This window comes from Plectropomus leopardus, chromosome 2 (assembly GCF_008729295.1).
Source record: "Plectropomus leopardus isolate mb chromosome 2, YSFRI_Pleo_2.0, whole genome shotgun sequence".
Lineage (NCBI taxonomy): Eukaryota > Metazoa > Chordata > Actinopteri > Perciformes > Serranidae > Plectropomus > Plectropomus leopardus.
In genome coordinates this window covers 24297158-24428000 of record NC_056464.1, presented here as the reverse complement: position 1 = coordinate 24428000, position 130843 = coordinate 24297158, and the positions used below count along the sequence as shown (strand labels likewise).

Below are 130843 nucleotides of genomic sequence, written 5' to 3'. Positions count from 1 at the left end.
AACTTCATACTTTTCTATGCTTTTCTATTTCATTCTGACCCAAATAGGCAATTGATGACATATAACTCAAGTAAGCATGTTCTACCTTTTTCTCGTCATGCAGGCAGTCTCATAGGATTATTGGTACAGACCCCAGTATAAACACCTCAAATCTACAAACTGTGTTTCAGTGACTGGAGCTCAAGCAACTAAATATACCCGTACTTTGTTTCTGACTTGATATGTGTATTTGATGGTTAGTTCGTTGTCTTAAAGGGATATTTTGCAGATTTTAAACCAGCTTTGTATGATAACAATGCGGGTAGTATGTGTAAATGAACTGTGGTAAACTTCCCTCCATTACTAACACCCAGATCTCCTCGCTTTTCTCTCAGCTCAAATTTAGCTGCCTTTAGGGCTGTTGCTCAAACTACATGTAGTAATTGTGCATTTTCATATTCCTGCCACCATGGACACTAGGAGTATAGAAGCAAATCAAGTGAGAGACCCGCCTCTCTCTCTCTCACTTAAATTCAGATCAAACTATAAAACTAGGCGGAGCTGATCAAATATAAACCAAGATAATTTTACATTTTTTTTTACTAAATCAAGATTTGTGTGTGGCCTGTCTCTCACCTCAAATGTTTTCTGAAAAAAATTGAGTGTACTGTTTAGCTGTAAAATTAGATTATCTTGATTCCTGAGTCAAAATGGCCAAGCTGGCACCAGCGGGAGTGTTTATTGTTTCAGTATGGCATAGTACATTCTGTAGTTGCTGGTTTTCTATGGCTTGAGCAAAAGCAAATGCCACAGTCCTTTTTCTCTGGTTTTTTTTTCTAGTCATTTGTGTCTTTCTACTACATGGATAGCCTAGGTTATGAAAAAAAAATCTTGAGAAAATAAGTACTTGATTATTAAAATTTTACAGGCATATACTGTAGGTGTACATGTAAAATATGATTGTATTCAATTGATTTCATTACTCACAAGGCCTTTTTTAGGGTTTTTTTTGTGCGTGCAGGCTCCCTGCTATTGACCAGACTATAACAATTTTTCACAACCATCACAAACAGACACAGTTTGGTAATTGCTATATTTTATTTTGTTTTTTGGATATAAATTATAATGTGTTCCAAAGCCTGTTTTTTGTTTTCAGAAAATGTTTCACTTTGGTTAAAAAGCAGGAAGCAATAAGGACTGTCTCCATCCTGTTCACCAGTGGTCAACTTTTGCGTGCAAATCTTCTGGTTGAGCTGTTTGACGCTGGCAGAAATTCTGCCTCTGGTTGCTCAGCTCTATAGAAAATGAAACCACTCCCAGAAACAAGTTTGATTGAAGTGATGGCAGTGATTTTGTTTGCCTACAGAGGAGATAGAGTCAGCTCCCACCAAAACAGTCTGGTACCAACCCTGTTGATGAATGCTTGTTCTTGTTTAGTTGTTCTTTGATCAGACGTTTCCTGATACAGCCAGAATTTTGCTAATTTTAGACTCTATTAGATAAAACTCATGTATGGCTGCTTTGTGGAGACAACAGTAAACACTAATGCATTTTGAGAAATCTTCAAATGTTTTTTTTTTAAAGAAGTATAAATTTATTATTGTTACCAAAACTCTAATATTACATTGTCACCGCCATCAGAACATTTTTAAAATATGTCCAGTCCTTGTTCCTTGAAACGAGCTTGTGTTATAATTTTTTTTACTTACAGTTGAAATCAAATCCATTGCAAAGGACAATGCTCTTTTCCTGAAAAACTAGACAACTATGTGGCAGTTTGCATTCAAAAGTCAAAACACGAGAAAAGTAGTATTACTTACGTTGTGTCAGATTTTTCCACATAAAACAGTTCTAGTTTGAACTCTTTTCTTTTTATGGTGCAATAAGCAAAACCTGGCCGCATTTTACTGCTCTACAATAATCTAAATTTAAATGAATTGGTTATTTTAAAAAAGGGGGGAAAATACAGTGACTCACTATCAGCTCTTGAGGTACAAGTTAGTATTACAAGACAGGATGGGCCAGGGGTAGCATGCTAATTTCAGTAGATACCTCTGCAGCACAATATTCTTTATATCTCTGACATAGCATCAAAACTTTTTTTGCTTTCAGTTGATCATGTAAGTTATTTTTTTAATGCTTTAAAATGAAATTCTGCCCATATCTTACACATTGTATCTTTTAAAGTCATGGCGTCTTCATTTCCAATAAGTCTCGCAGTAATTTTTATTACAGAATGTATTTCGATAAAGATTTAGAGATCTACTTATATGCCTGTAAAGACTGACTAATTACTATATGTACTATATGTATATATATTTTTGACTTATAAAGTAAGTTAAAGGAGAGGACTAACTTGAGTTGGAAATACAGTAGTCTTTTAAGCACTGCAGGAATGCAGTACTCCCAGTAGCTCTGTTTTGTACACTTAGTACAAGCAAGTTCATCCAGCAGGCATCTTTCTTGAAATAGTAGTGAAAGGTTTGCCAGATACTTTGTCTTGGTGGTAACACGAAAGCTCAGCAGCAGCACAAACATGCATGAAATGAAGCAGTGGGACTCCTTCGATGTAAGGCTGTGTCGTGTATCGACATCACATACTCAGTTTTTAATGTATCTTTCTTTTGGGGGTTAATGGCCTTCTGTTTTCTACATTGGTATTAAATTGGCCTCTTGGTATCATTAGGCCATTACGGCAACCAAGTAAGTGTGTATAATGGTGGATCAATGGAATATCTCGCCATAATGCATTTCCCTTGACATTCCCCTCTGGGCTGCAACCCTCAGAAAATTAACAATGTTAATAATACTGCGACGGAGGGGGAAAATTGAAATGATTAGATGTGTTTTACTTCGCTGCTGATGGAAATGTGGTGAGAGGGAATCAGGGTCAGGGATAGACTTGCCTTGCAGCATGACTCCGTGCTATTTTTCCAGGCTGTGTGGTCAAAGATTCAGGGAGCTTGTCAACGGAAAATGAGAGAGCGAGAGAAGTGGGGGAGAGGAGAGAAAGAGGGAGACGTATAGACAGAAAGACTAGGAGAAAGAGAGAGAGAAAGAGAGAGAGACAGGGTGATGGGTTACACAACACACCAGTGAATATCATGTTCATTTGCACCGCCGTTGATGCCGCTGATTATGGCATCACATGTTAGTCACTTATGCCTTTTTGAGTCAGACATGAAAAGCGACAACATGCTTTTAATAAAATGACCTGCCCGGCTCGAGTGGTCTGTCTCTGCTTTGGGGCATGTCGGTGGTTTTGAGTAATTCAACCGCCAACGGGCTGCATTTCAGCCAGTGGACAGAACATATTCAGTCACCAGACATGGTGGTAATCACATGTAGCAACGAGGAGAAAGTAATCCTTTCCCTATATAAATGCAAATAGAAAAGAAGCTAAATGTTTCCTTCTGCTTTGTACTTTGAATATTGTTTCTAAAGAGCAACATAATTTCAGTCTGACATCCCCCACCCCCCCAGCAGAGTTCATTCCCGTCTCGCTGTGATGTCTCAGTGACCACACATGTCAGAAATAATCCCACATGGCACTGGGGAGACATTAATTTTTTTCCCCCTATGAAGAATTTTTTTGCTGTTCACAGAATGACAGAGTTATTATCCCACTTTGGAATCATAAATGTTGCTGTGCAGGATATTACATGCAAGTATCAGCTCTAGAAACACAGAAGTCCATCGACTCCCAAACAAATCCCAGTCCACCGCCTTCTTGCTGTATACAAACCGACATCTGGCCTGTAATCTCGCCGTCTGTCGAGGAGACCTGTGGCCACCTAATGACCCCAACAGGCGTCGTGCATGCAATTGCTCAGGATGGCGCAATGACAGTCTCTTTCAATATCTCTTTATACTTACTTTGTGAAATGAGAGGGACTCTGAGGCGTACTACGCTGTTCACTGGACACTGCATGTATGTTGCTCTCCGGACAGCCTGTAGTGTGTCACGTTTGGCCATGCGTTTGAATTTTTATATCTATACTGTACTTGCCCTCAAGGACTGGAAGGCTTCAGTTTTCATTGGACAAAAACAAACAATTCTTTTCTACTGATACTTTTGCTAGTTTTATCTGTCATTATTGCTACATACTGCCTGCATGAAATAGCCACATGCTCGCTCTGTAAAGTTAGACACCTACAAAGACTCTCGCCTTCTTGCACTTACTCGGTTTGATACGTTACCAAACTCCTGCTGGTCATAGAAATGGAAGCATTACAATCTTTAACAGTGTTACTCACTCTGTGATCAAGTTTAACTTGTCTTAAAGTCTCAATGAAAAAGAAGTTAGAACATCTTCAGCTCCTGAACCGTGAAACAGGATATTTGAGCAGTGTATAGTTAACAGATGGATTTAAATCAAATCCTTTGCATAAGATTGGACCACCAAAAATTAGGCAGGCTTAGTGTTTAACACTATATGAAGCTACAGTGGTGTCCACAGCTGAGCGAACTATTAACTCTGCGTACACCTTCCTCACCATTAGATCAGAAGGACAAGGAAGAGATGTATGAATTCGACCTCCGTCACATTGTTTTGGAAATGGAAACAAAGGTTTACCCACTGACATACAAACACACATCTCTTCCTATCTCTTTCCATATTGCGTGTAAGCTACAACGGCCCACAAACCACAAAAAGTGTGGTTAAAACAACCAGTGTCGCTAGTTAGACGCCCAAAGTCTCATTCATTGGATGACCTTTGGAAAACGCCCGAGTGCAGGTTGAGTCATCAAACATTTGAAATCATTTTACCAGGTTTTACATAAAGGGAAAAGTCTTCGATTTTGATGGAAAAATACTCTAATACAGATTTTTTTTCACATATATTTGCATTATGACAAGAGATAAATGATTAATTAACCCATGGGCACAGAATTAAAACTGAGAAAATGTATTTTTCTTTTCATGGGGACTTTAAGCAAACGACAAATACTCAGAAACCTGAAGTGTTTAAAATACTAGATACATTTAACAGTCCAGACCCGAGAATAAAGAGCCAACACAACACAAATTTCCTATCACTAGTTTCATGATGCTTCAAAAAAAGTGCTTGTAAGATCAACAAGTGTATTTAAATTCTCTTTTCACACTTTTGAGTTTTGTAACTTTTCAAAACTGACAACTGAACAAGTACACCTACTTAATGCAGTGATTGGCTGATTGTGCAAAAGTTAAAAAGTCAGTAGAATGTGCAGTTCTCTTTTTTTCATTCATCATGCAGTGACTTCCACTACTTTTAACATGTACAAATAATTGCAATGCAGTGTATTCCTTTGAGGAAAGACTGTAGGTTATTCCCATTTTTATGAATATTTCACTGGCTTTTCGTCCCCCCTTCAAGGGTGGCCATTTGGAACGGCTATAAAGAATTTGCTTTTAGAAGTGGTCAGACAACACTATACTTGAGACTTGATCATAACGACTTGAGCCGTGCCTCAGATTTGTTTGTAACCAGTGAAGAAAAGTTACGATTAAAAAAATCATCACAACGCCTCATAGAGATTATTCAGCATGGTGGGCTACAAACCAAGTCACATAAGAAACCACCACATAAATACTCATTTTATTTATTTAAGCCTTGTGTGGTTGAGCCAGGAGGCAGAAATATCTTGTATGTGTGAGTTAAAGTCTTTGTTAGTATTTGTGTTTTTGCATACTCCCACATGTTTCAACTAAGTTATCAGTTTGTAGTTAAAACCTGTTTCCTTGCAGTAATTGCTCACATATTTTTTCTATCACGTGTTAACTCATGTTGATTTTTTTGATCACTGTCGTGTCAGAAGGTGCAGAGCAGCACCCCACAGGGAAACCCACCCCCTTCCCCTCACTGGTTTATACATATTTAGTCAGTGCCCCCAGACCCTGACAGCAGCTGGTGCTGAGGTTTGGGTGGGAGCTCATTACTCCTTGGTGGAGTCTTGCCAAAATGAGGGGAGGGTTTTTTAAAGGGAGTAAATTGAGGTTTTCTTTTTCTGGGTTACTTTATATCGTATGGGCAAATCCAGCTCCATGCGTCGTGTGATCTGTTCCATGTGTCGCGTGTGTGCCACCAGCAGTCATCTCTGGTCTCCTCGCCCCAGAAATAACTTCCGTCTAACTTCCTTGGTTTAATGAACTCCTCTCTTGGATGTGCTTATTTTACTGAAATAACCAGAATTTAACTTTATATTCAGCAAAGCCTCCTCACTGATGGGGAATAATTTTGTTACTATTGATGATTTCTTTTCAGCAGTAAACTCCCTGACATTACATTTTTCTTAGTGTTATGTAGAAATAGTTTACAGCAATTATGTTAGCTGACAGTCTCATAAAAACTTCAATTTAACTTACGTACTCAAACATTATATACAATATGTTTTCTGCTACAAGGGTCTCTCAGTTAAATACAAATGAACAATTAAAGAGAGCAATGCTATTAGCAATTAGTTTTTCCTGGTTAGATTTCCTTCAGTATTCAGTATCTCCCTCTCCAAAACAAATGGACTTAGTGATTTAAACTGGTAGAAACACTGAATAAAGCAATTTTACATTAAAAATCACTCATTCTCTGACACTGTTCAGCATGGTACGGGCTGGAGCTGAGATGCTGGTAACACATCTCTGATAACTTCAAGTCCACACATTTGATGACTAAAATCCTTGATCCAGTTAAAACATAAACAAAAAAGTTCTAAAAAGTTTATCCGAAAAATGTGGCTATAAACTAAAAGAAAAGTACATTAATGACAGCTCCTGGCAGACAACAAAAGGGAGATATGACACTTCTGATAGGTGACAGCGACAGAACAACACTGGCAGTGTCTTTAATTGAAGTTATACATTTCTCTGGGTTTAAACATTCTTGGCAACATTTGGGGTAATATAAGTAAACAACTCAACAAATCATAACATTGATCTAGTCATTTTTTGACTTTTTTTGTGCGGAACGGTTACTTATCATATCTTTAATTCGAGTAATTTAATCATTTGCTTAAACACTATGCAGTATGTATAATTTTGAGGTACTTGAACCTTACTTAGTATTTCCTTTTTATGCTGGATTAACATTTCAGATTAACATTTTACATATAAACATAAATAATCTTATAAAAATGCCTTGTTGCAGCTTAAACCAATGGCTTCTATCCTTTTTAGGCTTGTGACCACTTTCAAAACTGTTACAACCCTTTGTTGCGTTCAGATGTCTGTTGACAAAGAAACATTTCCCCTCCTAGCTTGTCAGATGGCTTCATTTATTCACAGAAAAAAAACAATGTTAAAGATTTTTTTTAATTGCCTAAAGATTTGTCCAACAGAACTTTGTTTTTTCCTCTTTTCTACACCATCAAATAATCAGGACTTTTACTTGCAATGGAATATTTTTATATTGTTGTATTGGTATTAAATCTGAATTCTTCTTCCACCACTGGCTTTACTTAATGAATCTTACAAAATACAATCTGGCACGCTGTGAGACCCTGTAGCACAACTATAAGTGTGTTTCTTTCTGTATACATTTTTTTTCTCCCTCATGAGATCCGTAGTTTACCACTTACAAGACAAAGCCTCCATCCTTCGATCTCCTTTACTCCCAGCAGAGGATCGTTCAAAGCTTTACATTTGATGTCTTAGTGCCATAACGATGTGGTCTGGAGGACTGTTTATTTATGAGAGACATATTGCACTGCAGGAGAGGGATAATATCTTCAAGTGGGTCAAAAGACGGGTGACCAAGAGTATCAGATGTCCGTGTCTATTGAGTGATTGTGTGGAACAGAAGTGAAGTGTTCTTGATTTGTGTTTCCTCCTCTGCAAAGGAGACTGATGTGGGGACTTCCTGGAGATACTGATCAAGAAGAGAGAGGGGGATTCAAACGGGGTTAGAAATAGAGGGGTTTTGGATTAAAGCAGGATTCAAAACTGTCAAAACTGGTTCTTGACAGATGCAAAGGGTTCAGAGTTTGAATGTGCAGCCAGCTGCAGCTGGAAAAAGGCTGTAAGAACTCATAGAAACGGTGAGAGGAGTGTGCAAGGGCGTACAGCACAGAAATAGAATGGCATTATAGGTAGGTAAAATAAGCATGGCGTACCTAAAGGGGACTTTATTACTTATAACCTAAAACCCCTAAAATCAAAACAAAAAGGCCAAGCCGCACCATATGTGTGCAAGAGGAAGCTCAAGACTTCTCTCTTTTAGACCACCCAACGTTTCACCCACACACTCTCCTGAAAAACACTGAGACTGTGCAGGACCGAATCTACCAAACTTCACATATTTCACAAGATCCTGGAACTAAGTTTAATACTTTCATTTCATCCACTCTTTCGTGATTGGGAGACCAAACCACATGACTAAAAGCAGACAGATTAAAGGTATGGGGTTGTGCAAGTTTTCCTTTCTTGGATGAAAAGTGTTGCTGCTGAACAAAAGCTGGGACACAACTTTCATCAAGAAGCAAGATGGGAAACTCAGCCTAAGAGATGAACAATTTCTCCACCCTGACTCAGTCTACTGGAGTGCAAATGTAGAAATTCTCCCAAAGGCCATGGCGCTTTGACTGAAAATAAAGAAGAAACCTTCCTTCCCCCCACTTGCCTGAAGCCACAGCATGTGGTCTACTCTGTTGCTGCTCTAAAAATGGCAGGCGGGCGGCCTCGGGAGAAGCCCAGAACAGCCTCCACCGTAATGGCCGTGTGGGTGTGGCCCCTCGTAGATGGCTTTTGAGGGGGCCCCTCCCGGACGCCCGCACCCCTTGCCAGCGCCCAAGGGCTCCAGGCTGCCTGACCAGAGACACCGCGATGCGGCCCACGCTGAACCCAGGCCGAGCCGGGCTAGAGTGGGCTGGGCTAGGCCAGGACTGGATCCACAGCTGCTTCATGGCAGGTTCCTGTGCTCCTGCCCTCTGCTGGGGTCAAAGAGAAATAAGACAACAGAAAAATGTGCGACAAAAAAAAAACAGGTCAGTCCATCAAGCACCTCTGAATGACTGAAGTTTTATGAAAGCCTGACAAACATAGCAAGGTATTGTGCGTTTCTATTATTTAAATATTCTTACTTACTTTTTGATTTATTTATCTCCATGCACGTTGTTCTAACTTTAATACTTTATGAGAACAATAATAATGTTCTCATCTCACAAAAATATATTTTAAAAAAATCAAGGACAAAAAACAAAAAGCATAATAATACTCCACAAAACCTTTTCAAAGCTTTGGCTCAAGGTTGTGAAACCTTATTGATGGGATTTGTTTGTACAATTGCAACATAGTGGTGGAATTTACCCATGCACCGACAGTAAGCATAATTTTAAGGTGCTTGTACTTAACCAGAGTATTTCCATTTATGCATCACCACTGTTCAAAGGGGAACATTGTGCTTTTTTTTTTTTTTTTTACATTTGTCTGACAGCTACAGTCACCATTTATTTTAGGGTTTAGACTTTGCATATAAAACCTTTTATGAGTCTATAAAATATGATGCATAATTTATTTTCCCTATCTAATTCACTATAGACATTATCCCAATGTAAGGAAGAGTCACAAGAGTGACTATTCTGATCATAGGCTTCACTTCCTTCAGGGTTATCTTGTCAGCTAGTTGACTACACAACTACAGAATTTATCATATTTAAAATCAGTTTGCACAGGACTGGTTAGTAATAACAATCAAAAAGAAATTAGATGCAATACAATAAAGATGCAATATTACTGTGTTTTTTAAATGTTTTGCAGTGTGCTGAGTATTGCAATAACATATATTGTGATATATGATAATATCTACCTTTATTCAACTGCAAATTAAGGGTTGAAGTTTTCAGTACTTTCATCTCACTTCAATCATTTTCATTGCAGCAAAATATGTTTGGTGGATTGAAAAAGCAATCGGTTTTATTTTTCTAGTTGACTTACAAACGTTTATTTGTCTTTGCAAAATTAATCATTTATATAATACAAAAATACTTGGCACATGTCAATACAATATTGCCACACAAAATACTGCAATACTACGCTGTAATGTTTTTTTCTCTCACTCTTTAAATGAATAATAATATAACTTTATTAACACCACATTTTGCTGATTATACTTATAACTTGAGTAAAAAAATTAAAGCAGACCTTTACTTGAAACTGAGTATTTTTGTATTGTGGTGTCGCTACTTTTAGCAACAATATCTGAATCTTACTTCTACCAATACAACATTTGAAGTATAAACAAACACAGACAGTATGTGCAGTCAGAAGTTGGTGCCTGGCAAAGACTGACGCCAAAAAATGAGAGAATGAAATGAGCTGGTACGCTATGTGCTACCATTTCCACTGTTTTAATGTGGTGAAGAAAAGGCTTTAATCCTTAAAAGGATCTTTGGCAGGTCAAACAAACAGTGCAATTCCATGTACGCATCCTCTCGAGGAGTAGCCTGTCATTGAAAGAAACATACAGCAACAAACCTTGAAGAACAACTGTCCGTCTGAGCTCATTTTTCACATCTTAAAACTCTGTAATACAAAGATGTTTTGAATGAGGCTTTGGCATGCAGCGTTCCTCTGATGTGTTGTTTTTTGACGCCCTGGCCTGTATGGTCGATCGATATGCACCAACCATGTGTAATGCATCATTGCATGGGTTTGAGTTTTGCATGTAAAACTGTACATGTGATGGTAATGCTGCCTGAATGGTGATAGTGAGTGATAGGGTGAAGCCAGCCAGTCACCTTCTGGTTTGAATCAGCGGAAGGGGATCAGAGGGGGTTGCTCTTGGTAGGTTGGCTTTTATTGCTTCTCCCCTTTGGTTTTAAACAGATCTGCCTGTTTGTGGAAGTGTGGCTGGCGGTCGGGCTCCTCAGCTGGCAAGGCAGCGGCGTTTAATTGCTCTTTGTTGTGGCGGGTTGGGGGAGAAGGAGGCCCTGCGGTCGCCGCTGCACAATGGCGCTCTGGCCTGCCAACACACACGCACAAACACACGCGCAGTGAGACACACATGGATGCACCTACACACTCACACAAGCGTGCTCATGAACACACACATTGGATAGCACACACCATGATGCACATTTACCCAAACAAAGTATATTTTTGTTAAAATTTACATTTTCTAATAGCTTCATATTATTTAATCTCCATTTTTTGCTTTTTGAAAGAGAAAAAATAGATGTTACCACTCTCAAGCCACCATATAATAGAGCACAAATGAAACAGCTTAGTGTAACAATGTTGGTTTATAATGGATTAACTAAGTGTTGGAGGAAATAAAAGCGGAATTACAGGGAGAATAAACAGAAGCAGCATGGTTTGTATATTTGTGCTGTTCTGTGAATGGGCAAGCATATAATTATCACATTTACGGGGAAGAGCTGCTGAATAATGGGTCACAGTGGGTGTAGCAGCAGGGCAGTTTATCCTCCCTGATCGGCCCCTCCCTGTGTGTGTGTGTGTGTGTGTGTGTGTGTGTGTGTGTGTGTGAGTGAGTGAGTGAGTGAGAAAGAGAGAGAATGAAACCTGAAGGCATTTGATTAAAAGTGGGATATATTGACAGAAATAGAATATAGCATAATAAGTATGTTTTCTTTAGTGTACAAACACCTGAAAATTAAAATTGTTGTGTTTTTGTTACCTAACAATGATTTATTTATATTTACATAGGGAGCGGGTCCTCATCTACAGAGTCCACCATGTTACATCACCATATGTCTATAGTAGCAAAAAAAAAACCCCAAACAAACACTGGCTCTAGATAGGCCGTTCTCATTCTCACATCAGCCATTATAGTTAGCAAACCCTTACCGATGACTGCACTGGGGAAAAAAATGCTTTTTTAATGTGAATATGCATTATTAAGTGTTTTTACTGGTTTAAATCACCACGTCTGTTAGTTTTGGACTGGAAGAGAAATAAAATGATATAAAATGTCAATACTCAAGTAAAGTTCAAGTACCTCTAGACTAAATGTAGTGAGCAAATTAGTTATTCTGTCTAAAGACACGGTATGTAACTTTTCTGCATTAAAATGTCTAAAATGACTAGATTAGTGTAATATATTTTCTTAAGTCCTTTGCATTATCCCAATAGTTTTCAGGAAATGCTCAGACCCAGAGAAATTTGTATTTTTAATTGAAGACACAGTCTATGCTGTTAGCTAGCAGTTGCCTGTCAGTGGTGTTATATCTCCCTTTTTGCTGTCTGCTAGAAATTGACTTTTCATCCAGTTTAAAGCCACAATTTTATGATACATTTGTTAAAATCTTAAATCTTGATCAAACTGTTTTCGAGAAACAGTGATGAGTCATGAAACTGCTTTATTCAGTGTTTATGCTGGTTTTAATCAGCTGGTCCATTTGTTTAAGAGAGAAGACCTCTGCGGATAATTCAGCAAATGGTAAAAAATTTTTTTTGAACACTGAAGGAGCTCTAACCAGGAGAAGTTTCAGCTGGTTGCAATCTGCAATTCTCACCGCTAGATGCCACCAAATCCCCCTAAGTCTCACACACTGGACCTTTAAGATATTATATCACACGATGAGATAATGTTTGAATAGCGAGCAGCAATTACAGGTTCCTCTAAACCAGATCACACTCTGATTCTGTGACTTTGTGGATCTTACGGTGCAGTTCAGTGTTGTTTTACCGTCCTACTTCTCAGCTTCACCGTCCCCACTGATGCATTCGCTGTAGCCAAAAATTTCTTTGCCTTGTTTACTTTTCCTCCAGCCCCTGCACGTGTGTTTATCCAAATCTAAAGTATTCTTTTTTTTGTCTGCTCCTCCGTCACGGTGGCTTTTTGTGCTCAGCTGTGGTGAGTTTGTGTATTTTTGTGTAATTTACTCCTACAATTGGACGAACGATGTGCTCTTGTGCTCCCCCCCCCCTCCCAGAGAGGTTCTTTTCCATTGATGCACTTACTGTAAAGTGTTCCCTCTGCCTCCATTGCTGACCACATCAACTTGGCCAATCACTGATGACTCATTATACACACATAAACAGAACAAAGCACAAACAGTCATCACGGAGTTACTGCATACGTTTACACATGCAGGACGGCACAGTGTCTCTCAGCTCTATCTCTGTTTTTCTTTTTGCCCCCCCCCCCCAAACACACACACACACGCAGCATGGATGCATGCAGAATGAACAGAACGCTACGCCACTGTAATTTTTGGAAATGAAAATGGAAACTGGCACCAATTAGGGAAACCAATAAAGTAACCTCAGTTCTATATGTCTGCCAAGTGGTAGAGGGGATTCAACTGGAGAGTATAGAGTTACAACCAGCCTTTAGGTTATCATCCAGATAACATCATCCAGTTTTATACTGTGGATGCAATTACATCCCTCCTCTCTGCCTCGACAGAAGCGGGACATCGTGTAAAACAGATTTTGTAACGCTTGAGCTTATTGATTTTATTATCTCACTTTTTCTGACAATATTATTCAGCCACTTTAATACCCTTTCATTAGGTAAGTCAATGTTTACATCCACTGGCAGCGCGGCTAACTAACAGTGGATCAGTGAGAGGGACATGTTTTGATTTAGCTAAACACTTACTAATTGTGACCCTCATGGCTGCTGCAATTAATTGGTTCCTGCAGAACTCTGTGTATAAGAAAGGAGTAAGAAAGGAAGGCAGATGGGGCGATAAGTTTAATCCTGCCTCTGGTAGAGACACGGTAATTGGGTAATGATCCTGCGGCCTTCTGGTGCTGATGTGGTGTTGAGAGAGCAAAGGAGAAAGGAAAAGAGAGAGAGACCTGAGCTTCAGGAGAACCACTAAATGCTGCCACATTCATCCACGGCAGTGACGCCATGCCACACGCCAGTCACACAATCAGCCACACACTCATACACACACACACAGACAGAAACACACACACACACACACACACACACACACACACACACACAATCTTTCTTTCTCCATCTTACAAGCACACACACACACACACACACACACACACACACACACACACACACACACACAAGCACACATCAGATACAGTTGCCCACAAACACCCACACATTTATTTGCACAAGCAAATAAAGAAAGCATCTTCACCATTTGGACAACTGACAGAAAACATTTTTTTTAATGTAAATTGAGAAAGACATTCACAAATTTGATAACACAATTCCCCAAATTAAAACACAAGCAAATTTGAAAACACTGCAAGTTGTACAATTCTACAGTCCCAATTCAAGGTCCATTTACTAGCTTTTTAAACTGTTTTCTGGGGTCTTCAGCAGATAGAAGAGACTGTGGTAAAAATGACAGGAGCAAACACAGATACAATGGCCTTATCATAGAGTGACAAAGTCTGTGTAGGGAGGAATTTGGGGTGGATCGATGGGTAAAAAAAAAAAAAAAAGCCTTGTTCACTTCCTGTTCTCAACCAAAAGTGCTAATTTTATCTATAGACTGTATAAATAAAAGACGTACCTATAGTAATATTGCCCATTAGTTTGTGGACTTTTACATTGAAGCCTCGAGTTCTGCATTTTGGTTGTCATCATCTTGTTTATTTAGAGCCAGAAGTGACCATATTTGGGGGAGAGGCTGAGAAGCTTCGGACACAGCCTGTCACTCAAAGTGGCCCAACCATTAATTATTTGTAATTCTTAACCTTAAAAAGTAAACGGACAAGTAATATAGAATTCCCCCCCGCACAGTTGTCATGAAAGTTGAAATTAGCTTTAGAAACCAATACGTTTTTTTGTACCAGGCTGTAAATGTGTTTATTTCTGCAGTGATGTTCATCATTTTAACATAGGGTCTATGGAGATTGGCTGACTTCTAGAGCCTGCCTCATGTGGTCATTCAAAGAACTGCAGTTTTTGGCACTTCTGTGCTTGCGTCATTTCTTTCTGCCCCAGAGGTTGCGGCTTAATTTCAACCTAAACCATGATCTTTCCAGTTATCTAACCCAGTCATTTTTGTGAATAAACCTGACCAAATCTTAACAATTGTGTTGATAAAGCAGATGCTTTTTTCAACTTAATGTAACATAAGCTGCAGACAAATTATGTCGTCTTGCTGATAGGGGCATAGCATCAGAAATATTGTCATTGCAGTACGTATTTTGAAACAACATATTGTGTTGTTTAATTTTGAGTTCTTGTTAAGATATTGGCTATACACTACTGTGGTAATCAGCTCCCAAATAGCTCATATTTGTTTTATTATGTAAAGATTTTTTTCTAAATATGACATGTTTTTAAAAAAAATTCTTCATTTTTTTGTGTTTTTCCCACTGTCTTTTCTTAAAGGTATACTATGCCAGAGTTGTCGTTTTTTGTTTCTTGACAGTATCACCAGCAAAAATAAAAGTCAAAGCCAACCACAGATTCATTCTGCTTGGCATTTCACCTTGCTTTATTTGCATTTTCAGCTCTGTTTCCACAATTGTCATAGCTTCCTCCTGAATGCCTGCTGCACCTGATTGCCACCTTTTTTAGAAATTTTGGACAATTTGCCCAGGAACATTCAGAACACAGCAAAAAAAGAAAATACAGACAGAGGGCAGGGTCTCCGCAGATAAATACACCGCCACACACTTCTAGTGAGTCATAAGGGATTTTTGAGAGGATTTATTTTTATATGAGCCTATACATTGTTTTTTAGGAAAATCCTGCAGAGCATACCTAAGGTTGCAGTGCAATGAGCTGTCTCGGCTTCTTTCACACATGTATTTCTGCATGTGAATACAACATGAGACAACATGCATACATGCTACACAATTATGCTGGAACACTAATGCAAGACCCAAGAGAAGTTTTCTGTTTAATTCAATAAAAAGTTTAACTTGTATTGCATTGAAGTCACAGGAAAAGACACACAGAGATGTGCAAACATCCAGTCCACAGTAATGCTGTTCTTGGTGATGCAAATGTATGCACAGTCACAAACTTCTCTGTGTTTTCCCTTCACGAATCCTCCCTCACAATGACTCATGCATCCAGTGAAATATTTTTGTATTATAAAAACAATCTCAATCCGGACAGTAGTTTGTTTTTCAAAAGGAAAAGTCCCAAAACCAGTCCTCTGTGGCTCTTTGTGAGCGCTCATTTAGCCATATCCTGACGTTCGCTTCCTTTATTGCTCTTTTCTTCCCCCTGGGCTGTCACTCCTCCTCAGCTCCTCCTGTTCTATACCATCCACCGTTTCCTGTCTCTTTACTCCTTTCCTGTCTTCTATCCCTCCTTCAGTCTCTCCATCCCTGCCACCCCCTCTGTCTCTCTCTCTCTCTCTCTCTCCCAGTCTTTCTGGCCTCTCTGTCTCCCTCTCCTTCTCAGTTGGACTCATGTGGGACTGATTGAGCTTGAGGATCCAGCCCTCATCAAAGGCCGAGTGTGGTTGAATGCGAGCAAGCCACTGAGGCTCCAATCTCGCACTGGTTAATGAGCCCCCTCTCCCCCCTTCCTTCTTCTCCTCCACTTCTTCCTCACCTCCCCCCAGCCCCAGCATCTCTCCAACGGCAAGCTCATGCGACACAACCTCCCCCCTTTCCCTCTCTTTTTCCTTGTTCTCCTCCTTCCTTCCTCTTTTACCCAGCTTCTCCACACTTCAGTACTCTCATATCTCTCTTTTTTGCGGCTGCCTCTTTCAGCTCATTCATCGCTAATATAACTTCCTCAATCATTCATCAATACTTCAGCATTTCAATCCCCAAATTTTCTCCTCCTTTCCTCTTCTCCTTCTCTCCCTCGTTCTCCAGTCCCTCCGCTCTCCATCAGCCACAGTCCCTCCTCAGGCTCAGCTCCAAACCAAGGCTGGCGTCTGTCTCTCTGTGTCCGACCCCTCCTCCTCCTCCTCTAACCACCACCACCATCACCGCACTGATGATACACACACTCTCTCACTCTCTCAATGTGGACCCCGACTTTAGTCACAGCACGCACTCCGGCCGCACACTGGTGCAAGTGCACATACTGTGTGCACACGCATAAGAAAAAGCTGCACACAGGTGGGCAGCTTACAAGCCGCTGCATTTATGCACACATGCTTGTAAACACACGAATGGCATAATTTTGCTTCGGCATGAATAATGAATAATTTATCATTTCCGCCTTCGGTTCCATTTTACTGTAGTGAAGCAAGAAAAATGCCACAATAATTTACATGAATGCAGTAAGTCAGTGGTACAAAGGAACCACTTCTGATTCTACTCCAGATGGTGACTGGGTTTTTGGTCATTAAAATTCACAAAGAAAAGCTGAGGAAAAAAGGTACAAATTGATTAAATATTGTATTGTAATGAATTTTAGGAGAAGTATTTTTTTTTTGTAAGTAAAAAGAGATACCATAGTTTAAAAATAAATAGATAATGCATATAAAACAATGAAATTACAGAGAAAGTATTATAACTCTGAGTGATGAGTTACTTAAAGCTTGTTAAAAAGTCAACTACAGTAAACAAGTTCTAATACATAATAGATTTTCATTCATACTTATGTTGTGTTCTCTGTGTATTTCATTTATTATGTAATTGCATCAATAAATATCAAACTTAACAAAACACAATTAAGAACTTTGTAGATGTTTGTAGACAAAGACAGGCTCATTTTCATTTTAAAAATCAAACGTCATATGAAGCATCATGACACATTACTACTTTGTTGTTAGAAGATATATTCATACACTTTTGAAATACTTAAAATTTTGATCAAATGATTTCATCTTACATATTAATTTGTATTTAATGCTGCAACTTAATCTAGCCACGGGTTAGAACAGCCAAACTTCTTGTATTAAAATGTACTCTGCTTAAAGTTAGTCTCACATCTAATAGTCCCAACAAGTATAAGAAACAATGACATATGACCAAGGCACTGTCTCACAGAAAAAGCCTTTCACACCACAGCTTCTTATATTGCAATGAATAACCAGTTTTACCTTTTTTTATTTTAAAAAAAAATAAAAATAAATGCTCCAAATTTGTGTAATTAATAATTAGATTAGTTATTTAGAAATAAGTCATTTTTAAAGATGTTTAAAATATTTTCCTTTAACCTGAACCTAAGATATGAAATATTAAAGTATTCTTTAAATCGATCCTGATGTTTAAAAGAACCTTTCGAACAAGTCCAAAATTACTGGGACAAAATACTATTATTGGCTGCTGTCTAGTTTAACTGCATGAAATAACCTTAAAGGGACAGTTTATTCCAAATCAAAAGTACATATTTTTCCTCTTACCTGTAGTGCTATTTATCAGTGCTGAATGTTTTGGTGTAAGTTGCCGAATGTTGGAGATATCAGCTGTAGAGCTGTCTACCTTCTGTCCATTAAAATGGAACTAGATGGCTCTTGGCTTGTGGAGCTCAAAGTGCTAAAAAATTTAGCTGCAATGTCTCTTTCTAGAAATAATGACCTGGTTCCTCAAGATAATCCACAGACCTTGTTGTGAGCAGTTTTATGTGGGAACTGTTTTCTTTTAGACTGCACCAACATATCACTGCACAGCAGGGAGCTCACATCTATTGCTAGCTCACCTAGCACCACTGAGCTAACTAATGTTACAGCTCAGCTGAAGAGGACCTCATTAATGTTTACATCTTGAGCTGTCACGAGCACAAGCCTCTCGTCCATCAGTAAAGGCATCTGCACTGTGATAGGATTGGTGGCCGATATCTCCAACACTTTACAGCTCACACCCAAACAGTCTAAACTGATAAACAACACTACGAGTAAGAGTTAAAATATGTATTTTGACTTTGGGTCAAACTCTCTATTTAACATAAGAGACTGTTAGGAAAAATTACTCCAAATCTCAGAGATTTATATTATGATTCATGATAAGCTTAAAATATTGATATGATATGGTTAAAGGTTTAACTGAGAGAACGATCAATGCCAGTAACATCTGACAAATTCCCTTTCTACCATTTCTGTTTACCATTCTTTATGCCTGGAATGATGAGTCGTGATCTAACTGAATTAAAATGTGATGTGTAATTTTCAAGTTTGGATGCGGTTAGATTATTGTTGTAGAGAAATAACTTTTGACTCACCACTGTGTTGGTTGGTTTTTGGGACAGCAGAGACACATAGTTCAGTCTGGTACGTCTTTCTTTAGAGACCTACTTTGGACACAGACATCAACATGCAGAGCACATTTGACAATAGCCACGGCTTCATTTTATAATCTGGCCAACTAACCAAATGAATTAGTCACAGCTGATGAATCCAGTGACAACTGGTGATGTGTGTTAGATGTCTTAAAGATTTTTTTTTTATAGAGAAAGTGGTGAAGTTATTATAAGCTGTATATGTACAGCTTATAGTATGTATGTATAATATGTACTTGTATATGTAATACAACCTCATATTCCCTCTTTTTGTGCAGCATACAATAGTCAACAACGATTTTTCTACTCTAACAATAATTTTCTGGTTTTGTTTGGTTATATTCTGTCTTTGAACAATATACACATTCCACACTTGAAAAACTATACACAATGCAAAACCCAAGTTATTACTGTTATACAATGCCTATGGTCCTTTCTGTCATCTGCGTTTGTTTAGCGTTTGCTAGTTGCCATCTTTCTTCCATAAAATCCTGCCAGTCTGCTTCAAAACACTGCCCATGTATCATCACCTTCGCACTCAGCCTCACACCATTTCTGGCCCATCTCCCGTCTTTGTTGTGTGTGGTTGTCTGGATGAGGCAGAGGGGGGAAGACCAGCAGTCAGACCACTGCATATGTTTCCAATTCCCCCCTTGCAGACCTTCCCTCTCCTCTCTTGGCCTCCTCGTGCCCTCCCATCTCTCTCCCTCCCTCTCCTCCCTGTGTGTCTTTCTCTCTCTCCATGTCCACCAAATTGCCCATTAGACTTTCTATTTGTCTATCTGCCGGCCTGCCTGTCTGTGGCGTGGCAGCCAGCTAAAACTATCCTCCAGGCCATGCCAATTACACCATGGGAGACCACTTCTAACATTTTATACTACATGGCTGCTAGAAGCCAACTTCCTACACACACACACACACACACACACACACACACACACACACACACACACACACGCTTAGAAGAAACTATTTATTGGCATTGTGTAACATGCACATGTTTCATAGTATTTTTGTAGCATCCACAAAATTTTGAAAAACATTGTATGTTTGTTAAATAGATGCAACTTTTTTTGTTTTGTAATTGACTTTAGAAAGGCTGCACCCGACTCAGAATTATGTCAGACGAATCATATTTGGCTGTTCACACAGCGGGAGTAGCAGAGGAGTTTTACTACAAAATTAAGACATTTCTACCATAAATTCATTTAGAAAAGGCACAAATTGCTACATAATAATTCTCCACAGTGCAGGACATTAAATGCTGATTCTCAAAATTTTATGTCAGAGGACCTCCAAACCCTGTTTGACTATCCTTTTCTATATGGATTTGAGAGTTGAAATAGAGTTTGGAGGTTAAGGGTGACAGCGACATTCATGTAATACAGCAAATAAGTCAAGTTAGCCCGCTGAGCTAATGCATACTGCTTAAACTAACAATGGATCGTAAATGTGCAACATATTTTGCTGATACTAGATATCAAACAAAAGCCACAGACTGTATCCTATTAAGTTGCTGTGAGCTTTGAATTCACTACTTTAAAGCAGAAGGCAGAAGTTCATGTTATCTCAGAGGCATCTCTTCTTCTGGGCAGCTGCCTCTGTTTCACTGTTTCACGCGTTGTTTTGTGTCCGTAATTCCATATAGTATACGAAGTATGCTCTCTAGTGTTCAGTGCAAGTACATCTCTTTACAGATGGACACAAAATGGCAATGCAAAAAATGCAGAAAACCAATTTGTTTTTATGTAAACTTCATGTGGCACGGTGCATACAATCTGTCAGCGGGCAGCCTTAGACTTTAGCTGATTTGTACAAAGAAATTTTCTTCCTCCTCTGTCCTGTTTTCGTATTTTATGTTCATCATGTAGCTGAACATAAAACTTTAAAAACTTCACTAGGGTAAAACATAACATCTGGTTTTATCCTCATGGCGTCTCATATGCATTTTCTAAATACGTTCTCAATGTTTTGGTCTTTTTTTTTTTTTTACATCACAGACATCTGAGAAAGTTAAAAGTCCTCTTTTTCCAAGAAAAACTGACTGATCAACCTCACACATTTCCAGTCCCAGACAGTTACCAAAAGAAGTCAAACGATGCGGTCAAAAGCTTAGCTAAACATTGTTGTTGCATTCTGTAATAAAGAGAGGAAACCTACAAAACCAAAGGCCATCTGAGAGAAAGTTATTAATATCCTGTCAGCAGTAAATTAGCCGTACGTGTCCATGTCCCTGCTCCTTCTCTTTGTTTTGTCTAGCAGTCGTTCTTCCATCACCATCACTGGCTGAGTGTGTGTCCCTTGTAGCGGTGAGACTGAGACAGCATGGTGATAAAACTGCAGACAGAACAAATGGAGCCCATATATAGAACATGTGTACATGTGTTTGACTTGTGGAAGGGTGGCCTGTAGTCAGTACCAGCATGTGTTTGTATGTACGGTTTCTATATGTGAGGGAAATAAACCAAGGAACCATTTAAGACCAAGTCATACTCAAAAACCATGGCTGACATGAGACACCAGGAGACAGAAGCTGTGTGATGGTGCCAAAGAAAATAATTTCAGAGCAAGATGAATGAAGAAAAGGTGCCAATCTGTGTCTATACCTGCAGTGTGTAGCAATGCCACACACAGTGAAGGGATCTTCTTGACAGTCACAGTGAGGTCCCGCCGATGACAGGGGTGTTTGCCTGACTGTAGTGACTGTATTACAAAGTAATTAGAGGCAGTCTCCAGTAGGTCACAGTTTAGTCTGTAGTAGCCTTAAAAGAGACAGAGTGGGAGTGAGTGCACAAAGAAGAAGGTGAGAGGAAGAACTAACTGAAACTGAAGTAACTGAAAAGAAGATGTATTAACGATCATTTGTTGCGGTGGTGAATGTTGTTGATGATGCAATGGTGTTAGAAGGATTCAGCTGCACCAAGTGATCTTTTCCTATAAGCAGTGGATCAAATGACTACATCTAATGTGAACAGTGTCACTTGTAGGGAGAATTACCTCCTCACTCTGCAGCTCCCCAACTCTGCCCTACTCAGTTTCATTTCCACCAGCAGCAGGCGGCTGTTTACAGAAAAAAAGTTCTGATTAACTAAAATTATGCTACCTGCTCAGCAGAAAATGGCAGACAGATAATGTTAGTGACTAGCTGATGAAGAAAGTCAAACAACAAGCAAGATATTTCCCTCAAGAGTTCGTGGTAACCAAATCCGCTAAAAGGAAGTTGAGTATTGGACCTATAGACATATCCAAATAAATGCTAATACTGCATGCATGTTTGTCACACCAGTTTAATGTGGAGATGATATGTCAGATATTGTGGTTTCAGCTGTTGCTCCTGCCCTCAAGTGATCAAAAATTTTAATAACGCAGTTTTAAATAAAAGTAGGATTTATCACAAAGTAAAAATATAGAAAAAAGACTATTTGGTTTATATCTATATATTTTTTTAAATAATATAACCAGTGTATTTATATTAATAAAGGAGGAAACAACTGTATCATAAAAAATATTTATTATTTTATTATTGTTATTATTATCTATATGTAAGCAGCGATTAAATGTTGTATTTGGTGAGATGCAGCTAATTTTACCCAGTTTATAGACTGCATGTCAATGCTCTGTATAACAATTCATCATATTTTATATGCTTATAATAGTTTTTCAAAATTGCCATCTGTTGTAATCAGTTGCTACAACTGTCAAATAAAGGCAGTGAGGTAAACGGTACAATATTAAAGTACAATACTCTGAAATGTGGTGGAATAAAAGTATAAAGTGACAGAAAATGTACCTCAAGATTGTTCTTAGAGGGAAACGTCTGTATTTTCCAACCTGGGCCCCATTTTTCCATGTTTTGTGACTAATGGAGACAACATTTTTTTGAATTGTTCCAGTTTTAAGAGAGAGTGCTATAGCAGGCTGCCAAACAGGCCACAATGTAACTATTGGAAGCAAAAATGCACCATCAATGAACATCCACTGGGAGTACTTGTTTTTGCACTGACAGGCTCAGAGTGTTATTTTAAGTGTCAGAGAAATATAATGTTTTTCTTAACCTTTAGATGATCTGGTCTGTTTGCTATTATGTCCAATGAAGGCTTGTTCCAGGAGAAGTCTCATTCTGACGTCTCACGAGTTGTTGCAGGAAGATAATAACAAGCAGAATGGATCAAGCGAGAGATAAAGACAAATATTTTATTTCTCAGTTGGGAACATTCCCTTTATTCTGTCAGACACTTGAAATAACAATCTGAGCCTGTCAGTGACAAAAGCAAGCATTATTAGTGGATGTACATTGATGGCACGCTGTTGCCCGCAGTGGTTACATTGCAGCCTGTTTGCAGCTGCCGACTGAAGTGCTATCGCTTAAAATTGGACCAGTTCCAAGATATTTTGCTCCCATTAGCCATTTAGACACAGAATCATGGGGAAATAGGATGCAGGTTGAAGAAAAAAAGTGTTACCATTAAATATAGTTCTTTAAATGTACTTACTTTCTGACTGCAGATATAAAAGTTATACTTGACATTTTTGACAAACGTTAGAAAATTAATGTTTGAATTCAGTGACTAGAGTACAGAAACTTTAATAGCAAAAACTTTGGGATTTTCAGATTGTCTGTCATAAGTAATACACAGACATGTGCACAACAAACAGACTCAGAGAGCAGCTTTTAGAGGTTTATTTCCCTGGAAGTGGATCAGACTACATCATGCTCTAACTGTCCAACTCGGTTAAAAAATTGCGATACATTGGAAGCCATAAGGCTGAGGAAGTTTACTCTGCATGAGTGCCATCCCTCAGTGCTGGTGTAGGCTCCTGCTGAAGTCTGCATATCCTACTCGCCGCCTTGTTAACCCAGAATACCCTAATGACTTCCCCTCTCTCGCTGCCGAGCCACACTGTGAAGTCATCCATGTTTCCATGTAGCCTAAAGTGAGGAGAGGAGTAAGGAGGAGAGGAGAGGAAACTAGAGGATGAAGGACAACTGGTACCACTAATGAGGTGTTCTCTGATGGCATAAATCCTCTTTAAAATAAGCAACATCTGAGTGGCTCTATGCACCAATGAACATAAATTATACTCATAACTATGTATAGGAGCAAATCCTGCCCCACTCGGCTGTAATGTTTCTCCATTTTTCTACTCTACACTTTAATATTTCTCCTGACTCCACTTAACATGTGGAAAAATAGTTAAATAACTGATTAGGCTCATTTATTGCCTTTCCTTTGAGGGAAATACAAAAAGAGGAGACAGAGAAGGCGGGAATGTAGCAGCGCAGCCTTTGCAGGCCACAGAAATGTTAGCTGGGTTTTATCGCTGTTTTACATCACTGTCAGCTCGTGAACATTGTTGTTGCAGAAACCTCACATACTGTTTGGATGATTCAGGGTTTAAAAGCTAAGAAGTAAAAATAGTGCAAGATTGATCTTATATACTGTATAAGGATAATTTACAAACAAAACATCGAATTCATTATTTACCAGTATGTTATTATTGCAATGGTAACAATGACACAACAGGTCTGATACTCTTTTATATTCTCATCCTGTTATTTTTAAGTTACATATACAGTCTATGTCCTAGATGTAGATGGTTTGAGCTCCCAGTATGGCAACTGGTTGTCGCCATCTTGTGGTTGAATAAAACAATCTAACTCAACTCTTTATGCAGATGATTTATGCAAACAAACAAATATGACAAAGCTTGCTAACACACAAATGCTTAAAAGTACAAAGACACATGAGCAAAAAAATACACAAATGTGCATTTGCATGACAGCACATTGACATGTGATCACACACTCACACAAATAATATAAGCCCACACTAATACAAATCATACATGTTATCCCTGTGCAAATAATACGTTATCCATGTGCATGCACATGCACAGGGATAACTATGTCTTGAACTAGTTATCCCTTAACTACATCTTTTTCTCAGCAGGCATTTTCACAGTAAGAAAAGTGCAGGTGTTACTAATAATATTAACAGTTACATTCAAGTGTTCCCAGTAAGCCATGACAGTATGACAGTGAGCCAGCATGGACAAAATCATGACCCTTAAATTGAAGCAGCTAAATGGAATTCAGCCATCATTAATTTAATTATAAACACATTATTGTGCTTTTCCTGCTGTGACATGCATGATGTCCTTACTTTAAAGGCCTATCAAAGCATAAATGCATGCGCACACACACACAAACACACACAAATACATGTGTGATCACGGACACAATATTATCCAAGCATTTGCTTAAAGGGTTAGAAATAAAAAATAAAAATAACACACAATACTAGTATGTCATGTGTGTATCACATGTCAACAGTATAGGTATGGCTAGAGAGAGATGTTAGAATAAGCAGAAGTACAACACACTGAATAATGTGTATTGTGGGAAACAGAGATCTCAGCTGGTGACAAATCATCCCTTGAAGCAACCCCAGATTAATGCTACCATTTCATTTTTATTTACGATAAGCTGATATAATAAAACTCAAATGCAAAAATTTTCCCGTAGGTTGTTGTCTGCCTATTTAAAAATGACAATACAATTTCCCAGTTCAGTTTCATTATAATTTTGAATGGATATACCTGGCAGAACAGAAAATGAAAATGAAACTTGGGTTTATTTCTGTCTGTGTAACACTTATCAGTTCAATTTTCCATATCAAACATGAAAATTAGAAAATTGAATTCCATTTTCTAAAATTTTGTATTACGTTTGTCAAATCAGTGTAGAATTAAGTTTTTTTTTTGGTTTTCTTTTATCAAAATTTGTGAAGTATTACATAGAAAATGGAAAATTTAGTTTTTGTTGCATCTGTAATTGACTATAAAATTGTTTAAATTGTCTTTGTTGTCACTCGGGTGATTTAGTATAAGGAAGGTTAAGCTGTCTTGGTTTTCAGGTTTCTGTTTACTGTGTTTTTCCCTTGTGTGTTCCTGTGCTGCATTTACCTCATTAGTCCTTCCTGCTCTTCAGTTTTTCCCAGCCACTCAGCTCCTGTTCTTCTACCTAATCACCTTATTCCTCTCACATGAGCTTCTCTGCCCTTTTTCTCCACCTGAACTTCATTTCCTTGTGAGACTAGTTTTTATTTAAGTCCTGGTTTTAAGTTCAGTCTTTGTTGGACTCTTTGTTTTGTTATGTGATCTTCAGTTTGCTGTTCCTCTGCTCCGACCTTGAATTAAGAGTGCTTTATTTGAGCTGCCTGTAGTTTTCTGCATTTGAGTCCACCTGCTCCACACCACAGGACCGAACGTCTACTAGAGCTGTTGCCCAGGAACTAACTGTTCATTTCACTACCATAAGCCATCTCTAATGTCATTAGGTTAATTTCGCAGTACATCCATTTGGTCTCACAGCTGCACACCATGTGTAACTACACCAACTCAGAACCTCCACGGCAATGTCTTCGCCTGTAAGATTATCTGAGACCAGCCACACAAACAGTTGATGCAACAGTTGAAGCACAACCTAAAAAATTCTGCAGAAGCTGTGTCAGGGAAGCTCATCTAAGCGGTTGGTCTCGGACAATCTTGCAGGTGAAGAAGTCGGATGTGGATGTTTTTGGGCCAGTTGAATTATTCATCTGTACTGCCAAGTTCTTGGAAATGACATTGTGAACGGCTTATGGTAGTGAAATGAACATTTAATTCATGAGAAACAGCTCAGGTGGACATTTCTGCAGTCGGTGTGCAAATGACACTCCCTCAGATCTTGCAACATCTGTGGCATCAGCTGTGTTTGAAACCATTCACTCATTCCCTCCCTCACTATTCTCTATGTGAGTGTATTAAATAGTGAACTATATAGGGAGTAACTGAACAAGATTTCGGACACTACACTGGAATTTTCTTCCCTACGGAAATACACGACTGCATTGCATTGTCATATACGGGAGTGAAATATAGGATACATCATATGTACACTCAAATTTGCTGTGCATTGTGGGTATTTTATAGTGCACTTTATAGTGGATGAAATTAACTGCTGAGAGTTCGAACACTACTACAAATGGCGAACACTATATAGTGCTTTATTTCTGTGATACAGAACCGTTTCAAGCACCAAATTTTGAGAGAACTCAGTATTTTATGTGCATAAAAGATGTCTTAGATCTTTAACTTAAACTCATGAAAAATGGGAGCAAAAACATAAGTTTTGCATTTTTCTTGAGTGTATTTGCAGAGTTTAACAGGACAGATTTTGCTGCAGCTTTAAGCTTTTGGTTTTTTAGCATCAGCAGGTGTCAAACAGCAACTTACCTGGCATGTCTGCTGAATCTCCAGGTGCCTCCCTTTCTGCAAAAAAACTTTTCATACGTATTTGTAAGTACATTTTGCAGATACTTATTCTGCACCTTTCTTTAAGTCAATTTTTGAATGCTGGATTTTTAAAAAAAAAATTTATTCAAACCTTTAAGATTCAATCAAGAATCCATTGAGGTAGACAAGCATGAACAAAGGCATTAAAAACAATCACTAAGCAAAGCAGAGTAAAAGGGATGGTATTTTTTATTTCTAATGGAGTATTTTAAATAACAATGTTGGCGCTTTTACTTTAGAAAAGGATCTGAGTACTTACTCCAATACTGTCAATAACATGCTTGTTATAAATCATTAACGCGCCTGACCAGACTATATAAACAGGGCGGACTACATGTGTTTTGCTGTGGCGCCCTCTCGCGGTGTAGCGCTGCTGCTTCAACCTCTTTACAAGTCTTTGTTATCATTGGTTCAAAATGTCACCGTCGCTGTCTTGACCAATGGCAGAAATTTAACCTCCTCTCTTGGGGCTCTTTTACATGCATGCTCCTCCCTGTTTTGTTACAAACCACTCCTCCTCCTACACACACACACACACACACACACACACCCTCACGAACCCCCTGTGATGCCAACCCCTCCATGGTTGGGCTGAACGGCATGTCTGTCGAGGCGGTATAATCTAAAACCACACCGGGGTATTATTATGGAGCAGACGGTTTGTTGACGGAGATGCGACGGTGCATGAAAAAGGTGATTAAATTTGCAGTTTTGCACATCTAATATTCATCCGCCTTGTAGTTAGCTGATGGCGCTAACTCTCCCCTCTCTATGTAGTAGCGGTGTCGCTACATTGTTGCAGGTTATCATTTCTTTTCCTCCACATAGTAATCCGATCATGTATGTGTCGTTTTGTCTTTTGAAGACAGTTGGTCTCCAACGGCGGGATGAAGTATGATCGGTGATAGACGCGCAGGAGAACGGGGAGAGAGAAATCTGAGTCAACATAATCCATCTGGACATCGGAGGGGAGATGAGGACCGTGATGGCTTCGATGAAAACAGCATTATTCGTATTTCTACAATGGGGTGAGTGCTGCCAGCTCTGCAGTGTTTGCTCTGCACACAATGACTAAACCGCCTCGCCATCTGTCACATGGAGATACATTTGTATGATTATTTGCCGACCAATCAGACTAGTAATTTAGACATCATTTGATTTTTTTCTCACGGCCTGCTTTTTTTTTGCTTTATTGTACCCCTGTGGATAAGCTAATGCTAGTAATTTTCCTAACTATTATAAGATACAGAAGTGACTGAGAGGAAAATCCACTATCACACAAAAATCACTTAAAGGCTATTTGATGGGAGCTGGTTGAGTCAGAGAAACAGGTGTTTTTGGTCAAAAAAGGAGTTCCTCACTGCACGCAGGAAGTCCCAAGCAAGTATTTACATTAGTAGAACATTATAATGGGATTTACACAATAGTAAACATCATAGTTGTTTTCTGGTACTAATACCAAATACCAGCCCTACAGAAACACTAGTTTTACGCATGAATTAATTTAAGTTTTGTTGTTTGATCGCGGTCATCTTGAGTGGTCATCATGCTTTGACTGCTCAGATTCTTTCTTCTTGTTTTACTTCCTTAAAAGCAGATTCCTGTCAGCTATCACTGAAATGGCAAATAATCGTTGCATCTTAAAAAGTGTTAAAGTTAAACAAAGATGCTGAAAAATTCAGCTGGACTAAAGTATAAGGAAGGAATTTTGCTTTTGAAGATGCTCTTTACAGGATCTTCAAAAGCAACATCCTGTTTGCTAAAAAGGATGTTGTTTTTTTTTTAATTTGTACCTCAAACTTTAGATATTTGTACTTTGATCTCAGTGTTTAGAAATCAGGATAATTTATTAGATTGAATGACACTGTTTCTATCAACCTGCTCACAGTAATAAATATATGAATCTTAAATAATACAAAATACATAAGGTTCATGTATTAGTCCAGTGGTTCAACATCCATCTCCTGATAAGAAAATAGGGGCTCCCCCATGTTGTATCTAATCCAGACGTATTGAGCACGGTCATGAGCCCTGGTGTCCCCCAGCCCTATCGGTCCAAGCCCAATGTTAATTAGGACTTGATCCGCTTAAGCCTCCCACTAGTCTCCCATGTCATTATCTATGGGCGTGTTGTTATCAGGCCGTGGAGCTGCTTGTGAGAAAGCTCCAGTTGTTTTTTGCTCCAACACACACACACACACACACACACAGACATACAGGCAGGGAGTGCCAGAACACACCCATCTAGTATTTCTAGTTACTCAGGTAGTTTGATAAGTTTTAGGTGAGGGTTTAAGGGTGTGTGTTAGGTGGTGCTGAGCCTTTGTTTAGTGTCAGATTGTGGATGTGTGTTGGTTGACTGTTATGTTGGGTTAATCGGGTCTCATTTGCATTTTGAGATGACGAGATTATTTCTCAACTTTTGGGACCACCTGTAAATTTAAATCACTCTGTAGGCAACCGTCATTGAAGATGTGCACCCTTTTTATCAGTCTTCCTTATTTTATCTTATCAGTCGTTCATATTATATCCAAAATTCCCTACAGGGATCAATAAAGTACTTCTGATTCTGAAATAATTTTTTAACTAACAGGTTATTTAAGAGATCAACTCAATCAATCACATGTCAGTAAATAACAAACGAAATCAATCTGAACTTGTGTGAACTACTTAAGTCATCCAACTTTTAATTTATTTTTGGAGCCTGAACACAGAATGGCGCAAGGACCCGTTTAGAATGCAAGGAATTATTATTATTTATGCCAATTCCACAGATGTTTTTAGGGCTAAAGGTGCTTGAAAACGCACAAAACTTTGCACACAGTTTACAGTTCTTGTTCTTGGGTTGTGACACAATGACTCAGTAGCGGCTGCTACAAAATATCAATTAGGTAGCCACTGTGGTACATTTCACCTAGAGGTACACAAATTTTGGGGTACACTGAACATCCTGGTATTTGAAAAAAAGTCACCAAGGGGTAAGTGGCATGTGTAACGCCACTGTACATGGTCCAGTCTGCCCCAAACCTAACATGTTTGATAACAGAGTGCTGCAGGAATGAGTTACCTTGTCATGAAGTCTTTTTTTTTTTTTATTTATGAATAGGTTTTTGGTTAGATGCTTGAAATAAGGTCTGTGGTTAACACCATCTTCAGAGACTTTCACCCTTTATTGTACAACACAAAATACATCAGTAAATAACCACCTTTTTAATTCTGAAGCGTTTAGATGTGTTAAAAAAAGCGGTTGCTAACAAGTGGATAAATGAGACTACAGAGCATCATCACAGCGAACACAGCCTTAAAGCCTTGTTGTGGTGATGAAGTTAAGTCATTCAACCATGGTTTAGTTCTTTTATTGGTTGTAACATTAGCTTTTTAATTCTGGTGATTACATTATGGCTTCAAAAATTAGAAAAGTAGTGTACATTTGTGAAGATTATCTTGCAGAGTAAAATGTGTAAGTATCAAACGCTGTTTGCCACAGAGCTTATTTCCTGTAATCATCCAAAACCTAAAATCCCAGTGGCTTTTTGACAAAGGAGTGAGGGCGATGCTTTTGCGTCGAACTGCAAAAAAAATCCTCATCCCTGCAACACTCTATAGTCCCGGCCTGAATACATCCAAAGGCCCATATTAAGTTACAGCTTCACCCATGGACAATAGGAAGTCAGCATTATGTGACAAAGATTATCCGATTGTCATGAAATCGACATGTTGTGGTCTACACATGATATACAGCAACATGCAATTAGCATGTCTTCTTTAGTGCAAAGTCGTGGACATAGGAAGTGAAACACAATTTGCGATATGGTATTTCGAGCACAGTGCACTGAACAAAGTAAACTTCTGAGTAATGCGTGCAGTGTTTGACTGTTGCAGAAATGCACAGCTGCGTCAGTCGGCATCCCATTGGCATCCTGGATGTCGGGAAGGTGCCACGTGTTTCAAACACCATGTTTTTCATAGGGCTGTTGATACTCTCATATGATGTGACCGATTCACAGTCAAATCAGATTCTTTGACATTATCTTAATAAAATAGTAGGGCTTTCTACTTTCTGAAATTAAATTTGGGTGGAGAGAGAGCACTGCTACTTGGTGTCAGAAAAAACTCTGAATTTAGACATCTGAGTCGGTATTTGGAGAGAAAAAGCTCATCTCCTCCCTAGTTCTTACACAACTTCCATAGTTTGTAGAGCTACCCTTTATTTATTTATTTTTTAATTCTTATCTTTATAAAATTGATATTGCTATTTCATTTGCCTTGCCTTCATGTTAGCATTCGACATGTGTATCAGTTGGTTAGAGTGACCAGGACAAAATGGTCTTGGTGCAAAAACACGTGAATTTAAACTATTGAAGGGTAATAAAAATCTCTGAAGAAATCAAGGCTGGAGCCGTTCAAAAAACATGGTTGATGACGTCGCAGATCACTCCTTTGAGCTTCCCTCTTTTGAAAAAGGAAATATTACTTTATGTAAGTACCCTTATTATGAGAGAATAGTAATGGCATGGGAAGTTGCAGTGCCTGTGGCTGAAAGAGGGTTTTGGTATTTAAATAGCTGAGCCTGGTCTGAGCCTCAGAGGGGATCCAGGGGAAGTCGGGTATGCAGCCAGACAATGAGACTCAGTGAAATAAAACAACGCTTCAGCCTGGAAGCCTGAAACCTCGAGGCACTCACACTGAATATATGCATTCATGTTTTACTCATAACCAGAACTCTAAAAACTTCCCATGTTACCAGGTTTCTGTTAAACAGGAAGGTGACAGGAATAGAGTACATTTTATTTTCACTTTTTTTTCCACTCAGTATCAGTGCCGTTTGCACTTTGAAGATATCAAGTGTAACTCATTCCAAAACAATGCACCCAATGACCTTCAGTCTTTGCTTTTGAGGACTTAAAAATTACATTTGTGCAACTCAACAGCAAAATCTGAATAAATATGATAAGACAGCTGCTCACATTAAAATGTTAGGATATTTAGATGAGCATTTATCCCTATTTTCTGAAAAATTATAGATGGATTAAAGGATTATTTGAGAAAATAATTGTTTAATCAACGATGAAAATAATTATTTGCAGTGCTACAGCCAGTTTCAGCTCATCTTTCTGAAACTGTTTTTTAGTGAACTGCTCCTTTAAATTAAGGACACATACTCATTGTGAGCTAAGATGACTGTATTTTATGTATTAAATTTGTCACTGATTTCAGAGTAAGCTGGCCGAGCCCCAGCTCCAGTGTTTTTTCTCCTAAGCTATTTAAAGTATTGATTCTCTGTTAGTCAGTCATCAGCTCAGGATATTGATCGGTGAGTCCATGTACCAAACATGCTGCGAGGCGAGACTGTGACCTGTGGAAAATGACTGTTTCCGTTTCCAATCTCTTCTGCTCGTCCGTCATCGTCTTTCACACTCTTTGATGTCTCTCCATTTTTCTTTCACAGTGCTCCAGTGCGCCGTGTGTCGTGATGTAACCCTTCCCCCCGGGACCCTCTTCCGTGTTGCAGGGTTCCCCCTCTCCCTGCCCTGTGTAGTATCAGGGTACGAAGGCCCACGTACGCAGGACTTTGAGTGGTTCCTGTACAGGGATGATGCTGGTGGGAGGCAGATAGGAGTGGTGTCCACCAGAGACAAGGGCTTCCCTTTTGCCCCGTTTCAGACTCGGGTTAGGAACGGGGAGGTGAGGGTCGAGAGGGACTCGGGGGATAAGGTGCGACTGGTGATCCAGAGGCTCCGGGCTGAAGACCAGGGGAAGTACGAGTGCTACACACCCAGTACGGACAGCACCTACCAGGGGAACTACAGCACCAAAGTGACTGTAAAAGGTAAGAGGTAGATTCGACTTTTCATAGGAATAGTTAAAATAAGAAAAATAGAGAATATTAGACAAAGAAAGGAGCCTTACTTGGATTAGAGACAAAGTAGAAGCACATACAACAAATAACAGAGTTTACAAACTGACACCCAAAATAGATTAAGAAAATAATCAGGGTTATTAAAAGTCAAAGTGCCATACAAAATATGAAAAGTGAGATGCAATAAATGTGTGAAAATCCATGGAATAAATGAGTGCAATGGATGAATAAAACATAACCCCGGTGATTGCAATATATCCTAGAAGTCTGACTGAATAAAACGGTCTAAAAACAGCAAGTTCAGCCTCCAGCTTCCTCCTGTTTTTTATTTATTTATATATTTTCCCAACAACTATGGTACAGATGGTGTGCCAGTAATATAATTTACCAGTGAATGTGCCAGTAGAAGCTCTATTTTAGTGAAAATGAGTTATAGGGTGAAGGTAAATTTTTAGGCAGGAGTGTCCAAATTGTTTTAAATGGGGCCGCACTAAATAATTTAATAACGCCTGGGGGACAGCTCATCATATGGTTTATAAACATTTCTTTTAAATCACATTCACATGAAACAAACAGACTTGCGACTAGCAGGAAATGTCTGCTGCTAGATAACTGTTCATTTGCTTGTTTATTTTCTGTTTATAAAAAAAAAACACCATTAGTTCTGCCTGCGTAGTTCCTACTTCATGCATGTGTACAAACTGCATGACAGTCCTGCCTTTGTGAGGTTTGCAAGAATGCAAAGTGATTTTGCTTGATTAGTCAGGTGGCGGACATACAGTATATTTTGAAAGATAAGCCATGAGCTGTTAAAAATTGGTCTGTGGGCAACAATTGGCCCCAGATTGGCATGGGACATGCCTGTCATATGATTATCATGATGTGTTCAAGTTAAATCTTGAAAAAAATGTTTTTGATGAGAGACTTTAATAGATACAGCTGTCTGAAGGAGAAGTATGTTGATGTTTTCATAGCAATATAAACTAGGTATTCAATTATGATATTTAATATATAGTTAAAAGGCTTTTGAAGCAGTTTTTTCAAAGATGTTTTACATATAAAAGGTTATATTAAAGGTTGTGTAATAAATCTGTGTGGCTGAGTATGTGCTCATTCAGAGATAGCTGAATGAAGGCCTGAAAGACGGAGTTCAGTTATTTTTTGTAATCGATATGTATTTGTTTCCTTGGCACAAAAGAAATGGCTTCGTGCCAACTAGATAACAGTCATATTTCTGTTGTGACGTAAAGTGGAAACCAGCAGACTGTATTCTGATTCTGTCGGGGGTGGCAGGGTTACTGTATGAGAAGATTTTATCAGCATCTCTGCACTGCATCTGCCAGATGGATGACATTTATTAATCATACTTAGTGTTTAACTTGGTGCATGCTGACATTCCTCATGTCTAAGCTGTTATTTATATTTAGCATCTGGAGTTTTTTTGATTCTGTTTCTCTTTCATTCTATGAAGATCCATCTGCTTTAGCTATCCAAAATATTTTGGCACTTTTAGACCGTCCACATCGTCTCCAATTCTGTTTCGATTCATTGTCTCCTTTGGGCATCACTGAGTTTCTGTTTGTAGCATGCTGGGTGTTAGTTTTGCAGCTGAAGTGTGTTATCTTCATAATAGCCAGCTAATCCTCCTTTCTTTGGAAAAGCTAGTGCCCAAAGCTAAGGGTGGTACACGGCTTGCAGTTTCAGCAAACCAATTTCATGATTCGCTTTAGTGTTCTAAACATAGAAATGTCAAAACAGCAAAAAGGCAATATAAATTAAATTTGGCATATTTTTTCCTCCTGTCTGGCTCCTGTAGCCTCCTGTTGTAATATAATTGTCTGTCTGTGTCTGTTTGTACACCCGCAGTGATCCCTGACACACTCCAGATCAGCTATACCCGCTCCCTCACCAGCCAGCCCGTGCCAGAGGGAGCCGAATTAACGCTGACATGCTCAGCCGGCATCCAATCGGAGCAGCTCACCCATCTGTCCATCACGTTCAGGAAGCGTAGTGGCGGAGAGGGTCTGGGGAGCGGAGCAGGGGGGGAGGTTAGCACTGTCAGAGATATTATCTCCATCGACAAGCTGCTGGGGGTCGTCCCCGGACATTTGTACAAGAAGCGGTACGATGCTGGAGAGATCACGCTGGAGAAGAGGAACGGGGAGGCCGGACAGGACGTGTACTTGATGAAGATGAGAGCTGTGCAGCCAGACGACACCGGCTCGTATTTCTGTGAGGCCTCGCAATGGATTCTGGACCCTGATCGATCGTGGCAGAAGATCGCACAAAGGACGCTGGATATTGGCAACTTGACAGTTCAGCAACTAGGTCAGTGTAACTCTGAAACAGTGCCAGTGTTTGTGGTGACAGTTGCTAAAACTATGACAGCATGTGGTAACAGTCACACCACAACAAGCATGTTGCAAAATAATTTTGTTCATTGATTATTGTTCAAACAACACGCATTTGAAAGATGATGAGGTTAAAAATCTTACAACTCACTGAGGAAAGAAGATATAAAACAAAGTTGGCTGCTCCAGTTACAGAATAAACCCAGGACAATAAAAGCAAAAGTTTGATCACTACTTGTCAGTGTGGGACTCTTAATTCTGTCTCAGTGGCGTCAGCCGGCCTGGACTTGTAGTGCTGTTGAGTACATTGGACTCCTTCCAGATTTAAAGCTCTGAATGTTTGTGTTACTCACGGCTGAATGTCTAGCTTACTGGCTGGCTGACTGAGCAGTTTACTGACTGGATAGATAGGAGGCTGATTAAACACGTAACTGGAAACACATCTGTAGTCAGCTTGTTGCCTTGTTTGTTGGCTGAGTAAAGTGTTAGGCTTTCTGATTAGCTACCAGGATGGCTGGGTTTTTCCTGCCTTGCTGGCTCAAGCGATGGACATGTTACTATAAGGGCTGCAAGGAACGTTTTTTCTTGTTGTCTATTAATTTGTTGAATATTATCTTAATTAATCAATTAATCCTTTGGGCTTTAAATTCCTAGGGACACCAAACCGACATCAAAGAGCTAGTGGTGACCAAGGCCGACTGTTGTGTCACCTATTAAAACCTTTGTCCTGACCAAAAAGTTACACATGAATATACCCCACACACTATAGCTAAAGGTCAACTAGACCTATGAGAGGAAAAAACTCTTCTTACTAAGGTGGCGAAAAAAAAGGGATGAAAGACAGGACAGTTTCAAGATGCTAGTTGGCCAGTGAACACACAAACAACACATCCCAATGTTGAAAGAACAAGTTTTATTAACGCTGCGCAGCATACAATAACAAATTATTAACTATTTCTGCTTGAAAGCTCAGTGGCTAAAAAATAATCATACCTCATGTAACAAGTTTGTTTCCATCTCACACCCTCCAAAGTTGTTTGTTTGCTTTTCTCACTCCTGTGTCTCTTTTCGTGCGCTGAGCTAAACTGCCTATCAGACTGATCTATTCACAGGACTCCCCTGGCTCGGACGGCAATTCAAATATTGGATTCGGCCAAAAAAATAAAGCAGACTAGTGCCAACATACTCTTATTGGGCTTAACTTTGAGCTGCAAAATCATGTTAGCATGGTAACTATGTTAGCACTGCTAGTCGTGCTGATGCTGCTCACGATATCTACAGAGCCAACAATAACAGAGAAAGGGGGTTTGTAGCTCCAAATTGACCCACTTACTCATGGAAATGACCTTAGGGGAGAACAGGCGCAGTGTATCCATAGCAACACTTTTGGGCATGGGACACACCCATAGACTATGGAAACACCAGATAAACCAGGGCGACAGCCGTTCACTAACAGCCAGCTGCTGGCTTGTTGTGTCAGGGTCTGAGGTGGATCATGACAAAAAACAATCACCTCCTATCTGTGATGCAATAAAAATATTTTTTTCCCAACAAAATGTGAGGTTAAATTATTCCAGCATGTTTTGGCGATTTTTAAGCACCTTCTTATCATTATTAGGATAATATCGTGAATCACAATTATTTTAGCCAGGATAATTGTGACATGAAATTTTCATATTATCCTATGTCTAGCCGGACTTTATCAAATGTATAGGTTTACTATACTCTACTATATACTGTACTACTTACTATAATGTATGAATAAGAAGAAACAATTCTCACATTTGAGAACCTGAAACTCTCAAAATTGTTCTCACTGTGTGTATGACATGTCAGAGCGCGTGACGGACAGGCTCGATGCTCGGCTCTCTCACAGGTTATCCAGCTGGATTTGATGGGTCGATAGCTGGCTGGCGGAGCAGCTGAATAACTGCCTGCTGCCTCGCCACTTGGCTCAATTTAAATTCTAAAGAGCTTGTGTAGATCTAAAGGATTAAGTAATCTTTCCTCCCACCTTGGCCTCATGTATCCCACAAAGAAGATGACCATCTTTCTGTCAGAGTGATGTGTCCATTACTGTCAGAACTGCTCTGTGACTCTGCCTTGTTCTTGAAACACCTCTAAGGTCTTGGATAGGGAGGTTAAACCAATATGTATATACTTGATTTGACAGAAAAATACTGTGAAAGTTTAATATTGAATGATTCTAACCATGTTTTCTGTGAATGTACTTTTTTATTTGCATTTGTTGCTGATGAGAGACACACACAGCTTCTTTGTATTAAGAAACTTTATATTGAGCTTAGTTATTTAGGTCAATTTTTTTCTCTGTAGCAGTAACATTGGAGTTAAACCAGTGAATCTCATCAATGTGGCCATTGTGTTTTTCTCTGACACTAGCTGATGAGCACTATGTAGTTCTGCAGTTTCAGTATCCTGTTGTCTGACTAATACTATGGTCTGACGTGTCTCCTTTTGTTTATATAAATAATGTGTCTATTATTGAGCAGATCTGTGTTTAGAGAAGTGTTGTGGTTAAATGAGGCTTCGATCACACAGTGTTTATGCTGTCCAATTAAAACAGGGTTATTAGTACTTACAGTGAAACCTTTATTAATCAAAGTAACTGTTATGGTTTATTTGTAATGCTGAATACATCACAATAATTGAGCATCAATAGAAAATGGCAGAACAAATTATCTGTTGTTGCAAAAGGTGAGTGCAAGTCAGGTCTTTAGAAACTAGTATGATAAATATGATGGTGGTGTTTTACACCTGCAGCAGTTCAAATGAGTAACATTTTTTAACAAGTGGATATTTGTATAGGACTCAGGTTTAGCAGACATATGTATTTATATGTGAAGTACAACAGGCATTTTATGTATTGGTAACCCCTTAACAAGGAAATATTTACTTGTGTGTGAAAAGGCCTAAATGTCCATCAATTTACAAAAACAAAAACAAAGATGCAAAAATATGTTTTTTTCTGCTTTTCTGTTCTTTTAATCATCAAGAGCAATAACATTTATTTTACAACACCTCTTGGGGGTCACTGGTCTGGAAAATCCAATGAAATATATGCAGAAATATAATTACTCTAATCATTTTCTTATTGTTTTCTATTTTGTTACATGCTGTAATCATCTGGGTGATGCTTAAGGCCTCTTCTAATTCTTGCTTTCTGGTTAAGATGGTTATCCATTTTTATCCCGAACATTAAATATGTAATGTAGAGAGGCCACTCTCTCTACTTCCCACAGAGATGATGCTGCATATCCTGTGAAGATTTTTACTGTCACAGTCTAAGTGCTTGTCTGAGAACCTTCACCACGGTGGATTTCCTGTACTCTCACTCTTACTAAGCTGTCTCCCTCTCCTTCGTTCTCCAGCGGAGTCTCTGAGTATTACATCCTCACCGAAAGGGGAGGTGACCCTGCAGGTCGGTTCCCCTCTCATCCTGACCTGTGAGGTGTTGGGCCTGCCATCTGGTGTGAACTCGGGCCTGCTGGTTCAGTGGATGAAGAGGGGATCAGTAAGCAGCGACGTAGCCGGGAGCGGGGGAGTGGAGGTACAGAATCTCACTTTATTGATTTATTTGGACTAAAATGGTTTACTGTTTGCAGGTGAGAGCGGAGAGGAGGGCTGTGTAATGGCAAGAATCTGATGATGATGATGAGTCAGTTTGGGATGTCACTTTCAGTTAATTTTGCTTTAGATAGCCAAACACCCATTAACTAACCTGTTAGTTTTTAAGAAAAAAAAAGCATAATGCCTGAAATACGAGGACACTACTTTTAGTTCGGCGCTCCAATGACTCAGTGAACTTAAGCGCCACATTTTAAAGCACTATCCATTTAAAGGTGGTGAAATTTGATTATTTTGTGGTGTAAATGTCTTGCCTTTTATTTTATTTTCTGTTGGCTTTGCTGACGGACAGCTGGCTGACTGTTACGTGCCAGTCAAAGACGCCAGGACCCAGTTGCAGAGTTCCAACAAAAATCAAAATCAAACAAAAAGTCTTTAATTACAAAACAGGAAGTCAGTTCACAGGAAAAAACGAGAAAAGTATCAACAGAAAATCACCCGAAGGGAAAAATAACAACAAAAAGCCAAACTAAAAAATCACCATCGAAATGGGACAAAAAACTGACTGAGAATAACAAAGAAAACGGTGACGAGGCACCCAAAACATACAATCACTAACAAAGACAGGAGCAAAACACGAGGCAGGAGATCACAGGAAGCACGAGTGAGACGCTGAAACACAAGGGAATCATCCAGCACAGGAGACAAAGGGAGCGTGGCTTATGAAGCCAGCCAATTTAGGCAGAACAAGCTGCAGGTGTGCCGGGCGCCCCGCGCTCCAGGAGATCGCCCCGCCCCTCTGTGCTCACTCTGCAATGACAGGGAGAGGAAAGTCAGGCACCTGCAGAACAAAACACAGCCAAATATCAGACCACAACACTGACTGCGTTAACATGCATAAACATAGTGCCCACTGCCCACCCTCATGTCACTCAGTCAGAGCAGTACTTCACTACTTAACTGTATTCCCCTATTTATTTTCAGATGACATTCAGATCCCCTGTCTATTCCAATGGACGATTATTAAAAATGAATTCGGAGTAAAAGCAAAAAGTCTTTAATATGATTTTTGACATGTATAAGTAATATAACATCTCATTTACTTTAAAAATATGATTTATAGACTGAAACCTGCCTTGCGCTTCTCCTTAGCCTCACAGTCAGCCTTTCCCTTTTAAAAGGGTTAAAAGTGGTGGCACTGCAGGCGTGGATGTGTAATCCATCACAGCCTCCATTTAAGCTGAATTTATTTTCAGTCAAAGTTACATTATTATTGGATGGTTGTTCAGCTGAACTTCCAGGTAGATTTGAAACATTTTCAGGTGTGGTGCATTCAAGTGCTGGAGGCAAAGTTCTGACAAATGACACTTATTTAACAGCAGCAGCAGTCAAAATTAACATTGTGTTTTTCATGACGTTAGTGTTTTATGGACGTCGTGGCAGTTGGAAATAATATAAAAAATTCATACCTTCTTGTAAATAACCTAAAATAAATCACATTTCAGTGTACAATCTAACACATAATGACACATTGTATTGATGTTAAGGTGGTGGTGGCCCGCATGAGTCCAGATGGTATTGTGAGCTGGGGGGACGACCTCAGCCGAGCCAGCGGGGGCTCGATGGAGAAGGTGGCGGAGGGGAAGTACTCTCTGAAGCTGTTTTCGGCCCGGCCTTTAGACTCAGGGGTGTATCGGTGTGTGGTGAGTGTGTATGCTGGAAGAAGAAACCCCAGCCCCTCGACTCCTGCAACACTCACCCAGAGGTCCGAGGGAGTCACCGTCAACCTCAAGAGCAAAGGTGAGAGTAGCTACTCACGTCCTCTGTGACACACAGCAGGTCTCCCACAAATCCTTAAAAAGTCTCTAAAGGCATTGAATTAATTGATCTAAAGGCCTTAACTGGTAATAAAATGTCTTAATTCAGTCTTTCAGAAGTCTTAAAAAATGCTACAACAAGAATCCTTTTTTCTGACACTGCATTGTAAAGTCTCAAAATATAAATTGATCTAATCTGTTTGTTTTAAAAAATATATATGATTAGCATCATGCATATCAGGATAGCGAAAACAACAACACTCATGTTTTGTTTTGGCCAGGATACTCAGAGTGGAGGATCTATTGTCTGCTAAGCTAGCTGACAACAAATTCACCAAAGAATTGTCTTTTTAACCAAAATATTGCTGCATGACTAAAGCTGGTACAGGGCCATACATACGAGGGCAGTTATACTTTTATGCAAAGAGTTTTTTGTCTCTGTGCAATTGAAATCAAGGCACTGAAATCCCACATGCAGAGTGAGAAACACAAAGTCACCAAAAAAAAGATTCACCAGCAAATGGCAGGAATTTCCCAGTTCTGCTCTACCGTTGTCTGAACCACATGGCAAAAAAGTCATGTTTTATGTTGCAGTAAACATTTGGACAAAATTGTTCCTCATCCTAAGTAGTTTTGCCAGTTCATGCGTTTTTCCCCTCTGAATTAGTTATAGTTATATTGGTCATAAATTTCATTCAGAGAAGCATTAAAAAGGCTCAAATCCAAATTGTCTCAGGCTGTAGGAACCCTGCACAGGCTCATCTATATCATAGATTCCCTTCTCCTTCCACTGTTGATTACATTTTCTGCTCTGTATGGGCTTGTTGTAAGAAATGATTTAAAAGTATAAATTCATGCCGTGCGTTGGTGGCCCAGTCAGGAGGTCTGGCTGTGAGCCATTTGGCCATGATGAGCTGAGTTCAAATGTCGGCTCCAGCTTTACAAATCTGTCTTCAAGTTTCTAGTAAATTTGTAAAAGTTTCTGTGTATTTTCTGAGAAATGGTTTTAAAGAAAACAAAACATTGAAGATAAATAACAAGTTAGTACATAATTCCAGAGTGCAGTTTTAGGCTGCCAAACCTGAAATCTGTGGTTTCGTTCTCTTCGAATTGATCAAAAATGCATGTTAGCTAAACTTGAGTGAACTCAGATCACCTTATTAAAATGATGATTGTTTGAAAAAAGAAAATGGAAACATCTCTTTGACCACAAATGCAAATCATACGTTTCAGCTTTGTTTCTGACGGTCATGTGTTCAGTTGACCCTCTGTAAACTGGTCTTTGAATGTACCGCTTCCCTCCACAGACGTGCTCGTTGCAGCTGTGGCTCAGCTCCCCCGAGGCCCTCTGTTAAAAAGAGGCAGCACCATCACCCTGATCTGCAACGCCACCGTGACAACCACAGGTCCCGCCCAGGCGCAGGTGCAGTGGCTGCGGTGGCCAATCCCTGAGCGAGTTATCAAGAAGGACAAGGGTCCAGCATCTGAGGTCACTGAACCGGACCCCCCTGTGGAGATAAAACCCCAACTGGTAGCCGTCCTCATGTACGACGGCGTCGCACAGATCTACGCCAACGGTAGCGAGGTCAGCGTCGACCGCCTGTCAGCTGGCAGCTACAGACTGAGGGTCCACGCAGCGACAATGGATGATCAGGGCATGTATGTGTGTCACGCTCAGGCGTGGGGTCAGGACCCGCATGGAGGCTGGTACAACACTGGAGCCAAAGCAGAGTCAAATCCAGTGACGGTTTACTTGTACGCCAGAGGTGAGAGTCTTTGTTTTACCGTAACAATGATAGTGATCGTGCATAAATGTAACAGATTACAGAGATTAAGAGATTTTGTAGATCAGGGCTCTTCTTTACACTCTCACAGTTAAACACATTCACACCTCAAAGCTTCAGATTTATCCTGGTGACGGTGACTTTCGATCACAAGCTGGAGGGTTCCCTGTGTAAACATCAAGTGTCAATTTTAAACATTTACTCTTCACTTTGAGCAGTGTCTCGACATTTTAAATAGATTGATTCTTCTCTGCATCCCTCCCCCGCAGACAGCAGGGGGGCGTTTTACATCTTAAATATGTATACGGGTAATGCACTCTATGGCACGTGTGACACCTGGTTTGCGTCCTTGGTGATTGAATTTTAAGTGGGCAGCACCAAGGACAGGTGGGAGTGCACCAAATTCATCCAAAGTGTGTCCAAAGATCGATTTGTCAGACCCTGTTTGGAGGTGGAGGAGTACACTGTGTACCGTAAAGTGTCTTCTCAGTCTTCTCAGCTGACGTGTTTTACTCACAGACAGCAGTGATCTACTACAGCTTGTAAGACGATGGGATGACCTTCTTTGTGATCAAATTAATCCTCTGTGTTGTTGAAGGAGACAGTGATGAGAATATGAGAGCCATCTATTGAACCCCCATCTCCCCTCGAAGCCGTCCCCAGCGTCCCATAGTCTGTCCCCTGAGGGCCAACTAATAAATTGGTGCTGAAGTGTACATATTGCATAGTAATTAATAACCTGCCAGTTATAAACAATGAGGCATTTGTCTTTGTTTATCTGCTTATGGAGCGGGAAAGTGAGATCTGATCATAAGTGGTGCGCAGACGCGTGTGGAGACACATTCTGGTGTGAATGGACAGACTGAGACTTGTCCACTTGTGATCGGATGATAATACCAGATGTAAACAGGGCCTGTGTGACTTGTTCCTGTCCTGTGTAGCAATAGTTTCATTCTCAGGGGGCAATGACTAGTTCCCTCAGTTTTTTGTGCTTGAAAGTAGGGTTGCAATTAAAGATTTTTTCATTATTGATTGATCTTCTGATTATATTCCCAATTATATTTTTATGTGTCAAAAAGCAGTAAGAATTGCCTACTATGATTCTCCAGAGCCCAAGTACACATTTGTTGTTTTGTCCAAACCCCCAGATTTGACATTCACCGTCGTATAGGACAAAGTAAAGCAGCATTCGTTACATTTTAGAAGGTAAAATCAGAAAATGATTAATCGATTATCAAAAAAGTTACTGATTAATTTTCAGTTGATTAATTCAAACTTGATAATTGTTCCAGCTTCTGCACATTTTTCAGTGTCAGCGTGTGAACTTGAGAAAAGGTCTGCTAGAGGAGATTAAAGTCGAATATTGCAACATGAATATCTGCAACATCTGGAGGTGGTTTGGGTGAAATGATCTTTGCTAGATCTGTATTTTTTTGCATTTTAGTTCCATCAAATAACAGTCCAAGTATCCTGAATGTATTTTTAGAAAATATGTAGAAAATAATTGTCAGAAGCACGGCACTGATACTGTCCAGCACAGAGTACGTAATCGTCTTTACACTAGTCATGGGTTGGTGATGGTAGAAAAGTTAGTTGTTGCCCTCTCTGTTCTGCATGGATGTAGATGATTGAGGCACCAGAGCAAACTGTGCTTTTAGTTGATCCAGCAGGACAGTCCATTAACTTACTTTTGATCAATATGTGTACTGCTGCCTGAATGTTAAAAGGGCTTTTTGAAAACTCTATATCTCTGTATTGTTTTGAACCAAACCAGTCAATTTTATCAGAAAAATCACATTTTTAACTTTTTAAGTGATAGTTCATTACAAAAGTATTTTAAATGTATTTTTCGGCGCTTTTAGCCTCATAAACCAAGTGACATCTAGTTCCATTATATTCGAGAGAAGGCAGACATCTCCAACACTCTGAAACTCATACTAAAACTGTCTAGATTCATAAATAGCCCTACAGGTAAGAGATAATATATGTCTTTTTGATTTTGGGGTTAACTGTCCTTGTAAAGTTCTGCATATATTTAACATTTCCCGTCTAGAATTGGATTATAACACAATTATACGATGTATTTTTCTTTTGAAAAGATCAGTTTACATCCTTCTCTCTCATTTTTTCTCCCCGCAGCCGCAGACCTCCTCCTCATCCCTTTGGTTATCGGCGTCTCCTCTGCCTTGTTCGTGGGCATCGTCATCATCGCAACAGTAACCTGCTGCTTCATGAAACGACTGGCGAGACAGCGCGCTCAAAAATAGGTGTCCGCTCTTGCTCCCCTGTCTGCAATCTGAATGTTTGTGAAGAGGCTCTAAAGAGGTGATGCACAGAACATGATGGATAAGACACAACTTACAGACACAAAGAAGTGAAAACTGACTGCCACCCTCTTAGATGATTTTTCTGTGTTTTTGACCTACCTGTTAACAGTCAATGCCAAATTTTTCTGTTTTATATTCTCTTGTATTTTCATATCCAAACTTCTGAAAACAACATATTTTAGTGATTGCTGCAGCACGCACCAGTAGGCGTAATAATCTAGATTTTTGACCCCTCTCCACTCCCCAAGTGGGCAAAGACTCACAGTTTTTGGAGTCTGTTTTAGCTTAACCCACCTTTTTAGTGATCCCTATGTCCCAGCTTATCTTTCTGTTGCAAATGAAAAAGGATCAAAATGCACAAAATGTACAATATTTTTGTGACAAGGTCAAGAGTAAAGAAAATACTGCAGGTTTGTTTTGAGTCTCTCAGATGCGAGAAGTCTAGATGCTGTAAAAGTGTCGTCTCTGCAGAAAAGCCAAGCAAACTTCCCTCTCAGAAGACAAAGTTTGTTCGAGTATGAAGGTACCAAATGGTTCTCAGCCTGTCAGATGTTTTGTAAGATGCTGGATGTAGATCATCCTTTATTTAGAAACGGTTCTATTTTCACACAAAGAATATTCAGTGGTTTCACAAATCATTGATACTGTTCTAGCTGTTCCCTCCCTCAAACTGCATGTTCGTCTTTTTATTCCAAAAAAACATCTAAATGTCTGTGCATGGTTATAAGCCTCTAGCACTGCCACACTGACAGTCACATGAATGCTGATGGGAGCAGTTCAGCCTCCAGAAACTCAATATGAGCAGGGACCTTCCAGCGCCTTCAGCCCACCTCCGCTCTGCAAGCAAACAAAGTCTCTGTCTGTTACTTAATAAGGAAGGCGCTGGCTGGGGGCTTTCTAATGCCAAGACCAATTGAGTACCGATTCTTAAACACATGCATTCCTTGCCTGTGACGCTTTTACGCTGAAGTGAGTTTTCTATACGGACTTGTATAGATTTGACACAGAGAAATGGAAGATATCCATAATGCACTGAGATAAAATGTGTAAATATTTTATGGAGTTTAGCTGTTTTATTTTTATTAATGTAAGTAAGATGCTGTCTTTGGCAGAGCACCTGTGTTTAACATTCTGCAGCAGTCTGCTCTGCTCTTTTGAAGCACTTGGACACAAATGGGACTGGGACCAAAGCCCCTCTGTATCCTTCTGTTACTTGATTTTCTTCCAGCTGAAAAGTCACTTCCTTGCTGTGCTTGAGAGCATTTTATTTTTTCTTCTTTTTGTACGATTAATAGCTCCTCTCGCTCTTGTGACTGAGACAGAAAAGACGGTACTGTGAAAAAGAATCCCCCGTTTGTTACACTGAGTAACAGAAAAACATATTGTCTCACACTGTTTAGGTTACTTGTCCCCCGAGGTGAAAATCTCCTGAGCAGCGCAGTCATATGACCTGATAGTTTAGTCAAGTCTCACTGTCGTCGTCATCATGTGGTTCACACCACACATTTCTGCAGCCAGGACTTATTATGACTATAGCCCGCGCTGCTAGCCCACAGAAATCTGTTGGACAGATTTACTGTGTCTGTGCGCTTATAATGAGCGAAATCCATCCTCCTCTTCCTGTCCAAAGTATCACTTAAGAAAAGTTTGGTCGTGCGAGCGTGCCCGCATTGTGTGATCATGTAAAGTTAGATACATGTTCGTGGAAAGGAGGAAGAAATCTGTTGTTTTACAGCTCATGAATTATTCCAGCCGCCCCCCCAGCTTTTCTAAATTTGTTTGCACTGAGCTATACTTTAGCATGTCAGTCTGTCTTTATCATCTGTCTGTCTGTCTGTCTGATGGGTTTTCTGATGTGAGAGTCCTGATAAATCTGCCTGTCCTCCCTAACCTGTGCGCTCTAACCCCCCCCCCCCCCCCCGATTATAAATGTTGTTCACGAACATTAGCGAATAAAATCACAGCTCTGCTTGCTTCCTGAGCCACTTTGTTCCAGATCAACTACTCAAAGCTGATTTGTTCCCCCACATACCCACCCACCACATGATTACATACTTGCACACATACACAGACAGATGCATGTGTGCACACACACACAGCAGCAGCAGCAGCAGCACAGTGATGGCTGGCTGGTATTTTAGATGAAAATAAGTGAGTATCTGCGTGTTCATCTCTAATCCCTTTTTATGGCTGCAGTTTGTGTCCTGCTGCCCTTCCCCCCCCCTCTCTCTTTCTCTCTCTCTCGCTCGCTGTGTTACAGATTCAGTGTGGCTCACATTCGATTCATTTCAGTCTCTGTTCCCTGAGAAATACAGCCAGCTGTAAAAAGTGTAGCACATAGCGTGCAAATTGTGAAAGCTGTCGTCTTAAAGGGACAGTTCATCTCAAAATCAAGTATACATTTTTTCCTTTTACTAGTACTGTTATTTATCAATCTAGATCGTTATGTTTTGAGTTTTTGGAGAGGTCATGCCCATTTTCCAAAAATAAGCATGTGCATGTGTATAGGCGATTAGAGTACTTTTCCATTGCAAGTAGCTTTTTTATATTTTTCCTTCTGGTGTGTCACATTTGACAGACATGTCAGAAAACAGGTTCCTAAACATTAGACTGCAGCATTGAGGCCAGTGAAAATATAACAGTGGTTACATTTAAAATATTTCCCTCACTTATTCAGTCTCACTGTCAAACTTGGTGCTGACTACATTTTGAACAGTACTGGAGCACTATGTAGACAGAAACGGGCTAAAGTTAGTGCCTCCACCCGGTTGTCATGTTTAAATCACAGCTAAGTAGGTATTTATCGGAGCCGATAAATACCTACTTCTACTGACTACTCCGAAGTCATTTGACCCGCAAGTGAATGCTGATTATAACCTTTCCCACTCAAGAAGACTCAACAGCAATGCCTTTTTTTTATAAAAAATAATGACTTGGTTACTCAAGATAACCCACAGACCTTATTATGAACTGTTTTATTTAGGAACAAATTTCTACTAACCAAACTACGCCCACCATCAGTATCAATGCGCAGACAGAAGCGCCATTAAGGACGCCATTAACGTTTGTGCTGTAGCGAGCACAAGCCTCTCTTGCATGCATAGATGCACACTTCCTTCTGCGCTGTGATACAATTCAGCGGGTGTAATCTGGTTGAAAGAAAATAGTTCCTACATGAAACTGCTCACAACAAGGTCTTTGGATTATCTTGAGTAACTGGGTCATGCTTTATGGAAAAAGATAATGCTGCTGAGACAAACTAGAGTAAGAAGTAGCACTACAGGTTTTTGTTTTTGTTTTTCGGGTGAATTGTCCCTTTAAGCTGCGGTTTTGTTTTAGGATATATTAAATCCTTTTCATGAAGGTGTTTATGTTTTGGGACTTTTTTTCAAACTTTAATACCACTGTTCCTGAATGCATCTTGCTGCCATCAAAATATATAAAGGCGGGTTATTGCTCAGTTTGTTTCTTATGGTGCTTTGGCGAACCTGCCGGTTGATAAACCAATAAACCACTCTGATTCATAACGTCACTTTGGTTTATTTATTTCTGTTTTTTCTACTACTATGACAAAAGTCTCCTCTCAGCACAGAATCTAAAAATGTTCATATTGGAGGCCGCTGGAGACAGCTGAGGTATTATTGCAGGACATTCTGCGTGGAGAGAAATAATCCAATTTGTCTGAAAAAGTGTTTATACGCTAGCTGAGCATAGTTTCCATCCAGACAGTATGAAAAAAAACAAAACATATCTTGTGGTTGCTGTAGTTTCCAAGTTAGAACCAGCCAAGCAGAGGTTTATATTTCAGCTGAAGTAAACTCAGCACTTTGTGATGCAGTTTTAGAGGTAAACACGCAGAGCTTTATTTTATATCGTTACAGAATAAGATGCACTCATGCAATCCTGATAATAGGATTTTTTTTAAATTTTCAAGTTTAAATGAATATTTCTGGGTTGAGAAATTCTTAATAAAATTGCACACAAAAAAGAAAAAAACGAGGACAAATTTACTGTTTTAAACAGCACTTTTACTCAAATGCAGCTAAAGTTATAGAGACCTGTACAGCAGTGAGAAGGCCTGATGTTTGAACTGGCTGCATCAAATGCTCAATATCTCACAACAGCTTTAATCTAATTCATTTATTGTATTATTGATCCATTTATCATGTTGTTCAGAGTGCATCAAAGCTGCAGGCTCAATTATCTAATGAAGATATCTCCTTCACTACCATTAGTATACTGACAAAACATTTTTTAATATGTTGCTGGATGATTTTGTTCCATTTGTAAAGTTAAATAAAGCTGCATTAATCAATATGTTAATATGAACAATAGATCAAATGACTGAAAAGTTAAAAGGTTCACGTTAGTAAAGCCCAGCTGCCAGAAGAAAATACTGGTATTCTACATTTTGGCAAACAAAACTGCACCAAAACTGGTTATTTTCTGGTGAATGGCTGCATCTCAGGCCAGGATAGTACTACAAAAACTGGGTATTTCAAGCCAAAACGTAATCTTTTTCTAATCATAACCAAGTGGTTTTTGTGTCTCAGCCTAACCACATGTTAACCACACTGTTGTTGAAACATAAAGAGAAACAAATTTAAACATATGTGCTACATGATTTGCTGCTTCATTTTTGTAGTTTGCAGAAATGTACAATTCCAACATTTATTTTGGCGAATGGGTTGCTTAGTGACAAACACAGATAATTATCACCTGACTGCAGTTTCCCTTCAGAGCTACTGAGCGTTTTAGTATCTTTCAGCTCATTGTTTTGGTTTTCCCTCCTGATTTTTTCACTGTTTTGGTTCACTCTCACTGCTGTCATCAAAATTAATTCTGACTGCAGCAGACTGCTGTTTTCAGCAAAGAAGCCACAACTGGTAACCACAAAGTAGCACTTAGTCTCTAAAAAGCTGGATTTTTCTTTTAGAAGTTGATGGAGAGAAAACTAGAGCCAACAGGAGAGTGAATATTAGAATTAAATTCATCAGATGGCGAGAAACACAACTCCAAATTAGTTACAAAGTTTTTCCATTCCTGCTGGATGTTGAAAAAGGCAACAGTTTTCTGAAACCATAAGAAATGTAGATTTATGTCATTTTTGACTTCTCAGTGGCCAAATTTTACTTTAATAAAGTACATTTCGTGATGTGTTTTGATTTCTGTAGTCATCCAGCAAAGATGTCACTTCAAATTGGATCTGTAGTGTTTCTCATTTAGGCTGGCACGCACAACTACATCCTTCAGAGAAAGAAAACATGTGACAGTCCCTTTCATGTATGAGTCAGAAGATATTTTGAAATAAATATGATGCCAAACAAAATGTCACACTAAAAGGAAAATGCAAAAAACGTAGATGATTAATTTTTAAACATAAAATTTGATGAATTATGTCAAACATAGATGCATATATGTTAAATTCTACTATCAATGCTCCCTCTGAGACTACCTGTGCTGCTGTGCCTCTCTGAGCTGTCGTGGTATTACAGTATATCAGTTTACAGAGCATTACATCACTAATGCAAACACTGTACCAATGTTAATCCTCTCCTTCCTGTATGACTTCAGAGGGATGTGGCAGGCAGACAAACAGAGGCTTTGTAGCAGATTGATAAGACATTGCGCTGCCTGTTGCTGGTTGGTTGACGTATATGCCCTCCCAGCCAATCCCTGCCAGCAGAGCGTCAACTGAGGCAGGATTAAACATGCAACACACACTGCAGGCCAGGTGCCCTCACTGTGGCAAAGCCTGTTCAAAACTGTCACTTATTTTAGCTGTCCTCTGTGAAATGCTTTCATGCTTTACTGTAAGTAAGGCAGGAATAAAAACTATATATATAAGGTTGTATTTAAAAATTCCAAAAAATTAGAATCAGGGAGGTTAAGAGACTAAGACAGCTTGTACATACATAACTCATGAAAAATATATACAGTACATATTTTACCCCTGTAGGTTTTTTTGTTCATGATTATGCATCAAAAGTTTAGCATAAACCCTGGTTATAGATGGAAAGGGCTAGCCTGACTCTGTGCAAACACATATAATCTGCCTACTGGCACCTCTAACGCTCACTTATTAGGGCTCGAGCACCCTAATGGCACTGGAAGGCACATAAATTCCATGTCATCTTGGTGTACATTATTTGTAGACCAAGCCGTGAAAATTTCATGTAAATTAAAACATAACCGTCTTGTAAGGCTTCCTGTTGCCATTAGGTATTAACACAGAGACAAAAGTGACAGTCACATCTTGAAAGAGATCTTTATACACTAAGAACAGACAAAAACTTGAAAAATGATTAAATAAACAACTAAAATGACCCAAAAATTAACAAGAAAGTACAAGAAAATTACCTGGAAATTAGTTTAAAAAAATACAAATGAAAAAAACAAACAAAAAAAATTCAATAAAAAAATTCAATTAAATAATACTTGATATGTAGTTATGATGTAAACATAGTTTTCTTTTTTTTAACATAGACATTTTTGCCTTGCTTTTTTAAAAATAAAGTTCTAAATCTATTATTAAATTCATGGAGCATTTCTTACCAAAAGTGCTCATTGCCTTTTGTTTTAAGATACTGCACCAATTTACATAGGGTTAAAAGGTATGAATACTGTGAAGGGCGTCTGACAGCAGTGCAAAAGAAGTGATGTTGCTCTTGGTTTCAAAGGTTCCTTGCTCTCTCCTGTGTCCAGTCTTTCCTGTTTTTCAGACCTCCATCCTTCCATCATTTATCCCTCCAGCAGAAAGGCAGCATCATCTCTGGTAGCTGCAGGACCATGATCGAGGCGTCACCAACTCCCAGAAGCTGTTCTGTTGACACAGAGTGGAGGAATTGGTCTAAATATGGGAACATTATCTGTAATCCTTTTATACATTTTATCTGTATGATTTACCATCCAGTTATCATCACTTAATAATCTCATTTAACAAATGTCACATCTATTTTTAGACAGCAGTTATCTGTGTTAAGCCATTGTGTGTGTGTGTGTGTGTGTGTGTGTGTATTTTCTTGTATATGCTCATAGTGAGGACCACACAAAAGTATTTTTGCAGCAGAGTGAGGACATTTTTGAAAAGTGAGGACATTTTGACCGGTCCTCACTTCACTCCACCAGCTGTTTGAGGTTTAACTCTTGGTTTTAGGGTTCAGGGTGCAATTAGGGTTAGAGTAAGGCATTTAGATGTGATAGTTGAGGACAGGCTAAGGGGCGAGGGAATGCACTGTGTCAGTGAAGGTCCTCAGAAAGATATAAGTTAAAGGATGTGTGTGTGTGTGTGTGTGAGAGAGAGTGGTGCCACTGGCTTTAGAGGATGCCTTAGCCGGGGTCACACAGAGATGCACTGGTTCGTAGTGGAGTAAGTATGTTAAGTACATCTGTGTCCATCTGTCGTGCAAATCCTCCACATCTGTGACTTCATCAGCACTTGGGGGTGGAAGCAGGGCTTTTGAAGGGTTAAATGCATGTCACATTTTTACAAATGTCACACGTGGTTTTCCTACACGGGTTTATGTGTGTAACTTGGGTGTGTCATCTCTTTAAGAACAAGTCAGTGCACTTTATATGTGTGTCTACACGTAGACATGTCTGTGTAGTAACAGATGTCCATGAATGAGGACATAAGAAGAAACAACAAAGCCAGTGTGATGAAACAGTGAAAGGAGTTAGTCAGATTTATTTGGTTACTGGCGTCTGTGTGACATCCAAAACCAGAATACTAAAGTTCCAGGCATGATTGTACTTATGTCTTTATCTAGTCTTTTAGTCTATTTATTTCTATTTCAGTTTTAATCACCTATTGGCCTATTTTGATATAAGTACCTCAGAAACTGGGCTCACTGCTGTCTAATCATGTAATTACAGTGCAGTGCAGTATACTACAAACATATGGAATGCCATTTAAGTAGTATGACTTATTGTATTGCATGACTTTGTTTGCTGTTTTTGAATGACACTATATTATGACTTTGTTTATGCTGTTTTGGACAACATGCTATAGTATGATTTTTTTTATGATATTTTGGATGACAAACTTAAGTTTGATTTTTTTGTTGTATTTTCAAAGAAATAAGGCTTTTCAATTTTGAATGACATACTATAGTATCACTTTTTTATGGGAATTTTGACGACATACTATAGTACATTGTTAACATGCCATTTTTGGACAATATACTATAACTTTTTCATATTATTTTGGACAGCATACAATGCTTTGTGTCTTTTTTGCTATTTAGGATAACATACTGTACTTAGATTTTTAGGTCAATTTGGATGATATTCTATAATAAGACTTTTTGGGTTAATTTGGAGGGTATACTTGGGTAATAATTTTCTACATGTTATACGAAGACTTACTTTTTGCTATTTTTGAAGATGTACTGTAGTATGAAATTTTTCTGCCATTTTGGACGACACGCTATACCATGGCTTTTTTATGCTATTTTGGACAACATGTTATATTATGACGTTTTTCTATTGTTTTGGACCACATGCTATACTATGAATTGTTTTCTCCTATTTTGGATGAAGTACTGTAGTATGATGTTTTCATGCTATTTTGGATGATATCATATGCAATAACCTTTTTGTGCAGTTTTGGACGACCTACTACAGCAAGGCTTTTTTTATGCTATTTTGAACGACATGCTATAGTTTCAATATTTTATGCTATTTTGGATAACAGGCTATACTATGACTTTCTGTAGATTTTTGGATGACCTACTATAAATTGACTTTTTTATGCTATTTCGGAAAACATACTATAGTATGACTTTAATGTGCTATTTTGGCAAAGTATAGCGTGATTTTTTTTATGATATTTTGAAAGACATACTATAGAATGACGACTTAATTCTATTTTGGACAACATACCCAGTATGACTTTTTTATGCTATTTAGGACAACAAACAATATTCAGATTTTTTTTAATATGATTTTGGATGACACAGTTTTCTATGACTTTGTAATTCTATTTTGGACAACATACTATAGAATGACTTCTTTGTGCTATTTTGATCACCACACTATAGTATGAATTTTTTTTTGCTACATCCTGACAACTTTTTTTTCTGTTTTGGACGACATACTATAGTATGATTTTTTTGCAATTTTAGAGGCCTTTTGAACGACATACTGTAGTTTGACTTTTGTATGCAATTGTGGACGACATACTATATGATGCCTTTTTTGTGCCATTTTGGATGACATACTATAGTTTGACTTTTTTGTGGTATTTTGAACCACATACTGTAACGTGACTTTTTTATGCCATTTTGGATGACATACTATAATATGACTTTTTTGTGCCATTTTGGAAGACATACCATAGTATGACTTTTTAACGCTATTTTGGATGACTACCCTGTCAGCATTGCATTCACAGGTGAAAAGCATTTTACCATCTGCAGCAACAGCAGTTCTCCACAACTTGAAGCCAGGAGACTCTGTACTTATCAAAGACCATAGGAGGCGCCACTGGAAGCAGAGGCAGTACCAAGGTCTGTTCCAGGTTGTAGGAAAAGCCACTTGGGTCCACGCCAGCCATTGTAAACTTGTTCCAGAAACATTTCACGACACAGGGCCCTCCACCCAACTGCCAAACACATTAGCTAATGCCCAGGGCAAATTAAAGTCACCACAACGCGTTGAGGATTCGTCAGGAGTGTAGGCAGATCGCTGCTCCTAAGGTGACCAACACACATTCCAGGGAAACATCGAAGGTGACATGAACAAAACAACGCAACGAGTGAGGGGTGAAACAGCGCCCTAACACCGGCAAGTAGGGTGCCAAGCTACCACCTAAATGACAGCAGTAGACAACTGTGGCACCAATGAGGGATCAGTGATGGAACCCAGATGACAGCCATGGCACCCATGCAGACACCCTGGAAAGTGTGGCCTGTGTGGTTCAATGTGCTTTCTTTTACTGATCTCATCTCACTGATTGCAGTTCCAATTGTGTTCCTGTTAGACACTCAGCATACGCTGACAACCACCTCATGGCTTTGACACAACCAGCGTTCCATCCTCAGAAATCCGTTTAATCACACTGACATCCTTAAAAACGACGCCTTGTTATTGTACACTTACTACACTACACGACAACATACTGACAATTCCTGTTTATTTTGTATGTCAGCGCATCCTGAGCTAATGGTTATGCCAACTCCGTACACATCTCAAACGTGTGCCGCCGATCCAGAGTACACAGCAACAAATAATCATATGGTGTTTTGGGCCGTTTATGCATGCTCTCACCCGTTTTTGGAACATGTCATATTTTGCCACTATTTTCTGCAGATTTCATCTTCTTTTGGACATGTCATATTTTGTCATTTTTTGCAGTACTATAGCCTTGCATTTTTGGTAATTTTTATCATATCCAAAATTATTGTGTTTTTGATCTTTTTTGAACTTTCCATGCTATGGCATGTCTTGGAAAGCTATTTAATGTGGTTTAATGTGGTTTTCAGCTGTTTTTGGGACATGTCATATTTTGACATTTTTTCCATACTATAGCCTTGCATTTTCGGTGAATTTTTATCATTTCCAAAATTATTGCATTTTTGATGTTTTTTGCAAGTTTCCATGCTATGGCATGTCTCGGAAAGCTATTTAATGTGGTTTAATGTGGTATTCAGCTGTTTTTGGGACATGTCAAATTTTGTGATTTTTGCCATACTATAGCCTTGCATTTTTGGTGAATTTTCCACATTTCAAAATATGGTGTTTTTGATCTTTTGGGTTATTTATAACATAGCAGAGGCAGAGAGGAGCAGCAAAATATCAGCGGCATTGTAAGTGATACTAAATAGATCAATTCTGCTAGAACTGTCATTCACTTACAAAAATCTGCAAATATCTCCTCTCATCTATCGATCTGATTAGCTGCGAATGCATCAACAGATAATTTATCCACCCCATGAGTGACATTAAGTTGCGAATAAAAGCTGCGATAAAAAGAACTCTGCCTGCTGCGCTGCATTCACGGATACCACAGATAGAGGGACACAAACCTCTGCCCTCCCTGGAAGAAATCTCCAATTCTTGCTGCCTTAACAAAGCCAGAAACATCATCAAAGAACCCTCCTCCCCAGCACATCATTGTTTGACCTGTTGCCCTTTGTCAGGCACTACATGTCCATTAAGTTCACACCACCAGACTCGCATACAGCTTTTTTGGGCCTTAAGAACTGTAAACACTCGGAACATGAACAGTACAAAACTCAACACCACAACATACCTCCCAGTGACAAAATGTATGTATTAATGCAATAAGGTTTGGCGCAATGTACCTTACAATTCAACTTGGCACTGACAGTATTATATATTTTCTCTGTTTGGTGTATTTTACCATTTCATATGTATGGGGAAATCAGGTATTGTGGGTGTGTTATGTGTGTTAAATGTCAATTGCTGATGTACTGTTGAATTATTTATTGTACCTCCAATCATCTGAGGTAGAACTCAAAATTTCACTGTATCCTGTTCAATGACAATAAAGCTTTCTATTTTAATCTACTATAGTGTGACATTTGTTTTTGCATTCTATTTTATGTTATTTTGTATGGTATACTACAATAGGACTTTTTTATGCTATTTTGAACACAATGCTATGATATGGATTTTTCATGCCATTTTGGAGGACAGTTAAGTATGACTTTTTTGTGCCTTTTTTCTAATTTAATGGAAGGCTATTTAATGTGGTTAAATGTGGTTTTCAGCTGTTTTGGGACATGTCAAATTGTGTCATTTTTGCTATACTATAGCCTTGCATTTTTGGTAATGTTTTATTATGTTCCAAATTATGGTATTTTTGGCACTTTTTGCTCATTTTTATGTTATGGCATATATCATATCAAAAATTATTGTGTTTTTGATCTTTTTTGAAACTTTCCATGCTACGGCATGTCTTGGCAGGCTATTTAATGTGGTTTAATGTGGTTTTCAGCTGTTTTTGGGACATATCATATTTTGTCATTTTTGCCATACTATAGCCTTGCATTTTCTGTGATTTTTCGTCATGCCAAATTATGGTGTTTATTCCCCTATTTGCAACTTTCTATGCAATGGCATGTCTCGGCAGGATATTCTAGGCAAATTTCAGGTGTTTTTAGGACATGTCAAATATTGAAATTTTTGCCATACTATAGCCTTGCATTTTCGGTCATTTTTTCAACATTCCAAATTATGGTGTTTTTTGCCCTTTTTGCACATTTCTATTTTTCAGTCATTTTTTGATTTTGACTGCAGAATATAGCCGACTATTTGACAACCGAGTGGCTGTTCATTATTGTGAATCAAACAGCTGATCGCCCGAAAGCGCTAGAGAGAGACAGACAAACAGAGTGGAGCTTGTCCTCGAAATACCAAAGTGTCTGAAAGAGCCAACAGCCAAATATTCAGTGGTGGAAAGTGATTTCTTTAGACTTCTACAAACTACTTTGCTTTAGTTTCAGGTTTAGTCAGACTTAACTATTTAGAATTACTTTGAATTATTTAGAAGCACCAGGATCGCTCCGTGTCTCATCCAGCTGCTCACGCTGAGTTCTCATTATTTTTCCCTGGGGCCACAGGCACTTTGCCTTTTTTTCAACCTTTCTCTTAATTTGATATAAATTAGCCCAAAAATATGTCTTCAGTTTACTCAGTGATAGTAAAGACAGTCCCTGAAGGAAAAAGGTTGGGAACCACTGTCCATATACAAGGTTTTAACCTAGTCTTGTTTAGGCTTTAGTAACTCTCCCCTTGGATGTGTGTGTGTGTCTGGGTCAAAGAAATGATCAAGTTAAAGGGGGATACCTGCAGAAAGGCCTGCTTCTCCAAACTGGGAGCAGGGCAAGGTGCCATTTGCTGTATGTAATACACTGTCAAGAGATAAGTACCTCATACAACCCCATTTTTAAATATCTGAACAACCGCTTTAAATGGCATCCATAAAGACAAACTTCTGCTTATTCTTAAATCCTTATACATGCAGCACATGACTGTTTGTAGCTCAGTTAATTTAAAGCGTAGGCTTTAAATGTATTGTCAGTCATGCAGCTTCTCACTGAAAATAAAACAGAGGGATCATTGCTCAGGCCTTCATCGTACATATCACAATAAATCTCAGAATAGATACGCATCTTCATATCTTCTGCTGAAAAAGGGTAACAAATCGTACTTTGTGTTATTGATTTTTGTTGTCACAGATGTAGCCAAGGAAAATAAAGTGTGATGAAACCATGTTTTTATCATTATAAATTATAGTGATGTCAGCCTTGTCAAGTTTTTTGATGGCTTGACTGACAGCTGCAGCCGAATCTACAAAAAAAGAGTCACACTTTTTAGCCTTCCAGTTCACGTGAGTAGAGTAAATACCTTTGTTGGAGGGCAGTGTATCTGAGCGTACCACTCCTGGCAGTAAAGACACACCTGGACACCCTGACCGATGAAGAGACATGTCCACATGATGACGTTGAACACAGGGCTCTGGCGCTTGTCATTCATGGTAAAGTTGAACACCACTAAGAGAGGACAACATGAGGGAGAGCTGTTGATGATGACTTAAATGTTGACAGGGACAGAACATGAAAAGTAAAAAGTAAAACATTTTGTCAGATCGTTGAGTCCCACAGGAAAAGGACACAATGCACAAGTGTACTCTCTTTAAATATAATGAGAGATGTTCTCTGAAAGTAGCTGCTAAATGTGTGTTAGAGTGACTAATTGCAGATTTTAACAAGGCCTGAAGGCACAGTCGAGAATGTGGGAGTGGACATTTACATATTTTTAACAAGCTATTGAATTCAGAGTGTGTTTGAACTTGAGTAATGAGGTAGATATGAAATATTTCTGTTTTTTTCTTCTCCATCTTATTTCTTATCCGTTTCCAGCAGCCAGGTCAAGGCACTGAATACCAATAATTTCAGTTTATATCACTGTGAAGTTTGTTCCCTGAATAATGAGTGTAACCCTCACCTCCAAAGACAGCAAAGAGACAAAACATGACGGGATAGAAGAAGCCGAAGCCCATGCCCAAGGCGTACTCATGGACTACAGCAGAGACAATAAACACCGAGAGCATGGCAGCTGTTCGGAATTTCCTTTTCGACAGCTGCAGGGATCAGAGATAGAGAGAGGGGTTGGCTTAAAGTTCAGGGGTCAGCTGGGCCAGTGGGGAATTTATTTCACTAGAATTACAGGGCAAGTGTTAAACAACTATACACACTTAATCATGTGACATGCTGCTTTGGAAATACAAGCAAAACTCACATGGACACATGCATTGTGGTTTTGCTTAATATTATCTATTGTATGTAAATGTAGTTTGCTGTATTGGCATTGTGCTCACCCAGAGGAAGTCTCTATATCCGTAGTAAAACAGCCAGTCATGAACTACTACGTTCCAGGTTCGATAATAGTTGGCGAAAGACGTCGAGTTCCACCAGTCCTGGAAAGTCAACGCAGGGTAGAAAAATGAGTGTAGATCAAAATAAAAACAGAGTAAAGGCGGACCACTTCAATTCTGGCTCTGACTAACACTCAAACGGCAGTCACATAATTAATTTGGGGGGGAAGGTTAAATTATACTGGTGAGAGCTAAACCTGAATGGTTTTCTTCCCTGATATTGAATTAAAAAACAGTCCAAACAGTCTGGACTCAAAGTTAGAGGAAGTGTTTTAAAGATCTCATCTGCTGTGCATTTATTTCCTTGAAATGCAGAAAAACACAAGTATTTCAGCTGATGCCTTCCTCTGTGTGAAGGCTCAGTGAAGGTCACAGTCCGACCTTCTTTTAAACAGATAAGCCGTGTCAGGTGCAGGTTATTAGATCAATCAAATGCTATGATACAGATAAGACACTTGGAGCAGATTGAGAGTTTCAAAAGACTACTTCTGACTTTGACTGTAAACCAGACTATCTCATGTTGGGCATTTCAAACTATGTTGCCTAAAAGGAGTTGTTAAAAATCTTTGGAAATACAGTTTTTCAAATAAAGATACAACCCTCATGTCTAAGCATTAAGTAGTCACGGGACTGCATCCAGGAAGAGCTAAGTTTAATATTGCACTGTTATTGTACATAAATCTGCCAATTTGAGTTTAATCACAACTTTGGACTTGCAGGAACACGTCAGTCAAAGTAGTGAGTCACAAGAGCGCGAAACTATGTCACAGCTTATTCAGGAGTAAAACTGTAACAACAGAATATAATGGTTAAACTGTTCTGGGGCCATCAGGCCTCCCTGCTGTAATTTTTACTTGTCATTAATGAAAATGTTCCCATCTGGAAAAGCAAGCATATCTGAAAATAATGTGTTCACAGGAGAGATGATGCCACAGAAAATGCGCCGTGCCACACACCTTGTAAAACATTCTGTCAGCGAAACGCAGCAGCTCCCCGAAGAGGTTGAGCCAGCAGTGCAGGAAGGCAAAGAAACACAACAGAAGGAGCATTATACCTGCGACAGACAGAAAGAGAGAGAGTTTATGAGGAGCACTTTTATTCTGGGCATTGCTCCCAGCTTCGTCATAAGAATTGTAACTTGACACCGATGCTCTTATATCAGCACTTACTCAAAAGGCTATTCACTTAAAGAGAGTAATAAACATGCCAGGCTTCGATACCTGTATCTGATTGCATAATAGCACCTTTAATCTTATCTGACTTAAAAACACTTGAGAATTGTTTCCTCTATTTCCATATTAAGTGATGCATTTACCAGCACTGACTCATACAGATAAGAGATAATAGAGGCTGTAAGCAGAAGTGATGTTACAGATGAAGATGAACTTTAATTTATAGGTCTCTGTTTGTTTTACGCGTGACTTCCTCATAGCTTACAGAACAAGCTTCATGTAGTTAGAGAGCACAAAATACCTGGTAATATTGAGTGGAACACAGCCAGAACCATCGTTCGCTTATTCAAAGGCTGGTTGGTCTCGGGTCTGAAGACTGGCACACAAAGGCGGACCAGGATGAAGTAGCCGTAAAATAAGCATCCCAAGATCTGCAAATTGTGTGTTAATATGAAAAAAATGTACAATAAGGAAATTAAATATAGACCATGCTCGAGAATCAGTAGCACTGAAAAACTAGAGTGCGTTAGTGATCTATGATATCAGAGACTAAAGCTGTTAAGCACTTTTAGTTTATGATTGCTTCACTTTATCACACAATGCACAAGTGCTATGAGAAACCTCTAGGTCAATGACCACACATAAACCTTAGTATCTTATTATGTAATCTAGCTGAAAGGTCATTAAGTGTAAAGATGAACTTAACAGTAACATTTCATCTTACCATACCAAGTGTGGTGCCAACATACTTCCATCTTATGTGAGGATTCCTGCAGAGAACAAACAGGATACGTCACTACAAATGTATACTGTGAAATGTGCATTTACATATATTGTGTGGCCCGTTTTGCTCTTCTTACAGTATGTTATATGATGTGAAATTAGCTTTGATCATCCACTCAGCATGGTGTGCTTTTTAGGCACAAACAGGCCCTTTCACAGCAGACATTTTCACAGCAGGAAAAGCACAGGTGACATTAATCTCATTAACAATGGCTCTGTTCTATTCAAGTGCCCCAGTAACTAAAATTGCTTTGCCTTGGGGCCAGTTTTGCCAGATTACAGGAGGCCAGAGGCCAGAGGCCAGTTAATAATCTAACATTAAATGTGCAGTAGAAGCTTTCAGGTGGAAGTAGGACAAACCACCAATCCAAAGCTTCGGTATTTGACTACCTGGGAATGAGACTAAACAGTCAACTATCTTTCTCAAGAGTTCAATACAGCATTTTATGTGATATATATATAACAAAAATGCTTGTTTTCAGACTTTTGAAGCTGTCATCTCATCTTATCAAGAGGCAAATCCAGTTGCAACAGCCTCGCACAGCTCAGGTATGAGCAGGGGCATTTCTGAAATTTTGGGACATTCAGGACTTATCTCTCTTGGGGGATCCAGGGGATGCTCCACAAGCATTTTTTAATGTTTTTTTTTGCAAAAAAAATTTAGCCATTATTCATTCATTTTTTTAATGTATCTGTTCTTTTGAGACTGCAACAAGCCAAAATGTCTTACTTGAAATAGGCCTACTAAAGAATGCAAAATGCTGCCACTTTGCTTCAAACTTGAGCATTTTCCTAGCCTGTGGTATAAAGATTTCTAGCCTTAGCAACAACTCAAAGTGCTTTACAAAGTCAGGGTTCACCCATTTGCACAGATTCATACAGTGACGGAGAGCTACTATGCAAAGTGCCACCTCTGATTCAGGAGCAATAAACACTCACACGCACACTGAAGCACCAATGCAAGCAACCGCTCCACCTCCTGAGCCATAGACACCATAATGTTAAAATAAATATGATGTCCACTCTGCCACACGTCAGCAAAGGAAAAGTAAAAGGAACTCATATAAAAGAGACAATCTGTCTTACCGAGGATATGATTGCCTGTAGATGAGTGTTGGACAGAAGAGGAAGTACAGGTAGCTGGAAAATGATGGGAATCTGGGACTTTCTCCTTAAAAGCAAACACAATCCAATCAGTGTGACCAACAAAAAGGGGAGGTCCAGTTTTGACTCCTAAAATCTGGCAGTAAAATATCTTTCGGTAGTCACAAGTTAGTTAAAAATGGCATACTTGAGGTCTGTGGTTCGGCTCATTTCATTTTCTTGTGTGACATAATACCAGCTTTTAACAGCTCCATTTGTGAATACTCAAGGTTTACTGTGCCTTAATGTCTTGACCTGCTAAAAAATGGTTGAGTTTAAAATGAAACAGCAGTGACTTTATCACAAAATCATTAAGCCTTTATGTCAAATTGTCTGCTTCAAAGGCTTTAATCTCTTTTACTGAATTATTAACTGTACTTCAGTCAAGTTCAAAGTTTTTACTGATGACAATTAAAAATGGTAAAACTTAGGATGCCCGGAGAGGCAAGTGAGAAAAAGTCTGATCTAAACTGTTTTTTTTCTCCCTTGTTTATGACTTAAGAACAGGTAGAGAAAAGGTTTTGAAACAGTTGGTAGAAAGCTTTTCCATATCAGGAAAAAAATAGATTTTTGCCAGTTTCATTATTTTTTATCTCATCTGTGAAAACAGGTGGGAAAAAAAGTTTTGGCAGGTGATTCTTTTTTTTCATCAGGATAAAGTGCTTATATGCACCACCACCTTACGTTCTGAATAGGACTGAGAGCATTCATGTTTTCTTCCAGGTGAGTACATATTTCTTCATGCACTCTAAACACAAGGCATATATTATATATTGCATGGAGAAATTAAAACTGGAACTTGGAAGAAAACACAAATTTTCTTTTAGTCCTATTTAGAACATAGGGTTGTGGTGCACGTCAGCCTCTTGAGGACAAAATGAGTATTACATAACAAACTCTTGATAAAACTAATTATTTGGAATTAATTAAAAGTCCAGTGTGTCAGATGTAGAGTGATGCAGTGACATCTAGCAGTAATGATTGCAGATTGCAACCAGCTGAAACCTCTCCTGGTTAGAATTAAATTGACCCAGTGATTTAAACCGGTCAAAACTGAATAAAGCAGTTCTAAGTTCAAAATCAGCATTTCTCCAATGCTCTTCAGCATGTCGCAGACGGGCTTCTAACCCAGCACCTGCCAATGTGATCTCACCTTTTTTTCTCTGAGAAGTTCAACCATCAGAAGAGTTTTACTGGGAGCTGAATTATCTACAGAGGTTTTTTCCGCCACAAAACAAACAGACCCTGTGATATAAACCAGTAAAAACACTGGAGAAAAAGTTTCATCCTAACATAAATGTTGGGGTTTGCTGCTTGTCGCAGGGGGGCTGCTGCTACGGTGGCGACATGAAAATGCACAAACCAGAATGGCACTCTGGTTTGTCCACTCTGGGCTACAGTAGAAACATGACGGTGCAGTATGGCTATCTCCACTGACAAAGACCTACTCCCTATGTAGATATAAAGGGCTCATTCTTAAGTAACAAAAACGCAATGATTTTTATTTTCAGTTGATTATACACTAAATAAAACACACTTATTATGTTCCATTTCTGCCTATTTATCCTCCTAAATCCTTCAGACTGGACCTTTAATTAAACATTTCACCTGTCTGAACTTTTGTTCCCTACCAGCTTCACAGATTTTAAAAAAATTAAGTAACTTAGAAAAATTACTCTGGCAAAAAAAAACACATACTTAAGACAAGGACACAAGAGACAAAACGCTTCAGATCAGAATTAAAAATGAATCATCTTTTCTCTTCTTTTTGTTCTCACTTGCCTCTCAGGGCAGTTTTGTGAAAAGTTTACATAAAAGAATTTATAAACAACTATGAAAAAACTTATTACTGTTTTAAAAAATAAAACTTATTTTATTTCAAAACCTCGCTCACCCATGAACTCTTCTACAATATAAAGCCATTTTCTGTCCATTTTTACCATTTTATGTAGGACATTATCCTCCTAGAGGCATTTTACTGCATTCAGTATTCATGTTTACTACTTAGAGTTTTACAGTCAAAAGTTACCAGAGAAACATACCTCCCCTCTCAAAGACTTTTTCACTAGGCCCTCATGGGGCTGCACATACTTGTGGTTATTTATTGTATGTGGGTGTATTCATTGTTAGTTTTAACTTCAGCATGAATCGTTTGCAGGTATCCTGCCGAGGTCTGTTTTAGTTATTTCTCTCTGTTGTCTGGGAGTGTCACAGTAAGTAATTACGCTGCCTGAGGAGTAAATACACTTGACATCAATACAATGCAGCTCCATACCTTCCTTTGGTTTGTTCTTCATAATAACAGGAGCAGTTTCTCTTATGAATGAGTAGCTCTTCATCAGGAATCGAATCTGTGGGACAGTTGATACAATTATTATGTGAAGTCAGACCCAATGCATCAATACTAACGGCCTCGTTGTCTGTTTTTTTTGTATGAATTGACATGGTGTCCAAAGTGAACAACCTAAGTATTCATGGCCTCAATCTCATGTTCAGACATGATGCATCATTAATCTGCGTACAGCAGAAACCATACTCTTTTTAGGCAATTTAAATCAAGTAAATCAAATGGACTGGGTTTCTCGAAGGCACCTCAGCACTGCGATTATCTCACACCTGGACCTAAAATGAATGTGGTACTAAAACGGTTCTGGGAGACCAGTGCCGATTTGATAAAGAGGATGAGAAGGTATTACAGTGTGGGTCCATTATATTCAAATGTGGATACACTGAGATCTACCGTCTGTTTTGGTGCCTTTCCAGCTGGAAGTCTCCCATCTTTGGCCAGCAGACTTTTCTTATCACAATGTTCCTGCTGATGGCAGTGAAGGGCTGCTTTTATAATTTGGATTGCTAAAGAATATAAGGTTATCTGCAGTCCAGGGTGTGTCTAGAACAGGTCATTCCTAATAAGAATTTTTATTTTTGTTTTTTAACCTTTTTTATTTTTATGCTGAGCAGCAGGTCACGCTGCAAAAAATCCCCACATTTTATCATACTGCAGGAGCTGTTAAAAGAAATGTGACCCACAACTCTCAGCAACCTACATTTTCTGGGCGAAAGCTGCAAGAACTGTTAAAACCAACCTGCATCTCATGTCAAATCAAAAATTAAGTGCTGACGTCAGCTGTTTCATTTATATTCACTATCACTGACTCATTAATGCATGTTGTTTGGACATCCTACAAGCGAGGAACATGCAGTCACGTGTACTAGGTGGCAGAGGTGAGACCAAGTCATGTTTTGTAATTCTGAAGTCTTTGTGCGCAAGTTCACAGTCCTGAACTTTGGGTATCATGTCCTAAACAAGTCATAATATGCTCTTCAGCAAATGTAATGTCATCTCATTGACAAAATAACAGTATACTAAATTTACAAGTTTGTATTCATTTGTTAAAACATGTTTGTTAAAGTCATTGTGTAAAAAACAAGTGGATCTTGAACATTAAGTTTCCCCATGCTGGGAATGAAGAGCATTAATGTTTTTTTATTTGAAAATCACCTGTAGCACACCTTTTCACACTTTTTAATCTATCTTTAGTCTTTGGGCTTCACAGAAGGTATAAGTCTTAGGTCATCAAAGTTGTGACTCGAGCCCGAGTCATCCGATTCGGGTCCACAGCTCTGCTCTGTGACCTTTACAATCAGTCAGTTCCCACTTTCACTCTGTAGATCCCACATATTCAATTCTGCTTGCTGCCACAGCTCCCTCCCACACCTAAATCTCCTCCTCATGTGATTTAAGCTTGCTGTCTTACTAAGCTCCAATCATGAAGTGTGTCAACAGCCGTCTTTGATTGTATACCATCACTGTATGTGCTAACGGGGATTAGTTCTTCCAGCAGAATCCTCAACGCTGCTCGGATTCTTTGAGAGTTTCCTAGAAGGGCAGAGCCTATTTCCCCAAATATATCGATATGAAATACTTGATTTCATTACACATCTCTGACTGAAAATATTAAACTGCACTGAAGTGAGAGGAGTACATCATGTGAATGTAGCAGTAGAACTGAAATGGGCTGCCCGAGCTGACTCGCAGGCTTCACTACATCAAGTATGTAAATAATGACCCTTCCTTCTATTTGTTTGATGCAACCAAATAACATATCAGATATTTATTAGGAAATAAGTAGAGTTTAAGACTTATGGTATTTATATATTCTTTTCCTGTGTACTTTGGTAGTCAGTCAAATTGCTCTCCTGAGTATGCACTCCAGAAACATTGCGTTTCATCAAAGTATGACCCTGAAAGATTCAAGCAACACCATCCTCATAAATAGCAGGATTGAACTAGTTTTTTCTTTTATTTGTTATGTTTACTCTTTTGTTGATTTCCCTCTTATTCAGGGTTTTTGTGCTTTTTATGTTGTTTCATTACATTTAAGCCTCTTGTCCATGTCTACTGTTTTGTTCTCTTAACTGATGTCTTACACACAGGTGACTTCAGCAGGTCATCAGTACATAACTGCAGTTATTGTGTTTAGTGTGGATTACATGTCACTGAACACAGGAATATCTGAGGCCAGTACCGATTTCAATATTTGATCTAACAGTGTACTGGCCTTTGTTCATACAAACAAACAACTTAAATTTGGTAATGAAGAACTGTTACCAAGATGTGTAATCAGCAGGACATTTTGAAGTTAAAAAAATAAACTTTTCAAAGAATGTGACTGCATTTATTCCTCAAGCTCACTCACCTGCTCAAGTATCACAATGAACCGTGAGGCCGGAGGCAGCTGGTAGTGCACAGCCACATAGATGGGGAACAGTCCCAGCACGCAGGTCTGCACTGCAGACAGGACCAGGCCCGTGACGAGAGACAGCCCCAACTTAGAGGGCAAGTTGTGGTACAAAGATCCCCAAAACACCAGAGTGTAAAAAGGGACGAGCAGGGTGTAGACAAACATCACAACCCAGGCCCAGGTGACTGTCCCCAGCTTCCCGAAGGCGAAGAACAGCAAGTCAAACTCCAAGACCAACCTGATACAACATAAAAATTACAGTCATTACATAAAGACAATTGCCAAATTATTATCAAGAATATATTTAATGATATAACATGTAACTTTTATACAGTAGAAATGTCTAAAAACAATTATAGCAAATGTTTCATACAATGCTCAAATTCAGAGAAATCAGTAGCTTTCTTTATGGTATTGTACGTTTCATTTCGCTGACTGTAAAGGACGTAACGTCCCCTTTGCCCCCTCCAGTTGGTCCAACTTTTTGGGGAAACACCAAGCATGACTCCTGGGCTCAATAAATGAAGCCAATACTAAATTGCCAAAAGCTGCAGTTCCTTGAATGACCTCTTGAAATGGGCTCCAAAATGTGTAAATATGTGTTAACATTTGACATGTTTACAGCCAGGTACAAAAAGCGGTTTTGGTGTCTGTATACATAATGTCTACCTGAGCGACGTCAGATAGATTTCCATCAACAGTCATGGCTGTTTGACAATGAAGACAACAACTCCCATCATCCCACACTACTTTATCATATCATCAAAGTTTGTCTTTCGTTTTTATTTTGATGAGAGACACCAGGCCCCCAGGAAAGCCACTCAAGCTTGCTTTCAATTTTTCCCAGAGGCCACTCACAGCCCAAATGATCTCCTGCAGCCCAAAAAGACCACCACTGTAAAAGACAAGTCTGTAAAACTTTTGAAAGGACACCTTGAACTGCAAACAAGGTCAGTTATGACTGTATATTCAGAATTTTTGAGCCATGGGGGTTTTTAAAATCTGTAACACCATCAGAGTGTAAAATCTATTAGCCACGCAGGAACTCACAGGTGGGAGAAACATTACTGTGCATAATTATTGGGCTGCATACCACTGAAGAGAAACTTTTTTGGAGATGTGCACAATGTGAGCAACTCCACTGGAATGGCATCCATTATCTAGTTATTATTATACATCTATGAGAGACCCCATAGTGGTAGAAATTACATACAGTACAAAGATTAAATTGAAATAAAGGACATTAAGGCGCTCTCTATTTGCCACTGTGGTCTGCTTTAGCTTTAAACACAGTTTTTAATAACCATTTCAATTATATCAGAGCATGACTAGCTGTGGATATTTCTTTTTGTAAAAAGAACCCTCTGGTGTTAATAATAATAGATTTAAAATGCCCACTCAATGCAGCATGTCAACGGGTTTATTTAGTTCAACAAGTGCAGTTGCAATATTACTATATTTCATCAGTCTCCTTAAACTCAATGTTAACTGTGGGTGGATGTATCAAATAATTTCCACGCTGTCGGGTTTCCAGACGGAGAAACACAAGTACTGAACTCACAGTCTTGTGTCTGCAGACAGCCAGCGAATCATTAGTGAGCTGCCCAAAGCAACAGCAGAAATACTCAGAGGGATTGATTGCTCTATCTTTCTGCTGCCAGATGAGCAGAGTGGCAGGCAGAGACGGAGGGAGGGACACAACGAGGAAAGAAAAGAAGATAAGAAGTTTTTAAAGGCTTTGGGGTAATTGAGTTTCTATTAGATTTAGTTCAGGGTCATAGAGTTTGAGATGCGCATTGTTGTAAACATACACACACACACACACACACACACACACACACAAACACACATTCATGCACACATCACACTAACCTGCCCGTGTCGATGTAGTCCACAGCCAGCGTGCTCAGACAAAAGATGAGAAGCACAGCGATGAACATGTGGTAGATGGTCCTGATGTGGTTGATCTCAAACAATTCACTGATGAAGAGAAGAACTGTCATTAAAATAGCCTCATGGTTTAATCATGTGTCGCTGCTTACATGTCTGTTTTTGTATGACTTAGAACAAAGATTCAGTTTGTCTCTCCTTACAAGTTACAAGTCCTCTCAAACATAACATATATATTCATCCATATTTCATTCATCCAGATGGTTTATACTGAAGTTTTTGCAGTTTCTTTATATTCTTTACAACAACAACACATAAGAGGGTAAAAGGCCCAGTGAGTCAAATTTAGGCGGATATATTGGCAGAGATGAAATACAGTTTTTAAAAAAAATGTTTTCCTTACACTGGTTCTAGATAGGGCCATTCGCGTCAACATTTGTTTTTGAGAGAAAGAGACCCCTGCAGGTAATTTGGATCCCAGCAAAAAATTGAAGTAATTCTTACAGGGAGAAGTTTCAGATCTTTGCAATCTGTAATTATCACTGCTAGATGCCACTAAATCCTCTGACCTACATTGGACCTTTACCTTTTTTTTTGTAAATGTATTGAAACCCTAATAAAAGCAAGATAAATTAAAAAAAAAAAACTTTGGGAATGGTATATTGGAGAAGACGACACACTTACTCCAACAGTGATGGTCTGGCCATAAACACTTTGCCGTCATCCATTTTCTGAGATCTAAAACAAACGACACAGAAAACCAGACACAGATGTTTTACTGCAGTTATTAAGAGGGTAAATTTATCACAAGGATTAATGAGGAAAAATATGTATGCTAATAAAAGTTGCCTCCGTCTCCTCCTAAACCCACTAATATACTCTAACCTTTTTTTGTGTGTTGCTTGCTGTTTTTCTTTGCATCTTTCATTTGTTTGTTCTCTTGCGGATGGTGTTTTGCTTTGCCTGTTTGTCTTATTGCTTGTGTATGCAAACTTTTTCTTCTTTGCTGAACTCCCTGATGCTGTTGTCCTCTAGCTACCTGTCCCATGTTTTTGTGTTATTCTGCCAGTAATTCATGGAATCCTTATTGACACACGAGATGTCTGTTTAGAGTGTATGTAAGAAGTAATGCATGTTTTGGTCTTTAATTTTAACTTTTGACAGTTCTTTTTAGCCTCTACCCCATTCCTTCAAGAGGTTTTGCCTTTATGCCAGGCCGCCATAATAAATAAGAATATGTTCTTAATTACTTGTCTGGTTAAAGTGGAAAGTGATCATTTTCCACTTTTCAGTTCTACCCCCACCCAGCATCTCCAGTTGGTAATTACTGCTGATACCACTGTCACAAAAACTGGCCAGATCACTTTCGTTTTCCTTAGAGCTTATAGCAACTATTCACAGAAGAGCCATCAACACCAAACGTCATCAACACACACAACATTGAAGAGAGAATTAAAAACATGTTCACTGATGTAACAACAAGAAAACTCAACGTCAGTTTTGAACTCCTTTCTAATCCTGGAGCTTCTATCATCATGCAAATGCCCCTCCAAGATTCACCCTTGTTTTACCCCTGTTTGGTCACTTTCGCTCTGCACCTTTTTTGCGGCCTCCTCATTTTGATTTGCTATGCAGAATTTCTGCAGTAACTTTACTTGTTCCACCCTCTGCCATTTACATTGCTACTGTGGACAGATTAAAACTAAATCAAAACAAACCTGGATGAGGGTTTTGTCGTTGTCTTTCCATTAACTGTTGGCTGTGTTTGGGTAAAAGCCTGGACAGACTCAGTCAGAGCTCTGTCTAATAAATCAGTGAGCTGATCGTGGACCTGCTCCAGGACTTTCATCTTCACCTTCTGCAGTACGACACACAGGAGAAAATATTGTTTTAGCTTTAGTTCTAGCTTTTCAAATTAGTAAGACAAATGAGCCAGATACTGGCTGAGAGTTATGGGTCACCTGTGCATGTTTCTGCCACTGTCTTATATCTTCGTCTTGTAAATTATTATGGTCTCCAGCTGCAGAGAGAAAAACACAAGTTGCATAACATTATTAACCGCTACAATATATTTCTGAAATAATTCTACATATAGTGAATTAAAGCAATTTTATTTTAATTTAGGTATGGTGGGCTTTATAGGTTTTGAGAAAATCCCCAAACCTATTGAAAAATACGTCATCCTTCACTAGTGAGGACTTCTGCAGTAAATATTGCTTTTTTTTTTTGCTACAACCTACCTAAAACAAATATTGTACAGTTGCCAGGATAAAATGTTGGCATTTCTGCAAACCACAGACCAACAAAATGTGGGACTTCTAAAGAGGCAGGACATCTCCAGCTTTCATTGTTACAACAAAAACGATTATTTTAGGACAAAACATGATCTTTTCCAAACCCCGACCAAATGTTTTCTGTGCTTATGCATAACTGCCCATTAACCACAGCATTGTCATAATATAAAATTGCACATTGAAATATATATGTATACATATATATTTCAATGTGCAATTTTATATTATGACAATGCTGTGGTATATATATATATATATATATATATATATATATGGTACAAATTTAACGTATAAAATGTAGCACTGAAACATATCCATGGTTTGCAAAAATGTCACGCCCACAGTCTTTCTGACAACTGGGTTGTTACATGTTGAAACTAAAATGCATTTTTGGCTCTAAGTAATTATATATACAGTTATACAAAAAAAAGCCAACAAAAATAATCACCTCTCTTAAAGCAACACATAAGAATCAGATAAAACATATTAAACAAATAAAGAGAATTTGAATGAGTATGTTCAGTGGTGGAATATAACTAAGTACATTTATTCAAGTACTGCACACAGGGACAATTCTGAGGTACTTGTACTTTGATGCTTTTTTCTTTACTTCTACTCCACTATTTTCAGATGCAAATATTGTATTTTCACTCCATTAAAAAAAAAAAATACTTAAGTTACTTTGGAGATTCAGCTTATCAGTATGACACATAAAAAACCTAATAAGTGGTGATATATTGAGATAGATTTAACTACCTAGCAGTACATAAAGTCACTGAAATTAGCTCTATCTTTACCTGCTGCAACAGCAAAGTGATGAACATATAAATGCATTATTAATTATAATCCAGCAGTACAATTCATATTATTCTGAAATGGGCATTTTTACATAATGAGCACCTTTGCTCAGGGTACTTGAGTAGTATACATTAATAGTAATACTTTAGTACTTTTACTTATTATCTAGCATTTTTACACTGCAGTATTGCTAATTTTACTTGAGTAAAAGTAGTGAGTACTTCTTTCGCCACTGATCGTACCATGTGTGGATATCTCATCTGACTGACGGGACTTGATGTTCCGATGCCACACTCCCTTAGGTGGCTCTGCTGTCGTCATGGTTACCACTGGACCACAACACTGAGGACTTTCTAATGGGACTCAGGTGGAGAATCCTGTGTGAAAATGATGAGTTGTAGGTTAGTCTCATAACATGCACGAGCTCTTATTTTTCCTGAGAATGAATGACAATGATAACGTTTGATGTCACAGTGTGACAGCAAACGCTGCCTGATTCATATTTACCCAGTTTAGCCTGTTTTCCAATAAGGACAGATTTACATCACAGCCCTAGGTGACCCTGTTGACCTTAGTCACAACAGTTTGGATCCACACATGGATCAGTGCCAACTTAAAATCTAGACCACTTTGAGTACAAACAAGCTAGCACATTGCCCTCTGTGGACCGAGAAAATCCAATAAGTGATGTCAAATAAGGTGTTTTTGCCCCTTAAAGGACAGAGACAATCAAAAAATGATGTCAAATCAGGGTTTTTCACCCTTTAAAGGACAGAGGTGCAACATACTCCAAACTTTCAACCCATGGAGGGCAGTGCAATAAAAGTTTTTACCCTGTGTGATTTACTGCGAATTTACCCTTTGTTGAGGCTCGACGACATCGAGTCAAGACTCTTCAGCTATAAATTGAGAAATTAAATGAGGTCACAGGCCTGTTGCTGGCAGGTTGCCTCATGCCAAAAACCATTAATATTCCTGATGAGCCTCGGTCCCGAGGAGGTGAGCTTTCTCGTGTGAATCCCAATCTAAAAAAGTGCACAAACTCCTGACCTGAATGCAGAAATATACTGCATAGTGGGGTCAGGGGGGGTTTGAACGGTAGTTACCTACAGTGCTTTTCCATAACATGAGTATTATCACAGGTCATTGGAGCTCAAGCTAAACAATGTAAACAAACGATAAAAGCCAGTCTACCGTTCCTCAGTGGAAGTTACTCTATAGATAAGACACACAGAGGACTCACAGAGAGGTAAAAGACACAGAGTGACCTCATTTTCTAATCCTTGCCGTTTGATCATTCCTCAAGAGAAACATCAAGCAGCAGATAAGCTTTGTACAGATACACAGATTATACAGTGTATGGCTGAAGATGATGAGACAGCAGAGGAACAAATGAAAAGAAACATGTTTTTGAGATGTTATGCCTTAATTATGAACATTAATGGGTAGGCTGAGGTTAAGTTTCATATAAGAAATTAGACTTATTGACGTGTCCTTGTCCTCATTTTGAGGCCCACTAGCAGCCTGTTGAACTCTCCTCTCATTTGTCTATAATGTAAGACTTTATCATTAAATACAAGTTCTGATTAGAATTTGAACTGACTTTCTGAATGTTATTTTATATGACTGGGATTATTCAACTGCACAGAGATTATAGCTTTTATTATTTTTTATTTAAGTTTTTTGTCTCTTGTCGGTCTTTATGCGTACATTGTATTTAAAATATACAGCTTTCAGTATGATAAAATCCCAAAATACTACAAATATGGAAATACAGTAAAATACACATCACACTATACATGTGCACCAATACGCCTTGGTAATTTGCAATATATTAACTAAACATTTGTACAGTGTGTCTACAATGTGTTTTTTCACAGTTGCCACTCACCAGTTACTCCCAATTATATCTATATTATTTTTATAATTATATATGGAACAAGGCTCTGGGGCAAGGCTGTTAAAACATTTGAAATCTAATGTAGTTGCTGTTTGCAATGGGAATTTGTTAAATAATGAATCCATTGATTTCAAGAACTCGATAACTATTGCGTCAAATTTCCTTTTCAACAGAATTTAGAACAGACTTTTGAAGATCTTTAATAATGTTTAATCAATCTAATTGTACCCCTAAGAAAAACAGACTGTGGGTGTCATCACTTGCAGGTTTCTGATGGATATTTTTAAACTTTGATTTAGGAAATTTGAGTTTGTAATTTCAGCTGAGGTGGTACTGTTTCGCCTGTTTATAGTAAAGAACACTTTAACTCAGTAATTCAATTTAACCACGTGTATAGAAGTTGTATACAGTACATGCTGTTGAGTTTTAGGAGGTCTTAAAACCTGCTGCTGTGGTTAATTTGTCATTGTTGATCATTCTTCATGTTCAACGGCAGAAACTGTGACACGGGTTAATATTCAGGTAAATTTAACAGATTTGAAATATGAATATTGAGCTTAGATCAGTGCATTACAATGATAGTCTCTATTTCTCTTAATCTGTGTCTCCCTAACAACAGCTTGTCATAATGTAGATGATGACTAACATCTCTATTTCAGATTGATTAGCAAAGAAATGAAGCAACCATGAAACAAATCCATTTAGTCAGTAAAAAGATTGAAGAAAGGACAAATGTAATCATGTTATTCTAATCAGATGTCACAGCCTTATGTAGCATTAGCTGAATAGCTACAATTAATGCTGTCGATGAGCATTAGTTTTGCTGTAAAACAAACATTTTAGGTGGCATTTCAAAAATGCTCTTTGGTATCAGGTTTTTAGCTGATTGGTTTATGAGAAGAATAACTGTAATTAATTTTAAGACATTTTCAGACCTCTTAAGGACCTGCAGACATATGAGTATACAGCTTTTATTTTATCACAATGTTTGCGGCATCTACAGAACAAATGATAACTTAACTATTTTACTATTTTATTTGTTTACTCTATCCTGTATTTTTGTTATTTCTAAGACAAAAAATTGTACAAAATATAGAAAGCAGGAGCTGCAGAATTAAAAAGATAAAAGTGACAGATGTCAGATACACATCAGGCAGACATTCATGATAAACATTTGTCATTGTGTCAGATTTATACTCACGCAGTCTTCCAGCCTCAGGTTTAGTCAGCAGTCCACAAACCAAGAGGCACTGTTTCTATCAATGATTCCTGCTGAGAGTGAGTTGCTGAAGCGTTTTTAAGTGAGCCTTTCACAGTTCTTGTGATCTGTTGTCCGCTCCTTTCCTCGGCTGCTATTTTGCACTTTGCCCCTTTTGGCATCTGGCCGTGGGCAGGACTGGTCTCCCCTCACCTCCTACAGTGTATGGATGAGGTCATGCAGCAGAACTACGGAGTTTGTCCTGACGTTTCTTCTGTATACAGAGACAAACTGTTATTGCAAACTGTATTCATGGCATATATTTCATTATTGATTTTTATGCCGTTTCTAGCTGTAAGCATATGTGTATGTAAAGGTTTTTGAAAGCAAAGGTTTTCTATAAATACTGGTTAAAAGGCAAAAACGAAATCTAGCTGCCTTGACATCAAAATTCAAAAGACACCTGAATGTTTGACCTTCTGTGTGCAGGACGATTTATGTGTAGACACTAGAAGACTGCTGGCAAATTCATCTGCTGAAGGAGAAAAGCTCTGTTCTCACCTTAAATCTGAGTTTGGGATGAAAGCATACAAGGTGACACAACACAAGACGTCTTGTGTTACTCACAGGTTCTGGACTTTTCAATGCAGAGAGAAGGATAAGATGTAAAAACACAAAATATTATTCAAATCAGAGTATTTCTGTACAGTATGTCTTAAAGTCTGATAACCCTCCAGTTAAAATTATCATATTCGAAAACTAAACTCTGTCGAAACATGCCTAAAAGCTTAGCTGTATAATGTCAAGCTGATGAGAAAATAATGTGTGACTCCACTTGGTCATAACAGCAGAATTTGTACCTCATAAAGCCACAGCTTCGACAAATATAGGAAATCCAGTCATGCATGATGTAATGAAACTAGATGAGCAATTTGAATGCAAAGGTCATTTACTCTGTGGCCAAATACACGCTGGCGGACACATTTAGACATACAGTGTTCTGTGTCATTGTGACATGTAACTGTCTTTCACAGCTTGTCCAAAAACAAACAGCTTGTGCAACCAATCAGTTTGTGTCTCGAAACGTGTTGAACACGTAAAGCAATTTACAAACAAAGTAAAGTCAGAGCAGTTTTGGTTTTAGAAATTACAATTCACACAGTGCTTGGAAAATCGTCTCTGCTATTTCTTTATGGATGTTTGAGTGAATAGCACGCAAACTAATGAGCAGCCAGTGCAAATATTTTACATTGTGACAAGAATGAAAATGAACAGTTTAAGAATGGGCTCAAACTTATAATAAATCATCATCGCATCGACCTTAATCTCTGTCTTTTGCATTCAACTGTGTAAAGTTAAACCCATCATGTGACTGGGTTTATATAATCAAGGCCACAGTAGAAAGCAAAGTAAAAAAAGATAAACAAATCCACCTCTTTGGGAGCTTATGTGTCAGAGGGTTGACACACAGCACTCCCCCCTCTGTGTCCCATATTGCTCTGTTGATCGATTTGTTTCGGTTGAATGTCCCTGACTCACTTTTTTGCTTGTGTGTGTGGTTTTTTTCTGTTTTTCTAAAAATAAAATGCAAAACCTTCCCTCAAAATTTTGTGTAAGTTAATATAAAGTCTAGGTATTTTTGTTTTTTAACCTGGACTCTTTTTCCAGGTTTTTGTGTCCAAGTGACTAATAGCAAAAAACAATTGTTGAAATTGGTCCAGTATTGAGCAAAAACCCTGTGGCAAGCAGCCGTGAAATGGGCTTCTGTAATCCCTACAGACAATATTGCAACGTCAATGTATGTCCACTAAACGTGTCACTATTATTCAAACTATTATTTCAAGTGTGTGACAACATTATGGAAAGGATTCCTACAGAGATCGACCTTTTTGATAAAGAGTAGGATCCTTTTAGATCAAGCGGAAACAGCCCTGAGATCAGAGCAGAAACACTTTCACATCTAACAGGGTGAATTAAGTTTTTATCTCAACCACGCCAGAGTTAGCCATTGCTGGAACAATGGAAAAATGAACTAAGACAGTTTTTCTGACTTATTTTGTTTGACAACTTTAAAGTGTTTTAAGTGCTTCTGCTTCAGTAAAAAATAGCTTTACTCTTCAACAAAATAGTCCATTTCTGCAAGGATCCTTTACGTAAAGTTATCAGACATTTAAAAAAATCTGAACCTGTCAGTGGAAAAAACAACCACTTTTACCGGACATAAATTGACGGTGCAAATATACTTCCAATAGTTACTTTGAAGAATGTTTTGCAGCTGCTTTCTGCAGCAGTGTCACTCAATACTGGACCAATTTAAAAAAAAAAGTTGCTGTCTTTTGTCATTTATCCAAGAGAACATCTTAAAATAGGATCCAAGTTGAAAAATACAAAACTTACCCTTTAAGCCAATACACTCATGGTAAATATAAAAAGTGGTGAAAATACAGTCTTATGTAATTTTTTACAATACAGAACTTGCAACATCTGTTTTAATGTGCCTTTTTAAAGTGCTGAAGGGGTAAATATCTCACATAATTAGAGTAGCAGAGCAATAAGAAAACAGTGTGATAATGATATATACACAGGATCATCTTTATTGAAAGGAGTCTCATGAGATAACAGTACTGTTTCTCAGCAGCTACAGAAGAAAGTACTGCATGCACTAAATCACACGCTATAAACAAGCCAAACCAACGCACACGTGTACAAACAAACACAAACATTTTGCATCTGTTATAATTTTTTTTAAAACCACCCTACCATTCTTGTCATGGTTATATTTCTGCATATTTAGGCTACAGTATCACATAGTATTTACCTTGCCAGAATATTTTCAGTTTGGTTACAATTACCATCAGACAAACAGAACAATAAGACTGAAAATAAAGTCTACACTCAATCATCCAAACATTTACAGCTCAGTATACCACCATAGTGCATGTCGGAGGAAACTTTGTTTTCTTTGTGGTTTTCATTGATTAACAGCAAATTGACAGAAAAAGGCCATTCACATTCAATGCATGGTTTCTATGGGTTATGCAAACACACTCAACTTCGAGGATATTGTTGATTTTTTCATGTTCAATGAAATTTTTTGACCCTTTGGAGAAAGTCTAACTGAAGTACTGAAGTATAACATACTCAGTCTTTTCAAGAGGAAAGAAAGCATAAAGAAAAGATGTGATAAAGTGCTGTATGCATTTATAAAAAGCCTCAGTATAAAGAGAAGAGAAGATCTAATGGCAATGCTTGAGATTATAGCCCAGAATGTAGTGCAGGCTGTAATCTGAAGCGTTACTGTTCTGTTTTATTAAAAGGAGCGCAGAAAGTCAAAGAGTAATAGACTCTGCTAAGAAGGAACAGCTCCTACTTTCTCCCAAATAACACCCTCACACTCACACTTAGAGTCCATCCACTGTCACCCCTGTTACTCTCTCTCATCCTGACTGGCTGATCAGGAGGTCGAAAAGAGAGTTTGAGGAACGGCGACAGCGTGACCGTTACTCTGTATGTGTGTGTGTGCATAGACAGCCAATCAAGCTATCTATTCAGATACTTCTGATTGCACCCAAGTAACACAGTGTATGTAATATATCTGTATTTTCGGGTCAAAGGTCAAACACCTTATTAGCCTGAGGCGCAGTATCTGTGCTTGTGTGTGTGTCAGAGGGATAAGATAGGGCTGATCAGCTGATAACCTGCAGTAACCCTCCGTTTATGTCTCAATCTGGGTTTATATAGACGTCTTTAAAGGACTCAATACAATCAGGGCTTTGGTTTTAATCTGAGGTGGTTCAATAAGAACCAAAGGATTATTCATCTCCTGAACAAATTCATATTGGAACAGCAGCTGCATATGTGCACGCATTTTCGTTAAGTGACAAAACGTTGGAAATCTGAAATTCAGAACATTCAAAGCACACATCAAAGCACACGCTTCACATTCAACAACTGCTATAAATTAAGAATAAATAGCAAATAAAAACATTTAAAATAGAGCAAATGATAACAATATGTATTTCTTTTAAGGTAGAACTAGAAGTATAAAAATAGTTGCTACACAATTTTTTTTTTCACACTCTGCCATGCTTTTGTTTGACATGACAATGACTGAATATCTCACAGACAATCCCTGACAGGCAGTTTTTTTTTGTACGGATGATTTACAGCTTTAAAGTCTCTCTACTACGACACAGTCAGTCTTTGAAAAACGATCAGGAATCATGTGTTTTACACTTTGCTCAGGGTTCAGACAAAGTTCGCTTTACAAACCAGTGAAAACCACTGCAAGTCAGACATGCTATGGCGACTGATGATAACCACAGAATATTGAGTGTTTTATTTTAAACAATGTTCAAACCAACTTCCTCTTTTAGCACTATGGTTCTTCCTGCACTTGGTAAGATAATGCAACCCCAACCAGAGCCATCTGAAGCATTAAGTTTTTTTATGTAAGAGTATCATCTAAAACTTGCTAGACTGTATATGGATATAGGGGTTATTTGGTTGACTACTTATCTTAATCTAACATGAGAAAAACTTTGTGATATGGAATGTAAGTATCTGAAATATATTTTCCAAGGGTACCAAAATACAAAATTGTTGTTTCTTGAAGAGTCTTGAGGAGTTAAAGATTGTACTATATAATATAAACTATATTTTACTTTGTGTAATTTAAGTTAAAAAAGTCCAATCTGAGAAAACCTCTATTGTCTAAATTAAGGCTTGACCAAGTTTCAACTATGGCGGGTGTGTATATTTCACTTAAGTGTGTTTTCTGTGTGTTGGTGTACCTACATGGCAACAGCCTACATATGAGAAAAAAGAAAAAAATATGATCTATATTGTTACTATGACAACTGACACTGTTTCTAAAAATTCACACACTATTCAATTAGCCTGATGTTTTCTGATCCTCAGAAACGCTCACAAATTAGCAATATTACAGTTTCGATTGAAACCTTAAAAGTCTTGTGATATTTCAATATTTTATTGTCATTTTATTGTGAAAAGACAAAAACCAACAATGCAACAATGGTATCTAAAATCTGATGTATATAGAGAATCTTATTTCTCTGTGCCAACAACCTTCACTGTTTCTAAACACACACCAGTGAGTCACACTGCCACATTGGATGACATGTTTCTTCATTACCATGAATATGGGCACTGCAGTTTCTTTTGAGTCAGTCTACCATACACCATCCTGCTGCTGTAAAACCCAAGCAGCAACCTCCAGGGCTGAAAAATGAAGCCAACACAGAAGTGCCAAAAACTACAGTTCCTCAAATAACCACTTGAGGCTGGCTCCAAAACGAGTCAATCCCATAAACTGTAAAAATAATGGATGTAGCTACCATGACGCCACCCACTGGTTTGTGAAAAGAAACCTCTAGTTTGGCATTTTTGCAATTGCCATCTTGGTTTTTTGGAGGGAGACCATATTTGGACCATATATGGATGAAAGTCTGGTGCTGTGGAGAGGGTGGATCCGAGTCACAGACTGCAGCAACAAGTAGGGACAACTCGTAGATGGTCCTTAAATATGCTTAACATTTGGCCTTAATAAAATGTAAAGACTCACCCTCTGTACTGTAGTTCTCATGGATGTTGAAATTAGCTATGGAGAACAAAACGGTCTCTTTACCAGACTGTAAACATGTTTATTTTTGCTGTAAAGTTGGGCTGGGCGTCTATGGGGATTTGCTTTTTTTTTTGGGGGCCAGCCTCAAGTGGCCAGTTGATGAATTGCAGTTTTTTGTTCTGTCCATTGACAGAGCCCACCATAGCGACTGGTTAGCTAACATAACCATGGTATAAGCCCAGAGTCACAAAGTATAGGCATAGCCTACCACTATTTATATGTGTTTTCAGTTCATGAAAGCTGCAACATTTTGGCTGACCTGATGATTTATTTTACTGAAAGACTCTCTAAGGAGTCTAATGTTCAGTTCTTTTCTAGTAAGTACATTTTGTACTTATTTTTTTTTACATTACATTAATGGTTTTAAGCTTGCAAGTTTTAGCATTTGCATTATTACAGTTAATCATTGCTGTAAATGCACCAGGGTAACAAAGCTATTTGGGAGGTTATTTCCACCCTTTTGTCCAAATATGGTCACTTCTGTTTCCATATGAACAAAATGGCAACAACCAAAATGCCAAACTTGAGGCTTCAAAACAAGTCCCCAAACCAATTGGTAAAGTCACACTGGCCACATCTATATTTTATACAGTCCATAGTCTAAATTTACCAGAACACCAAATGTGTATAAATCCATAGCTGAAAATAGTCCCAAACAAATGTGCTATTTACTTCTGTTTTAGTAGTGCTAACTGAAAACTTTAGTGCCTTCTTATTTTAGGAAATCTCTAAGGCTTTTAGTAAAAGAAATAATATATTCAAGGTCTTAAAAAAAAGTTACATCTTCAGTTTGCTTGAGAGCCAGAGGCAGGCTGAGCAAGTCTAAAAACACAGAGACAGAGAAACACATTGTTGGTTTTGGTCTTTTCATTAGGTTGTATGACAATAAAAAAATATTTAATGATGCAATCTTTAACTTTCAAACAAAATGCATTTTTTAAGCCCGAATTCCCCATTTACATTGACTTACAGAGTAATTTTAGACTGAGACATTGCACGGTAATGTTGCCTCACTGGCTCTCTTTCTCTTCTATGTATTTTCAGAGAAAAGCTGAAGACCAGCATCCAAAATCAACATGCACAGTCAAAAGTATACATATTAGCACTTAGTTAACTCTGTTTCATGTTGTTTAACTCAGAGATTTGATTCCACAAGCACTTTTAATAATAATAACAATGATAAAGACTAACCTCATCTTACTGTTAAATGTGTTGGTTTTATGTCCACTGTTGTGTCCTCAGTGAGAAAAAACAGTACACCCTAGTGGTTAACTTCACCACTGCACCTTTTCTTCTCCACCTTTCTATTTGTGGTCCCTTTGTTTTTCATGGGGGAGGGGGGTGTAGCAATATGGATGAAAGCTGCCAAGTCGGGCATGAGAGATGCAGTGCTTGCCATGGATCTTACAGATACCCACATACACCCCACATCATTGTACACAGGAAGGAAAAGGGATTAAAGAGGCGCAAGCAAGGGAAAGAAAGGGGACACGGGAGAGATAGCGGTCTGTTCACAGCAGGTGAGGATGAGAGAGGAAGGGGAGGCTGGGAGGACAGTGATCAGCTGCATGCAGATTTACAGAGGAGGCCTCAGAAAAATCATCTGCCTGGAGAGAGAGAAAGAAACAGAAAGTAAGAGCAACAGTCAGATACGTTTGAGAAAAACAGGGAGAGCGAGACAGCAGCCAGTGAGTCACGCTAACATTGCCAGAAGGAACACGTCTCGAATCATTTTATTTCTGGTGTCTTCACTGAGAGCTCGTGGTGTTTGGGAACTGCGTGGAGCACTCTGAGGCCATATTTAGACTTCATAGGATGTAAAATCCACCAGCAAGCTGCTAAACTTGGGTTGCAGAAAACTTCATGTCAGCTTATAAAGCTATATTTCACCAGGTAGCACATGTAAAGCAGTCCTCAGTCTGCAGGTTGAGTGTTAAATGCAGTGTCAGCACATTGGCAGTTTTACAGAAAGTACGAAATCACTACAGTTTGAAATAAATTGCAGCACTAGTTCTGCAAATGTCCAAAGTTCCCAATACACTGTGTTGTTCTTGTGAAGGTGTGTTTAATAATAAGAACTTGAATACATTAAAAGGCAAAACTGAATGCAGCCTGTGACAGTGAAAGTAGTGGCACAAAGCAAAACCCAGATGCGGTGATAATTTAATTCCTTTTTCCCATAGGGGTCAATCCCAGAGATATATTTTTATAATATTGTATAATCTTTAACCCTCGGGTGGGATTTAGGAAGTCATTCAAAAAGAGTGCTGATCCGAGACAGATGCTGTTTGTTGGGTATTTTTGTGCAAAGTGTCTCTCAGTTTATTCAGTCAGCGGAGGTATTTTTAGCATGTGAGCCAAAAGAAAAAAAAAGAAATCCCTTTGCCCTGGCAGCTGGCAGGGATCTTGCTGTAGACGCCGCACAATACCCGAGGGCCAAGACCTGATAACCTCTAAAGTCATATTGATGTGTGATGTTTCATAAGACAGGTAGTCTGGTCTTACTCCCAAGGTGTCAAAATACACTGCATGGACAGTGCCCCCTTGTCATTAAAGTGACGACGATACTGGGGCATTCACAAAATATTTACAAAATGAAATTTTTGATAAATAATCATTGATACTGTGGATATAATGACTAAGTGCGTAAACGCCAATAATAGATCAACTACAGCAGTCTTGTAAGTTCAGAGAATTACATCACTTTATTGTAATGCAGCCTTTAAAAAGTAAATAAACCCCACACTTTTGGCTTGAGTGCTTCCTCTCTCTCCAAGAAAAGACAACAAAACATTACAACAGCCAAAATCTAAGACGTTATCTAGTCTTATATTATGATATTGATATAAGATCGCCATAACCAACTCCAGCATCAATTATCTGCATCATTATTAGACAATGGATGTATTACAAAGAACCGCAAAGTTTTGTTGCCTGAACCTGACCACCAAGCCCTTCTTTGTCATTTAAGTCGACTTGTGTGCCGCAACGCCCACCACCTCTGAGCCAAGATAAAATCCAGTAAGCTACCCCCAGTGTCATTATAATATTGCAATAATAATTCTGCCCAAGTGTCAAAATATGAGTTGAGATGAAATCACGTTGACACAGGACTGGTTCCTGAGCCCAATACATCTATTCCAATAATGTTTTAAAATACCTTAGATACATCATTTGCTAAAACAATATAGATAAAAAATAAACAATTATTTGGGTAATACTGACATGCAACAAGGCTGTTTCATTTGCTTTCTCAGTATGCAAGCTGCAATTTGAAACATTATATAATTTTGTTTACATGTTTCAATAATCCCAACAAACACTTGTGAGCCATGCATTAAGCATGCAAGAGCCCTGTCAAATTTGCAAATGTATTTGCAATTTGCAGGCCACAATTATGTGTGATTTATCACTTTGTCATGTAAAAAGTAACATTAACATGAAAATTGTTTTAATGATAAACATGTACATATGTTTCATTGAGGCACATCTTATGCAATTTTAATTGGAAAAAGCCTTTATAATCATTGTTTTACAACTTTGAGGTTTAACTTTACTCAGAGTCACAATATTTAACTCTGCTATTCAAAAGCTTTCAGGTTTTCGCATTTGTTTTTGTTATGAATGTAAGTCCTTAAGTTCAGCATAAACAGAACAATTAATGAAAAACAACAGTTGATGGATGAAAGCTGCTCATATAACTTCTAGGCTCCTGGTTTTCAAATACTCCCTCAATTCTTTATGTTTCTATAGTGTCTGTGATGGTCCCTCTGCTTGGCAATTTTGCCACTGTGCTCTCTTTTCAGGGCTGTAGTCCTGACTGTAATCGTCAGCTTAGGACACACATGGGTCCGACGTGCCCCCATATAAGACAGACAGTCTGTGCTGGCAGATCCTCTCTTACCACACATTTTTGCTTCATGGTTTTTGGTTTCTTTTCCCTGTTTTTACAGCACAACACCCATACAGCATGTTTTTTACTCATCCAATCCTGCACTAGTGACCTTATAGACTCCTCCCATTCCTTGGATTTGGATTACCTTTGGTTTAATAATCACTTTGTTGGTAAACCCTTGTGTCTCCAGTTTTTTTTCCAGCTGGGCTGTGATTTGTGTAATCTTAACAGATCGGGTGGATTGTTCAAATGCTGCAGTATATTTAAACTATTATGGATAGTTTCAGTTGAGTAAAGCAATGAGTGTTGTTTGATTGCTTGTGAGATTTTTAATGTCTCATTAATAGATGAAAGTGTGTTCTGTGGCACATAAATTAAAGAGTTGCTGTGTTTTTGGTGCTCTTACCTGCTCAGGACTATTAGCTGGCTGAGGCCTCTGGCTGCAGGTTGTACAGTTTGGTTGGGTCCTGATTGTCCCAGACGTCAGTTCTGGACACAGAATTCACATTCAGACACATGCTACCCAAACACACCAGAATCAAAGGTGGTCGCAGCACCATCACCAGATTCGGCAGCAGCAGCATCCATAGTAGCAGTAGCAGCAGAAGGAGGGAAAGCAGTAACCGTAGAGGTGACAGCAACAAGGGGGCAGCGACAGAGCAGAGAGACACAGCAGTGAGGGCAGCAAATCAGTGATGTGACAGTAATTGGTCTTGAAACACAGGGGAGGCTAGTTAGTGCATGCAAAGTGAATGCGGCAGTGTCATCCTTTAACATGTTATTTGCTCATCTGACTATTATCAAACATGCTGGAAATACTAAGTAAATAACTTCTAGCTATGCCATTAATTCTGAAATTGACAGCTCATTATCTACAGTTAAAAGGAAATACTGCATGACTTTCAGTTAAAGCCAAACTGTTGTTGGCACGTCATCGAAGGTCCAAAATGAATCCTAACATTAACCAGCTTCTAAAGAATTCTACACGTTACATTTTAGAGGTTTCTGTTTAACACCATGGAAGTCTGCAGTAAGACGATAACAAATAGCAGCGGGTGTTTTGCAGGAATCAGAGGGTGCAGCAGTCTTACCTGTTGTCATTGATATCTGTGGTGTTTCCTGTGGACAGAAAGAGGTGCATAAGGAGGCAGGCAGGTGCACAGTGAGAGGGTTGGTGGTGTGTTAATTAGGTGAAAAGTGATTTTGTCACATACACATTTGGTTTTTAATTGAAGCAGCCCAACGCCATTACAGATAGATGGTGTTAGAACAAGCAGCTGCATAATGTCTTCACACACAAATGAGTGAATGAGGTGTGTGTCAGTGCATTTTAAAACAACCCATATGTGCATTTTACGGATCTTTCCACGCGATCAGCTAGGTGATGACAAAGCAGCAGTGCATTTGATAAGTTTAAGCAGCTAACTTATTGCTTGAGTCTTTGTACCAATTGTAATGGTGCACCACCCACTCCAACTCAAGAGTTTTCTCAGTGCTATAAGAACATATGCTGCTAAACATGACATTAATTTCACGCTGTTTGAACAAATGGCCAGTGCTGCTGTTATCCTGGAGAGGTTTTTATTTGCACGACTGCCAGAGCTCGCTTGTCAGGAAAATGTAAACATGAGTCATTTTTCACAGTTTGAACAAACAACCAATGCTGTCTTTTTTTATTTTTATTTTTTCAGGACAGTCTTACTCTATTATAGTGCTACTAGTACAGCTAATGATAACAATATCAAAGTGCAAGTACAAGTTTTAAGAGAAAGTCCTCCCACGGAGAAAACAGTAACTGCTAGTTTTGGCTAAACTTAATCTGTTGTTTCCTATAGACCGACAGGTAAATTATGACGTTAGTTAAAATGATGTCATTAATGAGATATGAAAGAATAAAACATGCATTTTAGATTAATTAAATTAAAATTTGTGAAAAATGACAACATTCAATACGTTGCTGCCATATCTTGAGCTGTTTTTAAGCATGTATGCTCTTCGCATTAATATTCTAGGTGTTTTAATGGCAGGAGTCAAACATCCTCCCTCTCCTAGCATTTGATGTAGGAATACAATCCTTAGAGGCCTCTGCTTTCCCTGAACTACCCTGACAGGGATTAATGCAGCAAAAATTCACTAGGCTTTTCATGTGACACAACATACTGACACCCAGACACGTTTCTCAATCTCAAGAAATTGAGGAGTCTATGTGCAGTTTTTAAATTGTTATTCATGGAGTAAAGTCATCAAGTTGAAGCTCACAAATTAAGCAAACTTGATGAGTTGGCTAATAACAACAAGCCTTATGCTTGACTGGATTATGAGGCTGCTCAGTTTAATCTCTTTAAAAAATAGGTCTGGCAGTTAATAAAAATCTTATCCCAACTGTCAAGGCTACACCTCAACCAACTCAAAATACATTAAAAAAGGTAAGAAATTTGAGGTACAGGCATTGCAGAGCGTGTTTTACACTTGCCCATAAGCTCTTATTGAAATTCATGACACTGAGTAGAATTATATCCTCGAGTGAAAATTACAAGTGAGGGACCAGAGGGGAATTTCACTCAGAGTTTGACTTAAGAATACATTACAGTATACAAGCACTTTCATTGCAAAAACGCTATATGTCCATTCTGGGGGGAAAGTACTATATAAGATATGGAAAATGAAATAAAACTGAATAAATCTTTACAAAATTGCATACTATTTCCACCCTTAACAATGCAAATATAAAAAAAAATCTTTTAACTCATAACATCTGAATAGCTGTCAGTCTTGAGTGCTTTTATGCCAGAAAGAGACAAACTTTTTTCCAACCTGTTGGAAGTGTTGAAACCCTCTCAAACTGCATCATGGGAAGCAAAAATTGAATTCTTTAAGGGTTCACTGGATAACATTATGGTTATCTGTTATTTAAAAGAAGGCAAGTGCCGTCGCAGCAGATTGATATATTGGCTCTAAACCCAGCTTGTGACTTTCATTGATATTCCTGAAGAATCGAAGAGGTGTGGGGTTGTCACACAGCTCTACGGCTGTCATCACTGGGTCAGAGGCTGAGGTGGGCACTCAGCCTGTCTGGCCGGCTATCTGTCTAGCTGAGTAATGACACCGCAAGCCTAATCTGTCTCCTCGAGAGTCTGCTGCTGATGAGAGCACACACACGCACACACTCACACAGAGACGTGAGGATGCAGAAAAACCTTAGCAGCAGTATCCTGTAATAAACTAAGAGTTTTCTTCACACACTAATGTTGTTTTTATGTCTTTTACATGTGTGATGTTTGTGAGGATTGATGAGCTGGTAATGCAAGACAAATTTCCGTGCAACCGGACAATAAAGTGTTATCTTATCTTATCTTGAGGCTGTATCACATACATTCATGGAAACTTTATCCAAAGACTGCTGACCTGTACTGAAACCCTCCTCCTCACTCACCAATGGCTCTGAATTACAGCTAAGACAGCTGACTATGAGCCCATTACAAGACGATGAAAGCAAAAAAGAAAAAAGAAACAGCGGACTGAATTGTTATCATAGCAGCAGGGCAATCACCGTAAACTAGTTTAACAGCCGCCACCCTGTACGAGTATATAAAACAGCATTCAAATGTAATGACTTGTATGATAACATAATGGCAAGCACTAAAAAATAAGCGGTCATAATATGAAGTGAATTTACCCCCGCTGATCTTGATCATAACATTTCTCATAATTTTAACAGCCGTGATATGAACAAGACTCACCGTTTTCTGAGTCAAGCATCTCTGCGGTGCTCTTGTCTGTTTGGCTCGGTGGTTCGGCTGGGAGCCTACAAACAGGAGAAAGGATTTATGTAAACGCAACTATGGGATATGTCTTTAAAAATATTGATCTCCAGATCAATATTGTATTTGAATTAAATAAAACAGCAATAAAAATTTAAAATATAAGTGTACCCAAGTGCTCACTCAGTCTCTAAATAATGAATCAATGTCAGAACAGATTAAAACTGCATGCTTGCACTGTATGCACACATCTACAAATATAATAACGATGGGCTGTTTAAGCCTCCTAATAGCTGTGTACGTTAATTCAGAACATGAATAATGAACAAATACTGCACAGCTGTAGTATAATACATAAATTAACTTGATTGAAAGCTCTGACAAAAGCTTGTAAATAGACCTTGGTTGAAGTTTACTCTGTCAGAGTACTATAAAGTGGGTAAAGTAAGTGAGATGTGGTTCAAAGTATCAGGAAAAATTTAACTGGACCTTAGGATAAGATTATTTCTCAAACTGCTATGTACAACATCTGGAGTGGGAGATGGGGTTGACAGCACAGAATAAAAGATAGTAAATTATACTGAGTTGAGATTAATTTGCCAAATTACTATTTACGAGGTCAAAAAACTGAGATGTGGTTGAAAGTACTGTCAAAAACTAGTATGTGGATGATAAGTTAAAGTAATAATCTTGAAGATTTTTTCATTTAAATACATGTCTGTTAGATCACTATCAAGCAGCAACCTCGGGGGCAGAAAAATGAAGACAACATTAAAGTGCCAAAAACTGCAATTCCTCAGATGGCCAAAAAGTGAGTCAATCCCCACAGACCCCCGTGCTGAAATGCCCAACTCTGCAGCAAGATAAGCATTTTTACAGACAACAAAAAATAAAAAAGGTCTTGGTCTTTATGGCTAAATTTTCCTTGTCCCCCTGGTAAGTACATTTTGTTTTTAATAGTTTTTAAGACTATTGTTATTAGCATAAGCTTTGTCACAGTTAACCACAGCTGTAAATGCACTATGACAGCCAAGCAAACAACTGGCTACGTCTATTAACTTTTAAGGGTCTATGGTCACTACAGTTGGAAGTTGGCACCAAAACGTGTAAGTGGCTGCTAGAATGTCTTTACTCGTCTGCACAAAAAAAAAAAAAGGTTTTCTAATGTGTGGCTGGTAGATTTTGGAATCCACCCAACACAGTGGCCAAAAAAGTTAATTTTCAACACAAAGCTGACTGAGTATACGGCCCAATGATTAAAGCCCTTGCATTTGCAGTTTGACATAGTAGGTGTTTGCGGTGACATTCATGGGAAAAATCACAAGTGGCGCAGTCATTAATAATCTGCTCTCACAAACACTGAAACATACATACATGCATACACACGAGCACACACAAATATACCATCTTTGCTGTGGTAACCCCTTCATCTTGCCAGCTGCAGGGTTCATAAAACAAGCTGATACAAATAAATTCATCATCCCAGTTTAAAAAACACATTGCAGTTACTGCTTATTGCTAAAGGTGCTGCCAAAGAGAACGAAACGATTTAAGTCATTCTAGGGTCAACAAAGTTAGATATGGTTGAAAGCATCAGACAAAGTGAACCTTGAGTCACTAGTAGTCTGAGCTAATATATTCAAAGTTGTGGTATTAATAATTCATGATGTTAAAGTGGACATGGCCCTGTGTTTACTCACATGTTGTCCTGAGCGTCGTTATCGTGTGTGTCATTGTTCTGGGCGGCGAGGCATTTGATGGGGCTGTTCTGGTTGGAGTCGTCCTCGGGTAACGTGGGCTCACTCTCGGGTGTTGTGGGATCTGCAGGAGCAGCTGCTTGCTTTTGGTTGTTGCTGTTGTTGTGGAAATCAGCTTTGTAGAAGGCAATGGGGTGATCGCTGTATCCTCTGATGAAGAACGGGTTGGTGGGAGAGCACACTGGATAGTGGCCAGCACGCACAGGCTTGGCTGTTAGAGATAAAACAGAATTGATCTATTGATTGATCCATTCATCCAGAAAAGACAAAACATCACATTTACACTGCCCCCAAGGGATAGGGCTGCACTGCTGTCTGTAGCAAAATATGATATATTATAATGGGACTGGAATACTGTGAATATATTAAAGTCCAACTGAAATTAAAATGCTTTAACAGGATAGAACAGAATTATTTTTATTGTCCACCAGGGTGAACATTTGTCTTCAACTGACCAAAAAGCAACATATGAAGCAGATGAGCAGTTAATAAAACAGTTTATACATTAAAAGCAGTTCATCTAAGTGCCTATTGGTGGCTTCTAAATCGTCAGTTTGTTGAGTTAAGGATATCTGGCAAGGACTTCTTAAATACATTTTTAGTTGCTCAAAAGGGCTAAGGAGAGAATGGGAGCTATCTGCCAAGAAACTTCTCACTATCTCCCTCGTCCTTTCTGTAGACAGTTTCTTTTGAGGTTTGCCAACTTTTTTGCTGGCCATTGACACAATCCAAGAAAGTTTGTTCTTAGACTTCCAGTCTAGGGATTGTACAAGGTAGGGAGGTGAAAAGTTAAACACTCTCAACTGTAGTTTTTTATACAAGTTTTAAAATCTGTTGACTAACAAAAAGGTCGCTCAGTTTCCGAAAAAGATAGAGTTGTTGTGAGCATCCTGTTAAAATATACTCCAGTGAAGCTCAACTGGAAGTCCAGAACTGTGCCAGGGTATTTCAACGTTTCCGCAGTTTCAATTATTTGCAGTCAAGTAACACTGGCTCTGTTTTATAGATTTTGTTTTGTGCAATTATTTTGTCTTTGCCACATTCATTTCAATGCAATGTCTAATGCAACACCATGTGTTTTTGTTTTATTTGTTTTATTTGGCTTTATTATATTTATTTTACTTTTCCTCATATGTAGCTCCTTTTGTCTCATATTGTAAAACTTTTCAACTGTTTTAAATTTTTTTATTGTATATAATTTTTTTATTTTTGTAAAGCACTGTAATTTTGTTTTGAAAAGCACTATATAAATAAAGTTAATTATTATTATTATGCTTGAAGGGCCTTCATATGAGACAGCTTTATCTAATGGGTTTGTTGGCCAACTAAAGCCATGTTGTCAGCATACTTAAATAATCTGACATGTTTCTCTTTCATCATAAATTCATCGGTAAAGAGAGAGATGATTTTTGTTGGTCTGCTACAACATACAACAATCATGTAATGTGTTCTCCTTTAAGACAAAACGAGAAACCAAAACAGAAATTTGTATTTGTTGGTTTGAAAAATTGAATGTTTTGCGTAATTTAAGCAGAACGGCATTCTGGAACTGTCTACATGGATGGTTCTATCGGCCTGCTACACAACACAAGCTTTCCTGCTAAAGCCTCCCTCTGATCTGGCAAACACTAACACATGTCTCATCCTGCACCACCAACAACATGCTGCTGTCTGCCCATGACATGCGGGCCACAGCGCGAGTTTGTGTACTCTGTCTCTCCTTCACCACGGTGTAACACCGGCACTCTGGCTGCCTGCCAGCTGCTGTCAATCAAACAAAGACAGCGACACGTCCCTCCAGCCAGCTGAAAGGAAAAGGAGCATTTACATTTTGCCGAAAAACCTTTTTCCCTCCTTCTCATAATGAAAACTCTTAACAATACATTAAAAAACACTGAAAGGGATGACGAAATGTGATACTAGTTTGACTTTAATGTACACCACAATATCAATTATTCCCAGCTGCTTTAGGATAATCCTCAAATGAAAATCATTATTATGAAAAACCGCTGAAATCAATAGCTAATTTTCTCACAGCAGCATATGCGTCTCTCATTTCTTTCACACATATTTCAAACGCTTGAGTGCAATTATCTTCAATTGACACAGTGATGAAGAAAGTCTTAGTGATCAAAATGGATTACACTGTTTTTTCAGTAAGCTGTATTTCTCTCAGAAGAGCTCTCTGTTTAAATCCTTATATGCTAAATATTCAAGCCAACCTTCACAACATTTCAAGTATTTTAGAATTTTGTTGTGATCATAAATGTTGTTAAAATGTGTGGCAACTAAAACATGTTTATTTCTGGCGGTTTTCAAACATATCTGTGTGTTCCACAGCGGTGAACCTGAGACTCTGGTTTTTCAGTTACTGAAAATGGAACAAGATGCTGAAAACTCATCTTGCATCTCACTCATGCATGAGCAGGAGGTGTTTGAATATGTGGTGTTCTGGTAAGGGGAAGGAAGGCGATGACAGATGATGCAAATCCAACAATGGATGATGCCTGTGAGAAAATCACACAGCAGAAACATGAAAATGGTGGTCACGCCATGCCAAAAGACTTTCCTCACGGTGCATTGCAAAGGCAAATATTTGATAAGAAGCACACGAAGTGGTGTGGTCAAAGAGACATGTGCAACCTCAGTGATAACGTGGTGGAAAGGATTTACATTTTAAATTGTTTTATCTCTACAGTAGTTCCTACAATAATCTACATTAGTCTTACAGTATACTGAGCCATTTGTTTTTAATCTACCTTTTGTTCTTTCAGATTTATACTCATGTTAAAACTGAGTGTGTATGGCATATGTTTCGATCATTTAGTTGGCTATTAGATAAATCTAATAAGTCTAATTAGAATGAAACATTAAAAAATGGTAACAGTTATTATTACAGCACTTTTCTAGTCTTAGTGACCACTCAACGCGCTTTACAACACAAGCATATTAACATTAACACCCATTAATACACACATCTATACACAGGTGGCCCATAATCAATGGATAAACATTCATGCACAATTGAAAGCAATTTTGGGTTTCAGTATCTTGCTCAAGGATACTTCAACATGTGGACTGCAGGGGTCGGCTATCAAACCACCGACCTTCTGATTGGTAGACGACTGCTTTATCTCTTGTGCAACAGCTTTAATAAACACGTTTATTTGCAATAGTTGCAACCACGTACGCTCATGCACCTACACATTACTTCTTTTTGCCATCAGCAGTTAATTAGTAGTCATTTGGATCATGACCAATCCTTTCACAAAATCTTGGTTAAGTATCTAAATCCTTTTGGAGGTTATTTTCTTTTTCAATAGGCCACCATGATTGCCACACCACCTTTTATCCAAATGGCATGAACAAACACACATGTTCACACAAACACATTAGCCTCTTAGGGCAAAAATCGTGAACGCCAAACAGTCTGGAAAATTTTCGATTGACTAACCCCTAACCAGCCGACAGGGTGAGCCATAGAGCTGCTGGTCGCAGCTAAAAATAAATATAGTTACATTTGATTGACAAAACAACAGAATTCCAGTGGACTCATCAACACATTTCCTTAGACATTAACCATCTTTGTTTAGGTAGTGAGGAAGGGAAACTGAGATGCTCCAGTTGATGAATTTACTTCATTTCAAAACGAGTCGGGGCTATTTGCAGGTACTGTGCTGCACAGTAAAATTACTGTGGTGATTGCACTTTCTGTTTTGAGATGTACTCGAAAATGTACTTAAGCAAATGAGAAAACTGTAACTTTAATATACCTAGATAGAAGGGCTTGTAGACATTAAAACAGTTGTTTGTGTGATTTGATTGCAGACTGAATTAAATTAGATGTAGCTTCACTATTATTGCACAGAGAACAAAAACTGAGACAATAAAATGCAGTCACGAGAATTATAAGAAAGCAATTAATGTCCTAAACAGGAAATGTAATAACAGCATTGGAATATTGCATGTTAATTCCTACAGATCAGATTTTAATAGATGGATGACATGGATCACCGCCTATCTACAGATTAGATCTTTATCCGATTACATCGCTTTCACTGAAATGACGCATGCAGCCACATGTAATGTAGCGTGTACATTACTGCTTATGGCTCTTTAATTATTTTGAAATTGCTGCATCTGTGAGCGAGGTGTGTGTGTTACCTATCTGTGCAGCATGGGGCCGGCGGAAGGGATTGCGAGCTCGCATCACATCTTTGATACGCTCCACCTCCTGCTGGTAGCGGTGGCGGTCCTTCATGGCTCCCTCCTTTGCCTCCTTCAGCGCACCCTCCAGCGCCTTGACTCGCTCAGCTGTAGATCGAAGACGTTTCTCCAGTTTTGGAAGCTCACAGCGAAGATCTGCATTGTCACGCACCAGCTGTGACACACATAAGAACACATACAGTAAGGCAGGGGAATAACTGTACGTATAACTGTAAATATAGACGAGATGCAATATTTAAAGGAAAATGTAGTTACATTGTTGGTTATGTTTTTATCTAGAAAGTTATTTTTTCTGTTGAGGATGACATTTTCTGAATACATTTTATAAAGAGCTTGTATTTTGAACTATTTTGAAACCTCTACAGTTTTGCTCTTGTTTGTTTGGAAATAAAGAATGCAAATGGGATTTTTTCTAATCTAATTTGTTCCACCATTTTTTACTGGAAAGCATCCTTCTGTTTTGCAGTGTGAGGTATCAAACCCTATTGTGTCAAGAGGAATGGGTACAGTATACAGCAATGGCTGTAGCAAAATGGCCAAATAACCTCCTCGAAGTGGAACACTTTTGTCAGTTAAAACTGAATAGGTGCAGTGGGGTGGAACAGAGGAGTGTCAAGCGTGACCTGAAGGGAAAATCGTCTATGAAAAGACAGCCTATACTGCTTTTTATGTTAAGGGAACATGCTTAACAGCTGTCTCATATTGAAAGATAATTCACCAGACAATATGTGTGTTAACACCAAACTCCCAGCGACCAGCTTATAGAGCTACTTCAGTAGACACAGCATGACAAACCAATTTTATCACTTTCAAATATGCATAGTTTGGTAGTAAACAGTTGATTAGTATTGGTACATATTCCAAGATAATAAAGACTTAAAGGTGTTCTATGCAGCATTTTACTTTAAAAAAAACAAGGAAAAAAAAAACAATACATAGACCCACACTGAAGTAATACCTCTAAATCATCACTTATGACCCACTAGAACTGTGGCAGTATATTTGCAGAGAACCTGCCCTCTGCCTGTATTTACTTATTATTTTGCAATGTTTGGGACATTTCTGGGTGTCAGCCTTTGGGTAGAGGTGTGTAGCCCCCAGCACATAGCAGTGCGAGGTCGGGACTCTATAAAAATGTAGTGACCAGCTGTTTCTCCTCTGCTCTGGGGATGCGAGCTGAAGGTCTGTGTGTCTGTTTGATTGAGCGTGAGGCTGAGCCATACAGACACACAAGCATGTGCTTGAGCTGAAGTCACACAAAATCCGGCAATGCAGCATCTTCCTGCAGCGTTGTGTGAAGGTGCAGGTTAGAACGTAACCACAGTGAAATAATCAGAAAATAACAATTTATTTCTCTGATCACAGCTTCATCCTCGCTAACGCCACTTAGTCTCTCTTCATTCATTCTCTAGCTCGCTTGACCACTGCTGCTCTCTCAGTGCTATTGAGCTGAGGAGGAGAGGCCAAGTTTGAATCTGTTTGTTTACAAGCATTAAGTGACAAATCCTGTGTAATATCCCTTCAATGCATATTTTGTTACTGACATTTTCATGAACAAAACACCTACAAAGTTTGAGTTCTTAAACTGATTACATACATTATCTCAAAGGAAAAAAAAGTATGCTTTAGGGACAATTTGTGTTAGTAACTACTACTGCAAAAATGTAACAAAAAATCCTGTGGCACATAATTGGAAACATATCATGGTAACTTCAGTGTTGCATATTATGGTCTTATTTGTAAATGGTTTTATTCGGAATCAATGTATATATTTATTGATTTAAAACTGCTGCACACAGCATTTCTTAAGATAAAGGTGAAAAACCAATGACTGAGCAGCTTAAACATTTTGAGGCAAATTCACAAAGAATTAAATGGGTTTGCTGTTAGCATCATTAATTGAGCATCACTTGCAACTGCTGTCTGTCTTGTCTCAAAGTCCAATTCAACAGAGATATTGCACCAATGACATGAAAGCACAAACATGGCTGTAAAGTTTTGCAGCTGAGTGCAGTTTGCTGTTTTTTGCATCTGATTGCAATTATCCATGTGGCAAAGTATAAATGTTGCCCTTGGGCCAACAACACAGTAGGCAGAAAAATGGCAGCGAGAGAAAAAAAAAAGATTTTTTCAGACCATGAACTACAGGTCCTTACTGACAAATAAGGTGCAAAGCCAATCCTCAAAACTCAGAAGAGGAATTTAAAGGTGACAGAGAAACCATATTTGAGATGTAATATCCCAGTCTGTCAGTGCACTTCAGATACCACCAACTCTCTGAAGACAATAATAATTTCTTTGTTACTGCATGTGGCTATGAGCATTGATCTTTGTGAATGGGCTGCAATGAGGCTCATTTGCATAGAAAGGTGTCAATTTTGTGCCAAATGTACCATATGAATTTATCCATGCAAACAGCATGGAAGCACTGAGACGCGATTTGCTTGACAACACAATTAAGGGTGCATTTCATCCTATGCAGCTGTTTTAACCCTTTGAACCCTGAGCAAATTGGTTTGATTTATTTGAAAAAAAGAAGAAGAATTAATGATAATTCTGTAACATGATTTTAAAAACATAATTTTGCTAATTATAAATAAAGTTGAATGGACATTTTCCCCTAGCTTTTTTTTTTTTAAATAAGTTTTCTTAATCTACTAATTCTTCCCATTTCTCATATTTCTAGTCAGCTCCATGCCTTTCCCCTCCTGGATTTCGAAAACCAATTTGCTAAGGGCTCAAAGATTTGAGAAAGGCATCTGAACCTGGCACAAGAAAATTGATGTTGATCCAGGTTGCAAATGTTTTGTCATATTTATGCAGGTTTACTGGCCACAAAAGCCATGAAATTTTGTGAATTTGCCCAAGGGAGTATGCTGCTACGTGATCACGCAAACTTATACAAGACCGGTGGGTTTAGCAAACTGGCAAAGTTATCTGACAAGCAAAGCAGGCAAGGGATCCAGGTATCCCACAGAACCACCTGAGATTTGGTGGTACTACTGTATTGTGTTTTGGTGAGTCATTTTAAAGGAAAGAAATGGAGGCAGGGTTTCCAGAGGAGGTAGGTGGTGTTCTAAATGAAATTGTGACCGTTGTATATGTGCAGATGGACAGACATTCAGACTTTACGATATCTGTACAAAGGCAGAGAAACTCATCCATAGCCCCAGTGCACTGTCCACTGGCTGTCTTTGGGAGTCTTATCACCTTTCACTAGGAGCTTGCTGATTTATGACCCTGACTTTCATCTTCCATTCCCACAGTATCAGCAGGTGGTGGATGGGATGGAGTCTCCCAGCAGTCACTTTAGGATTGGTTTTCTGCCTGAGACTCTGCTGCAGTGCAGCTCTTACCAGTCTGCCAGCATGAGTATATATGTGCCAGTCTGCAGAACGTTTAGCACATCAACACTCAGTCCACTGCTGTAGTCCATTTAGGGATATTAAAGAAAGATGTGAAATGTGTGTGTGTGTGTAATCTTTCTCAGTACAAGGTTGCCTTTGAGAGTTGTGTGCATAAGTTAGAGAGAACAGAAAGACTGAGTGTTTTTGTGTGCACCTGCATAGTGAATAAATCAGTGTTTATCAAATTGGAGTAACTGTTTTATGGTATGGCTTCCTTTCCCCTAAAGGCAGCAATTTTAACACCTCTTGCTGCTCTGTTTTCAAGGAGCCTTTCATGTTAAGTTGCAGTAATAAGATGATTGATAGTGGTAGCGTTACTTGTGCCCATAGGAGAGCAACGACAAACAATGCACACGGCTTTGTATTTTAATTTGACTAACTCTTTGTGTCCTCTTATATTCTTTCCAGCTAAGCATTTCTGCCTTGTTATAATCAGACTTCCAGGCCAAGAGAAACCGTATAATTTGTCCTAATTCTTGAAGAAACCGTGGACAGGTAAGAAGCTATTTTCAGACTCCTTCACTAAAATTTAGTTTCATAACTTCTGCTCAATGTTACCTGTTTGTGAACTTTTGTAAGCTGGTCCAGGTTGTTTTCAAGAAAGGAAATCTTCTGTTTCTGGGTGATATATCCCCCACTATCATCGGGCTCCATCTGTGCACTCTGTCAACACAAACAGTGGAGATCTCTTAGAATCTTAAAAAAAAAACACACTCCCACAGCAAATACAGTCTTTGTGAAGCTGCATGCATTCTAGCTACAACTATTATATGTGGAGAATTACAGCTTTTAAGAGCGTTGTGTGTCTTAAAATTATGTCTGGCTTACTTTTCTAACTCGAGTCGTGAGGTCTTGAACAAAAAGCTTGCGGAGGTTGTGCAGGGTGTAGAGCTCACGAGCCTGAAGCATGAAGGGAGGGAGGAAATAGTGCAGTTAGAGAGTATTTAGTGGATCGGTAACCTCTGAGGGAGCTAAGTGAGTCGTGACGGTAAATAATGACTTACAACGGTCTCCTCCAGCCCTTTGAGGTCCCTCTTTGACTGCTCATGTCGCTCGTGGAGAAATCTATAGATAGAAGGGCAGACAGTCAGACGGATAGATAAAAATTCTAAATAAACTTCTCTTTGCCCCAAATGAGGACCAGAATAATTCATGAATAAAGAACAAACGCGAGCATAGACCGGCTGCCCCACTCATGGGCTGTTTCCCATCTGCCGTCTGATGCAACGCACTGCAAAGGTCAGTGCAGAAAGAGGCCTATTAGCAGCCAGCTGCTACCTAATTGCAAAACTACATTATGGAAATGCAGAGTTACACATAAACCAGGAAAGAAAGAGGCAAAGAGAGGGTTAAAAGGGTTAGCCTACAGAAAATTTTAGCCACAATATGTATGACTGTATTACTCCACAGGGAAAGCTAGAATAAAATAGCTAGACAGTCAGAACTGCAGAGGGAGAGGGAAAAATAAATAGACAAAGGGAAGACAAATGACAGAGAGAAATGGAAGATGTGAATCAAAAGAGGCAGCACGCTCCCGGGCCTCCATATGGCAAAGTGTTTGAAAGCTGGCCAGGACAGTAAAGCAGAGACTCACGTCAGTTCCTCCAGCTGTCGACTCTTGTGATGCTCTTGGCTCCTGAGACGTTCAAAGTCACAGTGGAGTTGCTCCAACTCCAGCTGCTGCTTCTGGTTGCAACTGAAAAAGGAAAACAATGGACAGGTTCAAAATATTTAATGAAAATGCTTTGTTTCTCTCTGTTACAGTTAGTCTAACATCAGGGTCACACTGCCCCATGAGCAGCACTGCTCAGCTGCAGAACATCTAGAGATGGGCCCTTTCTCACAAGAGACATTATTACATGTCATAGTAGGAACAGCACAGATGTGACACTAACGATGGCTCTGTTCTACTAAAGAGCTCCATTGAGGGTTACACTGAGCACCATGCACAATACCAGGACCCTGAAATCAAAAGAGCTAAATGGAGCTCAGCCATAATTAATTTCATTATTTACACCTGTGCTTTCCGACTGTCACAAGTCAAAATATTATCCATGAAAAGGCCTATTCAGAGTCTTGCTTATTTTTCCACACAGCACACATGGTTTTCAGCAAAAACAGACTGTAAAAATGTTTTTTTGATTATAATATTTACTTTATACTACCTTTCACTACAGTTTCAATGTCTTAATCTCTCACAGACATGAAAAAACATACTGTATTTTCAAACTTAACACTTCTTGTTTCTGTTTCAAAATTAAAGCCATTGGACGACCCTCTGTGGACATAATCACTTAATTTGTTAACACAAGGCTTTATTTTGAAATGTTTGCAGGACCAGTAATATTTGACAACACAGTGGCATACGCTGCTCCATGAATTAGACGAGTACCTGCTTTTAATATTGAAAAAATAGCACTCATAGCTCCAGGCAGCTCTGCCACAGTGCCACAGCAGTTCAGCGAGCGTGTTGATTAAATACCAAAATGTGAAATAGAATCTGTAATATAATGGATGCAATCTGGAGATGGTCAACTTCATGACATTAGATTGTGTGACTTTATGAACTCACATGTCCTCAAAAATGTTCTCTATTTAATTTGACTTTAATGCCAATCTCAGAATTTTACAACTATGCCTTCAGCTATCGTACAAGAAATATTGCAGGAAATCCGAGAGGTTTATTAGAGATTTTTAAACTGATATAAAAATGGTAATTAATAGGATGAACCACCTCAGCATCAAATGAGAAAAATAAATTGTCTTTTTTGAGTCTAAAGCTCACATGCACAGATTTTCAAAGCAGCAGGTGCAAAAATTATGAAGAAGTACCATTTATGTGTGCAGGGTTAGGATCTGATCTGTACTAGGTGTCCTTGAGTGGCCCAAGTGTATCATCAGGTCAAAACTGAAGCATGGAAGTGTCCCATTGCATTGCAGATATAAACTGGTTTAAAAACATAGTGCATGCCACCGTGTCCCCAAAATGTTTAACCTTATTTGATTTTGCTCTTCTTTTTTGATCCTTGAATCCTGGCAGAACATTTATTTGATACCCGCTTTTCCGGCTCCGCTTCAATAATCTGAAGGACCACTTTGCTACTATTACAGATGCTTTCTGCCCCACTGACACCCATCCCTCCATCTATACATTTTCAAGCTGCTTATCCAAATCAGGCCATGCCAGCGGGACAAGCAGAGCAGCCCCAAATGTCTTTTCATCCAGAAATTCTCTGCAGCTGCTCCCTGGGTGTTAACCCGACACTCCCTGTGCTAGCTGGGAAATGTACTTTAGTCCTTCAACACGGTCTGCCCTGCAGCCTGCTCCCAGACAGTCACGCCTCGAACAGAGCATCTCCAGAACGAGGCACTTGAAGGGGGTATGTTTCCAAGGAGCCCAGTGGCTCCTCACATTGTGGTTCGGCAGCAGCTTGAATCTAAAGTCCTCCCACACTGCAGTTTCCTCACCATGTCAACCACCCACACATATTGATTTTAGCCCCTCTTGCTGCTAGAGCAGGGCTTAGACCTTTTTTAAGAACTCAACTACTAAGACCATGTATCCCCAAATTTAGCATTTCCACACTGCTTATGAGGGCAGAATTGAATTTTAGATTTGAGCTCACAGACGGCTAAAACTGAGTAAGCTGTCTGCCTCTGGGACCTTGTAAAACCTGCTTTGTATAGTGCTACACAGTCCAGTTTCAAAGATAGAAGTATACATTTTATTTTTTCATACTTCATTCAGGTACTTGTACTTTACTTGAGTATCTTCTTTTCATGCCACTTTATACTTTTAACTACATTTCAGAGGGACATACTGTACTTTTACTTCACTACATTTAATTGAACACTTAAGTTGCATTACAAATTAAGATTTTTGCATAAAAAAACGAGAGTTTAAAAAGCATGCTGTTTTGTAATAAATTGAATTACCAGTTTATGTATTTACCAGTTTACCAGTCTATTTCTGCATAATTTAATTTAAACCTTTGGGGGTAGGGATTTTTTTCTGTTTTTTAAGGGGGGTGTTCAAATTTTTTTTTTAGGTTTTTATGGGTGTTTTTCTCTATTTTTTAATAATTTAAATGTTGTTTTTTTGTTTTAAAGTTTTGAGTTTTAGGGTGTTTTTAATTTTTTTTTAATGACTCTAAAATTTAAGTTGGTTTTTTTTAAAAATGTTTTTGGTTTTTTTTAGGTGTTACTTGTATTTTCAACATGTGGCATTAATACTTTAACTTGAGCTTACTGCTCATGTACTTCTCCTTATATACTCTTATACAACTTGTGGAGTCTTGATTTAAAAAGTCTGATTTAGTATATCAGACAAGGTGAAGAATTACAATGAGGCACTGACTCAGTTAAGTCATCGATGATCCTCTGCTTCTCATTGATCTCGTCTCGCAGGCGGCCAAGCTGTTTGCTGTGCGACTCACGGTGCGACTCCATCTGCTGTTCCAGAGCCCTCTGAGGTACGGGCAGAGAGACATACATTTATAATTAGAGAGAGAGAGAGAGAGAGCAAGAGAAACGAGGGGGGGGGCAGTGGGAACAAAAAGAAAACTAACAAGAGAGAATAGAATGTGGACACGGAGGGCCACATGGGCATCAAACACTCACTCACACACACACACACACACACACACACACACACACACACACACACACACAGACAGCAGGTTATGTCATACATTGTCACTGAGTCTGAAGTGAGACTTGGCTAATTAGACTGGTGTGTGTCACACACAAACACACACACTGGCACTCATGAACATGTGCACAAATACAGTGCAGGCAGATAATTAAAAACAAAAAATGCTGCCAACTGTACTGGAGTGTCGCATGTTTACTTTCAGGCTAGATTACCAGCTGGGCCAAGCAGCCACCAGCCCCCTGGCCCCAGACCTCCCCAGCCCTAAAAGACCTCAGCTTCACTGTGTGTCAGTTGCATTTTGGTAATGTGAATACTTGCAGATTTGTTTGGGAATTTGCACCACTTAGGTGGAATATTAACGGGATCCTGCACTACCATATCTGTCGAAGGGCGTTGTCCTGTCCTAAAGTTCTAACACTTAAATTATTTAATTTTATATTTTGCTCACATGGTGAATTTTCTTTAAAAAACAAAAAGTTGTGTTTCAACAAATTAGTGGAAAGTAATGGACATACACAAAAACAGAGGCCTGGCAGTATTCAAGCATACTGGTGTGATTCTGGGCAAAATATAATGAAGCTGCTGGCTTTACTGTGATGTGTATACTGGGAGCTCGGAGGTCACAGAGGCCCAATAGCCAATGTTTGACCAGGGACTGCCAGACATGTTAATCTGGGCATGTTAGCCCTTAAATGATTTGTCCATTAATTGATAAATAAATTGTCAGAAAATCTGATTATCAAGGTAATTTATTAAAAAATAAAAAAATCCTTCTCAATTTTTCCTACATTAAAGGAATTGTTCAACATTTTTAGAAATATATTTATTTGTTTTTTTGCGAAGAGTTAGATGGGAAAATTGATACCACTTTCACATCTGTGCGATGCAGTGTTTTGTTTGTCGATGTTCATGCTGTACCAAGAGCTTCGCAGATCCAATGTAGATTGTCGTTAAACCTATATATTCATATAAAATCGACCATGGCTCATTTAGTTTAGTTAATTTTGCATCAAAATAAAGACTGACCAAGAGTACAAGTTTTTTTTTCTAGCTTAATAAAAAAGAAAAAGATTTTCATTTTACAGGTGGGTTTTGTCTTGGAAATTTCTTGTCTGGGGCCGGCTGATGACAATCAGCTAAGATACCAGGAAGTCACTTACAATAAAAAGTCATTAACCTTCATGCAAACTGCAACTTTTCAATTTTTACTCAACAATTTTGTTACCTTTTGACTAAAGCTAGCTGTTTACAGTCTTTATGCAAAGCTACACTCAGTGGCAGGTGACTACAGCTTCATATTTATTATACAAACAGGTGAGTGGCATGGATCCTCCAATAAAGGCTGCTCTCATGCATTGTTTGTACATTTTCATATAAATTCATACATATCACTTGTAATCATGAGTGAGTAATGCATTAATAACCCTTATATTTGGGAAGACTGCTATCACATGACCATTGTGGTCACAAAACACGTGGAGACTGCTGTTTGGAACTGCGTGCCTCGTCACTATGTTTCTTTTCCTAAACCTAAGCACAGTAACTTAACGTTACGTTTGCAACGTTATTCATGGAGTGCTAATTCGTAGGATATCATACCAACTGTTGTATGAGGGTGCATTGTCTCATCTAACCATCAGGAAGAAAGAGAATAAGCCCAAAATGTAAAACTTTTCGTTTTTTGGTTGTTTTTTATTTTTAAGATTCACCTATTCTACTATAACGCAAATAACTGTTAGTTGCAGCCTTGATTTCTATGCAAAAACACTCATGCTCTGTTGAACAAGCTCAGACACTGTATGCTGACACATGAATACACACTCATGGAAGCAGACAAACACTCCCACATCACACCACATAACTAACACCCACCCACACACACACACACACATACACACCTGCAGTTAGCTAAATGCTGAGGCGGTGCAATAAAAGGTCATTACACTAAAAGTTGCTTTCACGGTAGTCATAGTTACCTGTATATCACATGAATCCTGAACAGAGTGATTCTCCCCATTGGTCACTTGTGACATGCTCTCTGAAAAACACACACAAATGTAAGTGAATACAGTGAGAGAAACAGAGACAGAGGGACAAAAGAAGAGGAAGATAATAAAAAAAAAAACAGTGCTGTAGATGAAAGAGGTGACAGTGACCTGACTTTGACGGAACAGCTGGACCGCCGCTTCATGTTGACAGCGAGGTCAGCGTGATCCAAGTCATGCCTCAAGTGTAATAATATCTATTATTGAGAATGACAGCTACTGTGTCAGGCTTATCTGATCTGTTTTTGACTCACTGCTGTTCCTGGTGCCTGATGATGAAATTACCGCGCTCTCTACCTTGTGCCAGGATGTGCAATCAACGCGACCAGCAGCACTTTGTATTTATCTACTTCTGTAATGACTCGTGGACCGCCTGGCTCCGGTGTGGATTGGTTCCAAAATTGATTTACCTGCCCTTAAACCCACTGGTTATTTAATGCAGACTCACTGGGAAGAATGACTAACATTGCCTTTGGCCTGATTTGTGAATTGTGTCAGTGTCCCGGGAGTGCCTGCAGTTAGATGGACCTCGTACGAATTTCAAATGTACCATTAATCTATTCGTGCTGGTGCTGTGAAATGTTTGGGTGCCTAAGTTGTTTGTCAGTGTTCACCCTTGTTTTTCTTTTTCTTGACAGGACTGAAAGGCCTCTGGCAAAGACTTAAAGCTCTCCATTGAAGCCAATAAAATTGTTTTAAGCAGCACTTTCCCTCCCAGTTCCAGTTCAGTGGAGCTAAAACGCAGTGACAGATTTGTTGTCTTCCTTATGTTTTACTTTATCCTGTCATGATTTTGTTTCGCTTTGTCAGAACATTAACCTTATGTTTGACTTTGGTGTCTCAAGTCAGCAATTTTGCTTAAGATTGACAATGTAGCTACATCTACATATTGTCCTTCACAGTGCAGAGAGTAACAACTTAAAAGATCATTATTTCTCACTTCAGTCACTTCAGTCACTTCACCACAAAGTCATCCTAAAAATGTGAGCTTCTGTTGGATATTCTACTTTACACCTGCAGTACTTTTGGATTTATTGAGCAAAGATCTGTTTTGCTGACTATTTGATTGGCTTTGTTCCTGCAGGCTTGTATTTTTGCTTGATTTATCAACCATAAATCTGTTGTTTTGCTTGTCTGGACACACTGATATTTTGCTGCTTCATCTTAGAGTCTGAATAAATGTTAAGCACTTCCCTGGTTTGTTATTTCGATCACGTAGCTAAAATATCTCAACCTGAGCTCAGGGCAAAGACACTTTTATTGCAAATACAGAACCTGTACATTTACGTGTGCTGCACTGACTGTGTTTATGCAGTATTGATCCTCGAACCTCAGGTTTGGTGGATTGTGAGATTTCACCTCAAGCTTGATTCATATACTATTACAAATGTGCTGCATCCTTAACCTGACTGTTTTTCAACTTCTCAAAGTTTTTTGAGTAGCTCATTGAGGTTATACACAAATTGCCACTGCTGCCCATTTAGTCATGCTGGCATGGCTCGAAGGATGGCGATGTCATTTGGTCCAGACTGAAATATCTCAACATCTATCTGATGGATTGCTATGAAATTTTGTGCAGATAATAATGGTGCCCAGAAAATCAATCATTTCCTCTAGTGCTACCATGGGGTTGACTTTTGTTGTTTTTAGTGAAATGCCTCCAGAACTATTGTGGGAATGTGATGAAAGTCAATTGTAAATGCTGGATGAGCCCTTTACTCATTTCTTAGAAGGGCTCTCTGGCAGAAAGCCCTCAAAGCTGACTTCTCCCATGTGCACTAATAAGGTCACTGGCGTCGCCAGCTATGGGTAAATTTTTGTGATAATCAGCAAATGTTTGTAAAGTAACAAACTAAACTTAGATGGTGAAACATTAACCTATCAGCAACGTTAACATCAGCACGTTCGCATTGCCATTGTGAGCATGCTTATTTATATTTTTAACCCATATTAAGTCAGGCAACTCCAACTGAGATCAACAATCTCAAGGGAAACCTGGCCAAGACATCAGAATGCTAACTTTAATCAGTTGTTATGAGAGCTAATTAGCAAATGATGGCATAGTAAGACATAAAACTAATATGGTGCACATGGTGTATCTGCAAACAATTGCTTATTAGCATCGTAAATATGAGAGCATGCTGATTTTTATTTAGCTAATTAACAAATGTTAGCATAGCAACACACATAGCAAACCAAATTCTACACTTCCACCCTCTGCCCTCACCAACTTCTTATCTGAAATAAAATCCTGGTTCAACCCAAACTTCCTAAAATTAAACCGTGACAAAAACAGAAATCCTCTTCACTGGCACAAAATCTACATTATCTAAAGTTGACAGTTTTTCCCTCACAATGGACAGCTCCTCAGTCTCCCCCTCCCCTCAGGTTAAGAGTCTGGGTGTCATCCTTGATAGCTCACTATCATTTCAATCCCACATCAATAATATTACCTGGTCTGCATATTTCCATCTACGTAACATTAATCGTCTCTGCCCCTCCCTCACCCCCCATACTACTTCTATCCTTGTTCACACCCTCATCACTATCGATTACTGTAATTTTCTACTCTTCGGTCTCCCTCACAAATCCCTCCACAAGCTTCAACTGGTCCAGAATTCAGCCGCTCGCATCATCACCAAAACCCCCTCATTTCACCATATCACCTCTGTCTTACAGCAACTCCACTGGCTCCCGGGTTAAATTCAGAATAGAATTCAAAATCCTCCTGCATTTAAGGCCATCCACAACTTCGCCCTTCCTTACCTGTCAGATCTCCTCCCCATTGCCATCTCCGCCCGCTCCCTCAGATTCTCCTCTTCCCTCCACCTCACTGTGCCCCCCGCCCACCCCAGCACTATAGGGAGCAGAGCTTTCAGCCGCTCTGCTCCTCAACTCTGGAAATCACTCCCACCGGACATCTGAAACATCGACTCTTCCTCTCTTCAAATCCAGACTAAAAACTCGCCTGTTCAAGACTGCATACTCTCTGTAATTGCATTGTTCCATTTTATACTGTGTAGCTTTTATCTGTTGTTTTATTGTAATTTTATCCCTGTAAAGTTTCCCTGAGTGGCAAGAAAGGCGCTTATAAATAATATGTATTATTATTATTATTATTATTATTATTATTATTATTATTACTAAACTAAACTAAGATGATGAATATAGTGTAACAGCTAATCATCAGTATATTACCACTGTCATTGTGAGCATGTTAGCATACATACGTTGCTGACATGCTAAAGTACAGCCTCACAGAAACACTGAGGCTGTAGATGTATAATGACATACATTACATTAGTCTACCTTGAGCTTGGAGTTTTGCCAGCTCCTCGCTCAGAGAGTCGTAGCTGTCCTCCAGCTTCCTCTTCTTCAGCTCCACATTCTGCATGTACTCCGTTAGAGAGCGGATCTTCGCCTCGTGCTGAAAGTCAAAACATAGTGTCTAAGATGAAGAAGGTATACTGATGAGCTGCTGACCTCGACCCAATACAGCACTTTACACCAAGGATAAAATATACATTTCACTCACCGTGGATATGTTCTGAATATTTATGAGCCTTCACATCCCATTAGAGAATTTAATGTAATTATCAATAGCCAAAGAGTAAAACTCACAACATGACAGTTTCAATCAATCAACACAAAGAATAAAAAATATCAATCCTTTGAGAATCCCCACAGTTTGCGCACCAAAAGCTGCTGATGCATTGATGCCACAAACAGTTGAGTGACGGTTCGAGCACACTGCTCTTCATCAAAGTAATTAATATCAAACAAAGGCCCACGTATTTGTGATGTTAATCAGTCTGATGAAGAGAAGTGCACTCGAAACGTCAATCATTCATTTGTGGTGATAATTAATATTTTGCACAGGGAGGTTTCAGTGTAGATTGTCCTGATTTTTCCACATCAACACCAATATTCCCTGCTGAATTTGATAGACTTACAAACTTTTTTCCTCCATCAGCCCCTCACCTGTGAAATGAGGAGGTGACACGAGGACAGCTCTCTGCCCGTCTCCTCCATCTTGCGGTGACACTCTGTCTGGAGGTTCTCCAGGTGCCGGCAGCGCTTCACCATGGACTTCACCTCTGACTTTATCTTACTGATGTAGAGGCGGGCCACCGTGAACTCTTCCTCGATCGCACCGGTGATCTCCATGGGCTGGAGACAAATGAGGTACAGAGGAGGAGAAGCCATTTAAAGAGTAGCAGAGACGTTTGGCTAAGATTGAGTGGGGACGGTTAAAGACAGCTGGGAAGTTAAAGAGGGAGGGAGGCATCCTAGAGTCTCTCTCTGTCATTTTGTCGGCACATCCATTAAGCTAAAAGCATCATTCAGCAGATGCCGCAGCTCTGAAATGAACTGTGGAGGAAAGCATTTACATCCACATATCAAAATCAGTCTAAATATTACAGCCAAGATATATCAGTGGATACACCCGTTACTTATCCTCAGGTGTTAAACAGTCAAGGGTGTACCTATACTGATTGTAATGTATAACGCATGGCACTGCAGCTGGGTAACACACAGCCTCAAATACAGTTTTATGTGTGAAATGTTGCAGACATTTTGAATTTTCCACGTCTTTGATTTTAACATTTCACACAGTGATAAAGCTTTAGTAAAACCTTGGAACGATGATACACAAAATTTATATACAGGTATATATTTGACATTGCTGTATAGTGTGAACATTTGAGCCCTTATCTATTTTGCTTGGCTGTCTGTCCTTTTACTCACAGGGTACATGTCCTAACCAGGCACTCTGTTTATTATTTCCACAATTAGTAAGATAGTAAGATAAGATTGGATAAATTTCATTGTCTAGAAAGAAATTTGTCTTGGGCAAAAAAACTGCTAGAAATAACTACATAACATTTAATACAAACAATACAAAAACCACAGGGCAAACAATATACAGTGGCATGGTATCACATGACTTGGAGACCAAACATTGCAATATTGAAATATTGCACATACCCCATAATAAATTTACCATACTATGAGACAATTAATATTATAAAAAGCCAAAAAACATGTGATCGTGAGACAATAACTGTTGCAAACTTAAGCAACTAAGCCTACCTCTTAATTAACCTGCTCCTCAGCTCAGTGAGACTTTACCACTATGAGGAATTAACTGACTGTTTGTTCAGTTATGCAATAGATGTTGGGAGGAAGGAAAACTCATGGCTACTTTTGCATCTGGTGGTTCTGTAACATCTGCCCAACAGTAAAAGTTCATATTCATTCAAGTTTTGTTACAATTTGGTATGTGAGTGGTCCTATACATGTTGCAAGACAGTGGTTTCCAATAGGTTTTTATCTGATGTATCCAAGTACTCTCTGGGGTACAGAAAACCTCAGCTGGGAATCACTATTGTTGGACATGTTTTATGAGGTTTTTTTTCCACTATTTGAAATTGTTTCTGCCTATATGTCGACAGGTAGGAGGACTGAATAGGATCAAAACATCTTTATTAAACTTTTATGGCAGGAATTAAGTGTGGAGGCATTATCTTTCTTCGTTGATGCTGTTTTTTGATAGCCTTGCACCTACAAAATGTGTTTAATCAACTCTCCTACAGCTGTATGAGAAACCATGTTGACAGGACATTTTTAGCATTAAAACATGTACTGAAACCTAAGAGACAGAGTCATGAAGCCATTGAGTTAACCATGGGCTACACCTTGAGGCAACCCCCCCCCCCCCCTTTTTTTTACCTAATGTTATTTATACCACCATCTATGCCATGGTAAGACATCTGTGTACATTTTATATGATCTGAATTCATAGGTAGTGCCTTTTTAATGTCTTCTTTTTCTTACATGGATCTGTTCATGACTGCACCTCAGAATCTGTCCCACATTTTATTAGAAAGTTCGCTTTTATCTTTCCTCTCACGCAGCGTAAGCAGCGCCTTTTTAATGCATGGACATTAATTCTTGGACATGGCAAGATCACAGGAAAAAGTAGGATGTGCTGAATCCAGAAGTGAGTGTATAACATCTTTGATCTCTGGATATTTACTCTAAGATGAGATGGATGTAATTTTTCATGCTAATTGCATGACATAGTTAAATGTTTTTCTGACTTTGACTGTAGGGGAATTTGGGAATTCAATTGTTTAGGTGGAGAAGTTTTTAACACTAAGAAAAAATAAAAACATTACTGCATTTACTTGTTATTAGGTGTCTCATCTTTTGTCACAGACACTATCTTAAACATCTCTGGTAAGAAAGTACAATGTCTTCAAGCATGAACTTTTTATCCCATTCTCAGACTGTATAAATAATGGGTCACGCATTGGTTTGTGGAAACCAAAGTGTTTGTGGTTTAGTAGTCGCAATCATGTTTTTTTGGAGCCAGAAAACAGATTTGACCGAGATTTACGATTCACAGATTCACAGACTGCAGCTACGCCATGCAGTCAGCCTGTGAGTGAAAGCAGCCCCACCCTGACATATATGTAACTGACATAAAATGTAAACTGGTCAATTATATAAAAATTCACCCGCATTTGTCATGAATGTTGAAAATTAGCTTTAGACACAAACTGTTTTTTGTACCAGGCTGTAAACATGTTCATTTCTGCTGTAAATTTGAGCACTTTAACGTAAGTGCCAGCCTCAAGTGGCCATTTGATGAACTGCAGTTTTTGGCACTTGTGTGTTGGCTTCATAACGAGCCTCAGAGGTTGATCCCACTCACCAGCTTGATGTCCCTGTTTCCAACGATAGTGCTGAACTCACTCAGGTCCCTCATCAGACCATTGAGAATCTCAGCGATACGTTTCCTTTGGTGGCTGCTCACTTCCTGGATACGGGACAGCTCCGCCTCTAAAGCCATTAGATGAGCCTGTGGAACGAGAGGAGTGAAACGAAAGAGTGAAAAGAGGAGACGCCAAGAAAATAGAAAAAGGGAGAGTGGAAATAAGAGTGTGATAATATCAAGAAAAATTGGGGGGATAGAGGGGCCTCTAATCTGTTAGCACACAGCTGCGAAACACACTTTGACCCCTGACCCCATTCTCATCCAAGAAATCCAAGCAGCAAACACATAATGGCCGCTAAATTACAAATCAATAAATACCGAGATAGGGGGCTGATGGGATTGGCCCCAATGAAAGGATCTGGAAGAGTGAATGATGAAGCTTACTTTATTCTTCTCTATTCTGTACAGTAAGCAGCTTCTAAACAATGCTGTAGCCCCAATGGCACGAACACAATGAAGCGATTTGGGCTTGGTCGATACTCTACAGGGTTGACGAAATAAAGTGAAAGAAGGGGCAGTGCGGATAACAAATTCTTTAATCTAGCAAAACTGTGCCTCATTTTTTTCATAGAAAACCATTGTTGCTGGTCAGGGCTGTACCAAGGATTGTAAAGATCACAAGTCCTAATAATATACTGTATATATACAATAGATAGTTTCTCTACAGTGACAGGATGTGATTGGCTAAAAACGAAATCCTTTAGATTTATTTAATTGTATATTTTTTTTAAACTAGAAATAGGAAATATGAAAAAAAGGTAAAGGCTTAAAAACATCAAAATCAGCCTTCTAAACTCATTATGCTTAATTTGTGTGTAATTACAGAATGTAAACTCCTCCTCATCAGCTAAGCCTCCAAAAATACTATAATCTTTTAAGTCTGTTTCCATAGTGCTGGTGCTAAACACACTGAAGTTATTTTATTGATCTAATGTGATCATTTATTGTCTGAGAAAGAATATACTTATTAATAATGCTCCTCTTTAATGGCGCATTTTAGGTTATTGCTGCCATGAATCACCACTCAATAGAAAGCACCATTAACCCCCCTGTATAAAAACAGTAACATTAACTCCTTCGTCAACCTCCTCCATCTTCATCTCCTTCATTAACTTCAAGCCCCGTGATAATTTTCCAGGTCACTTGCCGTGTCAAAATATTAACTCAGCACAAAAGGCAGTAAATAATTAACTGAAATCTATCCATCTGTGCGTATGTAAAAGGAATGGAGAAGAGAGGTTAATGAAAAATGCTCAGCTTAGTTGAATAAAAAATTTTGGAGAGATGGTTGTTTGAATGATGAATGGAGTTAATCATAATGATAGAAAGGGGCTTAAGTGGACAGATGGATGATAAAGAGTGCTTAAAGGAGCAGGTGAATGGCAGCGACAGTGAGCGATTGCATGTCCTCCTGCAGAAGAAGAGAGGAGCCACCACTGAAAGCGGAGGTGAAGACAGCTGAGGAGACGGTGGGGCGAAAACAGTGATGAATGTACTTCATTGCACCATTTTTCTAGGTCAATGCTGCTCCATTTCTACTGTAGATATGGAAGAAATTTAAAAGCTGCAACACTGCACATTAGCAGCTGGGATGCAGAAAGTGGAGAAACGGTAATGTAGAGTTGGAGGGGGGTGGAGCTGGAAAAAAAAAAACAGAGAGACTGACATAAAAGGGTTTTTTAAGCCCATCATGGTTTCCAGTAATTAATTTCACATCTTGTCAGACTGTTAGGCTGTGTCCCTGAGAGGAAGTGGTGTCAGGTGAGAGGCCAGGGCAGAACTGACTGAAACGACCACAAAGACGGCGTACTAAGGGATATGATTGAGGGAAGAAAGAGATTTTAGCTTTAACAGACTGAACTGTGCAATGAGTGGTTACACTGTCAGCCCCTTTCATCATTTTCTGGACCAGCTTCTGAGAAAGACAGAGAGGGAGGAGAGGACACTGTGGCAGATTGTAAAACGCTGCATGAAATATTGAAGATGTTTAAAGAAGGTGAATAATGGTCGATTCTGTCCTCTGAGCCAGTCACAATAACTTCATTAAGAACTGACCAGCTCTGCCAAAAGTCTTTCTTTTACTTTTATCTCTGAAATGCTTTTCTGTGCACAAAGATCTATACAAACCTTTAAAAATCACCACTGTAAGTGGAGATATACTATTTCAACACTTTGCTTCACTGATGAAGTCATCCCACACCTTAAAGCCCCCGAAAGCTTTAAATCTCAATTATTTCTGCCATGCCGTGCATAGCTAAGGAATGTTGCTGTGGTTCTTCAGTGGGCCTATATCTCACAAGCCTATAGTGCAATTTGTATAGTAAAATGTTGTTTGCAGTGCACTTTGTGGCTGTTTCTGTGGCCCGAGTAGGCCATACAGTATTCAAGGGCTTTATTATATTCAGGATGACTTTGAAATGTTTTTATAATGTGTGTGCTCCTGGCAGTAATGCATGCAAGTGGCTACTACTGACTTTTGTAAAAAGCCCAAACCAGTCATTTAAAGAGGTGCCATGTTGTACTGTGATACTGCCAAAATTCTAAAAAGTGTTGTGATGCAGTTCTTTGGTTATATCGGCCAGCACTATAGTAACTACCCCTGGTGACCTGCTACACTTGGACTCTAGGGTCATTAGTAATAATAATACTAATAATAATAGTTATTATTATTACTACTATTTTTCTTCATTTGTTTACATGGTCTGGTTCAACTGTTTATGTATTAGCCTGCATGTTTTTTTTTATTTTGTTTTTTTATTTATTTGTCTGCATGGTTTTGTTCTGTCAGTGCTAAAAAAAACTGTACAGTGTAAGTGGCTTTCTAACCAGTAATATCCTTTTTTATCTAAATAAAAAGAAAATATCGTAAAAAAATCTTGAGTATTTCTCTACTACATTAAATACTGCTGAAGAACAAAGTATAAAAAAACATCTTCAGGTTCTGAAAGCTCAAAAATGCAGTTCATCTGCTTCATCAAAACTACCCATCTATCCAAACGCTGCTAAATTCTGATTATTGCACAGAGGTACATAACACCACATAACCCCATTCCCCTCATATAAGGGTTGCCTCCCTCAATAATGCCAAATAGAGCTATCACAGGGTCTGGATCTAATTTCCACTTTAAAATGTTGGATAGGGTGTGAAAAATGTCTCAACAATACATAATCTGAGCGCAATGTAAAGTGCACGGGGCAAAGGGGTTTGATTTAGTCCTTAAATTAATCATAGGTGTGTTTTGGGTGTAACATGAATTTAACCAGAGTGTCATCAAGCTAGATTACAGAAGCAAACATTTATCTGCTGAGAGTAATGCACTAATAAGTGACCTTGAGTCCTTGAAAGGCGCTATATAAATCCAATGTATCATTACTAAGAGCAGTAATGTTCCTGCAGTAGATATCATAAGAAATTTAAGAGGCAAAACTAAAAGCTGAAGTTGTTAACTTGAGAGAGGAAAAACTTAACTGTCTTTCATTTCGCACAGCTTCTGAAATACCCAATGAAGTTATGAAGTTATGCCACTGCTCCTCTTGTATAGGCGCACAGGTCTCTCTTAATGGGTAGTTGGACAGCAGCTCTATGACTCTGCTCTGTTCTCTGCTATGTTCACATTTAAGAGAATGTAATTCATATATTATTCTATCTGTGCTTGTGAGTAACAAGCAGGGTGTGTGCCTGTTGCGAACCTGCCTATGTAGACGCATCTTACTATCTGAATAATGCACCCTTTAAATAGCAGAAAAAGCTCAGGTTTTTGTGTTGTGTTCTACTGCCTCAAAATAGCCATACACCTATGGTGCGCCTGACCAAACCTCATTTAAGACCTACACGCCCACGGGTGCACAAATGGGCTTAAGTACATTTGCTACTTACACAGCGTGGGTGCTGGCCGTGAAAAGGAAAACTGCACTGAAAATAGTAGTAACTTACACTGCTCTATGCTGGCTGTAAGATAGGGCCCATATTATGAAGGATCCCAACATTAATAGCCTATTAACCCTTTGAAACCTGATTCAACATAATTTTTTTATTGTGCTGCACTCAGATGCTTTTCAAGTTTTAAACCTTTGAACCCTGAGCATACCTGTGCGGTTTATCTTGAAAACATGGTGGAAAAGGCAATGGGCAACTTGTCAGGAAATGTCCCACATATTGCAATTCACAATTATCACAATTATATATTTAAAATGATTTTACATAATTATTGTATTTTATATGTTATATGTATTTTTTAGCACCTTTTATCCAAGTAATTTCCTTATTTGTTTTTGGTTTTTACTTTCCTTTTATTTATGTTATTTTTTGGGGGGGTTGCTAATTTTCGGGTAAACTTGCACTTTTTATTCGTTTCTTGCTAAATTTGGGTCACTTCTGCTCAAGGTGCAGAATACCTTCTTCCCATTATTTTTGAAAGAAATCCAGCAAACTTGCTCAGGTTTCCAAGGCTTAAGAAGAGCTAAGATTAAAAAAAAGTTCCAGGGCATTTGAGTTTTTGTAACTTCAAAAATATGAATTCTCAGACCACCACTAATTGAAATGCAGATTTTAGGACTTTTCAAAGCCTACAAAACAGACATGAATAGGTCTGGTTCTATACACAGAGAGTGAAAGGATTGTTTTAATAAAAGCAGAATATCATTAATAAAATTAATTTCACAGGCTTTTGAAGATAAACTGCAAGATTTAATTGACTGCAATTTAATCTTTGTCAACATTGAATGCTGTCTTCATGTGAACAAGCTATTCACAGTGAAAACCACAGCCTCTGAATTGAAGTTACTGGCTGACATTGAAAACTGACCCTAATCAAGACAAGTCAGACATGTCAGCTGCAGTTCTTAGTGGTTTATTTGCAATCACGGTGCAAAATAACCAGCCACGTTTAATAAAATTAATTCAAAGCTCTTGCCGTCGCTGCCAGAGAGTGTGAGAGTGAATTCAGGGTCGAGCTAAAGAAAGATCAGCTCTGGCTGTAATTGGAACAACATTTGTGACTTTATGTCAAGTTGTTGATTAATGTCTTGACTGATTATGAAAAATAAAACAGGGTTTGGGTTATTTTCCCTCTCCATTTTTATTTTCCCCACTTTATATATTTATAATTGGCAATAATTATAGTTTTTCTTGTATCTGTTCATGACTGCTGGCTGCACAATTACCCAGAATGTCCTCTCTTATCCTTCCTTTCATGCAGCTCTTTAATTGTACTCATTATCTCTCTAATTACATTTTTAGTTTGACATATTCTTGAAAGGGACTTATATGGACAGATGGATAGATTATTTCATACCCAAATGTTTCTTTTCTCTTTTTTTTATCTATACATATACCACAGCTTAGTATATGTCCATGCCTTTATCAGCTAATCCTTCTCTGTCTCTGTTTCTCTTTATCATTCTTTCTCTTTTTCCCTGTTCGACCATTTTCAGCTGCAATGTTTTTCACCTTTATGGCATGAGATTGACCCTCCAGGATGCAAAACCCACCATTTTCTTTGCAAGCTCTTCAGCCAGAAGCTTGTTCTGCACGCTTTTCTCCTCGACCTCCAGGCTCTTCTGATCATAGTTGACTGCCAGCTCCTCCAGGGCCTGGAGGACCTCCTTCACCTCAGCCTTAGCGGATTCATTCTCCGTTTGCAGCCTGCCGAGCTCTGACTGAACCTTCTCGCTGTCACCCCTAGATGATGCCAGAAGCTGAGAACACAGAGATTTAACAACTAAATAACTATAAATAATGAAAGATATGATTTAAAAGGTGAACATAAAGTCAACTGTATAGGGGTATTGTGTACAACAAGCAGTGTCTGCATTATTCACAAGGCAGTGCTGCTGCATTTTAATAAAACATAATCGTGGAGTTTATCTTGTTCTCTTGGTAATAACTGATAAGCCTGTGTACAAACCTTGTTACACAATACAGGTGTGATTTAACAGATAGCTCACATTTTAAATATTCATCTCAGAGCGTATCTTAACTCTGTAAGAGCTGACAATGTTTTGCCACCACGTTGTTTGCTTACATGTGCACTGCAGTAGCCCAGTGAGGGCCATTTTACTGAATGGATGTCATTAAATGTCGATGTCGCTCTACCCAGGGTGCCGGGGTGTTTTCACCGTAGCACTTATCTTATGTTTTGCCAAATGGATGCGAGATCATGCCACTGTAAACAGAGCTAAGGTTGTGTAGTTACAATCATGTCAGCTAACCCACAGCAGACTCGTTTTAGGATATGAATGAGCTAATTTTGCAAATGTGGAGTGTTTTACATGGCAGTGCACTACATGCCAATTCTTGGTTCAGGCTGTGTAACCTGCTGGTTAAGCCACTGTTTTGAATATATTCTGTAAATATTGCTTGTAATTACGTTTTAACAGAGTCTTTTAATTGCTGTTCCTTCCATAAGTACGCATATACAGGCAGACAAATCTCTTAACTGAAGATTTATGCAAGAAAATGGCTGTGAAAACATTTTCTACTACATAAAAGGTCTCTAAATCCACAAAGATGGTGAAATAATGCACATCCATTGCATTTTATCAGATATGAGAACATTAGAGAACATTTGTTTGTTTTTATATCTGCGACAATGTCAGCCATGCTGACTTAAACAGGCAACAATTTGCACATCATGCTTCAGTCAGTCATCAATCTTTGTATTGATCTTTGCTTCCGATAATTTGTGTCAGAGCACCCAGTGAAACCAATTCTACACTGCTGTTAACATGCAAATACACTTAGGATTAAACAATGCTGCTCTATGTTCTTCAAGCGCTTTCTGGCACCTGAGTGATGTTTTTTTCTCATTTGTCTCAAGGGCGAGATAATAAAACTCTCACGACTGAGCTCTATTCAAAGTGTGGTATTGATTGCCACATGCAGCCTACCGAGAGCCATTTAACCAAACTGATGAAAGGATGTAAAACTACAGTCTTTTACCTCCTCCTGGTCGAGCATCTGCTCCTTCAGTTTCTCCACCATCTGGCTCTGGTGGTTGATCTCATCATCCTTCATTGGCAAAAGAGGCATGTGGAGTACAGATAGTTTGTTAGCAGTGTTATGTATTACACACACTGTGGCACAGTTCAGTTACTTACTACACTTATAAATGAATTATAAATGAATTATAAATGAAAGATATGCAGGTGTTTCAACTGGAAAAAAAAATATTCAAGGGATACTTCTGTATTCTTGAACCCAGATTCTATTTCCCATGTTTTTATGTTTAAGTGACTAATTGAGGCATCCATTTTTAAGAGTGGTCCAGTATTGAGAGAAGCCGTTGCAGCCACAGTGGCAAAACAAGCAATTTTATTCCTACAGGCAATTTTACAGTCAATTAATGTCCACTAAAAGTTCTTGTTTTTGCCATTGACAGGCTCAGATTATTGTTATGTGTTCAACAACATTATGGAAAGGACCCTACAGAGAAATAAAATGTTTTACTCTACCTTTTGCTGATCTGGTTATTGTGTGTAACCAAGTCCCTCTCAAGAAGCCTCTTGAGCTACATTGTCCTAATCAGCTCTCTCTCTCTCACTCTCTCTCTCTCTCTCTCTCTCTCTCTCTCTCTCTCTCTCTCTCTCTCTATATATATATATATATATATATATATATATATATATATATATATATATATATATGAAAAAACAAAAATACTAAGTTTAACAGATGACATGATGAGCTAATGTTACCTAGCAAAGTTTGCTGCAAGGTTGTGTTATACACGATGTTGCTGACATAGCGTATGAGGTTATATATACTTGTCACTTTGCACAACATTTTGCTAACACTATGTTGCCTTACCTTAGAACAACAGTAGATATTCTTGGTTATCTCTTTTATGTGCCACACAGCTTAATCCAAAGGAGACACTTTTCTCTGTTTATATGAGGTTTAGGGAATGGGATAAAATACACTCCATTCTCTAACCTCTCAGGATGCCAGTATAATTGTTGCATTTAACCCATACAAATTTTTTAAAACCATTTTTTAAGTTATAATTGCAAAATTTAAATAAAACCACAGGAAAATCAGAATTTCTGATGCTTTTCTATGGAGGTCTACAAGCATGATGTCCAAGTGCATTGTGTAGCTGTACAAAATGTGATTGGGATGTTTGAGGGCGGGGCTTAGCGATAGGTCAACTGCCTGTAGGGATTACATTGCAGCCTATTTTCCTGCTGCAGCAGACCAGTTTCCAAAACCACTGTCCCAATTAGTGACTCAGACACAAAAACATGGAATATAGGGTCCCAGTTAGAAAAATACCAAAATTTGCCCTAAATACCTCACAATTAAAAAGAAAAGCACAATATATTAATGATGATTTGTAAAATTAGAGTTCAATTCATCCATTTCAATGCTACCTTCACCCAGAAACACTGCATGTAATAAAAACACCTGCAGCATGTGCAGTTTAGTCTGTCAATAAATTTAAAACGTAACATAGAATATCCTGCATCCAGTCTACTGTAGCTTGCAACATAAGTGGGAAAAAGAAAAAAAAAGTTATGCATCCCCATGGATTAACCCACGCAGTATGTGCAACCACACACCTGGATATGCCTGCAAGTGTGAAAATGTCAAAAGTCGTTCACGTTACAAGGCTTTTTTCTCCTCATCATGAATTACAAACTGTGCCACTGCAGTAACACAGAACTGATACTGCATATGCACTGGAATATCTGTTACTAAAAGCAATAAAATGACTCACTACAGCATCATTTAGCACAGCACATATGATCACAGATGATGTGCTGAAGAAATTAAAGCTTTAATGTCTTTTGATGTAGAACATTATTATTTCCCCATTGACACCTATTCCTAAGAGTATCTACATTAGTCACTGCTGTGTCTGTTCCTGAATTACTAACATGAATAATACATATATGATATGCTTTTTGTGTTCATGTGCGCATACCATTACAAAAATCAGCTGTGTAAGCAGCTCTACATTCATACACACAAATGGTCCCAATGCGGCATCCATTCATCACCTTATCATCTAGCTGTTTGTAGAGCTTGCGGATCTCCTCCTCATACTTCTGCCGCTCCTCCTCAGAGATGTGAACCACAATGGAGGACGCAACTGAGCAAGGGCTGCAGGGGCTGCAGATGTCGAGGAGCGGCTCCTCGGATTCGGTAGGCACTAGGGGGACGTCCTCAGATTCTGGGCATAGATCCTCTAACACAACAACATCTTCACCTAAACAAGGAACAAAATGCATTGCTCTTATTGCAAAAAAAATCCTCCACTATGGATTAATGCATTAAAAGGGATTAGCAGGATAATCTTTGGCATATGTCCTTTCCTTACTCCTGAATAAATATAAATCTCAGGTTTGAGATATCTCTGTGCTGTGAATGAGCTTCCTGTCTTCAGACTTAACAGCAGTACAAAATACAAGACCTTAACAACATTAAAATGACAGTTGTCTTGTGTCTGACTCAAGACTCCTCTAGTAGTTCATGAAGAAAAAGCAAAGGGGATTTGGAATGCATTAAAGTGAGAAAACAAAAGGGCAAATTCACAAAAGAATTGCATGGCTTTTGCAGATACTGACCCTGCACAATTAAGACAAAAAGAAACAGTGTAACTATTAAAGCACCTGCAAATGGTGAAGTGCAGCCCTAACTGCCCTGCCAAGCAAATAGCATCTCGGTTCCCCTGTGCTATTAGCATGTATTTTAATTAGATAAATATGCATACATTTGGCGCAAAATTGGTACATTATTATGTAAATGAGCCTCATTGCAAAAACATTCCAATTCACAAAGGTCAGCACTAATTTCTACTTGAGGTAACAATGTAAAAATCACTGTCCTCAGAGAGCTGATAGTGAAATCCTTACACTGGCTACCTGTCACTCTGAGAATTTATTTTAAAATCTCACTGCTTGTCTATAAATCACTCTGTGTCTCAACGCCGAAATATACCCCTGACATGCTGGTGACATATGAACCTTCAAGGACCCTCAGGACATCTGGGAGCGGCCTACTGACCGTCCCAAGAGTTAGAACAAAACATTGTTATCATGCAACACAAACCTGGAATAATATCACAGATGATTTTAGACAAGCCCCAACCATGACTTTTAAGTAAAAGCTGAAAACATTCCTTTTTAGCACTGCCTACTCCACCCAATAATGATTGCAAACATATTTTAATCCTGATTCTATATTATTTATCATGTTTTCGTCTTTGCATCTTGTCTGCACTTTTGCTATTTTTAATGATTTTTTTAAATAAATCATATAGTAATTAGTTTTTACCTTTCATATCTCATGTCTTTACGCTTTCATTGTAAATATGTATTCTTTTTTATGTCTTTATATTTTATTGCTCTGTAAAGCACTTTCAATTGCCCTGTTGTATGAAATGTGCTATACAAATAAAGCTGCCTTGCCTTGTCCCACATTGCATTTGTATTACATTTCAGATCATGCTATTCTCTTTTACAGTCTGAAGGTGACAGGGATATTAAATCCCAAATACAGTCTCTATTTGTCCCAAATACAGTCTCTATTTGTCACATTCAAATTCCTTGCTCGAAGTTTTGAAGAATGCCTCTGTACTTCGTTGGTCAGGTCTTGTAACTCCTGGCATGAACTTTTAGTTTTCCTTTTCTTTCTGTTGCTCTGACTACTGTGTTCTTGGCACAAACATTTATATTCTGCCACATAGATAATTGCATTTAGACACAAAAAAGGACAAAGTACACTCAGCTGCAAAACTTCAAGGGTGTGTTATCATCAGAGCGATATCTTTTGTGAATCAGGCCTTAAGGCAGATAGCAGTTTCAGTGATGCGCAACTCATGGTGTTATAAGCAGCTAAAATCCATTCTTTGTAAATTCGCCCCTCAGTATACTAATATGCACAAGTACAGACACTTAATGACATGAAGAACGCAGAAAAATACCTGGACTGACAGCTACCCTAGATTGTAATGCGCAGTAATTGTAATGCCCTCCCTTAGGCCACCAAAAGAGTTTGATGCTGAACCATTTGGGAAGCTTTCTTCCACTGTTTCGAGTTTGACTCCAGTATTTTACAGCACTGATTTGACTGCTGGAAAGGCGATCAATTGAGAAATTGAGTGGCTTGCTCCTTTAATGCAAGGTCAAAGTAATCTAGTTAAGACAATACACCTAAGTAACACCTTTTATTGATTAAGTCTTCTTGCCTAGTTGAAGGTGTGCTAATAATCAATAAAAAAAAAAACAGCTGCCTGGTTAGATGCAACTAAAACCTAAAAACATATGGCTGCACACTCTAGGAGATCTCTGCAGAGGGAATAAATGGAGCCGAATTTACAGCACAAGACAGCTGTTCCCATGTTTGGGCCATCCTGTACTAAAGAGTCCAGGAATATGGTACAAGATAGAGGTCAACGGCATTTGTCTCGAGGAGTTCCTGGCCTGAGGGGGGCAACAATGCAGCGAGCAGCGAGGGGGGTGAGGGCAACTATGTTGTCAAAATGATCCATTAGGAAATTAAAAGTACTAAATTGTAGGAGAGACACAGGAAGAGAGCAGGGGGAGGGAGGGAGAGTGTGTGTGTGTGTGTGTGTGTGTGTGTGTGTGTGTGTGTGTGTTTGAAGAAGAGAAACTGAGAGGGATGAAGAAATTTTCACTGCTAGATGTTCAATAAAGATGTGTTACAGCGTTTTTAAAATTCACGTCAACCACAGAGGGAATGATCTTCAAGATAAACATCGGACAGGATACATTACATGGCTTGAATGTCAGCCAATCACTATCATTGAGTGTGCTGACATTTGAATTGACCTACAGTCCAGCTGGAGATAATGCCTAGAAATGTGTATGTGCGTGTAATTAAGAGCAAATATGTATGCGGTTCCTCATGTAGGTGTGTGTGTGTGTGTGTGTGCTGACATGGGAGAGGACCAGCATAAATTACAATTTCTTCTCTCATGAAAATAACTAATATATAGGGATTCATAAAACATAAAGCCTCCAGTGTTTGGTGCCTTCAGCACATTGGAAGGGGAATCCAATTATACAAAGTGTAAAAATATGAATAATATTAAATAGAAGTAGCCAGAAAAGGGATTTTTAAGTGTTTTGGGCACAAGGCCAGTAAGTCTGTTTGGCTGCTTTCCTCCTGGATCTCCACTGGCATGTATTCAGATGATATCAAATGAGGTTAAATCTGCACTTACGTGGACTGAAAAATAATGTCTGCAGGCTAGCAGGCCGATAACATTTTTAGTCCTGTTAGTAAGTGCTCTGCCATGCATGAAAAGGGACTGGAACAATGAACAGGAACTACCGGTACATATAGTGCAGAGATTTTCCTGTAGGGGGACCATTACAATTCTCAGATTTTACTGAAGCTAATCATTTTCACCAAACATTGAAGTACAGAGTTAGGGTCCTTGTTTCTGATCATTTTCATTAACAATACTTTGAGTCAACAGGCAAACTCGCAGCTCAGCCTTGTTTAGAGCAACATGCCAACATTGTTAATATAACATGTTCACAGTGACAACCCAATCACCAGAAAAAAAAGCTTACAAATCGCTGACAGATTGTTTCTGCAGACTGCAGACATATTACATTTACAGTTACAGATACATTTATTATGTAGTGGATATGCTGAAACTCTACAGTTCAACAATGCTGTGGTTAACATTTGGTCAGGTTTAAGCAATAAAAAAAGATATGCCTGTTAAGGAAAGGATCATGTTTTGGCTTTAAAATCTCTGCTGGAAAAACAGCAACCGGTTGCTAAAAATCCACAGGGAACACATTTAAAAACACCCCAGCCACTGGCCGCAAAAATCACCCTAATTTGAGGGAAAAAGGCCACAGGAAAAACAGTGACAGGGTTAGAAAAACACCCACATTTGGTGCCTAAAAAGCCCTGGAATAATAGTCAATGGCCAATAAAAATCATCCTAAAAAGCCACCGGAAACACAGTGAGGTTTCCCCAAAACACACCCACATTTAGGAACTGTAAAGCTGCTGGAAGAAAAAAACATGTTTGGGGGCTAAAAAGCCTCTGGAAAAATATCCACTGGTTGCTATAAAAACACTTATGTTTGGTGCCTAAAAAGCAGCTGAAAACACAGCAATAACTTGCTAAAAAAACATCTCTTTTTTTGGTTAGTTGGTCTTGAACAATGGTCTACAGTGGTCTGCAGCTTAGCAGCCACCTAGATAACACACCATCCACCATCCCTTCCACCTCCAGATGACCAAGTCAGTCATATTACGTCACTTTGATAAAATTGATATGATACGATGAAACCTACAAATGGAACATATCCATGGTTTGCAGAAATGCACTATGCCAACATTTTCCTTTGTTGACTGGGCCTATAGGGGTCATGCCAACATGTTGACACTCAGTTGGTGTAAAGTTTATCATGCCCACCTTAAAATTTGAATGTAAGCATGTTAAAATGAGATGAATGGTAGGAATAAGTTTCAATATTATATGTTCTGCAGATATTTTGTCATGAATCAAAGTACTGGACAATTACTAATGTCACCTGGAGGCGCTAAATGAAATGAGTTATTATGATACAGCTGGATGGGGACATGAATGTCTACCAAATTTTATGGCAAACCAACAAATAGTTGTGAGGACAACACTCAAAACCACATATGTCAATCTCATGGTGGCACTAAATGAAAAGTAAGAGGATCAACAAAGTCATAAGGATTCATCTTCTGGGAAGCAGAAATAAATTCCTGGCATCCATGTAGTAGTTGTTAAGCTATTTCAGTTTGGACAAAAGTGTTGGAACGACCAACCACTATCCTGCTTGTGTGGCTAAAAATATAAACTTATTCTGACATTAAATAGAAAAAGCATTGATAATGTCAGAATACCTGGGCAACAATTTTCATAGTTTTTTCCTGGAAGGAAGGACTTAGATATGCCATGTTTTTGTGTGCTGCCAGCGTGATATGAGTGTGAATATTACCGTTCCTCCAACGGTTCAGCTCAGCCTCCAGTCTTTGAACAGTCTCCTTCAATGACCTGTTCTTCTCCTTTTCCTTTTCGTACTTCTTCTTCCACTGCTCTGCTGTGAGCTCCAGGTTCACTGATACAGTATTTCTGATGGTCTTGGCTCTAATTGGAGGGATGCAGGGAGAAAGAGCAGCAGAAGAAAGGAAGGGAAGAAAACAACATGAGTGTGTGTGTGTGTGTGGGGTGGGGGGTGGGGGGGTTAAGAGGAAAGGATATAGAAGAGAGAGGAAAAAAGAAAATATAAGAGAACAGAGGAACTGTCAACAAGGGTATTTCAGCCCTGGCTGCTCAATGAAAATGGTCTTGCATCTCATTAATTGGTATGCAAATTGGGTTTCTGCCAACTGTGTTTGATGGTGCATATAGAGAGAGGGGAGTATACAGAGGCAAGAAATCAGAATGAAAAAAAAAAAACCTCAGACCACATCAAAGTACAGCAAACATACATTGCATATGAGGATAAAAGCATTGTATGTGACTATAAATTATTGCTCAATTATGACGCAGACACGGGGTGTCACAGAGTTGAAACATTCATGATGCTACAGCTGCAGCGCTCAGCTGCAGCTGTGAATTTCACATTAGTGGCTATCGCTTAATTTCACACTCCAGTGAGAAAACACTGTTGTCTATATTCATTTATTCCCCGATATCACCGCGAAAAACAGTCCTATCTAAAGTCGTCTCATCACATCAGAATTAGTCAACACTTTATTTGGATAGTGAAATTCTGATAATCAAACATCGAGTGACAATAAAGTAAATGTTGAACAAAGTGGTGATGGCTAATTCATGTACTGAATCTATGCACACAAAGCAACAGTCGAACCATACACCTGCTCATTAAGCAAAAACCTGTATGTCTGTGGACCTTTCTCTGCAACAATATAGTCATTTGAAACATTGACAGCGCTGAAATATACAAATACTGTGTGAAAATTAACCCCTTGAGACCTGTAGGGCCATTGCCGATCCCCGCTGACATTCCCATCGTTAAAGTGATAGTTCAGGATTTTTGAAGTGGGGCTGTATGAGATACTTATGTATAGTAAATATTTTACATATAGTAGGTGGCAGTCGGTGCACTCCCAGTTTGCAGAAAGAGACAGGGCCCGCACCCCACAGCTCAGCATTACCATGCTGTATAGAGGGGTTGATTTTTAAACGTGTTTTAGCCTCTTAAAAAATGCCTACCTATAAAACACAATGTCAAGTCAAAGTGGATACTATATTGTAAGTGTTTTCAACGGGAAGTTTCCTTTCAGTCGGATCACGTAAAAGCTGCTAACTGCACTTTGTGACCCAAAAAGCTAACCTGTGGCAGATGAGAAATGTAGTGCCAAAGAAAAGGCTGTGTGACGCCGAGGTAAAGCTGTGAAAATGATGATGATGTAAACCACTTCTTTGTGGCATATACTGTTGACCTGCTATCTCCAAGATCCCCTGAATCCCTCAATAAAAAGAGAAAAGTAGGTCTATGGTAGGTCTCAGAGGGTTAATGTCATGTCATAGTATTTGAGGAGCCATATTGATTTTGATGAATAGATTAATCATAATGTTAAACAGTGACTGTGGCTGACAGACGGAGATAAGAGACCAAATCTTCTGTTCAGTGAGATTCAATATGCGCTGTGGATTCTGTCACTCCCTTTGCTCAGTCATGCATTATTTATTTCACCCAATACTCTCATGTCAGTCACTATTCAAGGAATTTATTGGTAGAGGAAAAAGGCTAGAGATGGATAAGGCGGCTTTTTCAGGATCTTTTCTTTCTATCTGTGAGTTGACCGTGAGCAATAGGGGCGACAAGCTGGCAAGCACACCAAATCTCTGCTTCTGCGAATGCAGCTTACCCTTAAGATTACAAAATAAAAGCTTTTAAAGCAATCCCAGCATGATCAGACACCACACACACAAACCCTGCCTCCGAAGCTGAGCATCAAAAGCAAAAGTTGGACAAAGTATGATGTGAACAGCATATGTGAGCTGAACATATTTCAGCAGAAAAACACCCCCCAAGCTGCAGCTGAGCCAGACATGCATGCACAGTGCAGCTGCCCATGGTTACTAGGCATGTTACCGTTGGCCAAACATCAAAGTGGACTTGGTCTCTACATCGTTGTAGCTGGAGGGAGAGCAACAGATGAACATTGTGGTACGACAGTTCCCACCCAGCGAGTCCTGTAAGATGCGAGTCATTTTGCTGTCACGATACGGCACGTGGGATTTCTACAATGAGATAAAACGAGGAAGAAAAAAGGCATTAAAAATGAGACAGAAGAGGATTAAAAGACAGCGGAGGACATTTTGTGTTGCTGTAACATCATTGCATTTCTTTTTTCTTCACAACTAAAAATAATTGCTGTGAGCATCAGCACAGAAAAAAAAGAAACAGTTTCTCTCTGTCTGCTGCATCATTCAACGCATTACCTTTTTAACCTCTAAAACGCCTTCAAAAGATGGTGTCCTTGCTCAATGAACTAAGAATGGAAGGCAGTAGATTTATAAAAGATTTGTGAGGCATTTTCAGTCTGTGAGCCTTTCCATTAGGTTTATGAGGAATTCCCTAAGCCTTTCTGGTTATATAATAAGAGATGGTGAATACTTTAATTACGATGATGGAGATTGGAAGGGTAATGGAGTGGGCAGAACGCATTGAGTGAATTTACTGGTTGAGTTTGGTGAAATATGGAAATACCAGCTGTAGCCCTGTTATAAATTATGGAAAAGTGTTGCAGAAAACTAGCCAGCATGTCACTGCAGCATTCATCCAGTCCAGCCACAAGACAAGAATGTCAATACAGAAGGATTTTACAAAACACAGGATTGGGATCACATTACATGGTTTTTACATTTAGTGCCAACATCTATTAGATTCTTGCTTTCTACAATATCTGTGCATGTTAACTGGTACTGTGGTGTTACACTGGAAAATGATTTTTGGTATGGCAATTAAAACATATTTAATGGAATGGTTCGCCATTTTGGAAAATACTCTTATTAGCTTTCTTTCTGAGAGCTATATCCTCCCCCAAAATTATCACGCATAAGCAAGTTTTTAAATGTTGAACAACCTTATAAAAGTAGGATGCTAGTAGAAAATAGACATGTACAGGGCTCTGCAGTTGACAAGTGTGCCTTTTTGTTTTTATTTTTATGGGTGTGTCATGTTCGGCTTCACAAACACGCTGGGCAACAGGTAAGTAAACAATACAGATCAGCATGGAGGCCAGTGAAAATGTTACAGTAGGCACTTCTTTTTTATATCTGTTACTTATTTAGTCTCGCTATCGTTTTCCATGCCGACTAATTTGAAGTGAGGTTCGAACATTGCTTGGACAAAGACAGAATTTGAGGTGGCTCATCATTGAATAGTGCTGGAAAAAAGGCTAAAATCAGTGAAGCCGTTGGGAGCTAGATGCGATAAATACCCATGACTACTGCAGAGTTTTTTGTCTCAGGAATGAATGCTGACTATAGCCTTTCCTATGAAGGACAAAAGCCAGACGTTATCGGGTATTTGTGGGGTTTTTGTCCAGTAAGAAGGGGGCTTTAGATGTTAAAGGTAATACCACTGTCATGTCTCTATGATTACTATGAAGCTACCATCAGACGACATTAGCTTAGTTTAGCACAAAGACTGAAATCAGGGGTAAACAGCGAGCCTGTCTTTATTCAAAGTGAAAAAAGGTGTACAAAAAGTGTAAAAATTGTGAGTTATGTGTTGTTTTGGGGTTTTTTTTCCCGTGGGATCTGTAGCTTCTTCCTAGTTGCCTGGCAACCTCACTGTTCCTCCCTTTTTTACGATCTTCAACCAAAGATAGCTTTACATTTACTGTTTGTAAATGAGAGCAGTATCAATCTGTCAGCATATATACCAAAATGACAATTCTTAAAGGAGGGGATACTTGGCTGATTTATTGTATGATTTGGCTGAGAGTGACATTAAAGCCATTCAGGTTGTTCTGATTTTATATGTTCAAGTAATTCACTGGAGCCTAGATTCATTTTTCGAACACATATTATTTTGGAAAACATACCGTTTTGGCAGCAATCATGAGGTATATGTCTGAAACAAACAATAATAGGACCAGCCTTAGGGAGCTTTACCCTGGAGGCTGTATAGATAAGAAAGGCGACAGAGAATTTTTCTCCACCTACCGTTCCCTCAGCCAGAGCTGAGATGACGTTCCCCAGAGCCGACAGAGACTTGTTGATGTTCTTGGCCTCATCCAGCACCGCTCCCTCTGCACCTGTCTTACTGACCTGACACAGAAACACACACACACACAGACACACACACACACACACACACACATACACACAAAGCAAGAAAAAAGTTCAGAAAATACATGATCAGCATAAAAACATCAGCTGGGAACTCACATTCTTTTTAAGTAAAATTTTACAGGTCCTATTGTTCCGTTCAATTTCCTACAAACTAATTGATCTTTAACATTAAATTCATAAAGGGGTTCCTAAAAATAACAGTTTAATTTGGTAGTAATTATAGGGGAAATGCAGACAGTGTTCAGTTGGTACACTTCTAATTAATTAATTATAATTAATTGCCAGCAAGAGAGTCTTTTAATCAGTGCACAGCTTGTAACTTGAGTGTACAAAACTGTGAGACTTACAGGCAGGCATAAAACTAAACATATCCGGTAATCAAGTATTCAATGATAAACAATTAATGAATGATGAATTCAGTCAGGTTTAAATGAAGCAGTTCAAGTAAAATCCTACGGAAATCAACAACTGCATATAAACTCAGGGAAGCTCAAAAAAATGTTGCAGACTTTTTTCTTAATTTTCCCAATAATGAGTGCCAAAAATCCCACATTTCTTTTTAGGAAACAGAAGGAAGAAAGAAAGTAGCAGACCTTTAAAAGAAACCACTGTATTGTAGATTGTTAAAAACAGAAACACTTTATATCAGCCAGCTTTTGAGAAGGTTCATGCCAGACACTTTAATGGAAAAGTCACACCATATTGTCTCATGATCGTCATGGGAAACAATTATTTACAGCGAGATAATGAGGAGCTCAATTATAGAGGAGAGCAAGTTGTCCTATCAAAGCCTTCTGTGGAGTGTGCACCAGCTTCCTGTTCAGCCAATAATATGCTGTATCGGCCTGAGAAGTTGTTGGAGCAGAACCGTTTCCTCCTTCACCCCCAGGGATGACCAAGAGAACTTACAGATGCAGCATCAGCACTTATTAGCCACAAACTACTGC

General features: G+C 38.8%; 3 protein-coding genes across 5 annotated transcripts in view; 1 reads left to right on the top strand and 2 right to left on the bottom strand.

The window, feature by feature from the left end:
* Positions 1 to 27929: 27929 nt before the first annotated feature.
* igsf8 (immunoglobulin superfamily, member 8) lies at positions 27930 to 46821 on the top strand. Of its 2 annotated transcripts, none has more exons than XM_042505841.1 (8): positions 27930 to 28065; positions 28242 to 28400; positions 32822 to 33202; positions 35099 to 35560; positions 38973 to 39151; positions 40716 to 40968; positions 42293 to 42751; positions 44909 to 46821. In XM_042505841.1, the coding sequence occupies exons 2-8, from the start codon at positions 28346 to 28348 to the stop codon at positions 45034 to 45036; spliced, it is 1917 nt and encodes a 638-aa protein (XP_042361775.1). In that variant the 5' UTR covers positions 27930 to 28065; positions 28242 to 28345; the 3' UTR covers positions 45037 to 46821. The 2 variants fall into 2 exon arrangements, with proteins under 2 accessions (XP_042361775.1, XP_042361767.1); XM_042505833.1 differs by having other exon boundaries at positions 28238 to 28400.
* Positions 46822 to 51462: 4641 nt separating this feature from the next.
* On the bottom strand, positions 51463 to 75682 carry soat2 (sterol O-acyltransferase 2). The gene is made up of 16 exons (XM_042505850.1): positions 75427 to 75682; positions 72568 to 72702; positions 71195 to 71253; positions 70952 to 71091; positions 69918 to 69971; positions 69216 to 69323; positions 67299 to 67581; positions 64874 to 64949; positions 62542 to 62626; positions 61397 to 61442; positions 60974 to 61103; positions 60457 to 60554; positions 59444 to 59542; positions 59071 to 59206; positions 58471 to 58616; positions 51463 to 51919 (listed from the first exon to the last, which is right to left on the bottom strand). The coding sequence occupies exons 2-16, from the start codon at positions 72644 to 72646 to the stop codon at positions 51863 to 51865; spliced, it is 1596 nt and encodes a 531-aa protein (XP_042361784.1). The 5' UTR covers positions 72647 to 72702; positions 75427 to 75682; the 3' UTR covers positions 51463 to 51862.
* Positions 75683 to 82284: 6602 nt separating this feature from the next.
* The window catches only part of kif5ab (kinesin family member 5A, b), an 86117-nt gene continuing 37558 nt past the window's right edge, over positions 82285 to 130843 (bottom strand). Inside the window, exons 10-30 of one of the 2 annotated variants that reach the window (XM_042505781.1) lie at positions 129768 to 129872; positions 127687 to 127835; positions 125560 to 125708; positions 120598 to 120806; positions 118538 to 118606; positions 117088 to 117294; positions 111535 to 111681; positions 108795 to 108983; positions 108123 to 108240; positions 104745 to 104806; positions 102472 to 102581; positions 99709 to 99810; positions 99119 to 99179; positions 98943 to 99014; positions 98673 to 98777; positions 94645 to 94861; positions 90424 to 90691; positions 88703 to 88767; positions 86054 to 86081; positions 85369 to 85481; positions 82597 to 82674 (exon numbers count right to left, since the gene is read on the bottom strand). In XM_042505781.1, the coding sequence (XP_042361715.1) occupies positions 85382 to 85481; positions 86054 to 86081; positions 88703 to 88767; positions 90424 to 90691; positions 94645 to 94861; positions 98673 to 98777; positions 98943 to 99014; positions 99119 to 99179; positions 99709 to 99810; positions 102472 to 102581; positions 104745 to 104806; positions 108123 to 108240; positions 108795 to 108983; positions 111535 to 111681; positions 117088 to 117294; positions 118538 to 118606; positions 120598 to 120806; positions 125560 to 125708; positions 127687 to 127835; positions 129768 to 129872 (2532 nt within the window). In that variant the 3' untranslated portion in view covers positions 82597 to 82674; positions 85369 to 85381. Of the gene's footprint in view, positions 82675 to 85368; positions 85482 to 86053; positions 86082 to 88702; positions 88768 to 90423; positions 90692 to 94644; positions 94862 to 98672; positions 98778 to 98942; positions 99015 to 99118; positions 99180 to 99708; positions 99811 to 102471; positions 102582 to 104744; positions 104807 to 108122; positions 108241 to 108794; positions 108984 to 111534; positions 111682 to 117087; positions 117295 to 118537; positions 118607 to 120597; positions 120807 to 125559; positions 125709 to 127686; positions 127836 to 129767; positions 129873 to 130843 lie in introns of both variants that reach the window. The other variant, XM_042505773.1, reaches the window with a different exon arrangement.

Bases quoted from the DNA above. Each gene is read 5' to 3' on its own strand.
- igsf8 (XM_042505841.1), top strand. From the start codon at position 28,346: ATGAGGACCGTGATGGCTTCGATGAAAACAGCATTATTCGTATTTCTA. The intron at 28,401-32,821 runs GTGAGTGCTGCC...TTTCTTTCACAG, and splicing joins ATTCGTATTTCTACAATGGG to TGCTCCAGTGCGCCGTGTGT. The intron at 39,152-40,715 runs GTACAGAATCTC...ATTGATGTTAAG, and splicing joins CCGGGAGCGGGGGAGTGGAG to GTGGTGGTGGCCCGCATGAG.
- soat2 (XM_042505850.1), bottom strand. From the start codon at position 72,646: ATGACGACAGCAGAGCCACCTAAGGGAGTGTGGCATCGGAACATCAAG. The intron at 62,627-64,873 runs GTATGGAGCTGC...TTTGCTTTTAAG, and splicing joins GAAGAACAAACCAAAGGAAG to GAGAAAGTCCCAGATTCCCA. The intron at 61,443-62,541 runs GTAAGACAGATT...TGTTCTCTGCAG, and splicing joins TACAGGCAATCATATCCTCG to GAATCCTCACATAAGATGGA.